This window comes from Mustela erminea, chromosome 4, assembly GCF_009829155.1.
Source record: "Mustela erminea isolate mMusErm1 chromosome 4, mMusErm1.Pri, whole genome shotgun sequence".
Classification (NCBI taxonomy): Eukaryota; Metazoa; Chordata; class Mammalia; order Carnivora; family Mustelidae; genus Mustela; species Mustela erminea.
In genome coordinates this window covers 55,415,724-55,537,619 of record NC_045617.1, presented here as the reverse complement: position 1 = coordinate 55,537,619, position 121,896 = coordinate 55,415,724, and the positions used below count along the sequence as shown (strand labels likewise).

Genomic DNA, 121,896 nt, shown 5'->3' with positions numbered 1-121,896 from the left:
CCCTTATTGATGTGATGCATCATGTTGATTGATTTGCCCTATTGAGCCACCCTTGCAACCCAGGAATAAATCCCACTTGATCATGGTGAATATTGGTTTGCTAGTATTTTGCTGAGGATTTTAGAATCTGTGTTTATCAGGGATATTGACCTGTGGTTCTCTCTTTCTCTCTCTCTCTCTCTCGTGTGTGTGTGTGTGTGTGTGTGTGTGTGATCTATACTGGTTTTGGTATCAGGGTACTACTGGCCTCATAGAATGAATTTGCAGTTTTCCTTCCTTTTCTAATTTTGGAATAGTTTGAGAAAAATGAGTATTAATTCTTCTTTAAATGTTTAGTAGAATTCACCTATGAAGCCATCTGGTCCTGGATTTTGTTTGTTGGAAGTTTTTTGATTACTGATTCAGTTTCTTTTTTGGATATTGGTCTGTTCAAATTTTCTATTTATTTCTGCTTCTGTTTTGGTGGTTTGTATGTTTCTTGGAATTTATCTATTTCTTCTACGTTGTCCACCTTGTTTGCATATAGTTTTCATAATCTTCTCAGATAATTGTTTGTATTTCTGTGGTATTGGTTGTTGTTTCCCTTCTCTCATTTGTGGTTTTATTTATTTGAATATTTTATCTTTTCTTCTTGATAATTATGGCTAGAAGTTTATCAATTTTATTGATTTTTTTTCAAAGAAGCAGCCCCTGGTTTCATTGACCCATTTTTTTTTTCTTTTTGGTTTCTATATCTTTTTTTTTTTTTCTCTCTAATCTTTATTCTTTCCTTTCTCCTGCTGGTTTTAGGTTTTGTTTGTTTGTTTGTTTGTTTGTTTTCTACATCTTTTAGGTGTAAGATTAGGTTGTTTTTGAGATATTTCTTACTTCTTGTATAGGCCTGCGTTGCTATAAACTTTGCTTTTAGAACCACTTTTACAGTATTCCAAAGGTTTTGGACTGTTTTGTGTTCCTTGTCATTTGTTTCCATGTACTTTTTAATTTCTTCTTTGATTTCCTGGTTGACTCATTCATTGTTCAGCAGTGTGTTATTTAACCTCTAGGCATCTATGATTTTTCTAGACTTTTTTTGTCGTGGCCGGCATGACAAATCAACCAGGAACATGAGGGTAAGAGGATGGTGAAAAGAAATTAAGAGACAAAGAGATGGGGGCAGGAGGAGCACTGAGGAGGATGTCCAACAGTGCCGATTTTATTCCACATCTTACAAGCATTTATAAGGCAGACCACAATAGAAGGAGTAATACATCAGTATCTAGTCATATGACCGCAAGTTCCTATAACAAGTTTACATTAACTACAAATAAATCTCGTGATGCCAGATAGTCACGGCTAATGCCATTAGCTACTATTGATGCAAGACAATCAACCAGGGAGTGGGTTATGGGCAATACAGGAACAACAAGGACCAACTAAGAATTCATGACCCTGACCACATTGTTCCCTTCTGTAGGGGGAGCATGTGGGAAGTCACGTAGGCGAGCACATGACACGTAGCACAGACCCTTCCTCAGTGTTACTCAACTTTCCTGTCCTTAACTCCTTATCAAGGCGTCCGGACTTTAAAGGAGACACAAGTCAGGGCGTGGTTTGATCCATGACTCCAACCATGCCGTGGCCTCCAACATTTTCTTGTGGTTGCTTTCTAGTTTCATAGCTTCATGGTCTGCAAAGATACATAGTGTGACTTCATTTTTTTTTTTTAATTTGTTGAACCTTGCTTTGTGGCCTAACATGTGATCTATTCTCAAGAATATTGCACGTGTACTTGAGAAGAATGTCATTTTAGGATGGAATGTTCTGACTATATCTGTCAAGTCCATCGGGTTCAGTGTGGCATTCAAAGCCATTGTTTCCTTGTTGATTTTCTGTTTAGATGATCTGTCCATTGATATAAGTTGGATGTTATAGTCCCCTACTATTATTGTATTATTATTGGTTAGCTCCTTTATGTTTTTTATTAACTAATTTCGTATTTGGTTAATGACTTAAATTTCTTACCCAATCTAAGTTTCTGCTGTTAGTACTGCCATAATAGAGAGAAAAGTTAGGATCAATTTATTGCGATAAGTAGTATCATTTAGGCCAATCTTTGCTATTTTGCTTTATATATTGGAAGAGTTTTCTTTCTGTTCAAATTTTTAAACTTAGCTTTATTCAGGTGTAATTTTTTTTTTAAAGATTTTATTTATTTATTTGACAGAGAGAAATTACAAGTACACTGAGAGGCAGGCAGAGAGAGAGAGAGAAGGAAGCAGGCTCCCTGCTGAGCAGAGAGCCTGATGCGGGACTCGATCCCAGGACCCTGAGATCATGACCTGAGCCGAAGGCAGCGGCTTAACCCACTGAGCCACCCAGGCGCCCCTCAGGTGTAATTTATAACCAATGACATTGACTCACCAGAATTGTCTAGTTCTACAGATTTCATTATACATGCACCATCCTTAAACCTGCACCATGATTGAGATATAGAACATTTCTCTCACCACAAAAGTGCCTCCTTCTTCCTTTGCAGTCAAGCTCTGATCCTGTCCCAGGCCGAGTCCGCCACTGATATGCCCTGTATCATGATTTTTGCCTTTTGTACAATTTCATATAAATGGCTCAAAAGAGCAAGGGAAAGAGGCTAGCTCTGGGCTTTTATTGTGATTGTTGGGTGGGGGGCTGTTGTGAGAATTCTTGCTGGAGGGCAGAGGTTTGTGTGGTTTAAATCTCATACTGGATCCAAAGGAGGGAGCATCTGCTGTTACTGACCAGCTTGCCAGGATGTGGCTCACCAAGGAAAGAAAGGTGAGGCCTAAAAGCTGTGGGCAAACATCAAAACTGGAGCCTGACTATTTTTAGAGTTACAAATTCAGTTTTAGAGAAGTAGGGCCTTCTAGAGGTTTGGAAGCTTTCCTATTGAAGGTAATATCAAAGATAATATGATTATTAAGAAAGGAGAATTTCTTTTTCATTTAGTATTTATTGTTTGTGTCTGTTCATAAATACACTGTAATTATAAAAAATGGAAAAAATATAGGAAAGTATAAAACAGAAATTAAAGTTCACTTACAACCTCATCATTCTAAAATAGTCTCAGTTAATAGGTTAATGCCTTTGCTGTCCCTTCTTCTATGGATTACTTTGATAACTAGAAAAATAAATTATCAAACAAATGAAAACACAAATTTTTTTCTGGTGTACCTTTCAGTACACTTACCCTTCTCTCATCAAAGTCTTGGTGTAGTCATTATTTTCAAACTTTTTAATAGAAAAGTTAACATTGTTTTTTTAAAGATATATTTATTTATTTTAGAGGGAGAGAGTGTGCATCTGCATGTGAGCAGGGGGAGGGGCAGAAGGAGAGGAAGAGAGAGAGGGAGAGAAGCAGACTCCCCACTGAGCACAGAGCCTGGCACAGGACTCCATCTCATGACCCTGAGATCATGATCTGAGCTGAAGTCAAGAGTTGGTTGTTGAATGACCTGAGCCACTCAGGTGCCTCAAAAAGTTAGCATTTCTACTCAATTTTGCTTATTGTCTCTGGTGAGGCTTTTATCCTATTTTCTTGTTTTTATAAACATGGCAAATCTGAACCTACTATATTTTTTATAAGTTTACAAATTCAGAAGTTTGTTTCTTTGTTAGAAAAGTGTTCATTTTACCACATCTCTTCATTTTGCTGTCAAGAAACTGCTGGGATTCCAATTTGACCTTTCCCATTTGGTGCTCAGAATCAGCAAAGGACCAAAAAGTTCTACACAATGCCCCAAGGAATACACTGTGCATTTGGATATCCACAGTCTCTCACCACTTTCATCTTTCAGGTGCATCAAGAACTTGTCAGATTTGAAGGGAAACCACAAATTTTCATGTTTCAAAGATTTCAAACAGGCTTAGTGATGATGTTTCTAACGGCTGACAGAGTAGCCTCTATTTATTCCTGTTAATTCTACCCTTTTCAAATTCCTTCCTGGTATACCTCAAAGTATTTTTATTGCCATCACTCAGGGGCAAATAGGAAAAAAGAATTCTATCACATCTTGTCTGTCACCTATCCTTCCTTCATACTATTTTGCTGTATTCTACTTAGTGAATATCAAGCCACACAGTTCAACTGTAAAATGAATGAAGTTAATTCTATCATAAGACAAAAGCTGGCATGGTCTTGGGTATAGCAAAGAGAAATGTCAAATATGCAAGGACTCTGGTTCTCAGGGTGGTTCCCTTAAATCCCCATGTGGCTTTTCAGATGCAGACTGATGGTGGTCATGGAAACTCTGTGACATGTTGCCCCTTCATAAACATCAGACACATCTGTCCCAAGTACACAGTATAAATGTATGCAGACTGATGGGTTTTTTTAAAAGGGGAAATTATGGACTCTGTGGAATCATCAGGGTGAGAATTTTTGGATATTTAGGTAGCACACAAAGCCTAAAACTTTTATTATTGGCCCTATACAGAAAAATTTGTTAATTCCTGCCCTAGTCATCCATGTTCACATAGAGAGAACTGCTGATGTCAATATTTTTTTCTAAATATTTTATTTATTCATTGGACAGAGATCACAAGTAGGCAGAGAGGCAGGCAGAGAGAGAGAGGGGAAATCAGGATCCCTGCTGAACAGAGAGCCCGATATGGGGCTCGATCCCAGGACCCTGGGATCATGACCTGAGCCAAAGGCAGAGGATTTAACATACTGAGCCACCCAGGTGCCCCATGTTGATGTCAATATTTGTTAAAAATTAATGGTTAATATGACATTACAAGTAAATTTTTGATTGTTATGGACTCATAAAATAGTAAGAACATACCCACTGCAAAAATGTCTAGGAACAGGGAATATCATTCCAGGGCAGGACATTGAAATTACATGATACAAAAAATGAAGCAGGTGACTTTGGAAGAAGGCACATAGGCTTGATGTTTAACTTATTCTTAAGGCCTCCTGTACCTAGACTGTATTGTGAGAAAAATAAGCATAAATTCTATATACCATTGGGGAAATATACAAACAAGTTTAAAGTCATCACTAGATGTTGATGCTTGACTTTGTGCTCTGTATACAAATATATACATAAAATAATATTCACCTGCATTTATGGAACTCTTACTATATGCCAAATGCTATTCTAAGCACTTTGTCTGATTTATCTAATTTAATTCCAGAGCAACCCTATGAAATAGGTACTATAAGCATTATCTTATTTTATTTTTTAAAAGATTTTATTTATTTATTTGACACACAGAGAGAGATCACAAGTAGGCAGAGAGGCAGGTGTGGGGGTGGGAAAGCAGGCTTCCTGCTGAGCAGAGAGCCTCATGAGGGACTCAATCCCAGGACCCTGAGATCATGAACTGAGCCGAAGGCAGAGGCTTAACCCACTGAGCCACCCAGGCACCCCACAATATCTCATTTTAAAAATGAAATCAAGAATGAATGAATCAAGAGGTTCAATAACTTGCCTAAGGCCATGCAACCGTAGAGATACATGGAAACCAGGCAGTGTAACTAAAAGCTCAGAGCCTTAACCATTCTGTGTACCACTTCCTGGGAGATTCTAGTCCTGTGGGATAAGGGCTCTGATCTGGGCCCCATAGCAAAACACCGTGGTATGGTGATATCTCAATGTGGTTTTAATTTGAATCTCCCTGAGGGCTAGTGATGATGAACATTTTTTCATTTGTCTGATAGCCATTTGTATGTCTTCATTGGAGAAGTCTCTGTTCATATCTTCTGCCAAATTAAAACCACATTGAGATATCACCTAACACCAGTTAGAATGGCCAAAATTAACAAGACAGGAAACAACATGTGTTGGAGGGGATGTGGAGAAAGGGGAACCCTCTTCCACTGTTGGTGGGAATGCAGGTTGGTGCAGCCTCTTTGGAGAACAGTGTGGAGATTCCTCAAGAAATTAAAAATAGAACTTCCCTATGACCCTGCAATTGCACTCCTGGGTATTTACCCCAAAGACACAGATGTAGTGGAAAGAAGGGCCATCTGTACCCCAATGTTTATAGCAGCAATGGCCACGGTCGCCAAACTATGGAAAGAAACAAGATGCCCTTCAATGGACGAATGGATAAGGAAGATGTGGTCCATATACACTATGGAGTATTATGCCTCCATCAGAAAGGATGAATACCTAAGTTTTGTAGCAACATGGACGGGACTGGAAGAGATTATGCTGAGTGAAATAAGTCAAGCAGAGAGAGTCAATTATCATATGGTTTCACTTATTTGTGGAGCATAACAATGGAGGACATGGGGAGTTAGAGAGGAGAAGGGAGTTGGGAGAAATTGGAAGGGGAGGTGAATCATGAGAGACAATGGACTCTGAAAAACAATCTGAGGGGTTTGAAGTGGCGGGGGAGTGGGAGGTTGGGGGAACCAGGTGGTGGGTATTATAGAGGGCACGGATTGCATGGAGCACTGGGTGCGGTGAAAAAATAATGAATACTGTTATGCTGAAAAGAAATAAATTTAATAAAAAAAAAAACCAAACCAAACCAAAACAAACAAACAAACAAAAAACCACCGTGGTATGGGCAAGGGTTTGCTAGAGAGCTGAGTCTGGAAAGACAAGATTTGATGGTAACAGAAAGACGCATTTCAACCTTCTCAAGTAACCCCCAGCTTCAGCCCTGAAGATTTGGGGGCCACAGACTTATCTCTACCAAGCCTCTGAGCAAATCCTGTTCAAATTGGAAGGTACCTTGGGTTATAGTAGGCTCCTTCTCTCCACTCTCTCTGTGCTGAGCCTGTGTTAAAGATGCCTCTTCCTCCTCCCACTTCTCTGGTGCACCTTCCATTCTGGAGAGCACTGCATCCCTACTTCCTTGCTTTGTGTCTCCATTATATGCTGTTGGACCCCGCAGCTTCTTAGCTTCCTCCCCTCCCAATATGAATAACAGGTTGCTCCCAAGGCCCTATCATCATAAATAACATGACAAGGGACATCCTTTGAGACCTCTGTGAGAGTTTTTTGGGGATACACACAATGGTGTAGAAATGCCGAATGTTTAAACCAGTCTGTGCCCTGCCTCCCAGCAAGGCATGAAGGCTTCTATATACCAATTAATAGCAATATATAGCATAGGTTTCATACTTGGCATTTTATTTACTAGGCAAGGGAATACTTGGCATTTTGAGCTGATTCCTCGCTTTGTCTTCAATGTATCCAAGCCTCAAACCATGAATCAGAGAGCTCATCCTCACCTGTGGCTGCAGGCCCAGCTGCTCAGCTTAGAGCTGGCTACGCCCCTGTAGCTCTTCATTTTTATAATCAGCTGAGCACTTATTTATTATATTAATGTCAGCATTTAAGCCTCTGTGCTCACCATAGTGCAACAAGGCCTCCACGGTAGTGAGTGAGTGTCTTTTATGCCCCTAGGGCTTTTCATCACCCCTGGCATAGGGATACTTAGTACAAGGCTGTTGGCTCAAATAACAGAAGAGAGGACGAAGAACTAACTTGCAGGAGCACCTGGGTGGTTCAGTGGGTTAAGCCTCTGCCTTCCTCTTCGGTCATGATCTCAGGGTCCTGGGATCAAGCCCCTGCCCGCCTTTGCCTGCCTGTCTGCCTACTTGTGATCTCTCTCTGTGTCAAATAAATAAATAAAACCTTAAAAAAAAAAAAAAAACTAACTTGCAAAGATGATTCTATTTATAGCAGATGGAATTCAAGATCAATTTAGCTGGTAGTGAGAGGTAGGTACTCTTGTCCTTCAGGGGAATCTAGAACTTTGTATTTGAAGCAAAAGAGATAGGGACACCTGGGTGGCTCAGTCGGTTAAGTGTCTACCTTTGGCTCAGGTCATGATCTCAGGGTCCTGGGATTGAGCCCCGCATGGTCCTCCCTCTCACTTGTGCTCTCTCTTGCTATCTCGCTCTCAAATAAGAAAATAAGATCTTAAGAAAAAAAAATAAATAAAGCAAAAGAGATAGTTTGGGAATGGAGGTGAGGATCAGTGAATTGCATGGGATAGAAATATATTGAGTGGGTGATGGACCACAGGTTTATTTGGGAATCAGGGAAGGATGGTGGTTGCCAAATGGGGGCCAGAGGGGAGGCTCAGTGAGACAGTGGAAGGGAATCAGTACAGTGTTATCAAAACCAGAGGAGGGATGGACGAGAGGAGGGAATGGTGTCCTATAGGGCAAGCAATGGGCTCAAAATGAGATTAAGCAGGGGCTGCTGGGTCTAAAAATTCATATTTCACCAATATCTTTGATAAAGCTCATTAATTTGTACTAATATTAAGAAACATATGACTTGTTCCCCTACTTATCTACAGAGAATATTCTGAACTTCCTTTTGTCTTAACTATTGTATGACACTTGAGATAGCTATATAAAGGGGAAATTTGGAATGCAATATTATTACAGGGAAAATGGAATTTTACTAAAAGCAGTCATGTTAAAATAATTGGCTTATAGAATACTCTGTATTTTGTGAGGCCCTTAAAAAATAAAAAACCATTAACTAGTTCCCTGTTTCATAATAGCACATAAGAGTTTCTTTGAAAATATAGGAGCTCTGTGTTTTTTTATTTAATTTACTTTTATTTTTTTCAATGTTCTAGAATTCATTGTTTATGCACCACACCCAGGGTTTTAAAGAAAGACACTGTGCCATCTTTCTAGCACAGGCTACTATTGACACCACTGGCCTCACAGAAATCTGCCCTTACCTGAAATTCTAGGAAGTAGAAGATAATTTATTGTTGTATACTTATCCTCTAGTATTCTCCTCATAGACTTTCCAGGTTTTAATGGACACGCTGAGATTTTTGTCAAAAAAATTTAAACACTTTCTCTGTTAATCTCATAGAACTTGTTGGAGAACATAGTTTTTTCAAAGGTCCTAAATTTCAGTGTCTTTGGAAAAAGCCTACTTTATAGCTTTATATTTTATAAATCTTTCATGGTATTTTTTGTAAGTTATTCCCCTTCTACCTTTCAAAAGCATAATCTTTCAGACTTTTCTGGAAAGAAAAAAATTTCCTTAAGTCATTTTCACTGTTTCTAGGTATAGAATTAAATTAATGCAGTAAAATTCAAAGAAGAAACTCTTCTTTTCATGCGGTTTGGTGCTCACTTCTTTTATTTCCTTTGTGTCTGAAATTTATGTCTCTTGTGCTCACAGTGACTTATAAATCGTCTTTACTCATCTACCCCCACTAATCTCAGGCCTTGGAAAAAGGATTTTGAGTCCCGTGATTTCTTTTCCTGCAGTACTTTCAGGATGGGAGGTTATATTAAGGAATTCAGTGAGAATGTGAGTTGGGTTATCTGGAATTCTATCAAGTATATCATCTTTTCCTCGTCTCTCTAACATCAAGGCTAGTACTTCTTTAACTGATACAGTAACTGATGCTCATAGTTATAACCCCAAGGTACTACATTGGCTTCTGAATCTGGAAGATTGCCGGGATGGTTGTAGTAGGTATTTTATTTATAATAATCCACTAAAAATTTATAATCCTACACCACAAAGTTTTTTATTAGATCATTTGATTAATCTGTTATCTTTACACCAGATAACAGAAAGACGGTCAAACTTCTAAATTTGATTGCCCCAGTTTCTCTTTCTTATATGTAAAGCCCATCTTGCATTTTACTCTGTGTTTTTCTCTAAGTCCGGGTTTGGGTAAAGCAAACCCCCAGCAGCTCCACACCTGCACCTGAGCATCTCTATCCAGCTGAAGGAGAAGACACACTCCTGCTGACTGGTCTCGTTACATTTATGACCATCAGGCTCCAATAGTACCCCAGGATGGCTGGCCTCCCTGTGATATTTCTCTAGTCATTTCACGCTCCTGAGCTCTAGCCTGAGTCTACAGCATTTCTTAGCTCCCGTGCCTTCCTCCTCTTTTTCATCAGATGACCTTGCTTTCCGTCATCAGAGTAGAACTTTCAGCTCCCCTCATTACCAGTTCTACTCCCCTCCCTGCCTCTGTTCCTACAGATGCTGCTTTCACACCTGTAACAAATAAAGTGAACCAGCTGGGCTCCTGCCTGAGGTCAGACTCTTCGCTCATCGATCCCTTCCCCTCCCCCTCAGCCACCCCGGGCTCTGTTCCAGCATCACCTGCTTCCCCTCTTGCTAGACCATTTTCTCCATAGCCCCGCATGTAGCAATGTCTTCTGTCACGGAGCAAGACCGTCCTTTACCAGGTATCCCGCTCTAGCCCTAGCCCCATTTGTCAGCTTCCTTACAGTTATACTCCTGAAGCCACTGTTCACCTTGCCACCTCCACTTTCTTCCCTCAGTCTCTCCAGAGCCCACTCTGGCTGACACTGTTCCCAACAAGCCAGAAACCAGCCTCCCAGCCTGCAGTTGGTTTTGGTGCCCACTTCTCTGGTTCCCTTAGCAGCAGAGGACACTGTCACTCAGACTCTTCTTTCAGTGGCTTTAGTAACAGTTCCCAGAGCCCCACCTAATGCTTCTCTCCTGTGGCTCCTCAGAGTCCCTTCCAGATTCTCCAGGTTGGGGTGCCCTCAATGTTCATCCTTGGCTTCCCTTAATCCAGTCTCATTTCGTCTTATGACTTTAAATAACTACTACATGCCAAACTATCCTGTTTGCTTTGCTTCCCTGCTGTTCTCCCCTAACTACAGACCCCCCTTGACAACTCCACTCAGATGTGTTAGGCCTCTGAAACTCCATGTGTCCAGATGAAGAGTCTTGCTTCCTCTCCACCACCACGACCGGACTCACGGCTCTCTCTTTCTTCTCCATTTCAGAATGTGGCAACTCATTCTCTTAGTTGCTCATGTCAAAAATTTAGGAGTCAACCTTGGTTCCTCTCCTTTGTGTCCACATCCACCAGGTGCTACTAGTATATCACAGAGTCTAAACACTTCTGACCATGTTTGCCCTGGTGGTGGCCGAGCCCAAGATCTTCCTGGACCCCTTGAAGTAGCTTTCTGCATGGCCTCACCTCCTCTGCCCTTGATCCCTGTGGTCTCTACTCCACGGAGCAGCCGGAGTGGTCTTATGAAACCACTAATCAACTCAAAGTCCCCTGGTCAGAACCCTCCAGTGGCTCTCCATCACATTTGGAACAAGCTCTGATATCCTTGTTGTGATTTGGTCTTATCCCCCTTTCTATTCCAATGGCCACCACGTTCTCCTACTTTCACTTTGCTCTAGTATGCAGACCTTCTTAATTCTCCTTAAATGCAGTATGCTTGACTGCCTCAGTACCTTTGCATTTGTGGTGCCCTCAACCCTGAACACTCATGCTTCCAGGTATTTCAAGGTATTTTTTTCTTCCTTTCCATATTTTTCTTCTTATCATTTATCTTCATCTGAAATATAGAGCTACCGATTTAAGTGTGTTTTAACTACAATAGCCATTTTTTGTCTGTTTTCAGGGTTGCAGTTCTTTCCATAGGACAGTATGGATTGCATCACCTATGTAATTTTGTTTTTGTTTTTTGTTTAATTTGTTATTATGGACATTTGAAAAAATGCAAAATAGAAAATATAATAATATAATGAGCAAAATTTACTATCAACCCAGCATCAACAATGAACTCACGGCTAGTCTTGTTTCATGTATTATCACCTCTTACCTCTCCAGATTATTCCGAAGCCAGTTCCAGGCTTAATATCATTTCATCTCTAAAATTTTCATCTCTATAGGATGTCTACATTTAAAAACAAAAGGGAAACACTGTACAATACTGTTTTCACACTTAAAATTATCAATAATTTCTTAATATCAACACATTCTTAGTCCGTGTTCATATTTTTCTCATTTTCGTGTAACAATTCTTAACTGTGTTTATTTGAATCAGGTTCCAGAAAAAAAAAAAAATCCGTATTTTAAAATTGGTTGGTCTGTTTCTTATTTCTCATGGCAAATCCTCTTTCTCGTTATGTCTTTCTCTCTCTCTCAATTCTTCTCCCTGCCCCAACTCTACCCCACCATTTTTGTTCAAGGAAACTTGTCATTTTTTTCCTGTAGAGTCTCCCTCAGCCTGAATTTTGCTGATCGCATCTCCCACATTTTCGTCTGGTACATTTCTGATAAATTGGTAGATGTAGAGGCTCTGATCATAATCAGGCTCCATATCACTTTTGGTAAGACTACTTTATAGATAGTGCCTATTTCCAATAAGAAGTGATAATAATGTCTGAATGTCACTCTTTCAGTGATGCTGTCAGCCTTGGGATCACAGAGCTTCTGTTTATGTGGATTTTACCTACTGATACTTCACATTAGAAATTAAAACTAAGAAAACTTTGAAACAGTTATTTGTTTAAAGTAACAATAATAAACCTTTACACGCTAGCATAAATAACATAATTTCAAAGGAAATAACTATATTTTCCAAAATAAAAATTTCATAAAAATGAGTGTTGTTTTACATTTTTGCAGATCTCTTTAATGTCTAGTTTAATAAAATAGAAGACAATATTCTATCTGCTTCTGTATTCAATCTGTTACAATATGTTCCTTTAGTTGAAGCACATAAAAAAACTAACATCACAAAGATGTATTGTTGCAAGTCAAAGGATTATTTCAATACCCTTTAACATCACAAAGATGTGTTGTTGCAAGTCAAAGGATTATTTCAATACCCTTTTCAGATAATTGCAGATATTCTTCTTGGATACTATACCAAAACTTGACAAATGGCCAATTTCAAAGTGTTAGTTACAGTGTGAAATCCAAAACCATGTCAATGAGATTTTCATATTCTGTTAAATTAAAATCCATTGGTTTATCTTGTTCTTGTAATAGATCTCTTATCATACATGATTTTGTGATAATATTTGGAAAATATTGAGTCACTGATATATGTAGATCTTCTAAATGTGGACATATTTCATTATTCAATATAAAAATTTATTAATAATCATTGATGTTGGTTTTTAAAAGCCTTTTAAAAGTGTTGGGAAGCTGTCAAGCTTATGGTGGCCAACTCAAGTTTCTCAAATTTAAATTTTTATTGAAAAGCTTGAATCTTGCCACTGGCAACAGAGTCATTGTCTTGACAACCACCTATCTATCCTTAAAGTGAAAATTGTGTTCCATGAAGCAAGTGGCTAGTTCAGCTGGCAACTCAAACTATCACACAAGTGGTTTTTAAGGCAATGACTGTCAGAGATAGTATTGAGCCCAAGTGCTTTAAGTATATTTCCCATTTATTACATGGAATACTTCTTTTAAATACTCAAAGTCAAGATTTAACACAATTAATTTTTGTGCTTCATTATGACATTCTGAAATGAAACTGGCTTATTTTCTTCTTGTAGTATGTGGTCATAGAGAATGCAATGACTATTAGTAGTAGAGTTGGTGCCACTTCCTTGATAGGTGGGTGCTGAGACACCAATAGTTTTGTCCACTGCTACATTTGGTACCAGCTGTGTAAATATGAAGTTAGTGAAAAAGGCCAATAATGTTTTTACATTACCATGAAAATAATTGTGAATTTTTGGTGCCCCTAAAAGAGTCTCAGGGAATCTTTGAGATTTACTGGTAAATATATTACTGTATGTGTAATTACATTAGTGATATTCTAAATTTTCAAGAAGGACACTAGATTCATTCCCTTTTTGTACCAGTTTTTAAAATAATGACATGCTTTTCTAATATCCTCTAAAAGCTACCAGTTGGGATTTTATTAAAATATCATTGGAACTTGTGGATTTAAACATATTTGATCAGTTTCAATTCATTACATTTATGATCATGATTGATAATGCTGAAAGTATCTGGTACGAGCTTATTGAGTTAGTTGCTGAGTCCTTTTGGCATGTCTAGCATTCTTTGATAAATACTTTGCCTTCTGATATGACAAAACTCTCCAGAATAATCTTGATCATTTACTTCCAAATCTGGAGTCAGACTTTTGTTGTTACTTTGTCTTATTTTGATTTTCAGGCATTTCTTTAAAGAACCATTGTTCTTTTTAGTGAGAAACAGTATTAGAATATACAGCCTAAGTTCTAGAGGTCTCATTACTATAGGGTCAGGTTTTTTCTAAACCATTTTGTATACAGAGCTAAGAAAATCTTTTTTTTAAGATAAAATACACCATGAGTTCATATTGACATTGTAGATTAAAATTTAGGACCACAGAGTTCTTTGGTTTTTTTTTTTTAATTTTTAATTTATTGATCTTATAACTTGTTCTTCTTTCAGTTGTGCCAAAAATATTGGATCTCAACAGCAGAAATTACTCATTTGATTTATGCCACATTATATACATAATAATCTCTGCATAATAATTCATATACTACCAACAACAGTCTCCTAACGGAAAACAATTTACTATCTGTCTCTGTTCTTTTTTCCAAGGTAATCCCATCAGATGTGTATGGTCAAATTACTACTTTTAAAAGACTCCTGGATAGCTCCTATCTATGTAGTTATGCCACTTTATATATAAAACAAACAATTTCATTTGATTTGTTTATTTCTAATTTGGGGAAGTTACCTTTCAAAATTTAATTTTATGATTATATTTCATGGTTTCGCAGTCAAATCTATGAAACAAAATTATTTACAGTCTAAGTCCTGTCCCCATCCCTTCCACATTTTCCATCCATCCATCTCTAACTGGGTAACCGTTTCTGAAATTATAGGGCATATATTCATACCACCTCTTCCTTAAATAAAGAGTAGCATGCTATACGTACTTTCCTCCAGCTTGCCTTTTTTTTTTTTTTTCTTTCTTCCCCAAATAGTGATATATCCTGGAGATCACTCAATGCTAATGCATGGAGATAAACTTCATTCCTTTCCACAGTTGCCAACTATTTCATTGTGTTAGCTTATTCCACAGCTTATTCTGTCACTCCCTTATTGATGGACATTTGGGCTGGTTCTAATATTTAGCTAATAAAAGGAGTGCAGGAATGAATAGTCACTGATACTATTTTTGGGACAGATTCATAAATGTAGGATTGCTAAATTGAAGGGTAAAAAGAACATGAGATTTTCTGGATATTGCCAAATCCCCCTCTATCGTTTTTTGCGTTTTTTGTTTTGTTCTGTTTTGTTTTCTCATCTCTCCGCCCAGCATTATATCCTCCACTTTGAGATGCTGACACTGGGACTCAACTCGCCACATTTCTGCTGCCCTAGGAAGCACCCTGTTCAGTTTTGGTAACAGTGTGGTAGAAACAAACTACATGGCAGGAAAAAGGAGATCCTCTTCCTGTCAGGTCACCCCCAAACAGTTTTTCATCCAGTAAGGGTAGGATACACCTTCTAACTTTCTATATGCCTAGAAACCTCTCTGAGTTTTCCACTCCAACCAGTCTCCAACCAATCCTCGGCTCTGTGAGGCATCCTTTGAACTGCTGCGGTCCCTACACCAACCAGAAAGTGCCCTTTCCTCAAATGTCTGATCCTATCTCACGGGGTCCTTTCTCCTAACAAATCAGGTAACACACTTTCACACCTTTTTCCTAAGCAATCAGGCAGCATAACTTTTCCAGGATTCTGGGTCCCGGCTCAGCAAGGCTCCCCTTCCAAGTTTCTGCATTCCATCAATCCCAACCTGTTTCCTCGGTTCCTCAACTTTTAGGGATAATAGCTACTTCCCGGAATTACTACATTATGATATTTTCAGGATATACTTTTTGTCTTTTAGATTCAATACTTGGTTAACAGTTCTCTTTTAATTAGATAATGTGAACTTTATTTTTCTGAGTCCGACTAGCATAGAAGCCTTATCATCTTGCCTTTTTACTCTCAATCTGTGAGGATGTTTCTTTCTCTACAGCTTGGCAACAGAGTGTGCTGCTAAACGTTCAGATTTTTGCTCATCTGCTAGGTAAGCCATGGTTTCTCGGTATAGTTTGAATGTGCTTTTCTTTTATTTGGGGAAGGTGGAGAATAGGTCAAATGGATTTCCATCCGCATGATTACTCAGAACTGTCTGTCCCGCTTTCTCATAGGTCTTCTGACTTTCCCTTCTCTATCTTTAGGGTTTTTTTGATATTAACTCTATCAGTTCTTGATTGTCACACATGTTATAAATATTTTCCTACAGGGTGTCATTTGTTTTTTTACTTTGTTAATTTGATTTTTACATTTTTATTTTATTTGTTTGCCATGCATTTTTTATAATTATGTAATCAAAGCTATCAATTTTTTCCCTGTCACTTCTGGAAATTGAAGCAAAATTAAGAGTCTTTCCTATGCCTGGGTTATAGAGGAATATACTTATGTTTTCTTTTAATAAGTATATTGTTTCATTTTTAAGTTTCTGATCCATTTGGTATTTATCCTGGTGTACAATATAAAGAATGTTTCATTTATATTTTTTTCTGGGCAGATCCCTGAAGACCCCTTCTCTTTGCCCATGATTCTAGCAAGTTCTTCGAGGTCAGAAGACCCTAAAAGCATGCTGCCAAGACCATGACCCTCCAAGGGGTCTGGGCTCACTCAGACAAGATAGCTGAACAACCACAAGGGAGAGTCTGAAATTTGACTTTGGTGAAACTGATACAATTTAAAAAGTTTTAAACTTGGAGTCAGAACATGTACTATTACCAGATTTGTCAACCATCCTTTTAGGAATGGGGCTTTGTTATTCCAAGGATCTGATCTGCCACTCAGCATTCATAAATAAAAGTCTAAGATTCCTACATATATCACAAATGATCTCAAAAGTCAGAATTTCAAAACTGCAATGCACACTACCTACCTCCAAATCTGGAAGTGACAAGAAGTTCTAACTGTATGCCAATGTCTTCTAAGTAAAGGATTGAGAGTTTTAGAGTATATATTCCAAAAGAAAAAATTTTAAAAAATATTTTATTTTTCAGTGATCTCTACACTCAAAGTCACAACCCCCAGATCAAGAGTTACATGCTCTACCAACAGAGCCAGCTAGGTGTCCCCTCCCATGGCAAATTTAAACAAAATAAGAAGGAATAACGATTTTTAAAAAACCACACGGAATTCTTTTGCCTCAGAAGAGATGAAATACAACCTCTCAGTCATCGGGAGCCAAGTAGATCTCCGGAAGTAGTCTCCATCAAATCGTTTGCCCCAGCTCCTGAATGGAAGACAACTGCTAGATGGGAACAACTAATAGTTATTCAGTTTGTACACCGGATCATACATTCATTGTTGTGATTACATAAAGAAGTTGCATTTGTCTGAAATAGCTTTTATTAATATCATTTCACTTGTATGAGATTCTCCAACCTAACTTTAAGGTAATTTTGCTAACTTGGATTTAAAAAAAAGAAGAAGAAGAAAGAAAGTCCTAAGAGCTGTATATTGCTACTTAACAAAATACTCCACCTATCATTTTTACCTTAGGAGACACTGGACTAATGCTTTCCCCCTCTTTGTGGGTATATAAAAAAAAAAAATAGACCATTTGGGGATTACCAGAGATTAGAGGATAAGAATTTTTAAAAATGAATCTTGTTTTATTGTCTATCGCTATTAGCTTCTTGCTTGGCTCTCTTTCAGTGAGTGACCTCCTGGTCTCTGACTTCTTGAACACTTTTTTCTTTTTTATCCTTTGTTCCTTCCTTAGAGAAAGAAAGGCCAGTTATAATAGAAATGAGTCATCCAGTGGTATCCCGCCGCTACTCCCTACTGCTCCTTGTCTCTCCTTCTTGCATATACGTGTTGTCACACACAAGTATAATGTATACAGCTCAGACATTTTAACAGACGCCTCCACCCAGCCTGTCCCTAATGTAGTTGCCAACCCAACGCCTCACTTCCAGCCGCTGGAGAACAGATTGCCCGTTACATCACTCGAGCGTATTGTTCTCATTTCTCCCTATAGCATATGTTCCTTCTAGATGCTTTTTAGCTCATAGTTGGGGAGAGGCAAAACATATTCTGCATTTTAAGATTAATATTACATATCCTTGACTTTTACAAGGATAGACACCCTAGGAACTGACGTTTAATAGATGTTAATGGAATTTATTTTTTACACACCCCACGTAAGAACATTTATCTTTTGAAATAAAATGCTATGAAACCTTCCATGGTACTAAGAAAATTTCAAAACACATTATTTTTCACTCTATATCCTTAAATCAAGCTACAGAGTTTGAGCAAAGTGGAAAAGCTGTTTCTTGATATTTAGAATTTAAAACATGAATATAATTATCATTAATTTATTACACTGAGAGTATCAATGGGCATTTTGCCAGTGTTATTACCAGCACAAAACAATTCTAAAGTGGTGCCTAAAAAGAAACTTTTTTCACAACCTACTTTTCCTTTGATTTTCATTAGGCAAGAAGTTCTTTCTGCAGGAAATAAATGAATAAATAAATAAATCTGGCTCCAAACATATTAAATAATAAACAGCATGATAAATGTTGCATAAATTTTTATGTAAGAAAAAAAACCTCTAATAAAGCAATACCACTCAGAAGTACTTGTAAAATTATAGGTACTTGACAGTGCGTGTTGAGTAAATTAATTTGTTCTAAGGCTATGCCTAGGAGCATAATAGCCACTTGTTTTTATAAGTACATTTTTGTCTGGATATGAAATATAGTTCAATTTTAGATTTTGGTTAATTTTATGAATCATAGAATTTAGATAATTAAAGATATTAGAAAATATCACCTTTGTAATCTTTCTAATTCATGAATGAATATATAAAAAACTATCTATCCTTTACATATTTAAAATGCGGAAACCTCTCCAGTTCCAATTAATGAAGAAACCCCTTCTCTTTTTCCTTCAGTGACTGGCACTGGAATGCCAACCTAATAAACATTTGATGAGTAAATGGATGGTTTTGACAGAAGCCAGGCACTTACAGAAAAAATGAGGTAATAGGGCAACCTTGCGAGGAACATATGAGGAAACAGATCCTGCTCTTGTCCTGGTTCTGTCATGGGCTAGCTGTGTGATCTTAGGTAAGCAACTTGACCCTCTTGAGCCCTGATCTCTTCCGTGTAAATGTGGATGTCTGAGATAATCTTGAAGGGCCTCCTACTTTTCAAACCCTAGTTCGAAATCTTAAAATTAGCTAATCATTCTTGCCAGTTTGACTTTGGACTTTAGCCATAGGTAGAGACACATTTAGGCTATAAAACCTCAGCATTTGAAATCACATTAGTAGCCTCTAGAACTAACTCTGTTTAGGTTCACTGGGCTACGGCAAGCAGTAGAAAGACAGGAGCCTGGGTGGCTCTGTAGGTTAAGGGTCTGCCTTCAGCTCAGGTCATGATCTCGGGGTCTCGGGATCCAGTCCCACACTGGGCTTTCTACTCAGCAGGGAGTCTGCTTCTTTTCCCTCTGTGCTCTCCCTCTCTTTCTTAATAAATAAATAAAGTCTTGGGGAAAGAAAAAAGACAGAAGCCTGAGGGTTCACACATAAAAGATGTGAGCAAGTGTAGGAGACAATAGAAGTAGAAGGATATCTACAGAAAGCATCATAGTTCACAAGTCTCCAGATAGCAGGTTTTCTCTAGAGGTAACAGTAAGTTTTATTTATGTCTGATTAGCAACTGATTAATTTATAAAAGGTTTCCCTTCCGAAGAGAGCACTAGAATGCTTTATTTCCTAATTGGATCGTGACTTTACCCATAAATAAAAGAGAATCACTGCTGCTTATTGGGGAGACAGTTTGACATGGCAAGTTTGTTCTTGTCTCCATCCTGATTTACTGTATGACCTTGGGCCAGTCATTTATCTTCCTCCAAACCAGTTTCACTAATTATAAAATGGAAATAAAAATACTTGCTGCCTTCACAGAGGATTAATGAGACAAGGTGACTGTCTAAGCTCCCCGGGGGAAAGGCTGTATATAAGTAAGCAGATAACGGCTAAGCAGAAGTGCAGGGCTTTCCACAAAACTTGGGAAAGGAAAAAGTCCACAATGATAAAACCCGGAGCTTTAAGTTTCCTAGTCTACAAGAAAGGGGGCTCTCCTCTTAGAAATGGTCCAATTTTTCCTCCAGCATACCCTGAAGCCTGGGAAGGTCAGTTGCCAGGAGACAGGGGCTGAGTTTATTCCTCCAGAGTTCTAACCCTTTCTCCTTCGTGAACAGTGACCTCCTGGGAGGCAAATTAGTGTTCTTCTTTCTCAATTTCTTCTTCTGTAAAATACCCGTTATAATACTTAGTCACAGACAAGGAGACGCAAGCATGGATGCCTGACATACAGTGAGTTCTAAATAATTATCTCCTAGGTCTTCAGCAGCATAAATTCAAACTGCTAAAATATTTTCCTCGTAAAAATCAAAGGCTCTGATGAAAGAGAGTTGGGGAATAAAGGTAGACGTGATGTAACATTTGTGATTTGAAAGGGGCTCAGGGAACTAATATAAAGCTTTGATTCAGCTCATTTATGCTGAATAAAACGTGTTTGGACAACGCCTTAAAATTCGCGTGTGCGACCGCAAGGGGGCACTGTGAGTCTGCTTTGGCGTTGGAGAGGCCACAGCAGCGCGGGGCCGAAAGGGCTGGACGCTTCTAGCATCCCAGCACCCTGGAGAAACACACCCCCTAGTTCCGGCTCCGGAAGGCGTGGCCTTGATGACCCAGCGCGGGGTGGGGGCTGACAGTTCTACGCTCGGGTCCCCCTCTGACTCCGCAACAGGTTTCTTCCTGGCAGGTTCTTCGTGGCGGTTAGCGTTCCTAATGTGGGATCCGCTAGTGCCTGAGCTTGGGAACCCAGACACCCTTCCTCTACCACCCCCAAACTGTGGGGAACATTTGGGGTGTGCCTCTGCGTCGGGTGTAGGCAAAAGAGTCAAAGCTGTCTTTTGGTTTTTTAAGAGATCTGTGTCCCTAAAGGGGTTAAGCTCTTCTGATTCAGGAAAAGAGGACCTCCTCTCCCTAAAACAAAACAAATCAAACAAACAAACAAACAAAAAGCCAAAGCGCAGTTTTGGAAAGGACTCTGAAATCACCAGTTGTCCGTCTCCAAGGTCCGGGCCCCCGAATGGCACTCCCCACCGGGATTCCTTCAGGGACAGCGCCCAGTTTAGGTCCTGAAACACCCCAGGTGCGAAGTCGAATCGCCCTTCTGCGAAAAGAAGACAGTGAACTTGCCCCACCGAGTACCTGGACCAAAATGATCTTAGCCCAAGAGGTCAGATGATTAAGGAAATTAAGGCGATGCACTCTATCTGTTCCACCTGCCGCTCGGGTCCCCACGCCCAGGCGTTTGCCCAGGCAGCAGCAAGACAGGCGAACTGGGTTGATTCTGTTCCCTAGAGAGAAAGTGCCGCGGGCGGAGATGTCCGAGCGTCTCTAAAGCGAGGGGATGGTAGCGTGTCAATGTCCCCGCGATCCCGGGCGGGAGCAATGAGCTCTTCTCCCCAGGCTCCAGGACCGAGCGCCTGGAAGCGACCCTGGGGACAGCTGCCCGGGGAGCTCGGGCAGAATTCACTGTGGGCGGACCGGACTGGAAGCACAGTGGAGACTAGGGTCAGAGAACCTGGCAGATAGTACAAAGGTGGGGGAGCGGAATGCGCCTGCCTAGAGGAAAGTACGACCCATCCCAAACTTTCGCAGACTCGGGGGGCCGAGGAAGGGCGAGCCAGGTAGAAGCACCAGCTTCTTCCGCCGCCCCGCGCTCCCAGCTGCAGTGAGAAGGGGCGGCACGCAGCGCGGGCTGGACGCGGGCGGCCCCCTGGTCGCGCCCACCCGCCGGGCTAACGTGCCACCGCGCGGGGCTCTGGGCTGGCGTCCACGGAAGAAACCAGACCGCTCCCGCCTGCGCGCCGGCTACGAGGAAGGGGCGTGTAGCTCGGCTTGGGCGAGGAGGAGGGAAACTTGGCCTCGCAGCCTCGCCCGACGAGGTCGGGCGGCGGGGACCTGCCCTTGGGCGGCGGGCTAGCTCGCCGCTGAAGTCGGGGAGGCTCGGGAAGAAGTGAGCGCAGAGCCGTCCACGAGCTAGAGAAATCGGCTTAAAAAGAAATGTACAAAGCGATCCAAGGCCGCTTCGGGAGTCCGGCGGCTTAGAAGCCACCCCCCGCGCACCAGGAGGACGGCAGCGACTCGCCCTCCCGAAGACGAGGCGCTCCTGGGCGGCCGCGGGTCTGCGCGGAGGAGCCGCCTCCCCAGCGTGGGGCGCGCATTCAGACGCCGGCGGCGGCCAGAAGCCGAGATGCGGCGCGGGGCTCTCGGCCGGTCCCGGGCCAGCAAAGTCGGGGGCGGCCCCGCGCGCCGCTGACCCCGCGCGAGTCCGAGGGCTGTGCCGGCCCCGCCCGCCTCCGCCCCCTCCCGCGCCCGCCGCGCGCCCCTCCCCGCGGCGGCAGCGGCGGCGGCGGCGCATCCAGGGGCGGCGCGGAGCGGCTAGCCCAGCCGCCAGTGCCTGCGAGCTCCAGGCTGCTTGGGGAATTCACTTTGCCGCTTGGACGCTTCTCCATCCTAGGGCTTCTCCTGGTGGCTCTCCGGTTTCGACGCTCCCCTTTTCCTTTGGACGGAAAACTTCGCTGCTGTTTCTTTTTCCCCTTGGAGGACAGGATTAAAAGTTCCCAGAACTGGTGCCGCCGGTGCCGCTCGGGCGCTGGAACAGCTCTTGCCCGTGGGGTTCCAGTGCCACCATGTGCACCAACATAGTTTACGAGTGGCTGAAAGCGCTGCAGCTCCCGCAGTACGCCGAGTCCTTCGTGGATAACGGCTACGATGATCTGGAGGTGTGCAAGCAGATCGGGGACCCGGACCTGGACGCCATCGGGGTGCTGGCGCCCGCGCACCGCCGCCGCATCCTCGAGGCCGTGCGCCGGCTGCGGGAGCAGGACGCCGCCGCCGCCGGCCTCTACTTCACGCTGGAGCCGCAGCCGCCGCCCGCGCCGCCCGCTGTCGCCGTCCCCACCGGCCGCGGGGGGGAGCCGTGCGGCGGCCCGACCCCGGGCCCCCGCGGGGACCCCCGCGGCCAGACGGCCGCCCCCCGCAGCAGGGAGCTGGTGAGCTACCCCAAACTGAAGCTGAAGATCATGATCAGGGATAAGCTTGTCCGCGACGGCATCCACCTGAGCAAGCCCCCGTACTCCCGCAAGGTAAGGAGGCGCCGCCCGGACCGCGCGGGGCGCGCGGCGGGAGGGGACACGGCCCAGCCGCTGCAGCCCATTCCAGGTGACGACGGGGAGGCAAGGATGCTTGGGGTACTTGGGATCTTGTCTCTTTCTGTGTTCGCTCTTTATGCTTTCTTTCTTGGTGTCACCAGGAGTCAGTTCTAAACTAGGATCAAGACTCCGCTTAATGTCTGGTGCTCTACTGTGGAGAACTGGACGAGCGGCCCTACTCCAGGAGCAAAGGGCAACTCCGGATGCCCCCCCCCCACCCCGTAGTAGTGCTTAGGTCTGAAGGGTACTGGAACGGTTAGCACTACAGGCGTTCCCTATCTTTTTGAGAAACTTCCAAAGGGAAATTGGCCAAGTCTTAAAAGAGTGGGAAATCAGACCCTGTTGTTATCAGTTCCATACAGTCAAATGCCTTCACTGCTGCAAATTTGAAAAGTGAACCACTGACATGGACATTCTGGGGGAAGAGTTAAGTGTCAGTCCACTTGGGGTAGTTTCTTCAACTTAAGTACAGGGAGGGAATCCGTGCTAAAGACATTGGACATAATGGGGCCAGTGAGGAGGTACTGCTGAGCTCTTTGCTGGGTCACCAGTTTAATTTACTATTAATCTAGATGAGCTGAAGAAGGCACAACTCTTAGTTCTAGAAAGTTTGAGTGGACTTCCCTTTGGGAGGAGAGAGCACAGCCCAAGGAAGTGAGATTTTCTGTGGCCAGTGAGGAGTCCCTGGGGAGGAATCACAGGGAAAGAACTGGGAGTTTATGGAAGCTACTGAAATATGGACTTGGGCGTAGAATAATTAAGTAACAGAAAGTCTTATTTTCATACAAGAGCTGTCCCTCCCGATAAGTGTGTAGGCTTCTGGAGTCATCCAAGTAGAGGGTCCTGCCTTGAAAGGGAGAACTAGGTAGCACAGGTAATCCCCAAGCCTGCTTGGGGTTTCCCAGGCAAAGCTGCCCCTCAGCTGGAAATCATATAGAGAAGCCCAGAGGGAAAAGGTGGGGAAGAAGCTACAGCTGGGGGCGGGGGAGGGGGAAGAACAGCTGTGAACACAGCACCTGGACAGGAAAATTCGGATTATCGAAACGTTTTGTGCTCATCTTAGTCCTCTGAGTTGCTTTATATTCTTAATTCATGGTCAGAACGTCTGGATTTAAGGAAGGGCAAGTGGAAACTTTCTAAAAAGTGGTTAAGGTAGATATGAATGAAGGGTTTAATATTGTCCATACGTTATCTTGCAAGAAAGGTAAGCAATTCAGATACCATGCTTGGGAGTATAAATTTGTTTTTATAAAAATAAATAGGGCAGGTCTGAAGGACAGTTTGCCTCAAGTTAAACACATATTTCAGTTACCCACTCTGTGTTACTGATGTGTGGCCCAAACGGGAAGACAGAGGAAAGCACACTTTTCCCAAGCAGGCAGCGTTAGTTACGTCTGGTGTGGATAGGCGGGCTGGATCATTCGTATAAGGCTCATTCCTGGAGATAGCAGGTCAGAGGAGTTCAGCCCAGTCACACTCTTGTGATTTGCTTCCCAGGAAGTGAATTGGGTGTGAGCTGAGAAAATGTGAGCACGTGGGCACACAGCAAGGGCGCAGGTCGACGTCTGGACAGAAGGGGCTATAGAGAGTAAGGTGTGTCCCTAGGGCTTGCTTATTTTTCAGGACCAGAGCTGTGATCGGGCAAGGGGGCAGAGCAGAGGGTAGGCTGGGAGCGGAGAGTGGTGTTCAGGAAGTATCACGTTTTGGTTCTGATACTTAAAAACACAGGCATCGATACCAAACTTCAGAAGCTGAGAAAGATTCTTGTACGGACATGAAATGTGTGGGTGTAGGCTTCGGACTGTACCCGACTGCCTAGATCAGTGTGTGATATGGTAGTGCGTTTGAGCAAGTGTGATTTACACAAGAAGATTTCACCTTGTGTCGTAATACTGTTTTCTTTCTGTGTAAATGATTACTTCAGTCAACTTCTGTATGAATCCTAGAACAATGTTCGATAATAAAGTTACACCTAATTCACTTCCTGTACACACTTAATTCTGGGTCTTGAACAGATGAAAGAATAGAGTGGGGGCAGAAGTAGTTTCGTACCTCCATTGGTATTCTGCCCGTGAATAAAAAAAAAAAAAATGGTAAATTAAATTGTAAAAAAAAAGAAAAACAAAGTTCTATTCCTGTAGTTTTCTATATCTGCTATAAGAAAAACCCAATTTGTTTCAAGAAAAACAGAGAATAGGAACTGAAATACAAGTACTGTATCCCAAACTGAGGGTTCGGTTGTACAGCGCCAGACCACGTTGGTCATTCTGAATTTGTTGCTTATGTGTGCATTGCCTCTAAAGTTTCAGGTTTTACATTATTTGAGAATTGTCTTCTGATGCAGCTTGTTTCTGTGTAGGTAGTGCCAGGACTTTTCTTTAAAATGTGATCCACATTATATATCTCTGGGTTGCTTGGCTCTGTCATGATCGGAATGTGTAGCTGTTCATTATGTGCATTTAGGATTCTGCTTACTTGAGCGAGCCTCACTTCGCCTTTATAGTCATTTGAATCATCAGTCCCTGTGATGTGTGTGTGTGTGTGTGTGTGTGTGTGTGTGACTATTGGATGGCTTGAAAGTGGGTTTATACCCTGGATGGTCCAGGCAGGAATAGCAAATCTTTATAGAGGAGAGTAAATTGAGGAGTATTCCTAAGAATGACCAGAAAGGGTTTTAGGACTATAGAATTTGCTTCAGGAAGAGTTAAGGTTTGGGCTGTTGTGCTGCTGGCCTGGCCTCATGTTACCAGGTGCTTCCACTGTCCCCTCTTAGGTGAGTTGCAGTGTAAGTAAAAGGTAAGTTTCTCTTTGTTTTCCAAAGACAGTAATTAAAATCTAAGTTCAAAGTAAATACTCCTTTGTTTTTCCAAAGAAAGTAATTAAAATGTAAGTTCAAAGTAAATTCCCCTTTGTTTTCCAAAGCAAGTCTGCAGCTTTGGAAAAGCAGGAGCCTGGAAAGAACTCTGCTTGAAATCAAAAAGCAGTAGACAAGTCCCTTTTCTATCCTGTGTATAGCTTCTGTGACTGCTGTGATTGCTGCCTTAGTAGGATGGGGATATGTTTTCATAGGGTAGGAATTAGATAGAGCTCTGTGCATATGATCTCAGTTCTTCACCAGGCTTCCCTCAAGGCTCTAGGTTGCTGTGCTTGGCAGGATGCAGAAGCCCCGCCCTCACAGAACTTGGGGTGTAGCAGGGAAGACCTACAGTGGAATGAGCAGTCATGCTAAAGTGTGATGATTACTTCTGTGGGGAGTGCATGATGCTGTGGGCAGGTGCATCTAATTTCATTTACAGGGAGGTGGGTCGGAGCAGGCTTTCCAGAACTGGCATTTAGTCAGAGAACCGAAGGTTAGGAAAGTGTGGCCCTAGAAAGAGCAGGGTTCTAAGACAGAACAGTATGTGCAAAGGCCAGGAAGGCAGGAAGTTGAGTGGGCAACAGGAATTGAAGGGAACTCAGTCTGCCTGGAGCAAGAATGCTTGGAGGGAAAGGCAAGAGTTGGAAAGACACTCAGTGGCTGGTCCTGGATGGCCTTGACCTCCTGTTTAGGAATTTGGAGTGTATCTTGAGAGGGAGCTGTTGGTGGATCCTGAGCAGAGGCAGGGTGAAGAGTTAGGTTTTGGAGAGTCCAGGGAGATTTACAGGTGGCCTGGACTGGGGGAGTGAGTCGGGGAGGAGCAGTGGAGGTAATTGAGAGGTGGAATGGACCGAACTCGATGACGGTTTGGATGCCAGGGCTGTGAGGGGAAAGCTCGGGGTGACATGCAGATTTCTGCCTTAGGATTGCAATGCTATTCCCTGACGAGGTAGAGGACCCGAAAGAAGATCACATTTGGGGAGAAAGATGTTGCCTCCGGACTATCTTCACTCTCTTAGAAATCCACTTGTGTTCCACCTGTTCGTCCTCCCCGGAACCCCTAGCAACCACTGATCTTTCTCCTGTTCTGACAGTTTTGTCTTTCCTGGAACATCCACGGTTGGAAGCATACAGTATGTAGTTCTTTCCCCTGGTAATATGCACTTACTGGTCCTGCGTGTCTCCTTCTGGCTCAGCGGCTCATTTCTCTGAGTCTGAATAGCATCCCATTCTCTGGATGTACCATGACAACCTTCTAATGAAGTCTGGCTGAGAATACGGACCCAAGACTACGGCTGGAGAGAAGGGAGACTAAGTCAAGAGAAGGGTTTTGCGGAGTTACTTTTTTGAAGGACAAGAGGAGCTCAACACTCCTCTCTGAGTGTTGGTGACGGAGAGCCAGAGACAGGGAGATGTCCCACAGGCCAAGGTCTTGGAGGAGGTGGGAGGGAGTCACTCCCAAAGCACTAGAAGGAGGTGGATTTGCTTCTAGGCAAGGTGGATTTGCTTATATTAGGAAGGAGCAGTGCTCGCTTCGGCAGCACATATACTAAAATAGGAAGGAGCAGAGGAAGGATGGCTGAGGTGGGGTGACATTGAGGAGCACTGGTGTGTCTCTCTGACCATCTGATACCAGTGAGGGGGGCGGTGGAGGGATTAGAGGTGTATGGAGAAGGTTGTGTTCATATACAAATATTGGCTGCTATGATCTGGTGCGTGTGGCTATGCTTAAGCATAAACATGAAGCAGTAGTGCTTCTAGGATGTACGTAAGCCCATGTATATAGACGGTGTCCTTGTCGTTCTGGTGTACAGGGTGCAGGCGGCAGGCTATGTGTGAGGCTGTATCAAGCCCTGGGCTGTGTGGCAGTGCGGGGCAACGCAGTGGGGTAGGTGGGAATACTGCGGGGCTCTAAAGGCGTTCTGTTTACTAGCAGACTTGGAAAAGCAGAAAGCAGGTCTTCGGGCAGATAGCGGATGGGGCAGGCTTCTCCACTTCTTCACATGAAACGTATCTCTTTGGCATGCCTTACCCGTTAACACTGTTTGAGTTAGTATAACCTTATTTAATAATGCCGTAAGAGCGTTAGGCTTCATTCCCACCTCCGCGTGAATCTAATTACATAACAGGACTCCCGTGGTAATAGGTCTGTTAATGGGTGTTTGGGGAACAGGACCCAGGACGAAGGAATATGGAGACAGAGGTGGCACGAGGGCTTCTGTGTCTGTGCCAAGGTGAGGATATAGAAATGTGTAGAAAGACAGAAGCTGGGGAAGAAAACTTGGGAGTTTTGCCTTGGGTCCTGGCAGAGCTGAAATGACAAAAAATATTCCTCCCCCAGAATTCCTCTGCCTTCATGATGTTGTCGGGGACAGATGGGAAGCTGGCAAAGTTCAGTTCTCCCAACTCAAATCAATATCCTCAAGTATCCTCAGCCTGGGCAAATGAAGATCCTTCTAGGCTTTTGTGGTTCTTCGTCCCTCATTGGAACATGGTGAAAAGGAAGGGCCCGGAAGGAGGCGGCTTTCCTCACGCTGTTTGTAGTTGACTTTTTGGAGAGTTTCTAACATTTGAACTCTAAACCATCCGTCTGCCTGTCTGCAACCCTCAGGAATGCCGAGCACCCTGTTCGCATGTTGGTTCAAGGTCCCCAGAGTCCCCAGGTGAAATTGGAAACCAGCCCTTGTCCACAGAGAGAGACCAGAGAGAAACGCAGACCAGGCCGGGTCGGCAGCTGGCAGGTTTGATAAACAAGGAACTGACGTGAGAGGCTTGTCTGGGGCAGATGCATCGTGAGGAGCTCTCTGGAGGTCCTGGACCTGCCAGCCAGAATCTTATTTATTTATTTATTTATTTATTTATTTATGATCTTGCTGATCTTTTTTTTTTTTTTTTAAATTGTGTTATGTTAGTCATTGTACAGTACATCATTAATTTTTGATGTAGTGTTTCACAATTCAGTGTTTGCCTGTAACACCCAGTGCTCTGTGCAATCCATGCCCTCCTTAATACTCATCACTGGGCTCACCTGTACCCCCACACTCCTCCCCTCTAAAACCCTCAGTTTGTTTCCTGGAGTCCACAGTCTCATGGTTCATCTCCCACTCTGATTTCCACCCCCTTCATTTTTCCCTTCCTTCTACTAATGTCCTCCATGCTATTCCTTATGTTCCACAAATAAATGAAACCATGTGGTAACTGACTTTCTCTGCTTGACTTATTTCACTCAGCATAATCTCCTCCAGTCCCATCCATATTGATGCAAAAGTTGGGTGTTCATCCTTTTTGATGGCTGAGTAATATTCCATTACATATAGGGACCACATCTTCTTTATCCATTCATCTGTTGAAGGGCATCTCAGCTTTTTCCACAGTTTGGCCATTGTGGACATTGTCTCTATGAACATTGGGGTACATATGGCCCTTCTTTTCTTTGGGGGTAAATACCCAGTAGTGCAATTACCAGCTCATAGGGCAGCTCTATTTTTAACTATTTGAGGAACCTCCACATTGTTTTCCAAAGTGACTGCACCAACTTGCATTCCCACCAACAGTGTAAGAGGGTTCCCCTTTCTCCGCAACTTCTCCTAACATTTGTTGTTTCTTGCCTTGTCAATTTTTGCCATTCTAACTGGTGAAAGTGGTATCTCAGTGTGGTTTTGGTTTGTATTTCCCTGATGACTAGTGAAGTTGAACATTTTTTTGTATGTCTGTTAGCCATTTGTATGTCTCCTTTGGAGAAGTGTCTGTTCATGTCTTTGGCCCATTTTTTGATGTGATTTTCTGTTTTGTGTGTGTTGGGTTTGAGGAGTTTTTTTTATAGACCTTGGATATCAGCCCTTTGTCTGTGGTGTCATTTTCGAATATCTTCTCCTTCTGTGGGTTGCCTCTTTGTTTGGTTGACTATTTCCTTTGCTGTGCAGAAGCTTTTGATCTTAATGAAGTCCCAAAAATTCATTTTCACTTATGCTTCCCCTGCCCTCAAGCCGTGTCTTGAAAGTGGTTGCTGTGGCCTCCAGAATCTTAAAGGTCTCTAGAGAGGTTTTAACCGGGTATAGTCCCGTATGTCATTCAGATGATCTCAGTACCGCATTATGCTCTCAAGGCTGTGTTCTTGAAGTGCCTCTCAGCATGGGAACAGTGGGAGTAATACTCATTCTAAAGATGGGGAGGAGGTGAGGAGACTCTGATGGCTGGGGTCCAGCTCTTGGGTCCACTTGTGGTCATGTTCCCTCACTGACCTTCCTCAACAGGTAGGCCCTGGGTTATCGCAGTGAACCGGGCCAACAAATGAGACAGATGAACTGGACAGACATGGTTCATTCTTACAGCTATGGATATACATGTGGGGGGCCTAACCCAGTATCTGATGCGTGGGAGGAGTGCCGTATAAAAGTTGAATGTGGGACATGAAGGCGATCTGGCTGCAACATGTCACCCCATTGATCTCCGGGGTTGGTTTGACTGCTCTGGATGGCTGGGTGGGTGTCCTCTTCCCCCTCACTGCTCTGCAGGCCTCCCTCCCAAAGCCGCCAGCACTTGGCCAAGAGAACTATCTTCCTTGATAGAGGGGGACCGTTCTTTGATCAAGGGTATACAAAATGTTGTGTTCCCCTGTTACAACTTCCAAACAAGCTCTCAAGGTCCATTTGTAGGAGAACGTAGGGTAGTTCAAGCTCCTAAGATGCCAAACGCATCCAGATGAGGCCCTGTGCAAGGCAGACTGCCCTTGGAAACAAAAAAAATGGTTGAATGTTGTTTCTATAAATGCTGAGGGTGGTGAATTTTGCATTTGTTTGTTGTAAGTGTTTAAAAAAAAGATCAACTTCCATCAAAACTTGGAGATTATCAGTGATGAAATTTAAAATCAAAGTATGTTTATTCATTAAGTATTTTCGAAGAACTGGGAATGAAAACGCTAGTTGGGCAGGTTATTTAAAAAGCAAACCTCTGAGGGCACATGGATGGCTCAATCAGTTAAGCGGCTGCTTTCAGTCCAGGTCATGGTCCCACAGTCCTGGGATGGAGGCCCGAGTAGGGTTCTCTGCTCAGCAGGGAATCTGTTCCTCCCTCCTGCTCAAGTTTGCTCTCTCTCCCTCCCCCTTTCTCTCTGTCAAATAAATAAATAAGTAAATTCTTAAAGGGTGCAGGGGGAAGCAGACTTCTGAAGCAGGGCCATGACTGCAGAATTTAAGAAGGTGCTCATCAACAGGGCGTGCAAGTCTGGGCCCTACTTGTGGGCCCGCTGCCCTTAAGGAAATAAATCTGTCATTGTGAAATACCAGGTATTTGTGGGCGTTGCCGGCAGCCCTCCAATCACATGCGGGCAGTCACCTCCCATGCTTCAGACCCCTCTGCAGCAGCAGTGGGCTGTGGGCCCAAACGTGCCAAGCTCCCCCACAGGCCCGCATGCTTTCGGTGCATTATGGCAGCTCTGGGAGCTCCTCCAGGTGGGAGAGCTCTGTACATCGGACAGGTCCTCTCTGCCGACACTGTGCCGTGGTGGTGAAGAGCCCAGGCTCCGGAACATACTGTGGGGTCCGGTCCCAGCTCTGCTCCGTGCTCGGACACTTCAGCCCCTCTGCAGAAAGTGGACAATGTTAGGGACTGCTTTAGGAGGGCCTTATGGGAGTGAGATGAACTGAGGACTTGCCAGGCTATAATTTGTATCAGATCCCGGGGGTTGCTGTCATCAAGTACCACAAAGTAGGTCTATAGAACAACAGAAACGTATTCTCTCACAGTTCTGGAGGCTACAAATTCAAAGCCAAGGTGTTGGTAGAGTCTTGCTCCAAAATCCCAAGGGTCTGCGCTGCGATTTACTTATAGGGGCTACCAAAACCTGCAAAGGCCATCTCTGTATCTGCAACTGCCACTTCAAGCACCCCGGGGTCTGCTGGGGCAGATGGTCCAGGATGTGGCAGCACGGCTGTTACTAGAGCCTTCTCTGGTTCCAGCCGCACTCAAAACCAGCAGCTTTCCTAGTGTCTCGGTCAGTGAGCTGCGGTAGTGCATCCCAATGAGGGATAGGGTGCCTCCAAAGTCCAAAGAGGCGTGTTTAGGCCTTGTGCCTCATTTTTGGTTTTGGGGGGTGGGGCAGATGCAACAACTTATCCTCACTTAAGAAAGGATATCTCAGTATGCCCCCCGCCAAGGGCCTCTGAAAGTTTCATCCAGGTAGGAGGCCCCTTAGTTTGTGTCAGACGTCTCAACTTCTGACATGCAAATCTTACAATTAAGTCTAGAGTAGTGGCTACTTCTTGTTGCCAGGTCAAAGCAGCATACTGTTGTCAATGTAATGGACCAGTGGAAGGGAAAGGTGACCAAGAACCCTGCGAACTAAATTGTGGCATAGGCTGGAGACTTTATATACCTGCTGGAGGTAGGACAGAGAAGGTAGACTGCTGGCCTTGCTTGGTACATACTGAGATACTGAGAAAGTAGCAGGTTACTGGCCGGATGCGTAACCTGGCTCATGGTAAGTGCTCACCCGAGTTAGCTTCTGTACGCCAGATGTAACCTTGCTCAGGTGGTTCAGCTTCCATCTGGTCTTACGTCAGCTGTGTATAGTGGTCTTACGTCAGCTGTGTATAGAAAATCCATTGGCTCAGGTTTCATTCCTGATGATAGGTGTGTTTGATAATTAATCAGGACAGATTTTTTTTTTAATTTTACTTATTTATTTGACAGAGAGAGAGAGCACATAAGCAGGGGGAGTGGCAGAGGGAGAGGGAGAAGCAGTCCCCTTACTGAGCAGGGAACCGGATGCGGAGCTCAATCCCAGGGTCCCGGGATCATGACTGAGCCGAAAGCAGATGCTTAACCGACTGAGTCTAAACCCAGGTACCCTAGTCAGTGGCAGATTTTTATTACAAATGATGCCTAGTCATTTATTGCCTGAGGATACAATAATAAAAATAATTTTTAAAAAATAAAAAATAAATAAAAATATACACATTTCAGAATTTAGACATTCAAAATTAGATTATAATCTCCAAATCAGTCACCTGGTAGAACACAGGATTTCCGTTACTCAAAACCTTTCTGAAGGTCTAGTGCCTGTAGAGCACTTTTTAGAACATGGTCGGTGGGTGCAAGTCTTCATTCTTCTGAGGAGGATCTGGTTTGGGGTACACACCTAAAGTGCTTTGGAATCAAATCTGAGAGTTGTGTCAATAAAATATGGAATGGAAGACAGAATCTGAAAAAAATGAATTTTTTTTTTGGTATGACTTCTAAAGTGGTTTTAAATTTTGTGATATTCATAATTCTTTTCCTACGTTTGAATTCTTAAAAATATATGCTCTTACTGTGTATCCATGTCGTAAGTACGGAATACCTCAACAAAACACAAGTCAATTCCCTACATATCTGCAAAGAGCAAGGCATTAGTTATGGACTCTCCCAACAGATAATTAGTGTAAAGGTGCTTATGGTCCTATAGGGGAGAAGTTAAGTAAACTGTGCATAGACATGAGTAAACTGCAGCCCTCTCTCAGTTAATCTCCATTTGGGTAGTCTCTTGGTGTTCTTACAGCCTTTCCTTTGCTTGTCCTGCTGTTATTTATTTATTTATTTATTTAAGTTTTTTTTTGTTTTTTAAAGATTTTATTTATTTATTTGACAGAGATCACAGTAGGCAGAGAGGCAGGCAGAGAGAGAGGGGGAAGCAGGCTCCCTGCTGAGCAGAGAGCCCGATGCGGGGCTTGATCCCAAGACCCTGAGACCATGACCTGAGCCGAAGGCAGAGGCTTTAGCCCACTGAGCCACCCAGGTGCCCCAGTCCTGCTGTTTTTAGAAAGCTTTTCTATACCCTGTCATCTCAAGTCTTAACAGAAGTCAGAGTTCTCATTTCCCCTCTCACTCTTGCGTGCAAAAAAAGATGCTTAAGGCAGGGATACCAGGGTTAAGAATGTCCTCATGGGCACGCCTGGGTGTCTCTGTCGGTTAAGCATCTGCCTTCGGCTCAGGTCATGATCCTGGGGTCCTGGAATGGAGTCGCACATCGGGTTCCAAGCTCAGGAGGAGTTTGCTTCTCCCTCTGCCTTCCGTTCCCCCTGCTAATGCTCTCTCTCTCTGACAAATAAATAAATAAAATCATTAAAAAAAAAAAGAAAGAAAGAAAGAAAGCCCTCATGAACCTTATATGTGATCTTAGGCTGTCGCCTAAGGTATACTATGACAAAGAAAGAAGAGTTAAGTTTTAAAAATGTCATTCTTTTTAGATTTTTTAGAATGCTCAGATTTCAGTTCACTGGAAGTTTGTTCTGAAATGAATTTTCTTGAAAGTAAGGTAAGTCAAATGATGTAGACTTGACCAGGGCTGGTCGTCGAAATAGAGAAGGATATCCTAAGGTATTTGGAAGAACATTGCCTATAGTAAGGGAAAATTCCCCAAGAACCGTGATAGGAATAGCCCCTCAAGGTTATGGCCTGTTTAGAGTTAGAAGCAGCATTGAGCCCTTGGCTTATTATTGCTACTCTCTGAATTTGAGCTGATGGTTTTTTAACAGTTATTTTCTAAATTTTATGAAAAAAATGGTATTTCAGATCAACTGCCGATTCAGACTTGGGAGGCCTGAGAAGAGTAAGGAGGAAATTCTCCTTTTCAGTCAATGCAAAAACTATTAAGGGTAAATAATTGTGGATCATGCCAAAAGGCATTAAGGATACAATCTGTCTTACATAGAGACTAAGTGACATCTAATAGTTTAAAGAGATTTCATTACTGCTGCTAATTGAAATAAATGGTCTGATGAGTTCCAAAAACCTTGCTGTTAGGTTTCCATAAAGTTATAAATGCAAACAGAATAAGACCTACTTCATTCGAAACATGTCTGAAAGACAAGGAAAACAATTGATATGCATTCTTTGTTTACCCAAATCATAACAAACAGTAATTCCAAGTTTTAAGATGTTTTCCCTAGAACTCAGAACTCTATAATAAGACTAGAAGGATACCTACTGTATTTTAAGTAGTGGCCATGAGATAAAATAAAACAAATACTTTATTTCTTCTTTAGTTTTAAAGCAATTGACAATTAAAATAAGGAGTACATTTTGATTTTAAAGTATTCGAACCTTACAGTAAACGTATTATCTATGACATAACATTTGCACTTAACCAAACTAAAGTATTATACTTGATAGTTCGTGCTGTCTCACTGTTTTTGAATTTTCAACACAAATTAAAAACTCGAATGGCCGCAAAAGAATAATAAAATTGAAGTCCTTCAAATTTTGTTTCTTTGTTTTTTGCAAAGCATGGTTCTTTTCATTGTTGATTTCAAACTTACCGTTTACTTTGGGGATATGTAATTGTACTATAAGAAAGATTTGACAATTTTCACAAACATATTCTAGGAAAGGACTCTTGTAAACCACGTCTGTGGGTTGGTGCCAACTGTGTAACCAAGAGTTCTCTGAACTAACTCTCATGCAGAACATAGCGCTTATTAAAAGGACAGGTAAGGGGTGCCTGGGTGGCTCAGTTGGTTAATTGTTTGCCTTTGGCTCAGGTCATGATCCCAGGGTCCTGGGATCGAGCCCCACATCGAGCTCTCTGCTCGGCAGGGAGCCTGCCCCCCCCCACCCCGCCCGAGCCTGTCTCTCTGCCTACTAGTGATCTCTGTCAAATAAATAAATAAAATCTTTAAAAAAAAAAGTAAAAATAAAAGTAAAAGGACAGGTAATAACAAGATGCTAATTAGAAGTGAATGCACATACCATTAAAACTCAGCAGTAAGGAACTGCAGCATTTACAGTTTTGACCAAAGATTTTTTAGGGAGCAGTGTTTACCACTCATATTGTTTAGAATTGTCTGGAGGGCATGTTTATAATTAAAAGATTTATTTTGTTTTGAGGGACCTCCTTACTGTCTGCAACTGGGGTGAGCTCTTTCCTCTGCCCTGCCCTGGAAGACGTAAGGAAATATGATCATTTTAGTTTAAGAGAAGCTATTTCTTCTGTAAAGTGGTGCTGGTGTCTCTCTCACAGGGTTGTAGAATGAATGAAATGGGATAATTTCTATCAAGTTATTTTGTAAGTGTTAAAACAACTTTATAGATTTAGGGTGTTCTTATTGATAGGGGATATGTCTTTATGTTTATCAAAACTTTGAAAATATTTCTTTTTTTTTTTTCTTTGAAGATTTTATTTATTTATTTGACAGACAGAGATCACAAGTAGGCAGAGAGGCAGGCAGAGAGAGAAGAGGAAGGAGGCTCCCTGCTGAGCAGAGAGCCAGATGTAGGCCTCGATCCCAGGATCCTGGGATCATGACCTGGACTGAAGGCAGAAGCTTTAACCCACTGAGTCATCCAGGTGGTCCTTGAAAACATTTCTGACTGAAAATCAATCATACTGAATTGAGACTACTTGGAGAACACTGAAGCAGATCTAGAAGAAACTGAAAATGGTCTACATTACAATGTCTAATGCTACAATGTATTTTTTAAAAAATAATTTAGATATAAGAATATTTGTTTTGTACACGGGCACAAATCTCATAGTACCCTGTTAGTGAATGAGGGGAAGGCTGTTCCTATGTTTCAGGTATCATTTGAAAAATGGTTTTAATACAAGACATAGTCTGTCTTAGTTTAGCACCATAATTTAATTTCTAATCATTTCTTATTGGGTTGAAATCTTACCCATATTATTATTGATTATTAAAATTTTTTATCATTTGAAAATGTCATATTTGAGAAATACTATTTCACCATTCTTTGAATTAGATTTCTTAGATTACCAGGTTACAAAATTTCATATTTGTGGCTTTTAATATTTATAATTATGTGTTGTCTGTTCATGGTGCTTACCTGTTTTCTTCTGTTGTCTCAGACTACTCCCAGTTGCTTTGCAAGAGCTCTTTATATATTAAAGAAAATAATCATGATTACATAGAGGTTGCAGAGACTTTTCCCAGAATGTGGTTTACCTTATAATTTTATGGGGTTTTTTTTGTATGCACCAAATTTAAAAACTCATATGTAGTCTACCTTATCAATAATTTTAGCAATTTCTTTCAGACTGGAGGAATAAAAAAGTGTGAACTCAGAATTGAGTTTGAATTATTTTTTACCATTTACTTAGACAACTTATTTAATCTTTCTAAACCTGAGTTGTCTCATCTATAAAATGAGTATAATATTACCTACTTCTTAATCTTATGATTATTATGTTCTTCTCAGGATGAAGACCTTATCTTAAATTGTTAGTTCACATCTTTACCAATCTGTCGAGGCTAAATATTCTTTTTTTAATTTCAAAAAGCTCTTTAAATCCCCATAACAGATGTAATTTGTTTGCCTGCTATCACCATCAAGAATATTTGGTCAATTTATCATTAGCTTTTTAGGTTTTCCTTTTTTTAAAATAGAGAAATATAGTTAATTCTATTTTTATGATCATTTTTATCCTTATAAATCCCTTTCTTGAGTACAAAATCAGTTCATAATTGCCTTTTTCTCCCATTATTCTTTTGTTGTTTATTTCATTTCTGCACTGAGCTCTCTCACCCACCTGAAATTTATTTTGGCACATGACATAGGGCAGAGAGCTCTAATGCTCTACATAATCATTCTTAGATGACTGTTATATCATGTGCTTTTCAGGAATTCCAGTTTTCTGCGTTCTTGCCATACTCCAAAATTTAATGGAAATGCTGCAAGTATTTTGCTATTACTCTGCCCCAGGTTATCAGTATAAGATACTCCTTATGGTGTTAAAAATTCATCTTCATTTTTTCTAATTGGGTGGAAATTTTTACTGGGAATGGATATCTGATTCTAGTAAATATCTTTTCAACAACTTAAAGTAATGGAGAACGCTTTTCTTACTGGGCTTAATGTCGCCATGCAGTATTGCCTTAAGAGATTTCCTGTTGGGGTGCCTGGGTGGCTCAGTGGGTTGAGCCTCTGCTTTAGGCTCAGGTCATGATCTCAGGGTCCTGGGATTGAGCCCTGCGTCGCATGGGGCTCTCTGCTCAGCAGGGAGCCTGCTTCCCCCTCTCTCTGCCTGCCTCTCTGCCTGCTTGTGATCTCTCTTTGTCAAATCAATCAATCAATCAATCAATCTTAAAAAAAAACACACACCAAAAAATAAGAGAGAGAGAGTGATTCCCTATGAGTATACCATCCTTCCATTGCTAGGTAAATGAAGCAAATCAGGAAGCGATGTCTCCTGTAGCATCCAGAGTTTGAGAGGAGGGACATATCCTCTTATCCCAGTTTATTCTGACATTGTTTTACATTTTATATCTTTTCTCTCATGCACAGTGGTTGACATTTACCTTCAGTTTGGTAACCCCTCTGACAGTAATTGTCGTGACATTATTACAGTTGACTCTGTGCCTGGAGCTTTGTGGGAGCTGTGGTCCCTGCTACATAAGCACAGGAGGCGGCCGCAGCGGGGGGGGGGGGGAGCCGCGGTGGGATGAGCACTGCAGCCTTGTGGTTCAGAAGTCACAGCCCTGTAGTTGTGGGTAGCTACTTTGTCTTCTGGTTTGGGCAGGCATTTTGTATTTGAACCACAGGGTAGAGACTTTGAGGAGGGTGGGGGGTGGGGTTTAACTCAAATCCCTATTGATTTTACTGTTTCTGAAGAGTTCTCCCTCTTGTCTACTCACTGGCGCCCCCACCCTGCCCCAAGGCACCTGCTCCCTTCCCCCCCACCTCCCCACCCCCACCGCACCAGGCCTTTTAGTGGAAAATACAAACGAAGGCTGCTTGCCAGATGCCATGTGTAATTGAAAACCTTATAAAAGAAATTGATGCGGCATTCGTTTTAATTTGAGTCTTTGACTTTACATAGGAACAACAGCTCCGTGTGGAAAAAAAATACAATGGAAAGATGCAATAGGAAATACTGTCCTTGATTTCATTTAAACATTCCTTGACAGGTCAAATAGAAAGGTTTTTTTAAAAGGTCATTGAAGCAAGAATTAACAGTGGGGTACAGGAATGTTACGTTTCTGGAGACAGTACCTCTGTCAGGTGCTGAATTCAGCTGGGTTTGCAGAAGTGGCTGCACCCAGGGCTTCCCAAGCTAGCCATCAATCTCGAAATAAAGATAGAGCCACTTTAAAGTAACCATGTATCAACACAGAATGGAACGCTGCTACGTTATGAACCGCTCCTCTGGGAAATTCTTGATTGACAAAAGTAGCGCTGCATTAAGTAGTAGCAATATTTTCATGGCCAGAAAGTAATAAAGCTATAGATAATCTTTATGAAGAAAAAATATTTTCCATGAAGAACTGCCACACAATCTCAAGACTTGCTTCCTACGGTACCCTGCTCAGGTGAAAAGTAGCTCTAGCTAAATGTGAAAGAAAAAAAACTGATAATTTGAGAAGTTGTTAATTGCATCCAAGGTTGGTGTTCTAGTCAGTGTCATATATAAGGCAGCTCAAGAAAAGATGATATTGGGTGCTATCTGGGATGGCACAAATCCACTGTCTCTCTGGCTTGATTAGGCTTATATAGTGGGAGAAAATTCAAGATATGCATGATGCTTCCATTAGAGATTAAAGTTGTGCCAGAGGGTCTGCAAAGCAATTTTACTCTTTTGAGATCTACTTCATTACAGAGAGGTTTGGAGAGTTGGAGGTAGGTCGGGGGCATTAACTTGGAGTTTTATTGTGGTGTCATTTTAAATCAGAGTTTTACTGCCACTTCTTGGCACAGCAGTTTGGACCAGTGTATAATATGACCCCTTGTATTGATATACTTATCTTGAAAATGGTGGCGAACCAAATCTTCTGATGTTTTTCTGATCATTTATTAAAACATTGGGATAGTAAATGCTTGGACTCTTGAGCCATATTAGTCCCTCTCTCTGACAGGAAGTACAACATTCTTTTCCACCCCCCGTATTGCTCTTTTGGGATGAACATGCTAAATTATATTAAAAATGTTTTGTGAGGAAAGAGGGAGAGCAATGTTCTTTTGGAAGCAGGCAGACTGAAAATGCAAGAGCTCCTGCGGCAGTGAACTCAATCATACTCCAAAAACCTTGTCATTGTGCTTTGAGTTCATTAATTACAAAAATTAGATTTATCCTTAATCCAGCCATATAGTCATTAGTTATGGATATTTTGATTCTACTCTTCACATCTGGAGGGGACCTCTCTTCTTACTTGACCCTCCTCCCTCATTCTCCCCGTGGAGTTTAGAAAGCTAAAATATAATCTTCCATGCTAACTTACTTGTTCGGTCAGAATTCCCCAAGTTAGGATAAGCTTCTTGCTGTTGGTAACTTTTTCAGATAGAACATAAGGAAACAACTTTGAAATACTCAAATAATAATAATAACTGATCATGGTCAGTATTTATGATTTGTTGAGTGCTTTACCATAGCATTTCATTCAGTCCTCATTACAGCCCCCTATAGTCATGTTTTCGTCATCCCTGATTTATAGGTGGGAAAATGAGGCCTAAAGAGCTTATGTAACTTGTCCAAACTCACACGGTTAGCGCATCTTATCTGGGAACCAGGTGTACTGACCCAGAGCCCATGCTCATTATCACTGGGCCATTCTGACTCCAACCTTGCTTTGGGGATTTGGCAGCTGTTTTTCAGTTGCTAAAAAACAGCTGTGGGGTAGGGAGTAGGTATATCTTGAGATTTTTAAATTACTTTTTATTTTTTTGTAAAGATTTTATTTATGTACTTGAGAGAGAGTGAGAAGGAGAGCATGAGAGGGGAGAAGGTCAGAGAGAGAAACAGACTCCCCACTGAGCAGGGAACCCAATGTGGGACTCGATCCCGGGACTCCAGCATCATGACCCGAGGCGAAGGCAGTAGCTTAACCAACTGAGCCACCCAGGTGTCCAAGATTTTTTATTTTTTTAAAACTTAATAACATTGTATTTAGTGTAGATCTCAAAGACATTATGCTAGAATGAATCCATGTTTTATATACCACTTAAAGAGAATTCCTTCATTCTTTCAACATGTATTACAAATAATCATCAACAGAAGGAAACTGGAAAGGTTATATGTAGATTAAATCACACCAATTTGGGGGAAGAAAGTTCCTGTTAAGCTTGAGCATCGAGTGTCTTGTCCTGTCTTCTGTTACACGATGACAGAGTGATCGGCAACCATCAACTGTGTGTGATTGCTGCTGTGTGTGAACAAATATTGGTTCTCTTTGGTTCAGCTCTTCAGGACTTTTTGCCATTTTAATGTCTCTGCTAAATCTGCACCTTAGAATTTTAGTTTAAATAACTTCTTAATATCTAAGGCTTGCTTTCTTTTAGATAGAGGGGAGAATAATATAGGAATCAGGCATTTAACTGAGCAGTTCTTTTCTTACACAGAATACTTATAGAAGCTAATTGGAGTTGCTTCCTTAGCCTCCAGCAGTTTTTCAGTACTCATAATGGCATATTTGGAGTTTGAGGTAAGATTTAGAAACAGTTGAAAGTCATTTTGGTAGATGAGATAGCTCGTGTGTAGTCCTGTTTTTAGTACCACATTGCAAACAATCAAATAAAAATAAAACAAAAAATGTGGTTACAAAGTGATAAGGCTGCTTTTCTTAGAAATGGGCATTTCCAGGGGGAAATGGTTCATTAATATTTTGATCATGTAGGTGGTTTCACTGTTGTAATAAGCATAGTCTCCCAAAAAAAGTACTTTCAGAGATACTTTTTTGGGCAAATAAGTCTCGATTTGTTTGCTTAAAAAAAAAAAAACAACTACTTAACCCTCTGTAATAAATATCCCCTTTGAATAATGGTCTTATTTTGTTATTAAAATTAAGAATAAATATTTGAAATTCAGTGGCTAGCAGTTACAAACCCAGGAAACACATTCCGTTCTAGGCCTTAATTGTGAGAGGGGGAGTAAGCCTGTTCTGAAGAATTAATTGCCATGTTGTACAGTTTCAGTAAGGTGGAGGCCCATGTTACATCTATGAGCATACTGTGGGTTTTAGTGGAACTGTGTCTACAATATCTTCGGATCATCTGAGAAAAGTCACATGCTGAATAGTGGCTTTATTATGTTGGGAAGAAAGGAAAGGGGAGTTTCAGCATAATGAGAAAGTACTTGGTTATCCTGTTATGTTCTATAGAATCAGTAATTACTACAGGATCATTGTTTTAAATGATCTTGAACTCTATAATTCCCCTTTAACACAGGGTGTAGAAAGCCTGAAGAAGACATTTTTCCCACTTTAATCTTGAGAAAAGGATGGATGACCTATAATATCTTGCGTTTTTTCATCCCATCAAAGACCTGAGGTCTAAAAGGATGCAGGTGATCTAAATTCCGAGGAGAGAAGGAACACATCATTGTTTTGTCTTTGGCAAAGCCCAGGAGAGGGAGGGTTAGCAGCCATTAAAACAAAAATAAGGAAAACAACTAAAATTTTTGTGAATTTTTAAAGGCCAAGTATGGGCTGGCATGATCATTTCAAATTTTCAGGAAACCCAGACTTAGAAGGTCTGTATCCACTTGTTGGCTCTTGACCACAGGCCTCCATTAGATGCTTATGAGAGAGATTAGAAGTGCAGTAGGAAACCAGAGAGAGCCCCTCAGTGGCACAGACTGACTCGTGATGACAACTACTTTGAGAGGTGGGTAGAGTCTGCTAGTGTCCTGGAACAGTTATCATAGGACGTAGAGGTGGTCACACACAGGGGCAGGCAAGAAACCTGCCCAAACACCTAGATTGAGGCAAAGATCAACAGTTATTAGGATAGCTATAGAAAAATATGCTCTTGTTCCCTGCATTGACACTAGATAGATCCCATCTGTACCAGGGGAGGGGTGGGAAATCACTCGTGCCTGAGATCCGAACTGATATACACAGTGATCTGCCATAACTGGGCGGGTTGGGGGGCGTGTTTGAACCCAACACCCACCAACAATGCTGGGTAGAGACTGGCTGTCATTCATGCTTGAATGAGGTAAGAATGCTGAGGTAATCTTACTGCTGAAGCTCAGGTCCATGGGGTCTATCAAAGACAGAGGCTGCAGCAGAATAAAGAAAACCTCTCTGACAGGACTATGAGACTTCCATGGAGTAACAATCCAAAGCTGGGGGAAGGACAAGACCCCTGGGAGAGACCCCCTCTGTGCTATAAGCATGGAGGGGGAACACTAAAGAAAAACCGTCTGTCACTCCAGGCTTCACACAAAACACGAGGTGGCTGGTAACCCCTGCTTGAGGAATTCATGGCCTTTGCTGAACTGAAGGTTACTATAGCAACTTCAAAATCCAAAGCTCCTCAACTACTTTAATTTTGACACAACCACTCACAAAGACAGCCTGACAGTGCAAGAGATATGTTCATTCCAGAAGTAAATTCAGTTTACCTCGGTCTTGGCTGTTCATTGACCATTATGGTCTTTTGCATTTAATAAAAAAATTACAAGACATGCAAAAGAAAAAGGGAAAAAAAAATGACCTACCAAGAGAAAAAGCAGCCCATAGAACGAGACCCGGAAATGGCTAGGATTTAGAAACTACCAGATAGAAACTTAAACAATGGCTATGAATTATAAAGTATAGACGGCTTATGTGAGATGTTAATAATAGGGGAACTGGGTGAGGGATTATAAGGGAATCCTCTGTACTGTTTTTTTCAATTAAATCTAAAACTTTTGAAAAATAAAGTCAATTTAAAAATTATATTGTTAAAGGATACATTGAAAATATATTGTTAAGGAAACAAAAGGTCAAGCCAGAGACAGGGAGAAAGACTTTGCTAAAGCACATATCTGATAAAAGACTGATAATTAAAATACATAAAGAGCTTTTACAATTTAATAGTAAGAAAAAAAAAAAAACAGGTCCACAGGAAAATGGACAAACATTTGGAACTTCAAAGAAGAGTCATGGATTTCAGTTGTGCACATGACACCCACTATCATTAGTCATTAGAAAAAGTAAATTAAAACCATAGTGAGATATCATTAGAATCACTAGAATTAAAAAGCCTGTTAAAACCAAGTACTGTTAAGTATATAAAGCAAGTGGAACTCTCACACATTTCTGGTATGGTTTCAGATGATCCAACCACTTTGGAAAACAGTTTGGGACCTTCTCATAAGGGTGAACATAAATTTACCAGGCAATCGCTCATAGCCGTCTACCCAAGAGATACTAAAACAGATGTCGCTACAAAGTCTTGATGTATATATCCATAGCAGTTTTGCTTAAAACAGCCCCAAACCAGAAACAACTCAAACCTCCATCTACTTGTGAATGGAAATCATTGTCATATATCCTTCCTATGAAACACTATTGAGCAAAGAAAAGAGGAACAAATCACTGCTCCTTACCTAATGTGGATAAACCTCAAAAGCATTTTGCAAAATGAATGAAGCCAAACACAAAAGAGTACATGGGGTATGAGTCCAGTTGTATGATATTCTAGACTGCAGAATGGGACTGCATAGGGGCAGGTAGAAAATTTTTGAGATGAAAATATTAATATATCTTAATTGTGGTTATGGTTACATGAATCTATACATTTGTCAAAACTCATTGAGCTGTATAGATAAAACCAGCAAATTATCATGTACAAATTATATCAACAAACCCATTCAAAATATGGTATGTAACTCTAGAAGAAAATGATTCAGAAAATGATTGAATCGGAATTTTAAAAACTTTGACCATCTCGGATAATGCTGTCATCTTTGAGTGATCTCGAATAAGTTACTTCACGTATTAGTGCTTTATTTTCCTTATCTATAAAATGAGATACCAGTCCCACATCTTGGTTTAATTTTTTTGAGAAGATGAATTAAACACAACACATAAAGGGCTTTGAAAAATTCCCAGAATTTGCAAAGTACTCAAATGATGCTCTCCGTGATGATGTTGATGTTGCTTTATCTTCTGTGTGTATGAGCAGGCTGAGAGGCCTGAGTTCCGTGAGTTGCAGAAGAACTGAACTAAAAACTTCGATGATTGTTAGTATTTTAGTTTAAAATTGATGTTTGCTTGTACCATTGCATAGAATCACTTTCGCAATCCATTCAAAGTTCAAATTAAAACAAGTGTTTTGTTTTTAATTTTTTATTGAACACTCTCTGTATGTCAGACAGTGTGTTAGGTGGTGAAATTACCTTAAATAAGACTCAGTCTGGACCCTCAGGAACTTTTTGTGAAAACAGAGCGATTATAATGTGTTGACTGTGATAATCCCCGTGAGGAGGTGTGGGAGCCTGTTCTGGGTCTGGAGGGGGGAAAGATTTTATGGGGGAGGTGATGATGTGGTTGAACCCTAGGGAGTGTGTGTTGGAGGCAAGTTGGCTATCACTTTGACCTGTGTGGGAGTGGGAATACATTTTTTAAAGTCCATGGAACACTAAAACAGAAGGAAAAAAAAAAAAACCCTCAGGAAGCCCACTGAAGCTATGTAAATAGTGTTTGATCTCTTAACAATTGATACACAAAGTACAGGTAGCTAGAGGTTCCAAGGGATGTGGCTCTAACTTTTTCTCATTTGTGACTTGGCGTTGTTGTTAGTCACAGTGGAAAGGTCAAACTTAAACCATGGCCATCAACCTCCTACAGAGAGCTGTTAAGATTTTAATTGAGGTATGAGCCCTGGTGGTTGGATCCTATGGAGGCAAAATCAGCCAATGTCTGTGTCAGTCTGATGAAGACAGAAAACATCCGCCAGCCTGTGTGAGGACTGGTGATTCTCAGAATGTGTGCTGCACGAATTGTGCTTCTTGGCAGGATCTGTCTGTTGATATGATTATCTACAGGTGGAAGAAGACAGGTTGGAGAAAGCCAGCATGCCTTCTGGAGAGCTGGGTAGTTTTATGATGGCGATGAGGCATCAGTCTCTAAACCAATCTTCTAAGTTCCTAACAAGCATATACAGGTCCAGCCTTCTGACTGTTATCCTTGGATATGCCACAGAGGCCACACCTGGCTGCTTTTTGACATTTCGTTTGTGTCACCTACACACCACGCTCTTCAGATGGCCTGTTAGAAATGAATTCCTGGGGTAGAGCTCAAGCATGATGATATAGGCTTGTTGCAATTCAGCTGAAAAGCATGAACAATTGCAGAGGGAATGGGGGACAGTGTTTTGCAGAGAAAACATTGTAAACTTAGAAATGCTTAGGCTCAGGGGCACCTGGGTGGCTCAGTCAGTTAAGCATCTACCTTCAGCTCTGGTCATGATCCTGGGGTCCTGGGATAGAGCCCTGAGTCTGACTCCCTGCTCAGTGGGGAGCCTACTTCTCCCTGTCCCTCTGCCCCTACCTTCCACTCGTGTTCTCTTTCTCTTTCTCTCAAATAAATTAAAATCTTTAAAAAATATATTTAGGCTGGGGCCCCTGGGTGGCTCAGTGGGTTGAGCCTCTGTCTTCAGCTCAGGTCATGGTCTCAGGGTCCTGGGATCAAGCTCCACATTGGGCTCTCTGCTCAGCAGAGCCTGCTTCCTCCTCTCTCTCTGCCTGCCTCTGTGCATGCTTGTGATCTCTGTCAAATACATAAATAAAATTATATATATATATATATACATATATATATATATATATATATAGGCTTCGATTTGGAGAATTTCTTATTTTTGTTTAGTTCTACACCTTAGCATATTACTAATCACATTCAGCAAATACTTATTAACCACAAATGTTAGGTATTACATAGGGAGTTCAAAGATAACTGAAGTTTAATTGTGTCCTGATGGAATTTATAATCTGGAGGGAAATCTTTATCAGTTTCAGTATCTGTATCTAACCACAAGGGTGTGCATACACATACGTTCAGAGATCCATACATAATAAATATGTAATTAAGTATACAGAACATTTTAATATGATGTGAATGCCAGAGTGAGATATAGACAGAATTTTATGGGAACACCAATGAGAAAACTGCTCATTTTGATTGGGGCTTTCGAGGAACTTTGGAGAACAGCTGGAATTAGAGGGATCAGTAGGGTTTCACTAGGCAGAGATACAGTGCAGACTAGGAACTGGAAACTGAGGAACTTGAGTTCTATAAGGATCTTGTCTATTTTTTTTTTAATCTTGTCTACTTTTATAAACTTTCATATATTTGGTACCTTGCTGCAAGAATTTGTTGATTGAATGAATGCAGGACGCAGCATAAGCAAGTCTCAGAGTCAAGAGAGTACATGTTATAGCTTGGTGAGTGGCCCATCCTGGGTGGTGGTAGGTTGGGGGCCAGTGGTTATATGGTATAGGGTGAAGCATTGGGTGGGTCTGAACTGTTGAGAAAAATCCCTGTAGTGCTAGTGGTTTAGAATTTTATTCCACTCCTTGGGACCTGTTAGATGTGCTTGACCTGGAGAGTTACATAAACCTACTCATTGTACCAAGCTCCTTCATACTTTTACTCTTCTTTGAATTCTTTCTGGTTCTCTCCTCATGAGTTTGTAATCTCTTTTTCCATAGATAACCCCACTGATTGTGTCCTACCCAACTCACCATCTTCTGGCTTTGGTTTATAAAACTTTGGTGTGTGGCTCCAGTGGTAATCAATTTTCCTGATCAAGAGCATGTACTCAGGAACAGGGTATCCTGCAAAAGGGTGGATGTGGATTTGCTTGCTGACCGTATTAGTTTGCTAGGGTGGCCGTAACAAAATTCCATAATCTAGGTGGAGTAAGCAACCGAAATTTATTTTCTCACAGTTCTGGAGGCTGGAAGTCTAAGATCAAACTATCAGCAGATTTGGTTTCTTGAGGTCCCTCTTCTCAGTTACGGATGACCATTTTCTTGCTGTGTGCTCACATGGTTGCCCCTCAGTCTTTTCAGTCTGTGTCCTAATCTCCTAATTTCTTCTTATAAGGATGCTAGACCTATTGTTTTTGGACCTACCCATATGGCTTTATTTTACAGTAAGTACTATTTAAAGGCCTTATCTCCTATATAGTCACGTTCTGAGGGCACTGGGTCTTAGGATCTCAACCTATTAATTTTGGCGGGGACACAATTCAGCCCATTACAGTGACCTTAGAAGTTAATTTCATGATATATCACTTGGCAGGAAGTCACGATGTTGGGTTTTAAGCCAATGGGAGTTACATATGGTTGGAATCTGAGCTTGAATCTAAGACATAAGGAGGCTGATTGCTCCAAAGTTGATGAAACTAGATTGTTGCCTAGTGAAGGTGGTCCCTTCTGAAGACCCCAGGCCCTACCAAATCCAGAAGCAGTCTATGTTATATTAGTATGAAGTAAGTTTGGAAATGATGAACACAAAGCCATAGCATAATCGCATGACATCTGCTAGAGAATAACTAACTAAGCAAGTATGGTTGATGGGATCTCCTGCTCTCCAGTCAGATGCCCCTAGCTCTGTCACTTTCGGTGTGTATGACCTCAGGCAAGTATCTTAACCTTCTCTGCCACTCTCTGCTTACCCATAAATCAAAGATAATAATGTGTTCTACCTCATGGGTTGTTCTGAGGATTAAGAAAGAAAATCCACAGTACACAATATATAGTAAACGCTCAGTAAGTTAATGAATCTAATATGTATTCAGTGTTGTCTATTAAAGACAAAATGGTAGATCGGCTCACAGTCATGTTATAGAACTGTAGCAAAGTATTAGTCTTTGATAGTTATGCTGATGCAAATTGAAGAAATATTTTTCATCAGGTTGTCAATCCTGTATTCCAGGTGTTTTAAAAATGTCATAACGATTCTTATAGTTTATTTGATAAGCTCTTCTATAGCCTTGTCAATTCAAGTGTACTTTTTATTCTTGCTTATACCCCAGTAATATTCAAGAATACTTTCCTCAGCCTTAATCCAACAATTTGGTGAATACCAATTTAATTTAATAATTAGCAGAACAACCAGTGAGATGCAGACCTTGCAGACAAGGGCCTTGCTGTGAATGCTGAGAGTGACCAAGGAGATGCAGACAGTAGGCGAACCAAGTGTTTGGGTGGAGGTGAGGTCTTAGTGAGGTACAGGCCAGCCCTGTGGCTCCCAAAAACTGAAAGAAGCGGCAGCTTCTGGGTTTGGAGCCTGGGAGTTTTGCATAATCAGCCTTCTTTGCAGTTTCTGCTATGTGATGTCTTAATCTGTTATTCTGAGAACTACAAAGTCATGGTGCACAGATCCAAGTTAATCCAAGTTAACCTCTGAACTTGGCCTACTTTCATCCAGAATTAGTCTTACTTAAAATTGTAAACTGTCTTGACTACAGCACATTAAATAGGGCTCTGTTTATAAAACATAGGCCTTTTTTCTTTTCCTGCCGTAGATCATTTCTGGCTTGAGAAATCTATACAAGACAACCAGAATATATATTTCAGTTATCCCAGACATTTAAACTTTGGAGGATTTAAAAAGAATTTTCCTTGTTTCTTTCCTTTGCTTTTCCTTTTCTTCTCTTCCTTCCTCCCCGCTCCCTCCCTTTCTTTCTTCCTCTCTCTCTCTTTCTCTCTCTTTTTTCTTTCCTTCCATTCCTTCCTTCCTTCCTTCAATTGTAGAGCTCAAAGAGGATCTTGAGGCTCTAAAATGCTCAATTCATTTTGTTCTAATGTCTTAGAAAAACACTTTCATACTTGTTTATATGGATAAAGTTCAGTCCACATGTGAGATCCACACTAAAGTCATGATAGTATAATATAATTTATATAGATCATATAAATTATAAAATATATAAGGATCAAATAATTATAGAAGTGAGTTTGGCCGAGGATTTATAATATTCTGCCTGTAATTGCAGGTAATTATAATCTTGAACTATTAGCAGGATAATTGCTGTTTTAAGTCTTCTTTGTTCCTTAAGACGTGAGGGCAGGTCCATGTCTTCTTCATCTCTTCAGTCCCAAGGCCAGACACCATGCCTGATACTTAACAGACACCCCGTGAGCATTGCACTAAGTAGAATGTATACAGAGAGGACACTCGTGTCCATTTTCTTCTTGCTTATTAGTGTGAACGAATGTGTTAACCAACATTCATGTCACAACTGTTCTCATTGTCATAGAGGTTGGCTTCTAATACAAGAGTTCAACCCAAATCAATAAAAGCACTCTGTGGGAATCAGGTGGAGATACAGAATTCACAATAAGGGGTATTCTGTATTTTATTATATATTTTTTGTCAATTGTGTGTTACACACCTTTTTTATCAGTAAAATTTATAAATATATGAATATGTATATGTGCATATACCACCACCCCCGTCCCCACAGTGAGTCAGCTTTCAAATATTTAGCACTGCCCCACTTTTAGGATTTGGGTTGTAAAGGTTAACTTTCATTCTTCTGAGCTGCAATTCAAGAGAGTGGTCTTATTTTACTCTCCTTGCTGTATGCATCTGCAGTAGAGCCTGGCCCCAGGACTGGTCAGGCCTCAGACAGAGAAGGAGGCTAGCAGCCCTGCCAGAGGTAAGTTGGTCACATTCGTGGCTCAGATGCCAGTGTGGGAGCCCACATCAAGCCACGGAGTCCAGCAGTGGAGCCAGGTCTTCCGGAGATGAGGGTTATAAAATTGAGGGAGTCCTGTTTGAGGAACAGAGTAAGCAGTGAGGTGAAAGGCCTGGGAAAAACCCAGGTAAGCCCTGAGGCTTCAAGTTCATGGCAGACCTGCCTTTGATCAAGGAAACAGAGCATTTAAGAGATCAAACAAGCTTGCAGACTGTGATGGGAAGACAGACCAGCAGGATTCTCAAGAAGGATGGAGCTTGAGGGAGTCACAGTGAACCCAGCAGGAAGAATGGCCCTGTATTACAGAAACAGAACCAGTAGGGTGGGAGTGGCAGTGGGTGGGGTGTGCCTGGAAAGAAAAAGGAAGAAGGAGAGAGATTGGTTGATTTTCAGAAATAGGTTTACACAACTGGCAAGTCTGAAATCAGCAGGGCAGGCCAGTAGGCTGGAGGCCCAGGGAAGAGGGGATATTGAAGTTTTGACTCTGAAGGCTCTCCAGAGGTAGAATCCCTCCCTTCTTCCCTCTTCAATTTGTGCTCTTCAGGCCTTCAACTGATGGGATAAGGCCCACCCACAGGATGCAGGATAATCTGCTTTATTGAAAATCTGATTTAAATTTTAATCACATGTAAAAAAGTACCTTCCACAGCAATATTTCCACTGTTTTTGACCAATAACCTGGGCACTATAGTCAAGCCAAGTTAATATATAGAATGAACCATCAGAAGCCCAAGGACAAGTTCTTGGCCTAGCCTAGGAAAAAGAGTGCTCCGAGAATGGAGGAAAAGGACTGCAGTCAGGTCCCTGCTCTGCTATTGGTACTTTAATTTTGGGTCCTGAGGGAGATGAGCCCCTTTAGTTTTCCAGCCTGTGTTTTCTCTTGTGCAAAATGAGAGGCTTTGCAGAGACATGCATGTCAGAGTTGAAAAGACTGGAGTCTTCAGTTGTTGTTTTCTGTAGATATGTTTCTTGAGGCAGAATCTCGCAAAGAATCCCAGACTTGAAAACAGAGTTAGAAAGAGCTTGTCTGAGTGACTGGTGAGGCTAAGGGATAGGAATGACCCTCTCCCCCTACCCCACCCCCAGCAGGTGTAAGAATGTCTGATTTTGATTCTAAGTCTGTTCTCCCATCTGGAATTTCTTTAAGCCTACGAACCAGTGTCCCAAGATCATAGAATGACAAAAGCAAGATTTGAAGTCACATTCCTTCTGGCTGAAAATTCTTTTTATTTATTGAAATGCATAGTTTGCTCTTGTTTACATTGCTTTGCTTCAACACATGCATTTTAACATCTTGAAACATTTTAACATCTAGTTTCAAATGAGAGCTCATGGCGGACAAGCCTGCTCTGGAGAAAGTACTCATGCAGTAAAATTTGAATTAAAGACATTAATTGAACTGATATGAAAGTGAGAAAATTTTAATTTTTAAAAGTTGCTCTTTGAATCTTTGTATTAGTGTTTGTGTGTTTGATTTCTTTCAAGCCAAATTGGCTCTAACTACCAGAATACACAATAGTTAGGTCTACATAACTTGAGAAAGCACACTTAGTTCTGAAATTATGCAAGTTTTAAGTAGTTAGAATTATGGACAGGTTTTTTTTTTAATACTTTGACACAGAGGTATGGTCTCTGTTGATAAACTTATAATTGACAAGGAAAGACAGAAATTTGTGAAATATTAAATGCATAAAGTAAAAGAGAGCTTAAGGCAGCAAAGATGAGGGATTGGATGGTTATTAAATGAACTAAGCTTAGAATAAGGAGAATGGGGAGCATCTGTTAATTGATAGAGCATGTGACTCTTGATCTCGGGTCATGAGTTCAAGCCCCGTATTGGGTGTGGAGATAACTTAAAAAATAATTTTTAAAAAAAATCTGTAGAATAAGGAGAATGAATTCATTAGGAGGGGGTGATTTGGGTATTTCTAACAGAAAGGATGGAGTCAGGTGTAGATATGAGTGGGGAGGAGCAGCAGAGACAGCCTGCAGAGTATAAAATATAAGCACACATGCAGAGTGGGATAGGACTGTTCAAAGGAACAAAATCCTCTCTTTTTAAAAGGAATAGAAATAGTATTTAAAATTCAGATGCTTAAAGGAGATTAAGGCCCTTAAGGTGCCAGCATACTGTGAATAGAAAATTATAAGACATATCATTTACAAAAAGACTCCCTGTGGTGGCACAACCTTATTGAAAGAAAATTATTGGTTTTGCGGGGCTGTAAGATCTATGGTGGACATCAGGCAAATTAGTAAGAGGCAAAATATAGAAAATTTGCTTTTAATAGGATGATTACATTGCGTGCTTAGCCAGGTGAGATAGACAGTAAATACCTACATACCTACATTCACGTGAATACAAGTACATAGGGAATATAGAAGAAGCAGTTATTACATCGTTAGCCATTAACCTTACAAGGTAAGTTATGTACATAATATTTTCACCCCTCATGATGGCTTCTGGTACATCCTGTGTTCATTTATCATAGGCACACAGATAATGTTGCCATTATTACTCTCTCATGAATTTAGTGACATACCTTTGTCATTTTTAGTAAGGAGATTAATGCTGGGGTATGTTATAGTCCCTGTTGTCCCATTGGGGGAGACTTTCATGGGCTGGAGGTGGGTAAGGCACGAATTAATATTTTTTGTGCATGGTTTATTTTATTTTCCTTTTTTTTGTTGTTGTTGTTTTGCGTATTACGGTTTACTTGAGAAATGTAAAATCCTGAATGAATAAGAAACCATCCACAAGAGTTTTGCTTCAGAACCGACTTCCCAGATTTGGCAGGATAAAATGTTTTTACTTATGGCTCTAGATAAAGCAAACGCTTTCAAAGTTAATTCTGAATAGCTGAAATTCTTTGGCAACAAAATAATCCTGAATAGTAGTAGAGAATTTATGGATTTCAATTAGAGTTTGTAGGGTATCATAATTTCAGTTTTATATTCCATGCAGTTCAGTGTTTTGGATTTTTAATGGGGCCAGTGCAGTAATAATAAAAGTGATTCAAAATGCACCCAGTAATTACAGAGATTTGCCATTGCCTTTGCATTAGAAATGATGATGATTTATGCTCAGTGAAATTGTGGTCTGTGGTTCTGTTTAGGATATTCTTGCTATTAAGCCACTTATTAGTTATGGTCAGTGATTTAAAGCTTCAGAACTATATTAGAGGGTTGTAAAATTATTTATTCTTTAATAGATAATAGTAAATTTGAAACAGACGTTAGGTTAATTATAATCTTGTACATTAAAGAATATGTATTAGCCCTTTGTCACTTCCTAGGTCTTTGGAACATTCATTTCAAGTAAGTGGAGAAATGGGTGATTGGGTTGGACAGCCTGGCGTATTCACTTCTGCTTCCTGGTTTATAAATAGTTAACACTTTCCTGAGTGTTCAGGAAGGTAGTTTTTACTTCTCATTGTGTTGCTTTTGTTCATTTTAAACTCATCCTTGCTCCTGGTTCACATTGCAAAAATCAGGCTGAAAAGATCAAAGAGGTAGACCCCCTCTCCTGATTTGGAGGGTGGAAGCCATGGGAAACCAGGAGGGAGTTAAGGAGGAGCTGTTTCACTTGGCATTGTAAGGAGTTCCTCATTGTTTCTATTGCTACTCTGTTATTCCTATCCTTAATAATTCTTCTATATGTGTACATTTACATATGGATATTCACACATGTCTATACACACACATATACATATATACAAAAGATCAGGATTTATATGCTTCACATTATAGTTTTCTGTAAGACAGAAATCATCCAGTGTAAATATCAGATGTGTCAGAATTCCTTGTTACAGTGATTAAATACGATATTCAAATTCCTGTGTTAACATTCTTGTGTAATGCTTGAGTGTTATACCAAATCAGGAAAAAGTGTAAGATAAAAAGACTCCGTCTAGACCTGTTAAATCGAATCAAATGAGAAAATACACGTGTACTCTTCAGGCTAAGTTAAGACAGTAGGCCTCTCCTTATCTGGGGCTTTGGTCTCTGCGGCTTCGGTTAGCCATGGTTAACCGCGGTCTGGGGGTGGATGACCCACATTCTGTGGTAGCTTCAGGAGGTTAGTAGCAACTTAATGCCTCACTTGGCCTCATCACGCTTTAGCCTCTCACTTCACCACAAGAAGGGTGAGCACAGCAGAATAAGGTACTAAGAGGGGTCGGGGGAGACCACATTCACATAATGGATAGAGGGACTGGGGTGTTACGAAGCGTGATAAGAAAAAACCCTTCCCTCCAAATCTCAAAACCTGAATAGAACCAATACTTCTGGCTCCTGCAAAGTGCAGTATATGTTGGTGGAGGCTTTTCTCCATCCAGTGATTCCGAGACCCAGGCTCCCTCCATCCACTGACCTGTCACCTCAACATAGGGCCTCTTCAGGGACAAGAGAACTGGATGTTGACTCACGATATCTTTTTTTAAAGTGTGGCCTGGAGATGACTTCTGTCATTTCTACTTCCATCCTACTGTCAGCAATGCCATCAAATGTCCCCCGCCTATTTGTAGGGGAGGCTGAGTACCACGGAAAACAAGAGGGTATTAGATGAACACTCAGCATTTCCCTGGCTGCAGCGTGTAAATGCTTTTGAACTGTTTCCATGTGATCGTGTGAATTTATAATTGGAAGAATGCCATAAAGTCATGGCAAGGATGTCATAGTAAACAATGTCAGGATCTCTCCTCTCTTTCCCCCTCCCTGCCACGTGCTAAGAATTAGAAAGAAGGTCAGTTGGTTGTATCCAGATCCCTGTCACCTGTGGCTTGGTGCTTTCTAGTTTCTCCTAGGTGCTCTACCGCTTTCCATCCTTGAGGGTAGTTAGTGGCCCAGCACTAGTCTAACATGGCAACTGGGCAGGTAAATGATCCAGTGTTTCCCATTGGTCTGCTCTGCTTTGGGTTCTGGTTTTCCATCACTGACCCTTCTCTCTTCTCCCCGAGAATCCCCTTCCTTTCAGTAGAATGAACTGCACCCATCCCGAAGGCTGGACGGGTCATGCAGTGTTCATCAGTAAAACACTTCAGCTGATAAATCTGGAAATGACTGTATTATTGCTACGTGACAAATTACCACAAACTTACAGGCTAAAAATAACACTCCTTTATTATCCCAGAGTTCTGTATGGCGGCCTTCTGGGCAAGCTGCACTGGATTCTCTGCTCAGGATTTTGTAAGGCCGGTCAAGGGAGCAGCAAGTCTGGGTTCTTCTCTGGAACATTTGGGGAAGAATCTAAGTTTAATTAAATTGTTGAGAGAATCCAGTTCCTTGCAGTGGTAGAGCCAAGGTCCCCAGTTGTTTTATTGTCCGTTAAGCGTGGACCACTTGGCATCAAGAGGCTATGTGCATTTACTCTCAGGTCGCCTCTCCATCTTCCAAGCCAGCAGTGGTGGCTTGGGGCCTTCTTGTGCTCTCAATCTCTCTGACTTCCTGTCTTCCAGCCAGAAAAACACTATGCTTTGGTGAAAACACTATGATTAGATTAGGCCAACCAGAAGCATCTGCCTCTTGTCTTGCAATGTAACCTAGTCATGGGAGCGACCTCTCATGTTTGCACAGGGGCCACCCGTACTTGGAGGGGAAAGCCTTGGACAAAGGCAAGGGCCATCGAAGTCATGTTTAGAATTCTGTGTCCTCTATGTGTTTAGGCCAGGAGAGGTTAGAAAGGATGTTTTTGTTTAGCAGAACCTGTATTTTTGCCCACCTGCTGTTTTGAAAGGTAAGAAATCTTTCTGCAACAAAAGCTAGCTGTGGGTAGGGGAAGGGGTGACTGGGATTTGTGAAAAGAGTGGGTGAATTTTCTTTCAAAGGCTTTGTGATATACAGAAAATACTTAAAAAGAAACTTAATTTAGATAATGAGCATATAAAAAGGGCACTTGGTTGATTTTTTAAAATTAAGAACTATAATCGTAAAATTGCATTTAATAAATACAACAAGAAAAAAATGGAGTAATGGCCAATTAAGTGAGAACTTTGATGGGGAATGGGAAGTGGAGAGAAAGCACAGAAGGTAAAATTCATTCAAGGATCTTAATAGAGTAACAATAGCCCTTATGGGATAATGCTGCTAACTACTTCTGAAAACCATGTTGCGATTTGCCATAAATGATTTCATAATTTTCTTACATATTGCCTGCTCCAAGAGAGCATCATTTAAGAGCTTGGCACCCCACCCCTCACTACCATGTCATTGCTTTACTCTGTTTACAGACATGTAGCAATTTGTAATTATTTTGGTTATTTGCATGTCTGATTTCTATCCCCTGCCCTCTCTACCCCCTCCCTAAAGGGCATATTCCGCGAGGGGCAGGGGCGGGGACATTGGCTGCTTCAGATTTCCCAGCCCAGTGGCTAGAACTGTACCATGCCCATCGTGGGCACTCAGTGAGCGTGGACTGAATAAATACAGGAATGCAATGGTTTGCCACCCTTTCCTCATTGGTCTATGAGGCGGATGGAGTTAGGTGAAGGCCTGGAGGGTTACATTTTTCATTCCCAAATACGGGCTCTCTTTACTTCACTGAGGCCTGTCTAAACTTCTCCCTCTTGGTCATTTCATTGGATACAGTTCTGGTGCTTCCTAAGTGTCTGCCAAGAACTTGACGTCTCTGGTCAGCAGGCTGGTAGAAAAGCACTCTGTAGGATGGGTAGGCCAGTAATACTTATCCATAAAGTAAGCTGGACTTTGTCTTGTCAGTGTAGTGCTAACCTAGCTATTTAAAATTGTCTCATTCAGGCTAGGTTGTTTAATTTGGGGCGGGGGGAGGTATTCTGGGAAATACATATACTCTTCAGGTAACTTGAATATAAAGTTATAATCATAATGTTTTCTACCAACTTTGCCCTGAAAAGGGAATATGGGGGATTGAAGCCTAGTCTCAGCTCTGTCATTAATCTGCTCGGAAGTCACTTCATTGGTGATTTCTGAGAGCTGACCCATCTCAGCATCTATAAAATGAAAAACAAAATATGGCATAAGAAGTTGAGGATCTCTAATGTTTCCCTGTGAGGAATCACCCATCCTTTTTCCCTCTCTCTCTCTCTCATTGTAAAAGATCTGCTTCATTTGATTGGGACTTAGTATTCCTAAATACTGGCTGGCCATATGCTCAAAGGAAAGATGGACCTGTAAGAGAATTTGTACAGGATTCCCTGAAGTGATTTCCTCCTCCCGCCCCAGCTTTTCTCCCTGAAAATGAAGGCAGGGTATGAGAGATTGTATCCCTCTCCGCTAAGTCATCCCTCCAGCACTGCTGCCCTCCACCTGCTGCCGCCCAGGAGTATCCCGTATTCTGCCCTCTGAATGAGCACAGGCACATGGCCCATTTGGGTCGGTGATGGGTGAGTAGAAGGTCTCTTCCAGGCAGAACTTTACAGAAATGTGCATGGTTCACACATTTAATCTTCCCTCCCAAGTCACCGTGACTGGCCGTGTTCCTGACTGAGACTGTTGGGTCAGCTCTGGTCGTGGCATGAAGAACATGGCACAGAACCACAGCAACCCCACACTGGATTTGTGGCATGACTGAAAAACAAATGTTTGTTGTTGTAAGCCATGGACATTGTGGGATCGTTTGTTACGGTAGGCACAACGGCCCCACCGGACTGGTACACATGCCTGATACTTGTGTACAGCCGGTTCTCACCATCTCCACCTGAGTTCATGGTCCAGCCGCTGCTAAGCAAGCAGTTCTGTCCAGGGTTCCACTAGCAGCACGTAGGTGAAGCCTGAGTATCTTTCCTTACGTCCACGGCCTTCTCTGGTTTTGTCGTGCTCTGCTGTGGGCGCGAACTTAGGACTCACGTGTGGAAACAGGAATTGCAGGGCAATGAACACCCACGAGGCAAACCTTGACAGATGGCCAATAAACTCTGAGGGATGAACGTTTCCCTCTTTCTTCTCAATATGCATGGCTCTGGGAGGCTTTCCGTTGCAGGACTGAACCTAAGTGGCCAGCCCCATGGTGAATCCTCCTGTCGGCTTTCCTTCCTTCATTTCCCTTTCCCTGACCCTTACTTCGACTCTCGGGAATCACATTCCCAAATAAACTGCCTGCTCACAAACCTTTGTCTCACGCTCTGTTTGGTGGGGGAGGAGGGCTTCTTACCCATCAGCCTTCATTTAATCAAACCAATCAGAACGCTGTCCACCATTGAGGTGAATTACTTAAGTAATTCAGCGGTATAAAGGATTATACAGTGTATTTCTAGAAACTTACAAGGCATAAACACTTTGTTACCCAGCCTAGAAGTAATTGTTAGATTTGCTGACCCAAAAATAAGACCTTCCCCTCCAAGATTAGCCTCTTTTTATTAGTTCTCGGTCTGCCCCAGTGCCATAACACACAGGTCTTGGCTGGGAAGAGTCCGTGGTTTTTGAGGTTCCTTGATTTTGTGGAATAGTGTGTTGTGCAGCGAATGTTTACGTGTTAAAGCAGAACTAAGGTTTGGGTTTCTCTGTTGTTCTCTGGTGCCTTGTTGTCATTCAGCCTGGATTCAGTCCCCTGGCAGGGACGTTTGCCTGGCATCATGGGAAATATCACCTTGCTTAGGAATCAAACAAGCCAGGTTCCCATAGCACGTCGGCTCTGTTCCTCCTTTGCCTCCTCATCAGTCTGTTCCTTAGAAATCTTAAAATCGCAGCATGATAGAACCAGAGGCTATCTTAAGATCAGATAACCAAACACCTATTTCATAGGTCAGAAAGCAAGTCCATAGAGGTTAAGGAAAATGATCCATTTTGGTGGGGCGGGGTGGGGGCAGGGAGGATATAATCTTGCCTGTTAAGAAGATACCATTCTTTTTTTGACATAATTAAATTCTTGATTGTGTTGCTCTTAAATGAACCATGAAAATCTAAGCACTTACAATGCAAGTGTGATTTTTAACTAAGGCTTTTTTTCCCCCTCTGATCCGAATGTTAAGATGGCAGATGCATAACTAATCTTAGCTGAATCTATATTAAGGAATCAGCAAGGTGTCTTTATTTAACTTTCATGATCTGTGAATATAATGTAGTGTTAAATAGCATGATTTTGCACATTATGTCCTAAAATAAAAACAATTCCTCCTTTAAAGTGATAGTAAAATGCAGCAATGTGAAACGTTATTTTCCATTTGGCCTCAAAGAGAATTAGAGGTACACAAGAAAAGAAGGTGATTTCAGCAGACTTGTATGTCTATTTTAAACACTGTTTTATCTAGGGGACAAAATTCAGCACTTGGACTTGCATTGTGGGTCATGCAGGGGAAACTCCTATCAGCAGAAGGGGAGGGGAAGTACTAAAATCCCTTGTTATCCTGGTTTTGAATTTTCTGAGAAATACCCAATGCATTGAGCCTCTGTGTTTTTGCTTGGGGATGTTTCCATGGAACTGTATTAGTTCCAGGAAATTTGGGTCCTTTCTATTATCTCTGGAAACAGGCACAGTTCCTGCAGAAACTACATGGGATTATCTGTTTCTCTGTTGAACGTCTTTGCTGCAGTGGGTCGGATTCCTGAAGGAGTAAACAGTGAAACATTCTAAGGCCCAACTGTGGAAGGTCGTATGGAGAGTAAAGCTAGCTATTCTGATTTCAGACATAAAAAATGTTGCCCTTTTCCCTTCTTGAAATACTGCTCTATAGTCTTGCCTGGCATATGGTAACCAAGACAAGAAAGTTGCGACCACCAGTGTTACGCTAAAGTTGGTTTTCTGGGGTTTGACTTTTTTTGGTTAAACAATTTTCATTCTAACATATCTGAATGTTTTCAAGAATGCAATTTTAGCTTCTGATGATTTTAAATGGGGCGTGATCCAAAGAACGCAGACCCTTGAGGAATTAATACAAGAGTCTTGGGACCTCTTTGGGTACCAGACATTCTCAGGGGATCTCTATATAAATAGTATGTTCTGTTCAAATGGGTTTGAAGGTGTTGTTAAATTCTTGGTCACTTTTAAAGCAATATTTTTTTTCAATCAAAGGGCAGTAGGAAAATAAAAGTATAACAGTAAGATTATTTTTTATTCGCATGCTCTTTTTTATTCACATGCTGTATGTGTGTGGGGGATTATGTTTTTAAAATAATTAAAGATGTCTTTATGCTTGAATAAGCCAAGAACTACTACTCTGGTAGTTATGTTCTATAGGGCATGCTTCACAAAGCTAAATGAAATATTTAAAAGTTAATGGCTAGACAGTGCTTAAAGCATACACATTATTCATGATTTATTCTAATAACGTTTGTGGATGACTAACTTAATGCCGCCACACATCCATTTTGGTTTTTTCCCTGAAGATGTGCCTCAGTATCTGTGCCTCCTTGGGGGTGGGTTTATAGAACTCGGTGATTGAAAGATGAAATCAAGTTCCATGCCTTTTATGGAGTGGGTGTTACAAAAAACACCCAGACACTTATATGGGCTTACAGCGTGCCAGATACTGTTCTGAAATCGTCTTAAAATATTAGTTTACGTATAAGCTTACTCTGAGATGGTGGGACTACTGTTGTTCCCATTTTATAGATGGGAAACTGAAGGACAGAATGGTTAGGTTCTGTACCCAAGGCCACCCATACAGGAAGTAGTTAACCTGGGGTTTCATTTCAGGTTCAGACTCTGGTCCTGCACTATTTCCCACCCCTCCCCCACCCACTACCACAGAGGATGTCCCTTCTTTTCTGGAAGAAAGGGATAGGTGGCTCCTGAGGAATAGCTGAAGGGCAGGCTGGTTTGGTTTGAGGTAGGATACTCTATGTGTTGCCCATTCCCCATCCCTAACCCTCAGCATCACACACGTGCACACACACACACACACAGCCCCCTGGGCTTTCTGGACACAGTGATCTTAGGGCTACCTTGTACTGTAACTGTGAGGTCCTTTGATCTGGGCTTTGTTCCCAAACCTTCTGGAACCATCACTTCAAAGAGCAAGTATGTTGTGGTAAAAGACCTCCAGCGTATGACGGAACTCAGTCCTTTTGCCGTGTTTTGCCGTGTTTTGCCGCATCAGAGAACCCATGGATTTGTGTCTTCAGAGTTCATCTGGACAAGGCCAGCATCTTGAGGATTATTCCGATGACGTTCTAAGTCCTGGTCCTTTAAAGTGATCAGTGGAGGGTCACAGAGACTCTGCCTGATGGCATCAGCACGTGTGGCCTTTGTGAGACATTGGAAAGTGCCCCTCCTTTCCCTTGCCCAAACCAGAGGGGAGGTGGAACAGTAGCAGACAGCACAGATGCCCCGGACAGCCCTTCGTGCTGGAGGCCACTGAACATGCAAATATGCTTTGTGAGGAATTGCTAAAGAGGATGATGGCTGTTGTCTTGCTTCCCTGCCTGTTCCAATTTGGCAGGTAAGGCCAAGGCCGAGTGGAGCACGCTTCAGTGTTCGTGAAGCCGGGATGGGGTGCCAGGAGACCACAGTAATTTCGATGCAGCAGGCTGGCTGTGTTCACGATTGCCCGAGTCACTTCAAAAGCTCTTGTGGTGAAAGCTGGCGGGCACAGTCCCTTAGAGATGCCCCCCCACCCCTCTCCCCACCCCACACCGCCTCGGACCAGCTATCTTGGCAATCTCTCTTGCCAGACAGGAGAGGAAAGTCAACTTGCTTTCATGGCAGGAAGGCTCCAGTCTTTCCAGTTTCATGAGGCCAAGGCTGATGCAGAGCCAGGAGGGTAAATACAGCTCAATTATTAGGAAGGAGCTTTTATTTCAAAGGGTGGAATTCTGTTCTGGACTGCTGAGCTGGTCAGAGATTTGCTGGTGCTGATTTTGTGACATCTACCTTGCCTCTTGCATCTGCAGGTGGTATGGAGTATTGGTTCCCAAAGTGTGCCCCACAGGCCCCAGGGGTTCTCCGAGATCCTTTTAGGGGTCTGAGAGGTCATAATTATCTCATAGCAACACTGTGACCATCTTTGTCCTTTTTCACCTTGTACCAGGAGCACAAAAGCAAGAGTGAATAAAAATGCTGGCTCATTAGTGCCAATCAAGACAGGGACACCAAACCGTGTTATTAGGGTTTATTGTGTTCCTTGCCTATACATGCCCAGAAAAGCCCTTTTCCTTAAAATATCTTTGAGGAAGCCATAGAAATTAGCAAGTTTATTAAATCACAATCTCTGAGTACATTTTTTGAAAAAATATTCTGTGTTACAAAAGGAGAATTGTTTGATGGCAGGGTGCCCCAAAATAGCAGCGTGTTGGCATATTGATTACTTTGAATTAAAGTTCCATGAGAAACAGCTGATGCAAGAAGGATGCTCTCTGAGTGTCCTTTGTCTCTCTGAAAGCAGAAAATAAATCTCCATGTGAATGGTCCCCTCTGTGTGCCAGGAGGAAAGGAGCCATCCTTATCACCAGAGATTGGGAGTTCAAGGCCAAGAGGGTCTATAAACAAACCTTGTTACTTCTATCCTAAGTTTCTACCGTAAGCCTGAACTTCTTTGCCTTGTCAGTTCTTTACACATTTATTGTTTCTTTGTCTAAAAGGTATAAAAGCTGCCTGCTTTTGTCACTTCTTTGGGTCTCATATCTTTGGGGCCTTCATACAAAATTAAGTTGAATTAGTTTTTCTCTTGTTAGTCTCATCTTTTATTACAGGGGTTTTCTTGGCCAAGAACCTAGAGGGTAGGAGGAAATTTATTTTCTTTCTCCTCCATACCCGTAAAGGCTTCTTCTGCAAATGAAAGTCTGTGTGAACCTTGTCTCTTTGCAAACCACATCTACTGTGGTTGGAGTTGCTAGCCTAACCTGCTGCTTTATTCATTGGACATCATTTTCAGTTGAAAGAGTAACTAAGAAACAAACCATGGTTATTTAGACTTTGGTAAATAGCAGATATATTCACACAGTGAGTGAAGAGTATTTGTTGTTACTGGTAAAATTTGAATATTCAAGTAAGAGTTCCATTTTGGAAAACTTGTTTCTGTCACTATGAGATTGACAGTTTTCCAGTACTTGAAAGCTTTTTTTTTTTTTTAAAGATTTTGTTTATTTATTTGACAGACAGAGATCACAAGTAGGCAGAGAGGCAGGCAGAGAGAGAGGAAGGGAAGCAGGCTCCCTGCCGAGCAGAGAGCCCCATGTGGGGCTCAATCCCAGGACCCTGAGATCATGACCTGAGCTGAAGGCAGAGGCTTTAACCTACTCAGCCACCCAGGCGCCCCCACTTGAAAGCTTTTTTGATGAAATGGGCAATCACATTAACAAATTTACTTTTTTGATATCAAATAATGCTATGTGTTAAGGTTTAGAAGATCAGCATAACCCAGGAACCTGCCATCTTCCAAATGACCAGTACATGATGTGGGAAAATTGTATTTAAGAAGAGGTCCATTAACAATAACTAGACTAGGGATGTTAACATAGTAGACAGAGTATGAAAAGTTCGTTGATGTGGTTTCAGGTTTCACGATGCAACCGACTTTTAAGAAGTTGCTTGACAACTATCTGTTGTCGAGTCTTGGCATGTTATCAAAAATAATACAATTATCTATCTAAAACTATGAAAATAATCTTCCTTTTTCTGATGACACATTTGTGTGAGGCTAGACTTTGTTCAGACACTTCACCTATAAAAACATTGCCGCAGATCAAATGTGGAAAAAGTGAGAATCCAGTAGTTTGTTCCACCACCTATTAAAGAAATATGCCAGAATGCAAAATAATGCCATGCTTCTTATTAATTTGGAGGGAGAGGAATGTATTTTTTGTAAAAATCTTACTTAGGTTAACATGTAATGCATTTTCTATTTTTATTTTTAAATGAATTAAATATTTTAAACATGTCTCAGTTGTTATCTCAAATACAATAAACATCAATAGTTATAACCCACAGAAACAAAAGCTCTTTGGAATCCTCAGTGGTTTTTAAAAATGCAAATGGATCCCAGAACCAAATGTTTTGAGAACTGCTAATATAGAGTATTATAGGGTTTTCCAGCTAGAGAGATCCTGTCAGACAAGTCAAAAAAAAGTCTTCTAGATTAGGAATAGTGATTGTTTCATTATATGTCTTTAAATGTATTGATGAAAACTATTTACATATTTTCCTCTTTAAAATGAAAACCTCGTAGCAATCAAATATGCTTACCTTGCACATTAAACTCTCATTCGTCAATAACTTATATCAAAACAGAAAAATATGGGCAATTATATTCAATTTGAACTTATTAGAAATACAAATATCCATATACATAGTGTGTTATTAGTAGAGAAATGGTTGCAAATAGCCACTGAAACCTTCTCTTGTCCTGTAATTTAAAACAAATCATAAATAGTCAAATAAATAATAAATAAGCCTTGGACATTAAGCAAAAGAAAAGCAAGCATTTCAGATTCTGATTATTTTCTATTTTTGATGCTGTAGCAAGTCATGGTTAAATCTGTCTGATTTTTTATATACACGGAGTCCATGTATAAACATAGTGTATAGTTTTTAATGTATTTTTTATAAGTCCTGTTTTTCTTACATAATTAATTTAAATACTTTGCATCATTTATTTAATATGAAGAGGCAAAGTTTTCCTTATATATTATGAATGACATTAAATATAATATGTAAGTAAGCATTCTGCACAGATTTTAATGTTCTGAATAAAAATACTTTTTGCCTAACGTCACATTTGCATGTAATGCCAAAAACAATGAAGTGATTAAAAATATTCCTGAGAGCATTTGAGAAATTATATATTTCTGTGAAAGGGTTCCCTATTAGTTTCTGAGGGCTCTGTGACAAAGTGCCACAGATGGAGTGGCTAAAATCAACAGTAGTTTATTCTCACCTTGTTCTGCCAGAGGTCTGCCATCAAGGTCTTGCTGGAGCCATGCTCCCCACAGAGCCTCGAGGAGAGAATCCTTCCTCGCCCCTTCCAGCTTTGGGTGGCTCAAGGCTTTTTGTGACTTGGTTTATGGCTGCGTGTATCTGTGTTCTCTGCCTCTGTCTTCACACGAGCTTCTCAGAGGGGTTTCCGTAGTGTAGTGGTCATCACGTTCGCCTCACACACGAGCTTCTCCTCTGTGATGTCTCTCTGCTTACTGTCCTCATCTTATAAGGACACAGTGACAGGATGTAGGGCCCACCCTAAATCCAGGATGATTTTATCTTCAGAGCCTGAACATCCTATAGAAGCTCTATTTCTCAGTTCACATTCTGAGTGATGTGAACTTTGGGGAACACTATTCATTTATTACCCATCCCCAATCAAAAGTGCTGGGGAGTTCAGACATGCTTTGGTAAGGGTAGGCTTTGCTGCTGGACAGACCCTATCTGCCACCGATGAGCCCTTTGACCCAATCAGGTTATCTACACTGTGGAGCCTCAGATCCCTCATCTGTAAAGCTGGGTCTATGCCAGGCATCACACAGGCTTATGGTGAGAAGTAATGGAGATCATGCATAGATACACGGTATTCTCAGCACGGTGCCTGGCACAGAGGAAGGTCACTAAATAAATAGAAGTATTTGCTCACTGTTGTTAGGCCAGGAAGGTAATAATAATAATCATAGTATTTACTACAAACTTACTGTTAAGGGCAACTATATTGGTGATAATTATAGTAAGATTAGCGGCTTAGTGCTAATGGTGTCTTCAAAGACCATCAGTACCTAATCATGGATGATTTTATGGTGACACTGTAGATGAGAAAGAGAGATGGAGAGATGAAAACCGTTAAGTGAGCAGCCCGTGAGTTTGGTTAGAAACAGATATTACTGTAGAACAAAAGTGTTCTCCAAAATTGCTATGTTGAAATCTAATACCCAGTATGATGGTATTTGGATGTGGGGCTTTGGGAGGTGGCTGGGTGATGAAGGTAAAGCTCCAAGATGGGATGGGTGCCTTTATAAAAGGTCCCCCAGAAAGCTCCCTCACCCCTTCTGCCATGGGAGGCCATGGCGAGAAGATGGTGTCTCTGAACCAAGAAGACGGCATTCACTAGACACTGAATCTGTGGGTGCCTTGACCTTGGACTTCCCAGCCTCCAGAAATGTGAGACATTTCTTTTGTTTATGAACCACCCAGTCTCTGGTATTTTGTTCTATCGGTCCACGTGGATGGAGACAGTCATCAATAGGACTTTCATCAAGAGATGCACCAAAGGGGCGCCTGGGTGGCTTAAGCGTCTGCTTTCAGCTCATGATCGCAGGGTCCTGGGTTCCAGCCCCACATCGGGCGGTCTGCTCGGCGAGGAGTCTGCTTCCCCCCCTCTCTCGCTGCCTGCAGCTCCCCCTGCTTGTGCTCTCCCCCCACCCCCATCAGATGAATAAATAAATCTAAAATAAAACAAAGCAAAACAAAAGGAAAAAACCCACCAAATGTGTTAGGAAGACCTGCATTAGAGGACAGAACATTGACACGCAGCACATTCTAGCATTTATCCTTATTTCTGTTCTAGATTTGTATCAGTTATTTCTAGGCCTGTGTCCTGATCACTATTTGGGGTGGTATTTGGAGACTTTGAAGCGTAAGCAGAACTCTAAAGGCCCATTTTACTCTAATTCCATGTAGAGTCAAATGCAGTGCAGCTGTCATGGTGACCTCGTGTCACAGTCCCCCTGGTGGCTATCTCAGACTTCTTCCTCTCCTGAAAGCCCTACCCTGCCCCTTTTACCCCTCGCTGTGCAGATAGCCTCGGCTCCTGTGCTACCTGAGAACTAGAAGTTCTTGCACAGGAGCTCCTTCCCTTTCCGGCCTTCCCATCTGAATGTCCTGGCATCTTTGCCATCTGATCTTTCCCTCTATTTCTGATGAGGAATGACCCTTCTCCCCTCTAAGAATAATCCCTCCCCCTGGGTAGCTACTCTTATCCCAAGTAATTATTTTGATCCCATAATTACCCTTTTGTTTTCTGGCATTTGGTCTCTCTCCGTGGAAACCTTGCACTCAGTCTGTAAATATACCTTAGCTCCCTCTTTGTTCTTAAAAACACTGTCCCCCCCAGCTACCAGTTCTCCTTCTTTAACTGTACTGTTCCACTTCTTCAAAGTGCGGTGACCTAGCCTCAGCTGCGTGTTGTGACAGCTGTTAATTATTATAAAATTATATTGAAAGAACAATACAGAACCCCCAATAGTTAAATCTTGAAAATTTCTTACTGGTAGAGATAAAATGTGGCTCTAACTCTAGGCAGTGAGGAGGTCTAGAGCCTCTGAGCCTTGTCTCCTGGAGCTTGGTACCACTCAGACCACAACCCTGTGTGGTGTTCTCAGTGTGGGGGAATTTCGCATATTCAGAATATCCAATGATGAGTCTCACGGACTGATTTTTAGAAATCGGGAATTTACATAGCTGTGCTTTTGGGAAAATTATAAAATCGGTTAATGCCCTGAGGCTAGTATAAACAAAGACACTTTTGTGTTTTAACCTCTGAATTTGTTCCTGAGAGTTTGCTGAATAATAAGTGGGTAGGAAAATTTCCAGCCTCCCCGGTATACTTTCCATTTGCTGAAAACCTGCAGATAAGTCCTGAGTGAAGTTTAGAACCCATGTGGGTCGAGAGGAGGGAGTGAGAAGCGTGCTTGTGCAGTTTATTTTAGCCTACTGAATGTTTTTTTTCAGGAACTGGATAGTAAATCGGTACTTCGCAAGGACACACCACAGATGAAGACAGATAGGAGAACTGCACAGAAGAGTTTATATAGCATCAGGGGTTTGTGTTAAAAGTAAAAAAGCAAAAAAAACAAAAACAAAAACAAAAACAAAACAGAAACAGACCAAAAAAAACCCCAATACACGTAGATCATTCTGGATTAGGTCAAACATTTTTTAGTCTTGAACAAAAAGTCCCTGGGAAATCTTCCCTGTACGATTCCTCTAGCAGAAAAAGGACATGGAAGCCAGCTAATTTTATAACATAAGAGGGCATCCTCCAGCTTAGTGGGGTCTGGGAGGTGGCTTTGGCCTTCCCTAGGGGACCCTCAGAAGCCTTTTGAGGAACTGAAAGGTGACCATTACTGGTAGAATGGACATATATCAGAAAGTTTTTCTCTGTTGTATAGGCAAAGGAAAATATGCTCCCAGCTGACTTGTTAGTATTTTCTATAGAAACTTAGTTTACTGAGAAATTACACATAAAAATTATGCTGTAGATGATTCAATCAATCAGCAGTAGTGTATATATTCCCACTGGAGATACAAAGAAGTATGCAATGCGTTTCTGCGCCTGGAGAAGTTTAGAGTTAAAATGAAGCTGGATTTAAGCCCTCCTCTTCTAAGCCAATTCTAACCATCCTGGGTTCCATAACGAGAGGCAATGTGTTGTGGCTGCATGTTGGTAAACTTAGCTTGAGAAAGTCATGACATAAAAAAAATCTTTCTGGGGCACCTGGGTGGCTCAGTAGGTTAAAGCCTCTGCCTTCAGCTCTGGTCATGATTCCAGGATCCTGGGATCAAGCCCCACATCAGGCTCTCTGCTCAGCACGGAGCCTGCTCCCTCCTCTCTCTCTGCCTGCTTCTCTGCCTACTTGTGATCTCTGTCTCTCTAGTAAATAAATAAAATCTTAAAAAAAAAAAAAAACAACCTTTCTGTCTGGTCACCGGACCACCCACAGATTCAACTTTGTCCCCCTTGTGTCATCCAGAAGGAGAGAAGGTAGTATTTGTACCATGAATCTTAAATTTTCCTTATGAGATGGTTGTCCCCCACCCTTGTAAGGAATTATATGGGATATTAATGTACACTCACTAGTCGTGGGGGTTTATCACAGCAAACAAATGCAGAGATTTTCTGTCTCTTGATTCTATGTCTACAATGGAGCTCTATCCTTTAGAAGAATAACACAACAGAGAAATAATTTTTACACGGGATAGCCTTCATATAACTCTGACTGTCTTTAGTTAGTGGGGAAAAATCCCAAGCTAAAAAGAGTAACAGACTTGAAATCAGTTAAAATTCAGAATAATCACCTGAGGAAAAAAACGTAATCTCATAAATCTTCATTTTTAACCACAGGACAATAGTCTCTTTATTCATTCAATAAATTTCGCTGCCCCTCTCTGTTTCTCAGATTGGAACTCTAATATAGATTAGAATTGGCAGATATCTGTGAAATGAAAGGAGTCCCCCACTTCCCCTCCCCTTTCCCATAATAGAACGAATATAACTGAGAAAGTCACAGTTCAGTTCAAGAATTAGGTTTGTGTAGCCCTAATAATATAAGAACTCTGCTTGACACTGCTTTTATTTTATTTTGTTTCTTTTCAGTCTTCCAAAATTCATTGTTTATGCATAGCATCCAGTGTCTTGTTCAAAGACAGGTAGGGGGAAAAAGAGGCCACTGAGCTAAGAAACCTTTTTTTTAAAAAAAAAAAAAACAAACAAACAGTATTTCCCTAGAAATAGGGAGATATAATTTGGAACATTACAAAAAAACAAAATAAACAAACAAATAAACAAAAAACCCCACAAACCACTGGCCTTCATTATTCACAGGAGCAAGACTCCAGGAGCACTGATAGAACCAAAAATATAACCTGCTATTTATTGTACCCAAGGTTGGGTTTCATGATTTCGAGAAAGGACCAGAGTTGAGATAATGCCGTGCATGATTTTTTTTGTCAACCCAGTACTGTATCCAAAGAAGCCTTTTGATAGATAATTATTAGAGAGCTTCTCTCTTGGTAGGCATATCTCAGATAATTTAGAGGAGGAAAGGAAGTATGAAAAAAAGCATGCTGAGGTGAGAGCAGCTCTGTGGAATGAGACCAGCCTGGCGGTACCTGTCTGCCCCTAAGAATTAAACTTACAGCTGTTCTCTCCCTAAAGCCAGCCAGAACTTTAAAAACCTGTTCATTTCTGTTCCACACAAAGAGTGGGATCGATCAGGCGACGTTTCCTTGCAATCATGTGGCCTCGTGCACTGGACTTATTACTGCTCTTCGAGACTGTTCTCGCATCGTGAAAACTCTCCGTGACCCAACTGTGGAGAGCCTGTTTGTCTGCCTCCCACCTTCTCCCCGAAAGAACGGAAAATAACCAAATGCAAGGCTGGGCTTGTTTAATGAACGTGATTTGTTTTTGTTGAACGAAAGGCACAGGAGGTTTCACAGGCCATCAGCTTGATGCTAGGTTTGTGAATGATTCTGCGGTCCACATCTTTAGAGGGGTTTAATACGGAGGTGTCTGTGCTTGCTCGTGATAACCTGTCCAAAGGCATTTTCTTTACTTTCAGAGATTCCTAGAATAAAAATGACCTTTTAAAGGTAGATGAGACCATCTTTCTGACGTCCAGAGCTCTGTCTAGCATGGGCAGGCATCTGAGAATCTTCCGTTTTAATAAGTTTGTCCTTACTATGTGACCTCTTCCTTCCCTCTGTGACTCTTCCTTGATCCTGGCTCTGGTCCTCCTCTGCCATCTCAGAAACCCGTAATACTGTGACCTGAGGCGCTTTCTGCTTTCTCTCTCTCTCTCTCTCTCTCTCTCTCTCTCTTTTTTTTTCATTGCCTTCTCTTGCACTGTATTGACTAATACAGATTTTGGTGGAATGCCTTTTCATTCATTCACCTGTTTCAGCATTAGAAACTGGACTGACTTGAGGTGCCTGGGTGGCTTAGTTGGTGAAGTGTCTGACTCTTGATTTTGGCTCAGGTCATGATCCCAGGGTCGTGGGATGAAGCCTTGCATCAGGCTCTGCGCTCAGCATAGAGTCTGCTTGGGATTCTCTCTCTCTCTCTCTTCCCCCCGCCCCTCTACTTGCTCGTATGCCCTTTCTGTTTCTCTCAAATAAATAAATAAATCTTAAAAAAAAAAAAGGAGTCTTGCCTTCTTTATATTAGGGAGACTTCCCTCCTCTACAAACTTCCCCTTGTTCCCCGCCGAAAAGTTAGTCAAAACAGATTGAGCATTACTTTTCCACAGTTTGTAACTGAAGGTGATTTTAATAGAGGCACTGCCTTAGATATGAGTTTATTTGAGTGATTATTTGAATTTAGTAATTAGTGGTACGATATTATTACTTAATAATATAGAAAAAAATGACTCATAAAGATCTTGATTCCCTGGAGAATAGATAGTAACACTTTTTCTGAGCATGGATATTAACACTTTTTCTCCATTTAGATGTAATTGTTGGATGATACTACCCAAACTAATTAATAATGACATATTAGTTAACATATTGCCATCAGCAGGTGGCTATTTGAACAGGGGTGAAAATGGCATGTGCTAAAACAAATTGTTGTACCCTAGAGAAATGTGCAGAATTATTTTTTAAAAAGATTGTCTTTTAATGGTGTCTGCAATGTGGTTTTTTTTTTTTTTTTTTCCACTTAACACAGCTTTAAGAGATGACACTGGGGGTAAGACTGGAGAGATAGCGACTAGAACCCCAAAACAAAAGACAACAAAATTGATTCAACCTTTACCAAAAGCTTTTCGAATTGGAAAACAAAGTGAAATAAGTCAACAGTGGAGTCCGAATGACACAGTCCGCCTGTCAGATCAGAAATCACACAGGAGACTCAGGGCTCCTCCTGCTACCATCGCTCTCTCTTGCTGCCTTCCTCCCCTCTGTCTATTCTCGATCTGTCAGGGGATTTGGGGCAAACGGCAACATATGGGCAAGAAACTGTAATCTGTGGTTGGCTTTCAGTTTCTGAGGCATCACCGTGACAGCGAAGGGGTTAAAACTGTCAACACCTATCAGAGCTCGGCGATAATTAGTGTAATAGCAGGCCCAGAACATTGGCACAGATGACCACACCACAACAGATGAATTCTACCAGGGTCCTGCTTGGCGGGGAGTCATTCTTCCTTTCTTCCAGCTCGTGCGCAACTATGCTTTTCAAATGCCTATGTGAAGAAAGTTGCTGTTTGTGCATACAGATGATTCTAGTTAAAGATGATGGTGAATCTTTTTTATTTCAGAAAGTTCTCTTTGAATTAGTACTTACAGATAGATCTGTAGCCTCTGAGCACAAGATAAAATGTCTCCAAGTGTGTCGATGCTTGCTCTGTTAACCAAGGATGCTCGGATGTCATAGGGAGGGGTATCATTTAGGGAGAAAAACTGTTTCAAGATATACTTTTCATTAATATTCTTTTTTTACTTTCTTGTTCTTACATGAACTGTAAAAGGAAAAACAGAACCTTTTTAAACAAGACAGGTTGGAAAAGAATAAAATACATTTTTCATTTAGCAACTTCAAGGAGAAAATGGATAGATAAAAAACAGAGACTTAAAGCTATTTTTTCAGGGATGCCTGGGTGGCTCAGTTGGTTAAATGTCTGCCTTCAGCTAAGAGCATGATCCCAGGGTCCTGGGATTGAGTCCTAAATCGGCCTCCTTCCTCAGCGGGAGCTTGCCTCTCCTTCTGCCTGCCACTCCTCCTACTTGTGCTCGCGCTCTCTGTCTTTGTCTCTCTCTCTGACAAATAGAGTCTTTAAAAATGCCGTTTTTTTCAGAAGTCCATGTGGTAACCAGAAAGGGACAATTGTGACTTAAAAATAGGAGCAGCAGTTGGTAGAGCATATGACTCTTGATCTCGGGGTCATGAGTTCAAGCCCCTGGGGGGTCAAGTTTACTTAAAAAAAAAATAGGAGCAAGAACCCATGATGGACTAGGGGAAGAATGGGTAAAGGAGAAACCTCAATAACCCCGATATGTTCAAATCCACAGGTCCCAATGGCTGGCATCCTAGAGTACTTAATGAATTGGCCGAAGTCATCACAGAACCGCTAGATATCATTTTTGAGAACTCGTGGAGGACTCATGAGGTGCCTGAAGACTGGAAATGGGCATATTTAGAAACTTCTTTCAAAAAGGGAAATGGATGATGACCCTGGAAATACTCAACAGCTTAACTTTTTGCTTGGAAAAATTCTGGAATAACCAACTTAGTACACTGGGTAACTAACTTATAATAGCTAGAAACAAGGCATATTTCATACATGAAGAGGTATTGGGTTTGGTTTTGAGATCAGGTCTTGTGCCTGTTTTGGGGATCCTCCCCTCCATTCTCTGAATTCTTGATGACTAAGGTGTTTGGGTGATAACTAATTTTAAGTGTAATTCAAGACAAAAAGCAGGTTTCTGGCATTGGCTCATTATGTCATTTCCATATGAGCCTTTAACTTGAGAATTAGGGCCTTTACTTTTGTATTTTAGCATACATCTTTTTTTTTTTTTTTCACTCCATATATGACAGTGTTTTCATGGGTTGAGATATTTTATATGATTCTCTATAGAATAGTTTGGTGACAGAACTCTTATTTTAAGGTGCTTTTCATAGTTATTTCGTATATAGGTAGGATCATAGAGCTGATGAATTGAGGAACATTGGCAAGGGGAAAGAGTTTGTTCTGATTTCTAGCGTTTAATTTAGCCTGAAGTGTAGTGTTAAGACCAGGAATGGTATCTTGCTCTCACAGACAGCTGAGCAAGATCAGCTGTGTAACTTGATCTCTAGTTTTCCTCACTCCTTGGGGACTGTCATGGCCATTGCTGTTCTCCATCCCCCCTCCCCCCACCCCAATCAGGTTTCTGATGTCAGGCCCATGGGGGCAGGGAGGTCGGCGTGGCAGCCATTAGAAGCCCTGCATAACACAGCCCAAAAGGAGAGTAGAATAGAGTGGGGGAAGGACATCAAGACACATCTGGAGTCTTTCTAATTCTTACTGTGCCTGCCTTTGGCTGTGGGTAGTTTTATTTCCTGCTTAGAAAATGTAGCCATGTTGATGGGACCAAAAAAGTAATTGAAAGGAAATTATCAAAGAAGGTCCAGGTATTCCACAGGCTGGGGGATGGGGGCAGGGGAGCACGGCTAGGCAGCTTCAGAGAGCCCATGTGCCATTGGTCCTGTTACAGAATCTTTCCTGCACTACTTGGAAGCACACGCGATCTGCTAAAGTTTACCTCAGTATTGCGAAGCTCAAGACTAGGAAGCTCCCAAAGGAGAAGTATCTTATGTGCCTTTTCTTCCTGGTGTGTGCTAGTCTCTAGGTGAGCAGTTTAGGTCTCCAAGGTCTTTAAAAATGTAAGGTTTACCTAGTTTATCTACTTCTAGAGATTAATTTTGATACCGTAAAATCTCATTCTTAAATGCAAATACAAGGAAATGAAGCTTGCAAGCATGTGTAAATGGTCCTTTAAACTGTATGTAGCTTGCAGATAAGTAAGGATTAGACTCCAATCAACTTTTCTTATTTTTTTTTAAATTTTTAAATTTTTTTCAAGTGAACCAGAGTCTTTCAGATTTCCAGGCTGGATTTCTCTCTCTCTCTCTTTCTTTCTTTCTTCTTCTTCTTTTTTTTAGATTTTATTTATTTATTTGACAGAGATCACAAGCAGGCAGAGAGGCAGGCAGAGAGAGAGGGGGAGGCAGGCTCCCCGCTGAGCAGAGAGCCCGATGCGGGGCTCGATCCCAGGACCTTGGGATCATGACCTGAGCCAAAGACAGAGGCTTTAACCCACTGAGCCACCCAGGAGCCCCTGGGCTGGACTTTTCTTAAGGAGTAGGGGGGTCTAGATAGATTATGGATATAATTTATTGCGATAATAAATGGCTTCCTGTTTAAGACCCCATTTCCAGGTGCAGCATCTGTGGCAGATTTATTTCACAGATGCGCATTTACATGCATTTGTTGAACTGTTGCTAGAAAGAACCCAATATCTGAAAAATCTATTATTTTCACCATTGGCATTATAATGCAATCTACTGTAACCAAGAAAAGGGACTCTGGTTATTTCAAGTTTTATTTTCTATTTGTGTAATATCTAAGTGCAGTTAGCTTGCTGAATTTTGGATCTCTTGGTGTCTGCTATTGGAATTTGAAAATAATGACCTTTTAACTAAAGAGTGACAATCTAGAATGCTAAGTCAGCCAATGGACATGAAAGACTTACCTAAAGCCAGACAGAGAAAGCTTTAAGCAGAGAAGTATTAAAGGAACCACTCAGTTCCTTTAGCATCAAATCAAGGTCAGGCAAGAGTTAGAAAATTAGAGAAAGGAAGTAGTCTTACCACGAATTGTATCTGAAGACAATTACTGTTAGGATGAGTAATTTTTTTAAAGCATTTTAAATTTTATCTGACATTCATGATATCCTTAATAGGGAAAGGTAAATGAAGTTTCTGAGGGACATATATGTTATCAGAACTAGAGGAGCATCTTGATTTGTATTTCCTAGAACATCAAGAGACATTAAATAGAGACTTTTACTTCATAACACTGAGGAATTTGGAGGAGTATAGTAAAATTTTTGTTTAGTTCATCTTTTAACAAAATTTTGGGGGTGAGGAAAGAAAGATTTTATTTACATAAGATATCTCTTGGTTCAGGAAATGCAAGCCTCCTTCCCACCAAAGGAATTGAAGCAAATTAGAATAGCTGTGGTTTCTTTGTCCCGAGAAACTTATAGCATCTTGGTGGTGTAAAATCAACAAAAACAGTAAGCCTTGAGTTTTGACTTTGGAGCTTCTCGGATCTTAGTTCAGATTTTGGAATCATGCCCATTGCCTCTTCAGGTGGTAAATCTGTTTGGAAGATAAACTACAGTGTAGCATGGGGAGTGGTCTTGAATAGTTGTTGAGCTCGTCAAAAGCTTTTTATCCTTGTCCATAAAACAGGAGAAATAAATACCTCCTCTAGTTCTACATCAAGCTACATCAAACAGCTGCAGAGTTCTTGGCCTGGTGCTTGACACTTAGTAGGTGCTGAGCACCTTCCGCCTTTCCCTTCTTTACCGTGACCTTCCTTCTTTCCTCCTATATGAAAGAGATTACCTTGAAACTGACATCAACACTCAAGCATAAATTGACGTGTGCTTATTGCTGCCTTCAACGCACTAAATAAAGCCCCATTGCTTTCTTTTAGAAGTAGAGAAAGGTTACAGTGGCCACTCACAGCAGGAGTTCACTGAATGTTTATTGATTGAATGAAAGGAATGTGATTTTTAAAAACAATGAGCAAATGTGTAAGGCCAGCACTTTTCAAGGCTGGGGAAATAATCACATAGACATATATGAAGGTATTTCTTCAACTTTCTTCTTTTTTAGTTTTGGGTTTATAAATTTGGTGTACTGATAGTGAGGAGCATATGTGTATTTTCATCCGATTTTATGACTGTGATTTACAAATTCGGAGTGCAAGTCAGCATTCCCCTGTAGGTTCTTCTGGGAAAAATCCAGCCAAGACACCAAGCAGATGCTGCACAGTCTTCTATGTGAAGAGAAACCAGATGTACCAGAGTCTAGGAAGCACCTACCAGAAAACTGAGATGAGCATATCTGGATTGTTCTCTGTGAAGAGTCTGAGCACCATAAACAGGTTCCTTGCAAGGGCATTGATGAATAACAAAAAGAGAAGTTAAAGAAAATGACATTTTTAGATAAAATATTAGATTTATGTAACTTTTTACATGTAATATTAAATTAGGTATCAAAGCATCATGTTCAGGCAGATAGGAGATTTCTGAATCTTAAAAGTAAATAAAAGATGAAGAGTAAAATAATATGTCCAGAGACATATACAAGACATGAGCCAGAGTCTAACCTGAAATTGTTACTTCTCTATTCAGACCAAGGGCCAAGAACAGGGAGGGCTTAGAATTCAGTCAGCTCACAACTTGTGCTTTGAGTAAAGTTGTAATAGATGCTGTATTAAACATAGTAAGTTGTGTAGAGCAGAGCAAATCAGCAAGGTTTACTGGTTTAGAATTTTCTCATTTTACTCTTAGCAATCTCAGCGGTCGTCGGTTAGATATTCCTACATCAGATATTTTACACTACCAGATTCTTTGGAAAATACTCTTTAGCTTCATATTATTATCTCTAAGGATATAAAATAAAATTTCTACTCCATGATCACTGTTTTAGATATGTCCGTAAAAGGCAAAACAAACAAACAAAAAAACAAAAACACACACACACACACAAAACAAAAAAACCCACAGTAGTTCAGAAAAATGAATAACTTTTCTTTTTCCTACCAACATAGATATCTTCCTTTAAATTGTTTAAATGCCTGGCAATGAAGTTTTGTTTTTTTATTACTGTTGTTACAAGATAACTTTTAGAAGAAAATGAGAGGTTAAATTCCACATTAAGAGCTGGGTGGCGGTTTTTTGTTCTGTTTTGTTTTTGACAGTTTGGCCAACATTTCTTCCATTGGAACAAAAGAAAGTAAGTCAGCTTTTCAACATTAAGATGAAAAGTGTCTTTTGTAGATGCATTCTGCGTCATGCTCTTTGTCAGATGAATTTTCCTTTATTACTCCAAAAATAAGATGCTGAATTGAGTATCTTGAGGGCAAAGTGGTATAATAATTGGGGCAAATGGTATAAATTCTATTGCAGTTGTTGCCTGTTCTCTAAGCTTGACAATTTTCTGAGATACTCTTTGGGTTCCTAGAGCTATTATTCATGGAAAACTTCTGTCTTACAGAAATGTGTGCATAGGTCCAAATAATCGTGTGTACCTCCAAGTAGCCGAGCAGAGATTCATTCTAAATAAAAGCTGCACTTTGGTTTTTGTAAATGTAATTGCAACTGACACTTTTTTCTCCCCCTTTTGTTAATTGTTTTTAAAAGGGACTATATGAGAAGGCTTTATTAAAAGCTTACTTGGAACACCATTCTGAACCATGGATTGTATGCCCATGCAGCGCCGTGATTTGCAAACATATGTCCTCCCTTCAATAAATGTTATGGTTTTCACAGCGGTTCCGCCTTGGCCTCTTTTGTGATTGTTTTCCATTCCGATGAATGGCATAGAGTATGTGTGTTGTTGAAATTGACGATGTATAAATGTTCGCAGTAAAGGAGCATTATGGTTAGCATGGGAAATCAGAGTTCCAACTTGAAAGAAAGCAAGGCTCCTCACACTCCATGCAAAATGCAAATAAATCATTATGATGTGTGCTTGGATGCTTTTGTGTGATTGTTACATGTGTCTATGCTGTGGCTTTCTCCCCCCATCCCCACTGCTGACTAAAAAGTACCCCCGAGGGTGATAGGCTGTAATTTTGTGCCAGTAATTTCTGCTCACCAGAGCGGAAGGTGGGGTGGCGGGACTTATTAGCTGATAGGTGGGGTCACGTGGAGTTTTTGTGGTGGGTCCTGCAGCTTTTAATATCTATCACCCAAACGTGGTTGTGATTTGTCCACAGATAAGCGACATCTCAGGGGGTCACTGGATCTGGAGGCTATTAGACTCGAATCCCAGCCTCACTGCTTGCCAGCTTCAGGACCTTGAGCAAATGGAATAAATAGAGACCTTAGCACAATCATTAGCCCAGATAAGCAACCTCCAAACCTTAATTCAAAAAGTTTTGTAGTTGTGTTATGGGTTCTGCGTACATGACATCACGTATGACATGTGTGGTGATGACGAACGGCTGTTTTTATTCCCACCAAATGCAAGGGGGGCAGAAAGTAAATTTAAAGCAACAGAGATGTAGAGTAAATATTAGGAAGAAATATGTAAAAATGAGGATTTTAGAAGTGAAAAGTTACCCAGGGAGAGCATAATCTGATTCAGAAATTGTGTAGTGAAGACACGGAGCAGGCAAGAGTTCGTGCCGTGCCCACAGTCACACACTGGATTGTGACCGACCCTCTAAATCCCGGCTTTTTGTCTCATATTCCAGGAAGTATACCTAACGGGATCTGTGGCATCTTCAAAAGAGACCTGTCTTTCTAGTCTGGACTTAATTTCAACTTAGATCCATGGTTTTCGAGTCACAGCCTCAGAACACTGATTCACACCCTCAAACTCCGCACAGCCCAGAGGGCTCTGCGCGAGCCCCCAGCGCGGTATGAAAACCTCATCCTTCAGCTCGGAAATCTGATGCTTCAAGTCTTCCTTGATCTGTCAGGCATATTTAGAAAAGTCAAAGATATTGGCAGGAAGCACCAAAAAATTTTTTTTTTTTTTTAAATAGGTAGTTGCACGCATGAAGTAGACATCTAAAGAAAGGAGTGTTTGATAAGGAACGGGATGGTTTATATCATTAATAAAATCACTTCACATAAGGCAGCTTTGAAAGTCTTTCATCTGAATCTGGAAAATGAATACCTTCTAGTCTCATTCCAGGCCATATGCTGCTCCACTGAGGATTCTGTAATTTAAAAGAGGACTCTTGAACAATTTTAAATGAAAAACTAACCTTTTTCCCCTCCTCGAGTTACCCCGAGGACAGAGTGTATTCGTGTAATTATGAACACTTTTTTGGCCAAGCTCCTCCACTTTAAAATATATCCATGTACCATTAACAGGATGTCTGTGCAATGTCATCTGTTTCTCGGTTGAATAACGAGCACCAGTTGCGAACTGTATACACTCAGGGCACATTCTTTTATGTCTGTTGAGCCTCATCAATTGAACTTCAACTTGATTTTGTAAATTAATCAATGCACATAACCACATTGACAAAAATAGCCATTTTAAAAAAGATTTTATTTATTAATTTGAAAGAGAGAGAGTGAGAGAGAGCATGAGAGGGAAGGTCAGAGGGAGAAGCAGACTCCCCCATGGAGCTGGGAGCCTGATGCGGGACTCGATACCAGCACTCTGGGATTATGACTTGAGCTGAAGACAGTTGCTTAACGGACTGAGCCACCCTGGTGTCCCAGAAAATAGCCATTTTGAGTGAAGAATACACACTGAATTTTTTCGAATTCTGGCTACACCTCAGAAGCCCTCACGGCACACGTGGCTTTCTTGGTGAGCGTCTGTCCAGTCATGCACTTCCACACCTTCGCTGTTGTCCTGCCTGTGACAGTGGCCAGTGAGCAGCGTTGCCTAGACACACCTGCGAAGTGCCTGGGCAACCACATCTGAGTAATATCACCTTCTCCGGGAGAAAGTTCCAGAGTGCTGTGGTCTGGTTTTTACTGTGCTTCGCACACGGCTGTGAGCCCATGTGTTCTGCCCCACTCAGGGGGCAGTGACTGTCCTTCCCTAGTCGCTGGTTTATTTTCTGGCGTTCCGTGGTTGCAGGTGCTCTGTAATATAGTTGAATGAGTGAAGGACTTAATGAACTTTCTCGCAAGCCTGAGGAAACTGAACCCTGAAGCTGTGTGAGTTGGCTGTAGCAGGGCATTTCCTGGTTTTAGAGAACCCCGAGGAACACTGTGGGCTTTGTGTGGGGAGGCAAGCATGCCTTTCACCTCAAAGCCCTGCCAACCAGATTTCTTTTGATCAGAAGTTCACCTTGGACATGGTTGTGTTGTGAGTCAGATCCTATGACTTTCCTGTAGTCTTTCGTGTAAAACGATAAATGCGAATATTTTTAAAAATAAAAGTATACATACTCATGTAGGTTTTCCAGGAATATATTGAATGTTGTCATTTGTGAAGGCACGTGAAAATACTAAAATCACACACTTATTTGAATTATAGTTTTCTTTTGGCCATATTTTCCTCATCTGAATTGTGAGAGAGGGATATCATCCATTCCTTCAATTAAGGCTAATAAAATAGCAATCAATTTCTGCAATTAAAACTAATCAAACAATGATTAATGTATTTATGGCATACGTGCTAGCGGATGGTAATGCTGCCAGACAAGATACAAACATATTTGGATACCCTTCCTACGCAAACATTAACTTATCTTTTAGATTGCACTTTAGACCCGCTCCCTTTTAGATATTTTTAATATAAATATGTGAAGCCATGATTTTGTCCCTGGAAATACTTACACTTTCTAATCAATGCAATCACCAAAAAAAAAAAAAAAAGAGTGGAGAAATGAAGAAGTGCCTGTCCAAGGCGTTCAGACCTGGGTTGGAATCCCACAGGGCTGCCGAGTGTTGTTGTGATGGCTTGACCTAAGAGGAGACTGGCAAGCATGCGATGATTACATGCCTTGTCTTTCTTTGGTTCTGCTGATATGCATGCCTTATGTGAAAGGGAGAGAAGAACATGAATGGTCTGGACTCACTCCCAAAATCCAGGATGCAAATCCCAAGGCCCAGCAGCTGGCTGAGTGACCTCAGACAGTTTATGAAATCCTTTCCAGTCTGTTTCACCACCAGAAAAGTGATATTGATAATGCCCCCTCGAAGAAGTCTTATGGAACTTGAACGTTCTAACAAGTAAGATAACCCACAGAGGGTCTTGTGTTGGAGCAATGGGAGTTCTTCCCACATTATCAGCTAGGCAGTGTGGGCAGGGTAAAAGGGGAGAGCTGGGACAGAGGGGACAGGTTAGGACTCATGAGCTTGAATTGTTTTCAAGATATGTTAGGAAAAAAGCCAACACTCCTGAATGGATTACAAAACAACATTAAATTGTAGAGTTGCCAGCACTTAAAAGGACATTTAATGTGTGCCCAGGACATTTCAAGGCACTTTACCTGTATTTTTCTCATTTAATCTTCAAAATAACTCTTCAAGGAAGAGGGCATCTTTCTTCCCATTCTACAGAAGAAGAAGCTGAGGTGAATATAGGTTTTATTGATTGACCCAAGGCCACACAGTCGTTAATTCCAGCCATTAAGTTGGAATTTGAATTTCAGCAGTGTAACTTTAAGCCTGTCCTCTTTCTTTTTTTTTAAGATTCAATTTACTTTAGAGAGAAAGAACAGGAAGGGCGTGGGTAGGAGGGTGGGTAGTGAGAGGAGCAGACTGTCCACGGAGCAGGAGCCTATTTCAGGTACCCTCCCAGAACCATAAGGTTACGACCTGAGCTAAAGGCAGATGCTTAACCTACTGAGCCACCCTGGTACCCCAAGCCTGTTCTCTTAACTTGTATTTATGTTTTGTGAGGCCAAATTCAATATGGGACTAAACATAAGGACCACAAATTAAGAAGTAGGAGGGGGCAGATTGACAAGAGTAGCATTTGTCCTAAAACAGGGTGTTTGAGAGGTCAGCAGACCAGGTGAAGAAGATCTGAAATACATTGCCTTCCATCAAGTCTAAGAGACCCTAGGGAGCAAGCCCACCAGTGAACAAGAAGAATGCTTCCAGTTCAGCTCTTATGCAATATGCTTTTCAATTAGGATTCTTGTTTTCAACATCTCAAGAGAATGATCTTAGACATATTTATACACAGGTATTTATGATTTATCACTCAGACATGCATAAAAGTAAAAGAACACTAAGTAAACATGAGGTAATCCTCCTGCCTAGTTTCAGGCAGAGTCTTCTGGATCACTTTCCCCTCAGGTCTTCCCTGCTTCCATGGTCCCTAAGATGTCACCCTCTGGCCAGCAGGAGTCCTGCCAATGCAGTGGTAACATCCAGACCATTCTACGAGTTTGGATGCTTGCATTTTCTGGGTCTTACCTGAAGTCGTCTGCAGGTTTTCAGGCAGGAACTCATTCTTTTTCCAAAGGGTCGTGATGTGGTTTGTTCCTTGTGAAGCTGTGGGCTTGGCTGTCCTGCCACCAGGAATGGCAACCGCATGGGCACCTGTGCACACGTGGCAACCATATTGCTAGCTGTCAGTCAAAATCAACTATAATTCTCCACCCTGGTTTCATGTGTGTTTAAATGTAAAAATGTGTACAATCAAGTCCATAAAATACACTTGCCTGTCCAGTTACAAGGGAGTTGGGAACCCCATCTCATCTTACCTTCTGTTCTTCTACGTTGTTGATAATTTTGTGGTAGTGATTTTGTCTCTAACAACCTTGGATTCAGAATAAAAATTTCTTTTGTTTCTTTTTGTGAGTCTGTGCTAGCATTTTTCTCCAGTGGGTCTCTGACATGATTTATTCTTTAGACACATATTACATATCAATAGTACTTGGCTCACTGTGTTCTGTATTTCATGGAGGTCCCTGGCTTGTGGATTTAAACAATGATTTAAATATTATTTTATAGAATTTAACACCTTGCCCCAGAAAACAATAATAATTTATTTTGGTATTTTAGTTAAAAAATTTATATTTGAGTATAGTTGACTCACGGTGTTATATTAGTTTCAGGTGATTCAACATAGTGATTCACTTTCTGTATATGTGTGCAATGCTCACCACAAATGTAGCTGCCATCTGTCACCATATAATGGTATTATAATACCATTAACTACATCCCTTATTCTGTGCCTTTATTCCTGTGACTTACTCATATCTCTCACTCTCCTCCAACCGTTTTCCTCATTCCCCTACCCGCTTCCTTCTGACAGTCATCAGTTTGTTCTCTGTATTGATAGGCCTGATTCTGCTTTTTATTTGTTTATTCATTTGTTTTGTTGTTTAGATTCTACGTATGGCTGAAATCATATGGTATTTATCTTTCTCAGTATGACTTATTTCCTTTAGCATAATACTCTCCAAGTCTGTCCATATTGTTGTGAATGGCAAGATCTCATTTTTATTCTAGTGTAATATTCTTGTGTGTGTATGTGTGTATGCACATGTGCTTGCACAGGTGTGTACGTGTTAGGTATTTTAGTTTTTAATAATGATGCCTGATTGTAGAGCACGGGTATACCCACCCACAGCTGGAAGCAAGAGGTAATTGTCACCAGTGCTTTAGGGTAATAGAAACTCTATACTGTAATTAGAATTCCAAGTGGCAGTTCAAAATTTATTATTTGGCCTCTAAGCATTGGAATCCTTGTTAAGGTATTTGAAGTTTCTAAATGTCTTCAGGAGTTGAGGCTCCCATTCCTTATGCTTAGAGTATGTGTGGGATAGCAGAAAAAGTGTGGGGCCTTCAGACCAGGAAGAGGGAAACTCTTAACTCCTCACTGCTAAGATGGCCTTGGTAAAAAGAAACAAACAAACAAGAAAAACAACAACAAAAAACCCAACAACCCTACATTCACAAGTTAGAGCAAGCTTTATAGATATTTCTTGTAAGCTTCATAACAACCCAGTGAAGTAATTATTGTTACTACTGCATTTTACAAGTAAGGAACTAAGGCTTAAGGTATAAAGACCTTATAAGTTCACTTCACCTCTGTTATCCTAGGGGTCTTTATAAGAGGTAGACTTGCTCTGGGTATCAGTGATATCCTAGATATAGCATATTGGATAGATCAGGTGCTGGAAATGGAAACTAATTTTTATCACTGATCTTAAATTGCTTTCTCCTTCCATTCTCTAAAGAATATTAAATTGCCAGTTGAAATTGCCTTATAAATTCCAAGAAGAAATTTGGAATTTTTGAAGCCCTCCCACCCCCACTCAATATCTGTTACACAAATTGATTCTCCCTATTTTGTCTTAAGCAATTGATAATCTTTAAAAGTTTTTTTTTTTTAATTAGAAAAACCAGTAGGCAGCTTTTATACCAATGCCTAATATCTCCTACCACAGGAATATTCTCCATGATGACTTAACTGAAGGAATTTAGTGGCCCAATTTTTTTTTAGTGGGCCTCTGGGTGAGACAACCTAATATCTTCTGTACTTTTAAGAATCATAAACATCCAGTTGGATGCATACCAAGCCATAACTTCTAATAGTCTGATATGAATAAAATCCCAGTGTCCAAATTAGAAATATATCCTTTGGAAGAGTATTTCATTGCTTTTACCAAATATAAAAAAGGGGTAATACTTATGTACATGTTAAGACAAAGAAGTTCATTCAATAATTTGATGGATATAATTGATTACGGTATAGCTTTGAGACACATTAGAACTGCCGTCTCAGATCGTCGAGTCCTTCCTTCCTTTTTTCCCTCTTTCTTTCTTGGAAATGACAACAAAATGAATTGACTCTATCTCTTTTAGCCCACAAGTACTATTCATCTGCTTTTATTTTTCCATGCTTTAATCTCCTTCCAAGTACATTGCATGAATAAGCAAATATATTTTCTGAAAATCTTGGCAATTTCCTGGATTCAGGAGGTGTGAGTAAAGGGTTGGCACAAAAGTGACTTTTGAGTGAAAAATCCATACTTACACTTAAAATCCCCAGAGACATCATTGATATAAACTAAAGTAGCTATTTTCAGTAAAGAAAATAGCCAGGTTGTATGTAATTTTGATGGATGAGTTAAAAAACAAGCATATAATAACTGAATATATATATAAAAATCTAGTAGTTAGTGTTTTTATATCATAAACCATAGTGTAACCTCCACTAATAATTAGAAAAAAATAAACCCATGGAGGCTATATTCTAGCATTAAGTACACTATTACAGAAGTCCAATTGACCAGAATAATAGCTCTGTTAAATGCAGTGTTAGGAATAAGGCAAAGCCTTTAACTGTGTCATACAATTGGGAGAAGTGGAAACACTGGTACAAAGCCTGCTCTATGGAGTAAATTTATGTACAAACAAGAGAATAAGACAAGAAAGAGCTGTGTAATGTCAGACATTTATTACCCCATTGCTTATAAGATTTTATTTTTAAGTAGTCTTTATACCAAGTGTGGGGTTCAAACTTAACAAACCCTGAGATTTAGAGTTTCATGCTCTACTGACAGCCAGTCAGGCACCCCAAGTTTTTAAAATCTTTTTTTTGGATCCTTCAAGATTTTATTTATTTATTTGGCAGAGTGGGAGAGAGAGAGAGATAATGAGAAGGGGGAGGGCAGACTCCTCCACTGAGCAGGGAGTTTGATGTGGGGTTCAATCCCAGGATCCCGAGACCTTTGGATCTTTTGACTATAGTTGCTTAAGGTTTATTTTATTTTTTTTTTTTTAAGAGAAAGAGAGTGTGAGTGGGGTGGGGGAGGGACAGAGAGAGACAGAGAATCCCAAGCAGCCTTCACACTCATATGGAATCAGACACGGGTCTTGATCCCAGCACCTTGAGATCATTACCTGAGTGGAAATCAACAGTCAGACGCTTAACCAGCAGAGCCACCCAGGTACCCCACATTTTAATTATTTTGATACTATGCTGCTTAGTTGTGCTGTTAGCATAATTTTTTGGGTGTTTTTAATACATAATTCATGTAGCTTCATAAATAGTAAATAATACTGAATGATAACTATACTGTACACATTTCCATTCTCAGTTTCCCAAAGAATGCTTTTAAATTAGGAGGGTAACTTGCTCTGGGCAATATTCCTCTTTTCTCACCTTGGAGATGCTGAGGGATCTTTTAAACCATATCAGTTATAAAAAATTATGTGAGAACAAATGTATAATAAAGGATGAGTTTATTCTTTGCATGATTCAAAAGTAATTCTGAGGAATTATCTATTAAAAAATATCTAGTCTAATCTTCCCCTTGATGGTGAAGTTGGTTATAGTACACATGGCAAATGATAGAATATTAATGGTTTGTAGCCTACATTTTATAGTAAAAGTGCTACCAAAAGTTGGGGAGTTAATAATCATAGGAAAACAGATAGCAGAGATTAAAAATTATTTGTGGGTAATAATCATTCATATCTTATATATAGCATCAAGAATAATGTTTGCAAAATGAAAACAAACCAGTCCATACTTAAACAGATGATAGCACAGTGTATCACTGGAAAGGAAGGAGTTGGATATGGGTTTGAATTGCTTTCTAGCACCTCAATCAGGTGGTCTTGGGCAATTTATCTCACCTATCTGAGGCTTACAGAACTATTTGTGTAGTGCTTTGCATACTGTAACTGCCCAATAAATGGGCATTTGTCATCAATTCATTTTCATGTTTCATGCTATTAAGACTGTGTGATGGGCCAAGGCCCAATGAAATTCTACATGATCCAGTTTGAGAAGAAATTATTGGGCAGTGTGCCTTGCAGGTACCGTACTGGGCTCCAAGGGCACCCAAGGAGGAATGAACAAAAGAACAAAAGATTTACCATGTGGAGGAGGAGAAGGATGTGCAGAGAACCCAAGCTCTATCAAAACGCAGTGACACTACTGCCAACCCAATCCCTAGTACTCACGGCAGAAGTATGGAGAAGACGCATAGAATGTTGGTGAACGATCTTCCAAGATGGGTGGATTGTGATTATGGGGTGCTGGGAGTGGACTGAAGGAGGGAGGGATTCCCAGATAGGGGATCCACATGAACAAAGGCCTCAAGGGATAGAATTGTGTGATATTTTGTGGCAGAAGAACATTGGCCAATGACTCTGGAATCTAGGATGAGTAGGTGGGTAAGAGGGAAGATAAATCTCTTATAGTCTGGAAACAGACCTCTGATTCTTAAATTATACGAAGAGGACATACTTAATTTTATAGGCTGGGCATTATTAAACTTTTCCTTTTCTCGTGGTATATGAGTAATGGCATTCTCATGCCCAAAGTATTTTCAGGTGACAGATGCATATAGAATCCTTACTTTTGCCCGATACCATTCTAAGTGCTGGGAAAAACTAGACCTCAATCCTGCCATTGTGGGGATGGCATTTCTAATGAAATATAGATGTGGGCTGCTTAGTTCTGGCTGCTACTTTCTCTTTCATTCAAGAAGACCCATCAGGACGCGAATCCATGATAGTCTGGTTACGATAGAAGAGCCGAATGCATAAAATTGCCAGTCACACACACACTGCCTCCTTAGGTACACTTGTCAGCAGATGATCTGTACGCTCAAAATCACTATGTATGTGACTACTAGGCATTTGGAATGTGGCTAGTGCAACTGAAGAATGCAATTTTAAATTGCATTTAATTAAATTAATTTCAATTTAAGTATATTTGTTTTTAAAGATTTTATTTATTTATTTGAGAGAGAGGGAGAGAGAGACAGAGATAGTGACAGAACATGAGTGGAGAGGAGACGGAGAAGCTAGCTCACTACTGAGCAGGGAGCCCAACATGGGGCTCAATCCCAGGACCCTGGGATCATGACCTGAGCTGAAGGGAGATGCTTAACCAACTGAGCCACCCAGGCACCACAATTTAAATAGATTTTTTAGCTAGTATTAATATATTAGCACAAATTTAGATGTTCACAAAAATATCCAATTTTGTATTCTTTTTTCTTCATAACATGTACCTGGCAAATTCTTACATTCAATTTTTCTACTTTTTGAAGTATCTTTTTTTGGCAGCAAATCTATGGTTTTTATTTTTTGGGTTTTTTTGTTTTGTTTTTGTTCTTTTTTGATTCTCACCTAAATCTAGGAGCAAGAAAGTGGCAAACTGATCATGCTTGGTCTCCATATGGCTCTCTAGTTACAGCAGGTGGGCAGGAAAGAGATGCCATCTCAGCGGTAAAGCTTCCCTCTGGCTTTTTATTTAACCTACCTCTTGCCATTGCCTAGTCAAGGAAAAGAACAGTTTCTTCTCCCTCTCTCTCCAAACAGGCTGCCTGAGGATAAGAACTGCAAGAGAGAAGACGTAGCTCTGTTTAGATAGAAGTGTACCCTGAAACGTATGATCTGACAGTCAGCCCCAGGAATGGTGCGCTCATTCATGAGTGGTACACAAGAGAAGGGATCTGTTTGCTGGGAAAGGGAGGAGATAAACTCCATTTTGGCAACTTTGAGTGTGAGGTCTTCATGGTGAATGTGTGGTTAGAAGTGTGTCTGCACCATTGGAGAACGATCTGTTCCAGAGATAAATATTTGGGGGTAATTGTCATGTGCATCTTAAAGTCACAGGAATGGATAAGATGGTTCTTATCTCATCAGAAAGAGAGAAAAGAGTAAAGGATGAGTGATAGAACATAGCCATCGCTTCAACATTTATGTGATGGGTGAGGAATAAGAGCTTTGAGCAAGGTAGAAGGAAAAATCCAAGAGAAGACATTCACCAAAAAGAGAAGAAGAGATAATTCTATGAAAAAGAATATTTGATAGTGTCCTGTGCAGCAGAAAGTTGAAGAAAAGGTAAGAAATGAAGACTATCCAGTAGATTAAGCCCCATGACATGGAAGGCACAGACTCTGGGGAGAAGAGGTGACATGATTTTGACGGCTGGGTGGAAGGTGAGGAAAAGAGACTGTTGGGTAGCATGGGCCTCTTAGAAAAGGGTGGCCGTGGAGGGGAGGGAGCTGGAGTAGCTACAGCTAGAGAAGGGGAGAGACGGGTGGAGAGGTTTGTGGATTTTGTTTTGAAGGTTAGGTTGGATTTGGATCAAGCTAAGAGAGTGCTGGAAGACCGGTTGCAAGAAACAGAATGAGGAGATCATCCAGAGACGGTGTGGTGGGCGTCCAAAAAGGTGGAGGGGAGACATTGACCTTGGGCAGAGAGAGGGATGCCTTTCAGTTTAAGATGGAATAGACTAGTGTGCCCAAAGTTTAAGTTAATGGACTCAGCAGATGGTGGCTAGGACAGGTCCTCATTGCCGGCTTTGCCAAACCTACTTTCATCTCAAAAGTTCTATATTTTTCTCTAGCGACCTTTATGTGAGGATAGAGCTGATATAAATATGCTCCTAAAAAGAGTCACAGTGCAAATCAGCTGTGCTTCCGAAATTGACACCACGCTTTGGGAAAGTTGCCCCGTCCCTGGCTTCTGGCAGGACTTCAGCGGCAAAGCAGCTTTGAAGCCCTTGAACTGAGAAGAACTTGAGGTGTCCCTCTTGGGGAAATTAAATGCAGGAAGCAAGCGCAGTCATCGTTTTGGCTTTTCCTTTCTGCAGTTTGCATTGCAAGTGTGTGGTTTTAATTTTTAAAAATCTACGAAAACACCTCTTTGCGTTTCTAAGGTGCAGAAGCCGTACCCTGGGAGTGAGGCTGCAGTCTGGGTCAGCATTGCATCCAGAGGCGAAGTGTTAGGAGCACCTGTTTGGGGTGGAAAGGGTCCAGAGAGCTTGCCTGCCTGCCTTGGTTTACAAATGAAACCCAGTCTTTGCAGGTGCTGAAAAACACACTTTCTTCAGGCCTTTGAGGCTTGTTGGGATCTGGGTGGCATCGGCCTCTGAAAAGATCTTGTTATGTAAAAGGAACACAGGACTAAACAATGAAATACCTAATGATTTCTTAAAGTCACATAGCCTTTCATTAAATAGGAACAGGATGTATAAAATCCATATCTAGTTTTAAACATAAACATTTCATTTCATGGCTGTTCCCCCAATATGAAACTGAGCAGCTGTTTCTCCAGATGCCACATCAGGGCTCTGAGGGAATAGTTGCTAAATCCAATACCATAGTTAGCTAGATATTGAAAGAAATACTACAAGATGTCTCTAGTCTAATCAGCAAGGCTCAGTGAACTAAAATTTAAACACACGGCACGGAATTAATGTGAGAATTTGGATTATAATCTCAACAAGGGAAATGTAATTGCTATGATTTTGGGCTTACCACGTTCTAATTTTTATTATTTAAAACCTATTAAGGATCCAGGACAAGAAACTCTCTTTGTTTTTCCTACAATCAGTTTTCATCGTGACAGCCAATTGTTTTGAGAAAGAAAGTACAACATTATTATTTATGAGAAAGAGCTGACACACGCAATCCATATATTTAGATGACTCTAATATGCCTGGGCCAGCATATTAAATCATATGCATAACTACTTGAAAGATAGATCCAGAAGGTTATAGGTAATTTTATGCAGGAACCATCAGCCCTATACTGAAATGAAAAAGTGCTCAAAAGCTAGTTCATAACCTATTGCTATTCTGCACCATAGAGTGGTAAAATGAAGAGCAGGAGAAATTTATGGAAGGTTCTCCTGCTCTTGAATGAATTCCCTGATAATCATGTTAAAAAATGGAATTAAAACACATACACACACACACACACACACACACACGTGCACACATGCAAACAGTCATTTACCTGGAAAAAAACATATTTGGGGGGAAAAAGACTACTGATTCTTTTGACAAATGAAAAATAAGACTCTGGAATATTCTAAAAGTCTTTAAAATACTCTAAAATACTTCAGAGAGCATGTAAAAATATATATGCAGTCTGTACATGTAGAAACATACTGGAAGGTCAGATGGCCGTATGTTAGCATTTCGAATCTCTGATTGGTATGGTTATGGGCATTTTTATTATTTTTCTTTTGTTGATGACTATCAGCACTGAAGACATATTGCTTCCATGATTATTAAAACACAACCCACCTAAAAATCCCCTAAGTGTTTGATGCCCATTTATGGAGTGTTCAAAACCATCATTCAGACATTTGTAAGGAAGGATTTCTTTTTGTTTCTCAAAGAACTGTCATTTGTCTTTACATTATATTTATAAAGGAATTATTTAATCTCTCTAATTGGATTCTGTTTCTTTCATTCTCTGCTGCTCATCTTCCTTGTGTTAGGATGCCTAAGACCTTAGTGCTAGTCCTGGACAGTGCTCACTTAGACTGAACTGCCCTGAGCCTCTGTCCTCCTCCTGCATTTCCAGCAGAGTGGCGGCTCTGGGCGTTCCTGGCCAAATCCTTTCTCCTTATTGTTGGATAATGAAACATAGGGATCAGGCCAGGCAGTGTAGGAACATGGTTTGGGTGCCATTTGTCCCCCTGATTCTACATAGCATCTTATCATTGATGAATTAATATATGCCTTACAGCTATATACATGTTCTGTGAGTGTTAAATATCCCCTCTTGGAACAAGTGAAAGAAGACACATAATTTGCTTTAAAGTGTTTCATGCTGTAATTAGATGAGCTCTGTGAGTGCATAGCAAAGTGTAACTTGTTTATTTTCCTTTCCTTATAGCAGACTTGATAGCAGCTATAAAATCTTTATTAGAAAATGTGACCCAGGCCACCTGGGTGGCTCAGTAGGTTAAGTGACCGACTGTGAGTTTCAGCTCAGGTCGTAATCTCAGTCAGGGTCATGGGATCAGGCCACCATGGGCTTGACGGCAGCGGTAAGTCTGAGACTATCTCTTTTCCTCTCCCTCTGCTGTTCCCACCCCCTCATGCCCTCTCTCTTTCTCGCTCTCTAAAATAAATAAATCTTTAAAAAACGAAAAGAAATAAAACGTGACGGAAAGCAGGAGCTTGAGACTCCTTGGACTCTCAAGGAGCTTGAGACAAAACTGTTGTTGATTTCACAAAAGTGGCTGTTGGTAGAAGTAAATATAGCCAATCAGTGGTTTTTATATATCAAAGTTCCATAAATGTAGGGTTCTATTACAAGTATTTGGGGCTTCTCAAAATTGCTCCCACCTGTGTTTGCTCTACATGGTTTCTCCCCAGCCTCTGATGCCCCAGCCACTTGAAAGAGCCACGCTTATTTATGGGAGGTGTACGAAAGGTTGAGGACCATTGATGGTGATATAAGAATCTGGAGAATGTCATGGCAACTAGATGGAGGACCTATTAATGGAGAGGGATGGAGGCCAGTAGAGGCTTTTTAACCATTGACGGTTTCAAATGAAAAGCTATAGAGATAACTCCAAAGGCCACTGTAAATATTATCAGAGGGAATGGAGGAGGGAGGGATAGGGCTGATGGCGTTATAGCATGAACGTTTTCCCAGTGATTGTTAAGTCAGAAAACAGGCCCCCAAAGTCAATAATTAATCTCACCAAAGAGAATAAGATTTTACTCTTAAGGGCTGTGATGGGCTCACTACTGCCTCTTAGAAACTTTCTGTAACAGGCAAGAACTCCTGCTAATGAGGGGGCAATGAGGTACTCCTGTTTAGTGTGAGCATTAAGTCTCTCAGGCCACTAGGAATTCATTTAATAAATTACTACTCTAGCGTAAGAAATCGCTCTCTAATGGCCTGAAAAAAATGTTCCAGAAGAGTAGCAATTTACTCCCATCTTTGCAGGGAGAACCAGCCCCAGATACAGGCTTAAGAACATGCCATTTCTTTGTCATTTAAAGGATTCTTATTTTGGGGCTTTACGATTTTCTGAAGAGCTTTGATTTTCTTAAATCCTAGTGCCATCTCAGGTTGAGAGAGAAAATATATACATATGTTCACACCACGAGGGCTAAAAACAGCTAGGGAAAAAGTAAAAATTCAGTGTTGACATAAATCCTGTTGGAAAGACGGCAAAAAGATAAGGGTTGTAATTTAAATCAAATTTTCTTGGTGTCTCAGTTCAGAAGGATGTGATCATGACAAAAAGGAATGGGTCACATCAAAGAATGGGGTAGCTTGGAGCTGAAACGGCAGTCATCCTTATGGATGGCCATCACATGGTGCCATGATTAATTAAGGTATCTGCCAATCATATGGGCTTGAGTCATTGCTTCAGAAAGGGCAGAAAGCCTCTATATTTACATAGGGATCATCCGCTCATATTCAGAGTGCTGTCACTGCTTCTCTTGGCAGCCTCTGACTTGTTGGCAAAATGTCTTCAATTATGGGCAAACTGCCTAGTCTCATATCATCACAAACCAATTTGTCAGGATGTGTGTATTTGGAAGGCTTTGGAAACAAATATTTTACTTATTTTTAAAGGGTGGGGGGAACCCTGTGTACATACATTCAAAAATATGAAATTTTATGAAATTTCACTCTTAGGTATTTAGTAAAAATGCTTATGCCTTCCACAAGGCAAAGAAGCTAGAGAAGAAATATCTGCATTAATGTTGATGTTCAGTAGCTCTGTGGATGTTTACAGAGGGATTGTAGAATAGAGAGACTAAAATATTTCTGCCTGAACCCCACATTGAAACTCACCCGCGTTACCAGGGTCTTTCTTCAAGCATTACCTCAGTGATTTTTTAAAAAATCACTGTTTCCTCTCTACTGTGTGATAATAAGGGGGGTTAAATGGTTAGCTATGATAATTTCTATTACGATAATATAAAGGTATAAATGATGTAAAGATAAATATAACCATACAAGGAGTATGGAAAAGATCCTATGGCAGCAAAAATAAAACAAAGGCCAATGAATGAAATAAAAGCTGAAATGAAGAAAAACATTAACATTCTTCCGTTTTTCTTGCTCCTTGTCTTTCTCTTTCCCTGATATGCTGTAGGAAAAATTCTAGAATTATGGGAACCAGTAAACAATTATTAGTACATAAATTATGCTGACGTTAATTCCATTGCTCCTCATCTATGATTTTATGTTATTTTAAGCTTTGAAGAAAACAGCTGCTTTCCTGTAAAGTTGATTGTAAAGTGAATGCCAGTAAAACAAATGTGATTTTCCTATTAGATTTGCTTACAGTTTTAGAGTATTTGTTTATTTGTGTGTTTACTTGTTTAATCCTTGTCTTCCCTGCTAGATTGTGAACTTCAGAAGGGTAAGGCCCATGACTTTTCCACCACTATATTCCCAGCACTTGCAACAACAGTAGAATTCTTTTTTTTTTTTTTTTTTAAGATTTATTTATTTGAGAGAGAGCACGCAGGAAGAGAGAATCTCAAGCAGACCCCGTGCTGAGTGTGGAACCCAACACAGGGCTTGGTCCCATGGCCCTGAGACAATGACTTGTGCCGAAACCGAGAGTCAGCTGCTTGCCAGTTGAGCCACTGAGGCACCCCAACAACTGTAAAATTCTTAAAATATTCTAAAAGTATTTTCTCAGTGATTCTTTAAGACCTGCTGTTCAGAAAAATTATCGTCCAGTATAATATGTCTAATGGTTCATAAAATAATTATTTCTATAAGAGATCTCTACTCACATCCCAATGAATGTATTAGCATACCAACAGGGATCTACCTGCACACCACTGAATTTGCCATCAAATTATATTTTTCTTTTTGCAGCATTTCAGGAGTTGGTAGGACTTCTCTTCCACTGTCTGACAGTCTGCCCTTGCCAGTCTGCTAGAGGGATTACTTTTTATGTTCTTTAAGCTCCTAGAACTTATCCCCCACTCCTCCGTTTCATCTCTAAGTTTTTAGTAACAAATAGACCCTGACTGTGAGGATTCATTTCCTTGAAGGATGCTCTACAACCTGCAAACGTCCCATGTTTGAAGCTTTGCATTTTTCTAAGTGAATGTGGATCTGCTCTTCCTACTCTTTGAATTTAAACCTCCTAGATAGACTTCTTACAATGAGAGATACTTACTTTTAAATGAGTTGACAAAATGGAAGCAAAGAAATTAAGATAAAATAAGCAATAGTGTGGGGCATTACAGGTAGAATGATGAGAAGCAAAGAGTAGGATAGAGTTGCTTTAAATTTCCCTCATTTTTTATTCTTTTTTTTTTAAATTATGTTCAGTTAGCCAACATATAGTACATCGTTAGTTTTTGAAAAGGAATCACTGTATACTAATTAACAAATCTTGGTAGGAGCCCAAAACATAGATATGTCTCTTAATTTGTTTTCAAGCATTTTAGATAAATGTACAATATGAGTAATATAGGCTGGTTTCACACAATCATTTAAGGTCCCTGAAAAAAAAAAAAAAAGATTCTTGCTCTGTGATGTGAATTTGAGTAGATATTGGAGGATTCCTAAAACCTAGTTTTTTCAAGATAATAATGATCACTTAAATTAAATAAAATGGTGTATATTTTTCCCCCATGTGTCTTTTTTTTTTTCATTTCAACTATTAAGTCAATGCGCAGAAATGTAGGCATGATTTTATCGGAGCCCTATTGCATGACGGAACCTTCCATGCTGTGCCTGCTATCCTGGCATTAATGGCACCCATTTCACTTTCAAAAGTTTGGACGATAACTTACATGGTCAGTTGATCTAGAAGGACTTTCAGAACACCCGCCTCATACTTTGTACACTTCCCACTTCTCCCCGCCTTGGCTTCTCAAACAACAAGCTTTCCTTCCTCCTATATGCCACGGATACCAATATAGCATGGCCATTATATCACGAGACATAAAGGATTGGTAGCTGGAACCAGGTGTCCTGGGTCCACACCCACTTTGGCTCCTTGCTGGCTCTGTGAGCCTCTCTGCTGACTATCTCAGTGTCCCCATCTCTACATGGGCTATCAATAACTCTTCTTAAAAAGGCAGTAAAGTGTAGCAGTTGCAAGTCTGGACTTCGAGGCCCAGCCGCTGGGAGTGAGTTCCAGCTCTGTGACAACTTAGGGCCGTTGGCGCTTTAAACAAGCTGATGCATGAAAAAGTTCTTCAAATAAAAGTCTAGCACATGGAGAATGGGAAGGGAATTTTGGAGGTGATGATGATGTATGTCTTTCTAATAACGTTTATTATGGAAGTGCAGTTGACATGCAATGTTGTATTAGTTTCAGACACACAACATAGTGACTCAACAATCCCGTACAAAATAAACAAATAAAAGTCTGGTGCATGGAAAGTGCTCAGTACGTGTTAGTAACTGTTTATGATCACTCTGGAAATTAAACATGGTATCAGTGCAAGCATCTGACTTAACACACAGTCGGTGCTCAATAAATGAGATCTTGTAATATTACTTGATACTGGTCTGGCACATCTCTAGTTTCTGTCCATGCCTAATGCCAGCACTAATATATGCATCCTAGATATTTTAAATATGTGCATACATATGTATGTGTATATGGGCCCAGAATTAGACACTCTGAGCAGATATTGCTTTATATCTGCAAATAGATAGTTCAGAGCTGCCAAACTGCAGTTAAAACATCTAGCAAAATGCCAGCACATTTCGAATAAGATGCAAATATGAAATTCACTTGCTCTTAGGGGTGTGTAAAGGCTTTGCTAAATTAGAAATGCAGAGAAGGGAGGGTTTCTTTATCCTGATTATTTGAAGTCAGAGCCAGAATCATGATGGTTTAATGGTCCTAAATATTTTGCTGGGTTTTTCCAAGAGAGAGCAATTGTATTTATCTCTTAAACAGCCTATGGCTGTTTCCAAGTATGAACTGGGAGAAATATTATTTCCTTAGCATTCCTTGAAATGGTGTAACTCCAGTGGAATATAAGCTCTTTTGGGGAATGACATACCTGACTGTCCTATGACCCTCCCATGCTGGGCGTAGGCCTTGCATCTGTCCGTGCTAGTGAGTGTTTGCTGAATTGAGGAGGGTCACACCCTGCTGGAGGGGGTCAGTCACTGGTGGATTTCAGTTCCCTCTCTTTCTTTCCACTTCTTGTTCATTAGGGACAAAGATTAATAATAAGTTTTCTTGGGGCACCTGGGTGGCTCAGCTAGTTGAACAGCCAACTCATGGTTTTGGCTTAGGTCGTGATCTGAGTCCTGGGATGGAGCCCCATGTCAGGCTCCGTGCTCAGTAGGGTGTCTGCTTGAGGATTCTCTCTTTCCTCCCCCTCTGCCCCCACCTCATATAAATAAAAAAATAAATATTTTTTTAAAAAATAATGTTTTCTCAACCTCACTGACACTTTAGGCAACATGTTCAACTTTTCTTTGTGCCAGCTTACAGTTTATGGCTTGTAACATAAGGATCAACATTCTAGCACACATTAACTTCAGTCATATGCCATGTGCGGCTCAGTTTTCCTTTGAAATGGGGATTTTTATTAACTTAGAAATAGGAGATTCTCACTAATTTGGCATACTGTACTTAGAATAAAGATATAAAGATTACTGTGACATTTTTGGAAAATGACAAGCTGTGGCAAGCATGAGCACCCACATTTATAGGTTCCCTCTTCTTCCTGAGGCAACACATGCTCCAGACCTCAGAAAAGGGGTCTTCTGTCTAAAAAATCTCTTTGAGGGGTGCCTGGGTGGCTCAGTGAGTTAAGCCTCTGCCTTTGGCTCAGGTCATGATCTCAGGGTCCTGGGATCTAACCCCACATTGGGGGAGGGTCTCTGCTCAGCGGGGAGCCTGCTTCCCTTCCTCTCTCTCTGCCTGCCTCTCTGTCTACTTGTGATCTCTCTCTCTCTCTCTGTCAAATAAATAAATAAATAAGATCTTCAAAAAGTCTCTTTGATTTCTTCCTGTCCTATGGAGGTCAGCCATAGAGCCATTGGGAAAAGCGGGTCGGAAGTAGAACCGGAAAGTAGTAGAGGTTTCCTTTCTCTTTAGGTCCCGGAGAGCCTTGCCTGTTTATTCAAGGAGATGTCCAAGATGTCCAGATATTTCCCAAACAAAGACCAACCTCGCCTGGTACAAATATGTCCTCTCCTCCAGTTGCTTGTTTCACTCTTGTTTAAAGGGAGAATACTCCCCCGCCGCTCCCCCATACAAATGCAGAGGCATTGACCATAGGGTAGGGGAGAGATAGGAAGGAGTGGGCCCAGGCTGCATGGGAAATGGAAGAGAGGCACCTGACATGGTCTCAGGCATTCAAGGAAGGCTTCTAGAGGAGGCAGCATGCCGGTTAAATTACCAGCCCCTCCAGAATCAGGAGATTGGTTCTTGATGATTTAAAGAACGGAGTCCAGATACTTTAAGGTATACTCAATCATTCCCCATCCATATTTATAGACCTTTTTCTTACCCTGCCCCTACCCAACCTTCCATGCCTATCACCATTTCCCTTGGTCTCCAAACACTTGGGGTCCCATCGACGTCTGCCTTCCTTTTCTCTGACTCATAGAGTCCTCGCCTTCGCTCAGGTCTAAGATTGCCCATCTATAATGTGTAGAGCAAATGAGGTTATCACTCCCATTTTCTTTTCTCAGATAGACTGGAAGCTCCTAGAGGACTGGATACATGTGTTAATAATACCCAGTACTATGGGCACAAAGTGACGTTGATGATGATGAACTTGAGTTAGTTGCAAGGCCCTGAGCAAAATGCTTAACTTTTCTGCACATCAGAGTGCTCTTCTGGAAAGCAGAGATAATAATGTCCATACTGGAAGGGTCCTTGCAGAACAAGAGAGAGAGAATGTGTGGCACATATCCACCTGGTGTCTGCCATCGAGTGGGCACTCAGGGGTGGCTGTGATAGCCATTGGCAGGATTTGTTGTTTCGCACACTGTATTCAGGGTCTGTGACACTGAGCCAGTGCTGACATGTTGAACCTCCTTCAGGCAGAGGTAGAACCAAAGCCTCCTGAAGTCAGAGGAGACCTTCAATATCATGTGGTCTGGACAGTTGATTTTTAAAAAAATTACATAGTGGAGTCTTGGGATTCTATCTGGAGAGTAAGGGTCCGGGGTGTTTTGTGTTGGTGTCCACGTGCCGGGTCGAGGAGAGCGACTTTGTTGGGTCATGCCAGACATTAGTGGCCAGGACTGAATTTCGCTGGACTGAACCTCCTTTCGATTGAGGGAACAAAAAAGGCCTTGTATACAAAAAATAATTATTTAATGGTGCCTATGTTGGTACTATAAAATGTTTGGTCATTTCCTGTGTTATATTCTTCATAGTTAATATGTTTGACATTAGCTAATAACTAATTCCCAGCTTTGCACAGAGGTGCTGGGTACCAGGTGTTCACAGTGGGCTAAATGCAGCACTTTTCAGGCCACTTGTATCTGAAGGTTTTTCACAGACACTGACATGACTTGAACAGGGATTCCAAAATCATTGCAAAATCACAATAGACATTGGACCCCACTGTTCTCCCTTCTCTGTCAGCATCTCTCGGGTTTACTTTCCTTGTCCAAGACTCACGTCCGAGAGAACGCATCCATTGTAGGCGGTCTACTTAGTCCTTATGCACACTGGTTCCCAGGAAAGGAGAGTAAAAAGCAACCGGAGCAAAAGAATAAAGTGCAAACATGAGAGCTTCCATTTCCGATCCTTAATTAGTCCGTTCGTGCGTTGTCTCAGCACTTTGATCTTTTATTCTCCCCTTTCTTGCTCATTTTTGCTCATTTCTTTGCTTGTTAAGACTCCATCGGAGGTTAGGCAAGAGCAGAAAGAGAGGAATGCAATAGTCGCTTTTCCTCTTTATTAACAGCTCCTATAAAAAATTTGGTGGCTGAGAAGATTGAAGATAAAATGAGATTATAATGACATTTATAGCTAATGCCACTGACTTTAATTATGCCACGTTCTGAGCAGCAGAGATCATGAGACTGAGTTTATTTGACAAGTTTTCATCTAATCTAATATGTTACAAAAGCAGGTATTGACAAATAGCTATTTCCCTTTTAAGGTATATAATTAAATACATTTTGTAATTCTATGATGATGGCCAGTTCGTTTTTAATAGTGAAAGCAGAAAAGATACTAGGTGGGAGGAGGGGCAGGGGGAATTCTGAGCCCATCCAAACCTCAGCCTTGTCTCCGGACACGTAACTGTAAACACTGTCCATGAACAACTGGTGAACTAGAGGTGGTCACCACCTGATGCATCTCCCAACTTTGGCCATGCAAGGGGTTCAGTCCGATGGTGTTCAGGTAATTCACGAGCTTCAAACACTGTCTGAAGCCTCAGAGGAAAACGGAAGTAACTTCAGTGTCCTTTTGTCAAATATCAGGCTATGCTTTCCTTGGAGCTGGTGACGTGTGCTCCTCAAATGTGACAATTCCGTTTACTGGAATGTCTACTCAGCTGGTCCGTCTGTCCTCCACCCCCAGTGGGGAAACAGAACTTATTCTGCTGGCCAAAAGCTCCAGAAGAAAAGCTTAGTGAAGCTATTAATTTTATATGGTAGAGGGGCGCCTGGGTAGTTCAGTGGGTTAAAGCCTCTGCCTTCGGCTCAGGTCAGATCGAGCCCCGCATCGGGCTCTCTGCTCGGCAGGGAGCCTGCTTCCCTTTCTCTCTCTCTCTGCCTGCCTCTCTGCCTACTTGTGATCTCTAGCAAATAAATTTTTTAAAAAGTCTTAAAAAAATGTTTTTTATATGGTAGAATAATTTCCATTAACTGCCTCAGAACTTGCTCCACCTCGGAAGACCACCGCGTAATGTCATCTTGAGAGTCAGTCTAGCTCTGAGACTCACTCCATCTTGAGCAGCCCCTTAAAATATTCCCAATATGTCTGGAATGCTTACATACACTGTGAAACCTACTTTTCATACTATGACAATAAAAAGTATTACAATTATTAGCACAGTGCAAACAAAAAGCTTTATGGGCAAGAAATAACTTAATGTTCACATGAGGTAGGTACTATTATTTCCCCCATTTAACTGTTTGCAGCTTGGAATAGCTTTCCCGAGAGTCAGACAGTGGGGTCCAGACTCCAAAGCAGGTCTCCAGTATAGCCTTTATCCCCTTGCTGTTCTGCTTCCTGGGCCAGGTGCCCCCCCCACTTCCCACCCATCTTTAGTAGCAGGGGGCTTCACTACTGAGTCTTATTTTGTAAGCAATTCATCCATACTCTCCATGCCCCTGTTTTCTTATCCAGAAAGTGATAGCCGCCTTTCAGATAGTTCGGTATTATTCTTATTTTTTATTATCATGACGCGGGTGAACGTGATATAGACTTCTGGCTGTATGGCTTTTGCTGGCCAGGGATATTGAATGCAAGCATATATCTGGATTACACTGTGTGTGCTGCTGTGACCCCTTCCTTCTGTGTTTGCCAGATTCCCAGTTACATAAGATACCCGAGGCCATGCAAAAATAACTCAAATTAATCTAAAGAACCAGATTACTTTAGTATATCTTATATCTTCATTAACCTTTTCCTTCTTGTTAGGATCATGTATTCGATTTTTTTCTCGGTATGTTTTCTTTGAAGCAGCCCCTCTGCTTTGTCAAACAACATATCATCGTGTGGTTGGATTTTATTGGTTCACGACTGTGTCAGTACATTTAGTACTGTCTTCTAATGTACATAATATACATTAATGTCTTATGTCATAAGTACATAATGTCTTATGTACTTTCTTCTAAAATATTTTCAAGTTTTTAAACCTAATATGCTTTGAAAAAATTGATTAAAAGGCATATTTTCTGGCTGGCTATTATTTTAAACTACTGGCATTTAATTGTGGCAATAATGGCGACACTGGCAACGTTTTGGCTTGTGTGTGTATTCAAATGGTAATTGGGGACTAATGTCCATTTTCTAAATGCAAATTTTCCAGAAAAATGGAATTATTATTTGCTGCTAAGAATGTCACCTGAAAATTCTATTTGAATATTGAGTTATCAAACACTCCAATGTTTCTCTTTCCCCAATTATTAATGAGCTGCTACTCAAAACTCCTTAAATTTACAAAAATGATTTATAAACATCATTTAGATTTACTATGGTCACTTATATGTCATTAAAATAACATTTCTTTACAAGTATGATTTTTTTTGCTTACTTACCAGACATGCCATTTACTAATATTGCTACATTTCTGCTTTATCTGTTAGGTCCTGTGGCAGAAGGGCCATGCCTTTATTTCATTTTGAAAAATGTCATGTGGACCAGTCATATCAGTTAGTGGTGATCTTTCTTTAATTTATTAAGAGCCTTATTTCTGGGAAATAACTTATTTTTTGTTTCCATATCCTTCAAGTTTCAAGTAAATAGCATGTGAAGACTTTCCTCTTCATGCCATAAGGACTGGCGGGGCTGGTTTTTGATGGTGGTGGTGAGGGGTGGAGGTGAGGGGGGTGACAGGGGTGACCCAACCAAAAATCACCTGGATTCCTGATGTCACTTAGCGTCCTGGGTGCCCCTGTCTAGTTAGCTGGTTAAGTATTGGACAAGGACATTTGTCATACAGATGGTTCTTTACAAAATCAGCATTCTCTCAACTGTAAGGTTGTTGATTTTTAGGATTAATTAGTAGGGTTATTAATCCAAACAATTAAATTCTCTCCTAGGAGTACAGCCGTCTGATTAATTAATCTATTAATTAATCAGTGGCTTCTCCAGATGTCTGTTGAGATACTGTCCCTTGAGCACTGCTGAGATGTGTTTTCAGACCCTGAATTAATCCCTTTCACTTATTCAACTTTACAGTAAAAGGAGACTATTTATTAAGAGAGCTTGTTGTGGGTTTGCTGTGAGCAAAAATCTATTTGTAATTATTTCAGGTTATCCTTCTCACTCACGTATGTGACACACTTCTGTGTCATGAATTGATAACGTTTGATAAAATCTTAATAGCTTCTCAGATGCATTTCCTCTCACCGTTCTGGAAAGTGTACTTACAAAATTAAACATTTCAGCTCAAAAGAGAAGAGTCATCACATTCTAAAACATGATTTATTTATTTCAATAAAGCAAGAAAATTATACCAGTATTTCTAGTCATATAAATTTCATGACCTGTTCAAGAGCCACTGTTTTCAAAAGGCAAAACTTTGTGTGGCAGACTCTTTCTTCCTGCATCTTGCTTCAGACTCGTGTGGTACTCTAGGTCCTCTGGACAAGCCCTTTGGTGGTGATATTTGGGAACCCCAAGGAAGTCATTGTCTAGTAGGTTAAGAAGTGATTTCCTCTTCTGGGCATGGCTGAATTATTCTGTCATCTGGTCACCTAAATACTGCCGACATAGAACCACCTTCTCTCTCCCCTACAGGCCACCCAACACCTCAGCCCTACTCAGCCTGTCCTTCTTTTGGTAGCTGTCTCCTTCCTGGAGCCATATTACTTTGGCTGGATTATGCCAAGCTCTTCAACACAGCCTCTCCACTCCACTAATACAATAGAGTCCTTGAGGTGATGAAGCTGCAAGGCATTCTTTTGAAAAGTGAGAAGAATGATTCTCTCTCCCCACTCTTGTGTGTGTGTGCCAACATAATATAGCGGAACACAACATCAGTTTTATAATCAGAAAAACCTGAATTTGAATCATTCATCAAGAGGATGATGATGATAATACTGACTTCACAGAGTAGTTCTGAGCTACTACATTTGAAAGACTGAATGTCATCCAGGCTTCTCCTTCAGAAACCCAGCCCCTGGATCTCCTAGCTGAGCTAAGAACACTTCTGTACATCAGATGTATACATCCATTCATTCACTCTTCAGTTGGTACTTAATATGCATTCATTATGTGCCCAACACTGTGCTGACTTACATCTCGAAGGTGCATTCCAGGCACAATAGGATGGAGAAGAAAATGGGTGAGAAGAAAAAGCTCAGAGCAACAGTTGAGTCTGTGGACCCATTTGAACTCACCAACATGATTATCTGCAAATTAAAAAGACAAGAGTTGAGAATGAGTCTCTGAGGAAGAGAGACCATTAAAGGGAGAGCAGAAGGATAGTTGTCAGTACTGAACATGGAGGAGGTGTGATCAGTGGAGTGGGAGGAGAATCAGGAGAGGAAGAAGAGCCACAGTGGATGGTGTCATAGAAGGCAATGGGGGAGTTCCAAGGAGGACACGGACAATTTGACAAATGAGTCTAAGTATCTCTTGGCTTGGGCAAGGCTAAGACATCGGTGACCTTGTTGGAGTCACGACACAATGCCAAATTGCCATTGCTGGAGAGTGAAGAGGAAGGAGAAAAAATAGATTTCTTGAAAGAAGCATGGGTTTGAAGGGAATAAGGCAGTAAATGAGGCAAGAAGGGTTAGGACAAGTTCATTTTTTAAAATAGAGGAGACTGAACATGTTGTGATATGTTCCAGATAGTTTTACTTGCCAAAACAATTTAAAATTTGCAATGAAATGAGGTTTCAAAAACTATAAAAATGGAAGTTAATCTGTCACTTCAATTTTAATTATTAAAGTAAGGCATAAATTCTAGTCTAATATAGCTCTAGTGTTTGTCAGAATTGGAGGAGAGATGCATCATTTTGATTTTTTTTTTAATTCTCTTTTTCCAGATTAAACCTGACATTTTGACTAGTGAAATACTTTGGGGGAAAAAGAACAAATCCAGACACTTTCTTGTGAACATCTTTGATGCCTCAACATTCAGTTCAGTGGTTTCCTTCCTGAGCAAGCTTTCGAAGCAATGAGAACCAGACCCACTGTCAGATCACATTTCAGTCAGTTTCTCTCGTCACAGGAAATTTGTAAAAATGAGCACATCTTTGCCTGACTGGTCAGTAAAACTAAAAATCCCACCACATACATCAAGCTGGGCCTGGGCTATTTCTTTCAGTCATTTGTTTAAAGGCCTTATTTCCATGTATTTTTACTGGATTGCCCTGACCTGTGAGGCAACAGTAGATGCCAAACAATCCTTCCCCCTGCTTGGGTTTTTTTGAAGTCTTCTATTCTTTAGAGGGAGAGCCACTCCTGTTAGCAGAGAGTGTAGGTAAACTGACAAGGGGTTATGGACTCTTCCTCTCCACAGTGTGGCCAGAAGTGGTGCTACAGAGTCACCTCTGGGGTCCTTGAGCCCATCCCTTATGGTGGGAAGAGCCCAGGGGAATGGCCCCTCTTGGACGTTCCATCTAGCAAGGGACTGTAATGAGTTTTGCAGTGATTCTCCATGATCCTTCCTTTCTAGCTCTCTCTGCTTTCCCTCCAGCCCTGCTTTGCAGAGTTCATGTATGAGTCAGTGTCCTCCTGCATGGGAATGAACTAAGAGTTGGCGATGCCAAACTTTTCTTTCTTTCTTTCTTCCTTCCTTCCTTTCTTTCTTCCTCCCTCCCTCCCTCTCTCTCTCTCTTTCTTTCTTTCTTTCTTTTCTTGGATTCAGACAAATTCTCTATTCCTTAATAGATAAAGGAATTAACTGAACAGAACTGAGAGATGATTAGCTCCCATTTCCTTCTTTTTGGTGTGTTTCACTTGGGATTCTTCCACCACCCAATGCCTTCCTCCCCCCACACTTCCATCTAGCTCAAAGCATTCCCTGCCCTCAGGTTTGTCTTTCTCTTTAATTTCAACATTAGGTGAATAAACATATCTATTCTCAGAGTACATTACATTCCCCCACTTCCCCTCTCCTCATTTAGAATCTTATGTTTTGACATGATTTATCATGGGTTGTCACCCCTGATGATTAGAAAAGGCACTAATGAGATGGAGCTTGTCAAGACTTGATCACAGAGTCTCTACATTCTGTGGGATGGTAATAGGACACCTTAGAGAGACTTGGAGAAAGCAGAAAGTGTGAGAACAAGTTATGGATTCTTATGGATGAGGGCAGAGGTGAGGTGAGGCTCCTCCAAATCAAAATTCCTTAAGGAAATAAAATACTACCATAGTAACTCTCTTGTTGACTATGTAAGCAGTGCACCAGGTGATAAAGGTGAAATGCTAAAACATTGAAGACGCTATTCACATGATCAGAATTTTCAATAATAGAGATGGGTGTTTCTTGCTGTAAAGATTGTTTTATTTGTGTAACAAATATAATATGAAAAACCAACAGATCGATTAGCTTTCCATGGATTTTGTGTGGAATGCTTGAGCTGACCCCACGACAGACAAGACTGAATTTACGGGCTCCTCCGATAGGATGTCTTGTTTGAGATCCAGCTGTTATTCTGGATCATCGTAGTGTAGCTAGCAAATTGGCAGCAGTTCATTAGGAAATGAATATCCAAAAATAAACTCATCAGGAAATCCATCAGGTTTCTGCCATATGAATTTATAGATTATAGATTTAGAGTATCGTACATCCACTGAATGCTATAAATTAGAAATCTTCTGTTGGTCTGCAGTGCAACTATTTCATTCAGATGTTTAGATAATCAGGTTCTTTTTATATCCAGAGCAACTTCTCTAAGTCAGGTAGGAACTTACTTTAACGTAAGATTTGTATTTAACCATAACTTGTAATTTGTTATTATAAAAACCCCAACAAACCATTGGACACATGTCTGTTTAATACTGTTTTTAGAGAGTTAGATCTTCAGTACATCCAGGGACATACTCCAAACCTTCGCAATTGAACACATGTCCACATTTTATGGACACAAACATACCTTGGATTATAATCCTCAATCCTTGTCATGAATCAGAAAACTCACTAGGAAGGTATACAGTTTTTTTTAATTAAATAATTAAGCCAAAGCATTAGTTTTGTCTTGCATTACTGTTACCCCGGGCTCATATGGTACTAAAGGATTAATCATGGTCTGTTGCTGGTCGACTGGTAGATTTGACACAGCTAACGCCACCATGAATGCGATTATGCATTTCAGAATTTTCATGAAGAAGCAGCTGCCAGAAGGAACATGTGCTGGGGAGTGTTCATATTTTATGAAAACTATCTTGGTCCATTGCCTCCTTCCCTTGAATTAGCACTCAATTATCCTAAAGGAAGAGGCTGAAGACTCAGCAGAGCTGGAAGATAACCTCCAATCTCGTTAGCCCAGCAGCAGCTGCCCGGATTCGTTCGCACCAATTTGCAGCACCTTGTTTCATTTCATTTGCGCTGTCTTACTTTGTAAAAGGCACACATGTATTTTACATTTTTAAAATGTCTTAGCACAGATTGAGTGGTACATAACAGCCTGAAAACTGGTAAAAATTTCTCACTTAGGAAACATCTTTCATACCCATTTGAGATTGGACAGGCTAAAGGCTATATGCTCTCTCTCTCTCGTTTTGTCCCTTAACTTCTGGACTGAAAAGGGTGACATTGTTGAGTCAGTACCATTAATTCTGTAGTTTTTTTTTGCTGTTGTTTTTGTTTTTTTAAAATTATACTAACCTAGGGGTGCCTGGGTGGCTCAGTGGGTTAAGCCTCTGCCTTCAGCTTGGGTCATGGTCTCAGGGTCCTGGGATTGAGCCCTCCATTGGGCTCTCTGCTTCCCCCTCTCTCTCTGCCTGCCTCTCTGTCTACTTGTGATTCCTGTCAAATAAATAAATAAAATCTTTAAAAAATAATAATAAATTATACTAACCTATATCTTTAAAAAAATTATGGAGATAGTCAATTGGTCATATTCAGGAGGTATGTCTTTACTATGTTTGAAGGGATGCTTGTGGAAACAAGCATACTCACAAAAAATTGTCATCCAATAGAATAAGAGTAGTTCCAGAATAAGGTAAGTTATTAGATAATTTAAAACAGAGAAAGAGAAGAGAAATATTTTGCCATGGATACGGAAACAAAATGGCATGGCTGGGGCTGTGGGGGCGGTGGGCTCTGAAATCACGTGATTGAGCAGAACTACTGGAAAAAGGCTACATTATCTGAGGCTGATAAGCATCAACCAGGATGAATGTAATGGAAATACATTTTCTAAGTATGAAACAAGTTACGGTGCTGTAATTTTAAAGTCACATAAAGGTAAAGATGAAATTGAAAGATAAGACTGCTTAAGTTCAAGATTCAGATTCTTTAAAAAAGAAACTGATCTTATGTTTCTTCCTGGGGATTACATCAGATATGTTAACTGAAGTGATTTCTAGGTGATCATAACAGAAATTAAATTGAGTTTTAGGGAGGAAAAAATTGCAGGTTATTAATAAAACAGAGTCTCTTGTCAGCATAATTTTAGGCCCACTGACACATGACCCAGGCAAGTGTGATATTTTTAGCACCGTATACATTCTTTTGTGCATGGAGATCTATATATAGATGTTAATATAAGTTAGTATTGACAAACAGAGAGATATTGTTCATTTGATTTCTGGTTTTAGCTTGTCTTTTTTAATTAGAGTCACAAATTCCCCGAAGGCAATCCTGACTTTAAAGCTACAGCAATTGAGGGGTGCCTGGGTGGTTCAGTCAGTTCAGTGTCTGCCTTCAGCTCAGGTCATGATCTCCAGGTCCTGGAATTGAGTTCCCCATCAGGCTCCCTATTCAGTGGGGAGTCTGCTCTCTCCCTCTGCCTCTCCCCAGGCTTCTGTTCTCTCTCTCTCTCAAATAAAATCTTTAAAAAAAAAATTAAAAATCCTACAGGAATCCAAATCAAGACCCCAAAGATCTGCACTCCCTTGTTCATTGCCACATTATTCACAATAGCCAAGATATAGAAACAATCTCACTGTCCATCAGTGGACGAAGAGGTAAAATGTGGTAGATACACCCAATGAAATATTATTCAGCCTTAAAAAGGGGGTAAATCCTATAGTATGTGACAAAATGAAGGAAGCTGGAGGACATCATGCTAGGTGAACTGGGTTGATCCCAGAAGGTCAAACACTGCATGATTCCACTCATGTGTGGTATCTAAGAGAGTCTTGTACTCATGGAAGCAGAGATTAGAGCAGTGGTTGCTGGAGCTGGACAGAGGGGAAGTGGTAGCTGCTAAACCATAGGTATAAAATTTTAGTCGTGCAAAATGAAGTTCTAGAGATCTGTTGTTCAACATCATAACTATAGTTAAGAATAGTGTGTTGTAAACTTAAAACTTTGTTAAAAGGATAGGACTCAGATTCAATGTTCTTACTACAATAAAAAGAAAAAATCCTGCAGGAGTCAGTGTTTCAGATTTGCTCTATTTAGAAACTGACAATAATATGGAGATGGAGCTGAGGGAAATGAACTCTCTCATACCCGCATGGTGCCTCCATTGCTGTCCTCTTTAGTGCTTTGGGGACCTAGCAAGAGTATGTGACTTGCTGTGTCACAAAACTAGTTATGTGGAAAACCAGCTCTGGGATACAGGTTTGCCAATTCCCTGGCCAATATCTTTGTACTAAGCTGTTGTACCAAGATTTCCAGTAAATTGACAGTTAGCATATTTATGAATGGAGCAAACCCATTTGATATGATAAACCACCTTGCTGGGAGGTGAAGTTTTCGATTTTTCCATGTTTATGAAGGACTGGAAAGCTGGGTAGTAACTTATGAGGAGATATATATATATATCTATCTCTCATTAGGCCTTAATTTTCCATAGTAGCTGGATTAAAAGGCACAGTTTTAAATTTAATAAATTTGGTTCTTGATCTGGGGTATACGCTTAATATTAGAGAATAATTTTTGTTTCTAACATGAAGATGGACAACTGGAGAAATTTTGGTGCTTAATGACACCACCAAAGTGTCTTATGCCAGACTGACAGAATTGCTTTTTACATAATATGGACTCGGAACACCTGGATGGCTCAGTTGGTTGGGCACCTGCCTTCGACTTGGGTCATGATTCCACCATCCTGGGATCGAGTCCTGTGACAAGGAGCCTGCTTCTCCCTCTGCCTCTGCCTGCCACTCTGCCTGCCTGTGCTCTCTCTCCCTCTCTGACAAATAAATAAACCAAAAAAATTTTAAAAAATAAAAATAAAAAAAAATAATATGGACTCACTTTTTTTTTTTTTTTTTTAACTACATGATGTTTCAATCTCTGCATCTCAGTTTAGGGCTTGTGATAGTGCTTAGATCATTTTAAATATTGCCTTTAATTCTTCACACTATAAAGACCTAGCAGTTTCTGGTGAATATAGTTTAAAAAGATGGGGCACCTGGGAGGCTCAGTGGATTAAAGCCTCTGCCTTCAGCTCAGGTCATGATCCCAGGGTCCTGGGATCAAGGCCCGCATTGGGCTCTCTGCTTAGTGGGGAGCCTCCTTTCCCCTCTCTCTCTCTGCCTGCCTCTCTGCCTGCTTGTGGTTTCTGTCTGTCAAATAAATAAATAAAATCTTGAAAAAAAAAAAAAGACAACTGAAGAGTTCAGCAGTTGGTATGAGATTGTGAGGAAATTATGCCCTCCCCCCCCCCAAGTAAATCTGAGCCAGGAGATAGTTTCCCTGTTAGGTTAAGTGCTGTGTAATTACAAAATTATTTTTAAGAAGAGGGGAGAGACAGTTGGCAGATTTGGCGAGTTTGGAAACACAGGAGTCTGTGCCAGCAGTATTAGATGGGGACCCAATTTCAATTCTGGTTTTCAAGAAGGAAACTAGTTTTGACTCATCTTGCCTTGAAGTGCCAAGGATCCTTTACTCAGCTAGTTTGGAAGAATTCTTTTGATCCTCTGACATGCTGACTTAATTAAGCCTCAACATCATGGAATTTGTGAACCAAGGTTGCCAAATTAACCAAATGAATTCACCTAGTATGTAATTGGCTTAAGGATAGCTTCTCATGTAGGTCTAGAATAACTTTTGTCCACATCTGCCTATACCTTATTGGAAGACTAGAGCATGGAGAGTAGAATAGTCATTTAAATAAGCAAACAAACAAATAAATAAATAGTGGAGAACTTAACATGTTTTGCTGGAAGACCTTCTGAAGCTCTAAAATGTAGTCCATGATTTATATCTTAGTGTGGGATAAAATCAGAGCCTTGACTGCCAAACTATGGTCTGGTTGTGTTTCTGCATCTAAGATTTCTCTGACACTATCTTGCTGTCACTCTCAGTACTAGGTCGATGTTCTGCTCTTATTGCTGTTTTTAGCACCATTTTTAACTTTATAAAATGTATTGGTAAGAATGGATGGTGAAGAATCTGTAAGTAATCTTCTGCTTTTAATCCTACTCTGGAAACCAAAGAATCATGTAAGGTCCTTAAACTAGAAATATTGTCAGATTTTTTCTTTAAAAATTTTTTTTTAATTAACATATAACATATAACAAATTTTTAAAATTAACATATAATGCAATGTTTGTTTTCAGGGGTATGGGTCTGTGATTCATCAGTCTTACACAATTCACAGCGCTCACCATAGCACATGCCCTCCCCAGTGTCCGTCACCCAGACACACCATTCCTGTTTCTTGACATTAAGAGTCTCTTATGGGGGAGAAGGGGGTGGGATTATGGACATTGGGGAGGGTATGTGCTTTGGTGAGTGCTGTGAAGTGTGTAAACCTGGTGATTCACAGACCTGTACCCCTGGGGATAAAAATATATGTTTATAAAAAATAAAAAATTAAAAAAAAAAAGAGTCTCTTATGGTTTGTCTCCCTCTCTGGTTTCATCTTGTTTCATTTTTTTCCTCCCTTTCCCAATGATCGTCTATCTTTCTTCTCAAATTCCTCATATCAGTGAGATCATATTATAATTATCTTTGTCTGATTGACTTATTTCACTCAGCATAATACCCTCTAGTTCTATCCACATTGTTGCAAATGGCAAGATTTCATTTTTTGATGGCTGCATAATATTCCATTATATATGTATATATATACACACACCACATCTTCTTTATCCATTCATCTGTTGATGGAAATCTAGGCTCTTGCTATAGTTTGGCTATTGTGGACATTGCTGCTCTAAACATTAGGGTGCATATAACTCTTCGGATCACTACATTTGTATCTTTAGGGTAAATATCCACTACTATAATTGTTGGGTCATAGGGTAGCTCTATTTTCAACTTTTTGAGGAACCTCCATACTGTTTTCCAGAGTGGCTGCACCAGCTTGCATTCCCACCAACAGTGTAGGAAGGTTTCCTTTTCTCCACATCCTCACCATCACCTGTCATTTCTTGACTTGGTAATTTTAGCCTTTCTGACTGGTGTGAGGTGGCATCTCACTGTGGTTTTGACTTGTATCTCCCTGATGCTGAGTGATATTGAGAGCTCTTTCATGTGTCTGTTGACTATTTGGATGTCTTCTTTGCATCTGTTCATGTCCTCTGCCCATTTCTTCATTGGATTATTTGTTCTTTGGTTGTTGAATTTGGTAAGGTCTCTATAGATTTTGGATACTAGCCCTTTATCTGATATATCATTTGCAAGTATCTTCTCCCATTCTGTCAGTTGTCTTGGTTTTGTTGACTCATCAGATTTTTTCTTAACAAAACAACTTATAGAAAGCAGGGTGAACATGAAGGATGTTTTTATAAAATATTAACTCATTTATAAAAATCTGTTAAAATTTCATTAAAATCAACCAGGTGCCCCTTTATGTTTTCTTAAATTCAAGAGAATTTATAGTAATTAGATTGCAATATTTTGCAAATTTATCAAGCAATAATCTAAGATAGAACAATGAGTTGAACCCCTAAAGTAAAGAAGTAAGCATTAAGATTGTATCTGGTTCTGGGCAAACATAATTTAAAAGAGGAAAAAAAAATTCTCTTTTGAACAGAGAAACCAAAATGGTAAAGAGAAGAACATTTTTTTACCGTATGAAATGTTTGAGGCACAAGAATGTTTATCATGGAGAAGCCTCAAGTCTAAGGCTCGAGGCTGTGTCTTCCACATAGTGCATACACAGCTCATACTTGTTGAATGTCTGAATGAATCACAGGTCTCAAATACTAGGGGTATTTTTCTGTGAAAGAGAAATTAGATTCTGTTTAGTCTCACAGATGGAATTATGACCCACTTTGCTGAATATAAGAAAGAACTTTCTACCTCCCAGCTATTTAAATGAGGATGGACAGCCTCTTGGATGGGTCTGCTGCCTGGCACAAACTGGATGAGTCTTTCGTGTGGGTGCTTTGGGGGGACTCAAGAAATGTATAGAAGGTTGAGTCAGGTGACTTTAGTGGCTCCTTTTGATTCTGACATGCTGTAAAATAATATTTTTTGTTTTCTGTTTTTTCTTGATCTGTACTCCATATCCTCATTCTGTTATGGCAAATGTTGAGGATTTAATAGTGCCCCTAAATTTATTAAATCAAGACCAAAGCCTTGGGTCAGAGAAGGCAGGCTTGAGGTCCAAGGTGGGTCTTCCATCACAAAACTGTGTATTTGTGGCATGAGGGGAATATGTTGACATTGTGGTAGTTTTTAGAATTATTAACTCTAATGGAATTTTGAAATTTCTTTTGAAAATAGAAACCAGGGGCACCTGGGTAGCTCAGTGGGTTAAAGCCTCTGCCTTCAGCTCAGGTCATGATCCCAGGGTCCTCGGATTGAGCCCCACATCAGGTTCTCTGCTCAGCAGGGAAGCTGCTTCCTCCTCTCTCTCTCTCTGCCTGCCTCTCTGCCTACTTATGATCTCTGGCTGTCAAATAAATAAATAAAATCTTTAAAAAAAGAAAATAGCAATTACATCTTAAAGAAAGCTTGTTTTCCTATATCAAATGGTTGAGAGCTATCTTTAACAGCTATTGATTTTTAAACCTCTCATTATGAGTTTCACAATGTTTCCCTAAAATTCATATGCTGAAGTCCCAATCCCCTTCTGAATGTGACCTTATTTGGAAATACGGGTTTACAGAATGAGGGGTCCTTTAGGTAGGTTCAGTCCAATATGACTGGCATCCTTATAAAAAGGGGAGATTTGGAGACAGACACACATTCAGGGGGAATGTTGCATGAACATGAAGATGGCCATCTACAAGCCAAGGAGAGAGGCCAGAAACAGATCCCTCCCTCACAGTTTGCAGAAGGAACCTATGATGTCAACACCTCGATCTTGACTTCTAGCCTCCTTAACTGTGAGACAATAAATCTCAGGCCACTCAGTTTGTGTTACACTTTGTTATGGCAGCCCTAGAAAATCAATACACTCTTTAAAAGACTTTACATATCTATCAGGTTTGCTAAAAGGAGAATATATTTAGAAGATTAGAGGAAACATTTACCTCATATAAAACATTTATTTTCTTTTGTGCACCTAGGCTTAATTTTCCTAACAGTCCAGTTCAAGTCTACACACCTCGTGGCTTTTGTCACTTTCATTAAACAGTTGGGAGACAAGCCATCAACAAAGCATGAAGATCCCACGTTATGTTGTCTGCTGTGCTCTGTAAACGGTGAACATAATTTTCTCACTTATGAGATACTTTCCATGCTGGGCACATACCTCTTGTTACACATTTTACATAGCACGTGTTCCGGATTTCCATTTCCATTTATATGTGAAAAATATTTGGGCTGGCTGATAAACACACAGGGAAAGGAAGGAAATGGATAATTTACCTGAAGCATTTAGCCCCATCTCAACTTTTATTATTCTGAGTTACCTCATTGGAGTACAAAGAGGAGAAAAATGTCCCCTTTAAACAGAGACTTTATTCAAGACATGACTGGCTTTGGTGCAGTGACTACACTCCTGGGAGCAGTTGGCGGGCCGGGCAATGTTGTGTGTAAGCAGACCTCCAGGGATATGATTCCTAGCCGTCTCTCTCCCCGCCACCATCTGTTGTGTAATATATTTCCTGCAAAATCGTATTCAAGCGTGGAATTGAAATTTGTATCATTACCAGTAGTTTACTATGAGTAAGACACTTGCTGGACATGTCAAAGAATATCAGAATAGCTATGAAATTCAAATCACCTGCTAGTCCTTTCGATCAGACCTGTACATACTCTCTTAGGGAATCAGGGTCAGCCTCCGTCTTGAAAGATTGACCAATGTTCTTGAATCAGTGGTCCCAGTGAGGGTTTGGCCTTCGATTCCCTCACTGTTGCAGGTTGGACCAGGGTTTTGGGTTGGGCCCAGAAGGACGGTCTGAGATGGGTGACCCACTGGAGAGGGACTGAGTTAGGAAGAGCAAGTGGTGGTCAATAAAAGCCAGAGTTCTTTGTAAGAAGGCAAGCCTAGTTCTGGGAGGGGCTGGATACATTCTCCTGGATGGGAAGTGAGAGAAGAGGGAGAGAACGGATTAGAGTGGAAGCTGGTCAGAAATAACCAGGGTGAGGGCCGGGCAACTGTTGTGACCTCTAGTGGGGTTTTCTTTAATGCAAAATAGGAAGGGTGCTTTGGACAACTCTGAAGATTTGGAATTGAGCCAGATAGTTCTCAGCTTGCCTGCTGGTTGAAATCTTCAGTTAATTTATTAGACTCCCTGAAGTCACCTGAAGTAGTACAGTCTTATTATAAGGACTTATGGCAGGAAACTCACCTGGATCACCTAGAGCTCTGGGAAGAGTCAGACAGTTGAGCCCCATGGAGCTGAAAACGTCACCTGGGGAAGAGATACTTACCATCAGGCCATGAGACAGCTGGAACTTCTGTCTTCCCATAGCCTCAGCACAACAGGTACCTCTGATCCCGTTTTCATATGTCTACCTTTTGGTTTTTACTCCCAGCACCAATTGCTTATCTATCACCATTTGTCCCAAGTTCAAACTCTCACAAAGCAAGGGTAGTATTGGTTTAGCTGGCTGGACAATGGGCTAAGTACTATAGGGCCGAGCCAGTGACAGGACTCAGTGCTCTTTCCTTTTTTCCGAAGACATTGCGTTTAAAGTCTCAGCTTTTCTTGAAAGTTCATTATGCCCTGTAATCTGCTCCCCATCTCCCTGCATGCCCTAAAGTGGCCAGAAAGTGCACAGAGAGGATGTCTAGTTAATGGTTCCTGTTCTGTGAATCTACAGCTTTCGTTCCTTATTGAGCTCCAATTTTCCTATATGCCTTCTTATAAGGCATATGTGGGGAGAACAGTATGACTCCTGGTTCAAGCCCTTGGGCACTTACCTTGTTTCTCAACAGCAATTATTCCTGACACCTAACAGCCCTCTTGGACTGACACACTTGAGTCACTGATCTTCTCTTCCTGATTCCCTATTCAAGACCCCCATTAGCCATTGTCTTGGCAGAAGGATAATTAAATTTATGGGAACTCAGTAGCCTGATACTCCATTAAATGTGTTTTACATGGATTAATTTACATAAGAATAGAACAACTGAACATACAAGGTCCAGAAAGCAAGGAGAAGGAGATTAAGAGAAACAGTGGGGGAGCCGGAAGGAATAAGGAAGCAGGAAGAAGAAGAGCTAGAGGAGGAGGGGGAAGGATGGAGACAGCAGAGGAAAAGAGGTGGCAGAAGAGGAAAAAGGGAAAGAACATCTTGAGAACAGGTCTTTGCCAAATAAACATTTTTCTCAATCGGCCATTCCGGGCTATACCCATTTACACTCATCCACTGAGTGACGACCCATCTTGTCTCCTTTCCTTTTCCTGGCAATCGCTCTGTGGAGTGGGGGCACCATGCCAAAGGAAGCAGACTGGGAAATGCTTGAAGGAAACCATGAACAGGAGAGGGACTGCTGGGAAGATCAAGAAACGGGAGTTGGAGAAGATGGCGTTGACCGAGCTCCACTGGAATGGGAGGGTTGGCCAAGCAAATGGGGGGCGTCTGAGATTAACAAGACAGCCTGTAAAACGATATGCAGATCAAATAAGAAACTATTGATTCAGGCAACAATGCAGAAGAATTAAAGCAACATTGTGCTGAGTTCAAGAAGCCAGACAGGAGGAGCAGGAGACATGCTTATGACCCTGTTTCTAGGGAGACAAAGAGGAAGTAAAAAAGAATGTATGGTTTTAGAAGCTGGAAAATGATCACCTAGGATTAGAAGGTAGTTTTGTGTGGGAAGGGGCACAAGAGAATTTTCTAGAATTGTGTGTTTGCTCTGTGCCAGTTTGGAGAGTGAGTAAATGAGAGTGTACCCAAGTCAAGATTCATCAAGGTGCACACTCCTGATTATAAAAAACATACTGCAATTGGGGGAAAAAAAGCTTGAATGCTTGGGTGTCTCAGTCAGCTAAGCGGCTGACTCTTGATTTGGACTCAGGTCTTGATCTCAGTGTCCTGGGATTGAGCCCTGCCCCTCCCCCCAATCAGGCTCCGTCCTCAGTGGGGAGTCTGCTTGGGAATTTCTCCCTCTCTCTCCCTTTGCTCCTCCCCCCAATTCCTGCTCTCTCTCAAATAGATAAATAAAAGCTATATATATTTTAAAAAGTAAAAAGCTAAGCAGAAGAAAGTATACATGCAAAACAGTATATTTAAAATACCAACACAGGCAAACAAAGCCTCCTAGACACTAACCGTGATTTTACAATTTATATTTCTGTTTTTTTAAAGCTTGTTGAAATTTAAAATTAGGCTCTATTAACACCATGTGAATACATTATAGGTTTGATTTTAAGATGAGATTTAATAAATGTGTACCTTTAAATATGTATTAACTTAAAAATAGATCACAGGTACTGCTTGTTTCGTGTCTTTTTGGCATCTGTTTTCTATGATGGGAAAAAGCATTGATTTTTATTTATATTAAAAATGAGTAAAATTAAGAAAAACTGAGATTTTATTTATTTGAGGGGAAAAGTACCCACTATTTTATTCATGACTGCAAACTTGTTTCTAAAAGCCCTCAAGAAATAGCTGAAGAATTTGCTGTGCATACTCTACTAGCAAAATAAATGTTTAGATCTTTGAAATATGCTTGAAGTGAGTGTTCATATAAACATACCTTCCTTAACTGAGTGATATGAAAATATTGGCTGAAACGATTCATATTTTTTTGTGAGCCAGAATGCATGCATGAGTATTGTTTGAGTAAGTAAATTATGTTAACTACCGTTTGAAATATACCAAAAGACATCAACAGTTTCTTTACAGTAACTTTCCTATTCTGGACCAGAGGTCAGGACTTTCATCTTGGCTTTTATGTTGTTAAGAGAAAATGCTGCAGGGCGCCCAGGGAGTTGGTCACAAGGTGGAGTTAAGTTCAGACACTACAAACTAGGAGGCTGGATGGCCTCAGGCTTTTGCAGAACCTTTCTGGGGCTCAGTACCCTCATCTGTAGAAGCCTATCTAGTCTCATCTGCTTCTATGTGTAGCCGTGAGAAGAGTGAATGATCGGACGCTGAAAGCCCAAGGTCTGGCGTATAATAGTTGCTCAGTTAATGCTTTCCTCCTCCTCCCTCCTCTCCTGGGGATTCTCTGGTCACTGCGATCCTTCTGTTAGGTGGTAGCACCTTTACATAGTTCTGTTCACTTGCTAGGTGGTAATTTCACAAGAAGAAGAGAGGGAATGATCTTTAGTTCAGATCCTTTCCCCCTTGTTCTCGGTCTTAGGAAATACATACCAGTTGGACAGAGCAGGTTGAAATTAGGGGATAAAAGTGACTGGCCTGTGGATTTGAACTATTGGGACCTGCCTGGTTGAGGCTCTTTTCTATGTGTGGATCTCTCTGTTTTCTGATAGTCCTTCTCTAGGTGAATCTTATACCTGCTGCAAAAAGATGCGATCCTCAGGATGGGAGATTTGCACAGGCTTGTGGAAACTTGAAGGAGTATTAAGAAGAATTAATGGGGTGTCTTGAGGAGCACGTGGGAAATAGGAGTTCAGGAAGAGCAGGATCTCTTGGGAAAGTTGAGTGCTCTGCCCCGGTCGCCGTGCCACCGGGCCCCACGGGACTGCAGAGATGCCTGGGAAAAGCAACTTTTCTGATTCATTGGCCTTTGCAATTGGTTTGTGGCTTATCAACTCAACTTAGAACATAATTATGTCATTTTCCTCTGCGCAAATGTGGCATCCTCTCGAATCTAAGCTGCAGGGATAGCTTTATGAAATGAAATTGCTCCGTAGTGCTTTAAATGGAAATTGCCACATCAGCTACATGGCCGTGTCTATTCTGGAAGCTAATTGAAATTGCTCTGGCAGATGCCGGAAACAAATGCTGGGTTACATTAGCTTATGGGGGTCACTTTCTCCGTTGTGTCACATGTTAAACTGGTCACACGGGCCTGGATTCTAAGAAAGAGCACAGGGCTGAGAGAAAGGGGATTTGGCCCCTGCCTTCCATCCGGTCCACACTTCCGGGGGCATTCCAGTTCTGTGGTGGGCATGTGCCCATTGTATAACAATACGGTACCCATGACCCCTCACCCACCACCCAGGTTTGTTGACGTGAGTTCAGTGAGAGAGTATTTAAAAGACAAAACTTACTGGGCACATGAATCATTCAACTTTGAATATTGATTTTGTCATTATATCCATATTTATTTAGTCTTTTACTCAACAAACATGTAGCGAGGTCCTGATAATGGTTAAATTTTATTGAATGCTTAGAATAGGCCAGAACTCTCTTTTTTATGTTTTAACTGCTTTAATCCTCACAGTAGCCCTATAATCTCGTTTTATGGGTAAGAAGATGGATATAACAGAGGCATCTGAGCGCTCTGAATGTGCTGGGCACGGCTGGACGTCAGGAGCACATAGATCGGTAAGATACAGCAGAAATGCAATGACTTCAAAGTCTAGTTGAAGGGGGAATGAGAACAGAGATCAGAGACTCTGGCCTCTGTTTAAGCCTGAAGGTGGACAAAAGGCTGGGTGCTGGGGCAGCCCTGTGGAGGGACACTTGGTAGCACTTCAGTGTGGTGGGAGGTGGGACAGATTCCAAGATGATGGGAAGGGGGTGGGATTAACTGGAGCCTGGGGCATAGACTGGGAAACCGGCTGGGAAGCAAGCTCGACCTACGAGAGTTTCAGTTAAGATATCAGAAGTCAATGTAAAGCAAGTTATCAGGAACTGAACACACAGAGCAAGGTGAGGTCAGAGACTTGGGGAGACAGTCCACCCTAAACAGCCAGCTGTGAGGAGACAAAGCACTAATGCTCATTCCTCAATAGAAGCCCATGATCTAGTCATCTTTAGGTTCTGCAGAAGCTCGGAACCAATTACCCACTCGGCCAGTGTAGGGCGTCTCCTGAGTACAGAAAGGATATTTAAAGAGAACATCCAAGCTTGTTCTTGGGAACATTGCATTTTTCACTAGGTCCTTTGAACAATACACGTCTACCTATGGGATTCATGTCTTTGTAGGATTGTGTTCCTTTGGTACATTTGGATGGTTCACTGATGTTTTTAAGTCACTTCATCTTTTGGGGAGAGTGTTTCTACCTAGGAAGTTGAAACTCCTAGCAAAACAAACAAACAAACAAAAAAACCCCAACTCCCCCCCCAAAAAAACACAATAAAATGTGAGAAAGGCTTTCAAACCATTCAGAAATAATATTGTCTTCATCCTTATCAAAAGAAATAGGAAATAAAAACTCTAAAGTGAAAAAAAAATAGAAAAACACCATGAACTTGAAATGAAGTACTTAAGTAGAACACTGAGTTTATACTGAATTTTGTAATGGCCAAGCTAAAGAAGGAATTGCATCGGTTATTTAGTTCGGATATCCTGACAGAAAGAAGCACACACTTTGATCTGGAGAGAAACTTTCCTGACCTCTACACGTGACAGATGTGTTACTCCTAAGGAAATAGTTAAGATGTTCCTTGCTACTCCTAAAGTCACAAATTAATACAAGAAGAGATCCTTCTCTTGTCTCTAAAGAAATGCATTGGAGGGGGAATTTGTACCATTTATGCTTAACTGTGATTTCTAAGAGTGAGAAGAATTGCCCTTTCCGAAGTTCTTGAGAAACACAGCCAACAGCTGGGAGAAACCTGTCGGTAGCATCAGGAGGTAGAGGTGGTCTCAGAAGTGTTTGGAACAGACATTATGATCCAGTGTCTAGAGAAGCCTGCCTCCTTCAGCGGAGCTAGGCTGCCTGGCAATGGAAGGTGCCATCTAGTGGTGATTACCCCTAAATGACTGACAGCCAGGTCCTTAGGATGTCACAAACCCTTGGAACTGTGTGCCCGGTGGATCTATTACAGAAGTTCTCATCGAGTCTGAGTAGGCTGAGGGAAGCTTCAGCTGCGTTCTTTGCTGGTTAATGGTCTAGGGATACATCGGTACTGTTTGAGTTGTAATAGAGTCTATATGAAGTATAAGGTATGTAATCAAAATCAGAGGAATCTTGGTGTTTCGTACTTAGAACCACGTATAATCCTTACCACAAAGAGCAAGGATCTTAAAAAAAAAAAAAAAGAAAGAAAAAGAACGAGGACCCTGGTCTTCCTCTTTGCCAGGCAGCCCTGTGGATTTCATTCCTTCCTTCTTCAACTTCAGCAACTCAGACCACTATCCTGCATAGTTCACTTGTTCCTTTCCTTCTCTGTGCCTTTTATGGCCCTTCTCTTGCCTGTAATGCCCACAAATTCCAGCCTGGGCCCTACCCCTGGAGCACACCTTCACGGCCAACTTTGACCACATCTCTACTTAGCTCTGCTCTCAGAACGAAGATCACAGTTCACAGCATTTGCTATGCACCAATTATGGGCAGAGCTTGGGCAGGAATTCCACCTGCAAGGAATTCACAGTATGGGGGAAATGAGACACAGGCATAATTAACTTAGCTTCAAGGCAGAAGTATTAAGCATTGTAAGAGCCATAAGATCCTTCCAGCCAGACCCAGAGAGACTCCATGAAGGAGACTGTGTTCCTGCAGCGGGACTCTCTTACGAGTGTGTTGAGGATAGGAGGCTGCTGAACTAAGCCACTATCCCTTAGCAATCAGTCAGCTGGAGGATGTGGCCAGCCAGAGGTCACCAGCAGCTCTGTTCACCTCGCAGGCCATGCAAATAGCATCGTTTCCCATGTGTGTCCTTATGTGAAGATGGTGAGTACACTTTCTTAAAGAGGGTTCGATTTGAAAAAAAAAGAGGGTTGGATTTGGACGCTGAGATTGTCTGTGTTTGGGGGAGGTATTCAAGGGGAGACAAGGTTGGAAGAAGGAACCATGTATATTTCTGTGTTTGTATGTGTTTGTGGGTGTGTGTGTATTGGGGCCAGCCCTTTGGCAATAAGGCTGAAAAGATGGATCAGAAAGCTGTCACACAAGGTCTTATATG

The 121,896-nt window shown here is 41.0% G+C and overlaps 1 protein-coding gene across 2 annotated transcripts; it reads left to right on the top strand.

Moving 5' to 3' along the window:
* The first annotated feature begins 22,244 nt into the window (after window positions 1-22,244).
* SAMD5 (sterile alpha motif domain containing 5) lies at window positions 22,245-103,404 on the top strand. Of its 2 annotated transcripts, none has more exons than XM_032339293.1 (2): window positions 22,245-22,968; window positions 103,230-103,404. In XM_032339293.1, the coding sequence occupies exons 1-2, from the start codon at window positions 22,513-22,515 to the stop codon at window positions 103,371-103,373; spliced, it is 600 nt and encodes a 199-aa protein (XP_032195184.1). In that variant the 5' UTR covers window positions 22,245-22,512; the 3' UTR covers window positions 103,374-103,404. The 2 variants fall into 2 exon arrangements, with proteins under 2 accessions (XP_032195184.1, XP_032195185.1); XM_032339294.1 differs by lacking the exon at window positions 103,230-103,404 and adding an exon at window positions 72,909-74,533 and having other exon boundaries at window positions 22,249-22,968.
* Window positions 103,405-121,896: the final 18,492 nt, after the last annotated feature.

Bases quoted from the DNA above. Each gene is read 5' to 3' on its own strand.
- SAMD5 (XM_032339293.1), top strand. From the start codon at position 22,513: ATGTGCACCAACATAGTTTACGAGTGGCTGAAAGCGCTGCAGCTCCCG. The intron at 22,969-103,229 runs GTAAGGAGGCGC...TCTCCCCTACAG, and splicing joins AGCCCCCGTACTCCCGCAAG to GCCACCCAACACCTCAGCCC.